A 140,222-nucleotide genomic window follows, 5' to 3' on the forward strand; every position below is an offset into this window, starting at 1 on the left:
AAGAGGATGATAGACTGAACATAGTTCCGTGTATGGAGGATGAGCCCATATGCTACAATGAATCCTTGGACCCTAAGGGTCCATTATGTTTCTTCTACGCAACTGTTTTCAAAAAAGTTCTTTTGCACCTTCCCTTAACCATTTTTTAAAAAGAGTTGTTGATCAAGCTAAATGTGGCTCTTGCCCAGCTACACCCAAATAGCTGGACATTGATTTGTGCCTTCTTCATTCTCTGTTTCCAGCTTGGCATTTCGTCGACTGTGAAAGTTTTTCTTTACTTTTTTTAGGCAAAGCGCTTGGGCTGCCAATTGTGGGTGTCTCTCAATGGTGTATCTGGAAGAGCTTTGCTCACCCTCTTCCAGACTTCATATAAAAACTTTAAAGGTAAATTTCTAAAAATCTGATGTAACAAAAGGAATCTGACCCTTCTGGACGGGTTCCCTTTATATTGGACTAAAGAGCCAAGATTCCAAGGTGCTTGGTGCCTGGAAGACCTGCCCCTCTCAAATCAGGAGGTTTGCAAGTTTCTGTCGAGCTTGAAGGTTGTCTTTGACACCGCCTTCCTTCTAAGAAAAGAGTTCACTCTTGGTGCTTTAAAGACTTATACTGGTATTCTCCATTCCTACCCTTAGTGAGACAAACCTTTGCTTTTTGTACTAACCATTCACTTGTTTTCTTTGCAGGAAGGATGTTGTCCAAATTCAACAAGAGCTAGAGGAGGTGGCCAAGAGGATGAGGGTTGTTGCCAACATGCTCAAGGATTCCTTAACGCAAAAGCTTAAAATTGTTGCCACCACCACCCAACTGACGACAAGGAAACCACCTCAGAGCTGGTCTTTACAAGAAAGAGGAAGGTAATCGTTGCCCTTACCGAGCACTCTCATTTGGATGGGCGTTCTCCCTCTCACAATGTTGCTCCCTCTGAAGGGCAAACTATGCCCCAAGATATGATGGTTGTCCAAGAGGGCAAAATAGAGAGCTTTAAAAGAAGAAATCTATGACGCTCCCACATTCCTTGAGGAAGTCCTGCTATCTGCCGAAGAGAAGGAAAGGCTTATGACGCACAACGAAAACCACTTAGTTCGTGAAGCCATAAGAAAATTCGACCAAGCCCTTGCCACAAGTTGCTTGGGTGCTGCCAAAATAAAAGAGAGGAAAGTAACAGAGGACTTGAAAGCCCAGAAGATCTCTGAGGTCCGCAAAGAGATGGAACTCTTGCAAAATCAGCTTCAACAAGAAGTTGGGTGACACTTGGCCAAGAATAATCAACAATCTAAATATATCCACTCTCTGACTAGTAGAGATTTATATTTGCCATCCAAGCACCACAATCTATGTATGCAATAAATTTAAATATAATTTAAAACAAAACAAAAAAATCTACTAAAAACAACTTCTAATAAAAACAAATGTTGTTCTTTCCATCGATATCACTAATGTAAGTTTTGATATAAGAAAATACTAACATATTTTTTTAAGATTTTAGAGAAAAGTTTGAAAAACTTTTCAACTTAAATAATAAAATATTTATATTTAGTATCAATTAAATTAATTCTACTTCTATGTTAAATGATTCCTTACATAATAAAAACCATATATACTTTAAGACATGTAATGGAATATGAAAATAAAAGTTTGTAATCTTTAAAAGAATTTTTTATTTTATTTTAATATTTTTAGTCCTGTATTTTTTGTATTTTTAGTCTCATAAAATTTATTTTGTTATTTCAATACTATATTCTAGTATTTTGTTTTTTATACATAAAATTAAACATGTTTAAATAATAGTTGTTTAAAAAATCGATATTAAATATTATTTACAAAGGCAAAAAATTATAAGTAACTTTCCCTATTTTCAATATTTTTATTAAATATAAATAATCTTTTATTATATGCGTAAAAAAGAACTAATACTTTTATTATATTAAATTAATGTTAAAATTATAATAATTTTAATATTAAAAAACATGTATGGCTACAAAAATAATTAAAAAGTATTATTACACTATTAATGTATATGAATGTGTGGAGAGAATATTTGTATTATCTTTTATTATTTTTCATATATTTTAAATTATGCATGATTTTGAAATATTAGAACTTTGTGTGACAGCTACCAAACCCGAACATTAGATTCACATTTCTTACAACAAACAAGATGTGCATTTAAAATAATAAATTAATGCTTTAAAGTCAATGGTTTAGCTGGTCAAAGTACGGAATAATCTGTTTTTAAAAAAATATTCTCTCCCATTACTCCTTCCCTCACTATTTTTTATACGTCTTTTAAATTTATTTTATAGAAATTAAAAAATAGAATAATTTTTTTAGTCTAATAAAATAATTATACATGTTATTATTATTTCCATTTATTTCTCATCTAATATAATAAATATGTGTATAGATTATTTAAAAATTATTACAAGGATTAAAATATGATAGAAAAAAATTATAAATACATTATTAAAATTATAAAAATAAAGAAACAATATCATTTCCTTTCATAATTGTGACAAAATAGAAAAAACGAGAGTGTAATATTTCACGATTTAATTACATTTGGATTGTAAAAAAATTCAAAAGAAAGGCATAAGAAGTAATAAAATAAAATAATTTAGTGAACTAATTATATATCAATTTAGAAATTATTTATTAATAATAGAATTTAATTTAGATATTAATAAATATTTTAGTATCTAAAATTGTATTTAATTTAGTCAATACAATGACTAATAATTTTTTGTCTCTAAAATTAATTTTTATTTAATGTTTTTCTTGTGGTGAATGTCCAAATAGATAATTATTAATTTTTAATATGTATTTAAATAATAAAGTATAAAATAATCTTTTTAAGTATTAGGTTTCATCAAATACAAGTGTCTAGTTTAGATTGACAGTCACAAGTTGTGATGAGAATCAAATAAAGGAGGCTTTTATTAATGGAGGAAGAGGACATCCACCCTCACATTTGAAGTTCTTCCTTCTAGTCTTCTCAAAATTAAAAGAAGAAATAAAATAAAGATGAGGCCCAAGCCCAAAGCCCAAGCCCAAGCCCAAGAAGGCCAAAGCCCAAAGAGCCCAAGTCCATCCCATGAGGGGCAAGGCCAAGCTTTGAAATACTCTTGTATAGTTTTAGGAGGTTTGGTTATTAAATAAAGGTGTGTGAAAATGTAAAATAAAGTCACATTGTCCATGTGACTTAGGAGAGTGGTGTAGGTGTAGTTTTTGGGAGGTGTCATAGTAGAAAAAGGTCACACCTCCCATGTGACTTGTTTTTGGTGGGAATTTCAAATGAGTTTATTTGAAATTTCCCACCTATTTTTCAGCACCTTAGGCTATAAATAGAGGTGCTTCCTTTGTAAAATTGAGATTTGAATTTTATCTAAAGAAACTATACTCAAAATTGGAGTGAGCATTTGGAGAGCTTTGAGCTTCTTCTCTAGTCTTATCTTGAAGGACCATGGTTTCCTCAAGTGGCGGCTTCCACACTCATCTAGGAGCATCCATTCTTCTAGTGGCGTGATCATCCAACCTATCTTCCATCTTCATGAGCATTCTCTTCTCCTTCCTTTCTTCTTCTTCAATTTGTTCTTATTGCCTTGAGTTTTGAGTTGTTTTTGTTTCGGTTCCTTTAATTTTCCAGCACCTATTTTCTGTTTAGTTTTTAAATTCTGTTCGGTTCTTTTGTTTTGAAGTTCAATTCTGTTCGGTTTGTTCTTTTCCTTCTCCTTTGTTGATTCAATTTGACAATATTTGGTTCATCCAAATGAGTTTGGGATTTGGTACTTGTTTTGGTGAGTTCTTGATCTTAGAACTATGATCCAACTTCTAAGAAAGTGCCTCTACATTTTCCAGCTCAAGGTGATTCCTCAAAGTGTCAAGAATCTTGTTCTATGTGGCTATTGGAATCACATCAAGTTGTGTAGTTAAATAGATATAAATGTTATTTGTTGTGTGTTTAAGAGGTGGTTTGTTTGATAGATGCACAAACATCTTGTTGTCTTTGCTTCTTTTGATAAGTGAAGTCTATATGAGACAATAAGAACACAACATTAAGCTAACATTATACAATTTAAAATATTTTTTATCCTTTTGATTCAAAAAAATTTCAAAAGGACACTCCTCATGTTGATCAATAGCTTAAAAGAGTGAACATATCTTGTATCTGTCTTAGAACATAACTTTGTTTTTTAGTTAAAAACCCTTGTGATCTTTTGATCATACATATGTAGTCAAACATGTTTTATCCAGGAGTGGTTGTATTTTAAACAATATTTGATTTTTAATCAAGAATAGTTGCGTTTCAAAAAATATTTGATGATCTAGTTTGGAGTGATTGTGTTCTAAATAATGTGAGGTTTTTAGTCAGAAGTAACTACGTTACATATAATACTTGAATTTTTAATCATGAGTGTCTATGTTTCTAAACAATACTCAAGTTATTTTAACCATGAGTGGTTGAGGTCCAAACAATACTCGTTGGTATCTTCACAATATTAGTATGTTTAGTGAAATTCAATCAAAGTTGATTAAGAACTAAACATATTTTGAATTTTACCGACAAATCAGTGTACAAACATAATATAAATTTTCTCTCTCCAATATTTCTATGTTTCATGTTATTTAAGTGTATTCAATAACAAGAGATTTATGAAAAAGTCTATTAAAAAGTATTTTTTGGATAGTGCGATCAAGTTGAAGTTGTTTAATGACTTTTTATTAGACACATAATTTGATGTGAGTTGATTTTAGGATTGCACATTTTCGAGGTTGCACTTTTGTTTATGATTTTTGGATTAACAAATATGGTGATAAGCTCAAAGAAGATTGTCACTGAAAACGAACTTAACCAAATGGTTAAGTAAGTGTGAAGGTTCTCTTTTAGAGAGCAAAAGAGAAAGCACAATTATAGAGTGAAGATGATGATGTTTGTGGAATGGAACAAAGCAAAAAGGAAACAATGGATAAGCATTATGACCGAATAGTAAAAGAAGAAAACAATAGCACAAATGAAAAGGAATTATGGAAAGCGTAATAGAAGAAAGCAAAAGAGAAAGATGATAGAAAGCTTATGGAGTCGAAGATGGATCACGTCACTTAGAAGGATGGGAGCTTTCAAAATGAGTGGTGAACAGTCGTCACTTAAAGTATGCTCTTATAAGATAAGACCTAAGAACTTTAGGAGAACAAATCTCACTAAACACTCAAGCAGAGTTTCTTTTATATATTCAAATTCAAGGTGAAAATACAAGAGGTAAGGCACCCTATTTATAGGAGAAAGTGCCTTGGAGGACAAGAGAGAGGGAGAGGGGCATTAGTGTGCGACCCAAGCTAGGTCTTTCCTTTTAGAATCTAGGGTAAAATGTGACTATAAGGGGCAATCCAAATTCTTTTTAGAAGCTAGGGAAAGTTAAGTTTGACTCAAGTCCAATTTATGCTAAGTACACCCTAATCTATTGAAATTAAAAACAAAGAAATTAGTTGGTACTTAGCTCAAAACTACTGACTATGGACTGATCCTGATCTAGCCATGCGTCCATTGTCATATTTCTGGTCATCCTTCTGGAAGGTTGGACTAACTTAGTGGTGACTCTATCTTTCAGGGTTCTATCACAATTCTTATCGAATTTGCTTTAGAATGTCTTTGTCTTGCTTCAACTTCATTTCACTATATCTATAAAATAGAAATTTTCAAAAATTTCAAATAATTATTAAAATATAATTCAACTATTCATTTTTGTATTTTTTTTATCTAATTTTACAATTTAAAATTATTAAAGCTAATAAAAATTGATAAGATCTGAATAAAGAAAAATAAAAATAAAATAATTTCTTTAATATTTTTACTATCGATTGATTTTAGTTTCATGTTTTTCTAAATAATTTTCCACCGTAATTTAAATTATAGTAGTCTTTTATTCCTTCACCTACTCTCGCTTTTATTTAGTTGTCATAACTCAATTATAACAAAACATACTAATTTATTTTTTTAATAGAAAATGTTTATATACATTTGGGATAAATTTATGTATTTTTTTCATAAAATAAAATGTACATGTTTAATAAAAGGTAGTTTTGCGATTTTTTACAAAGGTGTAATTATTTGTAAAATTTATGTAGATGTCATATTTTAAAAAAAGTATAAAAATAGACAAATCTTATTTTGTAAATTTAAATAAAAAGTGATGTTTACAAACACAATTTTAAGGTTATATATATATATATTAATAAAGTTGTATTTTATAGGTCATATTTTTCTAAAATGGTGTTAAGAAACATTATTTACAATGATTCATTTACGAAAGTATTAATAATATATAAAGTTCAGTTCTTGGTGTGTTTTTTCTTATAATAGTTTTAAATGTAAGGTTATTGGGATCATATTTTTATTATTATTTAGTTATAAATAATAAATAAGTAACAAGGTCTATGACTAGATAATGATAAACAGACAGATAAATTGATTCCATTAGCATATGTCACTTTCGTGATCAAAGGAAGAACTATATAATTAAAATTAGAATGACATACATGAAAGAATACAAGTTGACATGATTTTAAAAATAAAAAACATTCAAAAATAATAATAAAATGTGTTTTTTATTTTTGTACTATATATTAATATTACATGTGAGTGGATGTAAAATTGTTGACGTGTCGGTGATTTCCAAATTCCTTTAAACTTCATTTCTAGAACACTGATGTTTTGTGGTTGGGTACTTGCGAAAGTACTTGATTTATGGACTTTTACTTTTATGGACTTTTACTTTTATGGACTGACTATCAGTTACTAACTAGCGATTCCTTAATATCAGGGATGTCAGCTGAGTTAATCAGTTATTCCTGTATATTTTGATATATTTGTTGACTCGTTCAATATTAATTATAACTTACTTATTTATTACCTTCTTTAAATAGGACGATCGATTATAGGAATCGAGATTGGTCCATCCAGTACTGGTACAATCTTAGAGGAAAAAAATTAACACTTTAAAACACTACTCCAATAAAAAAAAACATAAAAATTAAGATAATTTTAAAATCATATTTCCAAGAACTAACTTCTTTATTTTAAATTTTTACAACTCTATTTATTTACTTCCATAATTTTCTCAAAACTTACCTATTTACTAAAAATCCACAAATAATTGTATGATTAGTTGATTCTAATGTAATTATATATTTTTGTAACACTAGTTATTTTTTAATTATGAAAATAGATTTAAATTAATGAAAATTGATTAATTATTCAAGACTTTTTGTTTACGTGGAAAGGAAAAACAATTTGGAATTGAAGTATGAGTAAGGTGTCTTATGATCTTATCATGTTATGAATCTTTCATTATTATACAACTGTCAAACGAATATTCACGAACAGATCTGAATCAGAAAAAAAATATTAAACATATCAATTATCATGTTCATCCTAATTCTCAGTATAATATAATATATTAATTTTACTGACGCCAAATTAATGTCGGTCAGATCCCATATGATTAATATTAATTATACAATTAACTACTAATTGTTTATCAAAATATTAGTAAATAATTTAAATATTATTATTATTATAAGAAATTGTTGATTTATTGTATATGAAAAGGAATTGGATAAAACATTATTTCTCTTATTACTATAATAGTAGATTTTAATTAATTTACAATATATAATTGAGAATATTTAACTAACTATTGAATAGTATAATTCTCAATAAATTAAGAATTGCACTATCATTAAACATATTGAATATGAATCTAATAGAGACTACTTAATAACATGTATTCTTAATATAAGCAAGGTTGGATGCAAAGATGTTATAATTTAATTTTCAAACTGGGAGAAAAGCCCTCACATTAGACATTGGATCTCAAAAAATTAATCCTGTAAATATAAATCAATAATTACATTAATCTAAATATTAAAAAAACTAAAATGGTATCACTAACCTATGTTTAAGAGAAAAATAATAACATCATTTAAAAATAAATAACATTAAAAATTTAAATTTAAAAACTTCATTACAAAGAAAATTATTAAATAAAAAGTATTTTTAAAGATTAAAAAATAATTCATTATTATATTGATTAAATCAAAAATATATTTTTTAAAATATTAATAAAATAATTTTTAAATTAGTTTTAAAATTAGTATTTAATAATTATTTTTATATATAAATAGTGTAATTTTATTTATTATTTTTTGAAATGACAAAAGTTATTTCATAATTAAACAAGTAATATATGTAGAGTACACTTTCAAGTATGATTTTAGTTTAATATAAAGATTGAAACAGTAAATGAGAAATTGTACAATTATGAAATAATTTTCTTTTTGTCTATTAAATAAATATAAAATTAAATTAAATTAAATTATTTTAAATAAAACTAAAATGAAGACACATGTTCAATAATGCAACCCTGTTATTTGGGTCAAGTATTCAATGCTACTGACCTGTCTTTGAAATTTGGAATATAGTTTTGTAAACATTTATCTGTACCTTCATAAACCTCATCCTTCCCACAACAACACACTGAATAATTCTGAATAATTGTACTATGACGTTGCTATAACCCCACATTCTAGAAATGACACTAAACATGATCATGAGATGACAACACCTCAAAAATTATTTTTTAAGAAACAAAATACCAAAACTGACTTTAAGCTTCCTCGTACAGACATGTCTTTTGAGTTGTGCAGAGAGAAAACCAATTTCATTCTTCTAGTTTTAACACAAATAATTCTATAACTAATTTGTGTTTCTTTCCAACTATCTATAATGGAGAGAGTGAAAGAAAAGTACTTTTATGTTTATTTCAATGATTTTGAAGATGAATGGGTGGATGGCGTGAGAGTTAGATTTATTTTTTATTTTTCACATAAATAAAAACTAATTACATGTACAATTATTATATTTTTCATGTCTTTTATTACCATATATAATATATAAAATTAAATATTACATAAATTTTTATTTAATAACTTTAAAAATATTTAATTATACTATTAATAACTACATATATAATAAAAAATTATAAAATAAAATTATAGTATTAACAAAAACATATATAATTATATAAAATAATAAATATATATAATTATTATTATTTTCATAAATTTTAATATATTTAATAAATTTATTTCAAATTAACAAAACAATATTTCTATTATATTTCTTAATTTTTCATTAAAAAATAAAAGTAATTATAGATATTATATATTATAAAAATTTAATTAACTCAAATATAAAAAAAATCATAATTCATTATTTAAATATTTTTTAATAACAAGGATAAATTTTTAAACTTACATTTTACATCTTTAAAATAATTTCTAAAATACCTCTCAACTATCATATCACTCACAACACAAGTCTCAATAAACATCATCACAAATTTACTCTATCTTTCCCTCAATTCAAACAAAGTCACATTTTCTGATAGATCCTGTTTAATCCTCACAAATTCACTCATTTCCTTTCCTGCAAATCTTCCTCACAAATTTACTCTATTTTCTTTCAATTCAAACAAAGACACATTTTCTGATACATCTTGTCTAATCCTTACAAATTCACTCATTTTCTTTCTCGCAAATCTCCTCCTCAATCCAAACACAACTAATTCTTCTGGAGAGATATGAATACCAACATGATAATACGTGATAAATTTTACAGATATTTTAATTTACTTGTGACTAATTAAAATTATAAGTAATATATTAATTAATAGATATCAGTATTAAGAAAACACAGACATTGTGACTTTTATTTATATACATATTTATTATATATTATTAAAAAATAAATTATAAAATAATATTTAATTTTATAAAAGTATTTTATAAAATAAGGTTTAGTCCATTCATATATTATATTATGAATTTTTTTATTTTTAATGTAAAAACTCTATGTTTTAATAAATTATAATTTGTTGTATTGACTGATAAGTCATTATCAGAATCTTTCTTAAATAAAAACAATTTATACTCTAATCCTCAAATTCCAAAACAGTAATTTATTCTTGTTTCTAATTACTAACTCCAACTTTACTCTGTTGATCCACCGTTTACGTCAAACACGGATGATAAGTTCTGAAGATAGAGAGAAAAGAGAAAAAAGTGAGTAGAAAGTTTATACTATGATTATGATTGATGTAATAAAAAATAAAATAATATATATATAAATATTTTAAAAAATAATTTATATGTAAATATTTTTTAAAATATAAATTAGAGTTAAACAATATTATCAAATAAGAAGTAATATTTTAAATAAGCAATTTATGAAAAAAAATTATTTTGAAAAATATTAAAAAATTATTTTTATTTAATTTTTTATTTAAATATTTTTATTTTAGTTATTTATTTATTATAATCTAAAAACATATATATATATATATATATATATATATTAGTAGAATATTAAAATTAATTATTTTTTTAATTTTTAACTTTTTTATATTATAAAACATATATTTGTAAAAGAATAATTTATTTTATTTAATATTTTAATTAACAATTTTATTTTATTAATACTTACATTAAATATGAAAAAAAATCAATTATATGTTTAGTTCTTTACAAATCTAGTTTTTTAATAGCGGAATTTTTTTAATCTAAATATTAATTTGTTTTTTTGCGTTTTGTATCTTTTTTATATTTATTTTCGTATTAGTATCTCATTTTTTGTTCTCTTGTTGTGTGCGAATAGTTATTCTTTATAAACAAACACAACGAATTAAAATTGCTACTTCTTTGAATCAAATAAACTGAAATTTGTGGATGTCGCGATGCCGTATCTAAAATTACATGTGTTGTTTGCTAAATTTTCCGAAGCAATCACATTACGTGTATAACTTTTCCAAGATTATATAAGGTTACACGTCTCACCCTGCTTTATATTAAATAAATAAATATAGTTTTTTTAATACAAGTTATTGTTATTGTCTGCTGTTAATGGATGAGTGATTTTCATTTTTATAATCACTTAAATTTAGCAAGCATTTGTTTTTGTCAAATTTTATTTATACTACAATAAAATATTAAATTAGTTTTTAAATGTTAGTGTGTTAGTTCGAGACATTGTTAAAGTTGGTTTAATCGACTCTCTATTTTTAAAAAAAATTAAAAAGTATAAAAAATATTTATACTGTTTGTGTTGACTTTCGATTGATACTTAAACATCTATTTTATTGAAGCGTTAAATTTAGAATTTTCTCCCAAAATAACATTATTCTCCATAAAAAAAAAATCACTAGAAAATGAAGAAAGAAGTAAAAACGGTGTTAGAAATAAATAAATAAATAATTTATTTATTTATTTTAAAATTTCACTTTTTAATAACATTATTCATTTTATATAATTAAACTATATACTTATTAACAAAAAGTTATGACTTATATAATAAATTATGTATATATTTTTTTATACAGAAATTCAACACTTATAATTCTCATGATTTTCCGTGTTATTTTAATAAATATGTGTTTCGCTTTTTTTTCTTTTTTTTTCATTTTTATGGTTTCATTGTTGAAAACAAGCTAACTTGGTAAGTTATATTATATTTCTCTTATAATATAACAATTTTAAGATCGTGGACATATTTAATTAACACACGGTTCTTGCTTGCGGCGGGTATAACTTATATAATAATTATGCATACGGAATGACAGAAATATAATAATATTTTTTATAAAGCATCAATGATTGTGCGAACATTGTCAAAGTTAATGCTGGGCTGTCCCGGTCAGATTCACAGTGAGAACATGTATTATGCACTTATATAGTGTGATAGGCACTTCAGACTATCATTAATGGTACCTAATGTTACGATAAATCAATTTGAGAAGGTTATATATATTATTTCAATAAATTCAATATTATCGTATTGTAAAAATAAAATATTTTAAATATATTTTTCTCTACTAATTCATCAACATATATTTTAAAGATTAAATTATTATAAAATTTAAGTTTTAAAATAGAAATATATATATATATATATATATATGATTTTCGTGTATAAAGTTTATTTATGGTTCTTGAATTAATATGGTGGTCGGTGGTAGTATGCTTATTTTGTAACATAAACTGGAAAGGTTGAAAATTGAGCTTCCAAGTTAGAATAAAAATTATTTTGATAATTTTCAAAATAAATTGTTTTTTAAGTAGGTCTCCTTTCTTGCTATTCAACAAAGTTTAGATATTGGTAGTTCGTTTGTTTTTTATGCGCTTATTTGTTAAGAAAATTTGTTAAGGAGAAGTTTGATTATGCTCTTCACTGTCAATACTTGTTTTGGAAAATGGAGGTCAAGATGCTCTCATTTAAAGATGGGGATCGAAACACTTTTTTTTTATTCGGCTGTGGTTAAAAGACGTAATAATTCTAGTGGTATTCATAGATTACATAGTGATAATGGTGTTATTGAGAATTTCAAACTCATTGAAGATCATATTTTGAATTTTTTATAAAAATCTTTATGTTGAGTCTAATTCTAATGATCAGACTGTCGGTAGTATGACAGAGTTTATTGCTACTTATATCTCTGAAATGGTTTTATATAAGGAGAATATTATGTTGATTTAATATCCAGATTCTTGTCTTGATAAGCTTACTAACTCAGGATTTATTTATACATAATAATTTCATTGGTACGATAGACTTTTATCTAAACTTTTATTAGAGTTCTTTATGAATAAGTATAAACTATATATGTATCGATTTTGTTAATATATAAATTGTCTAGTCCCCCATACATTTTTTTAATAATATTTTTTTTTTATGTGATGACAGATGATTGTTGTTATTTGAAGTGTCAGTATCTTAATGATACCTAACATGATAGATTTTATATATAAAAAAGAGAATTTACTTAATTATTTTTTGTTTAACTTTGCTTTTAATCGCTTATGTTTTGTTTACAAAATTGGAAGTTGAAATATTTAAGACCCGGTCACGTTTTCAACAAAAAAGAAAGTTAACTCAGATTTGAATTGTAGCAGCATCCAACGCATACGTGTTGGATTGGATTTATTTTCTTTTAAAAAAATATTAATTCAAAATTATTTAATACTGTGTTTACTTGCATAAAACAAAATTAATATAAAATACTTTAATATAGTGTATGTAATCGTGAATAATTTTTTTTCGTATTTTCCATTTTATTAGAATTTAATTTGACTAAAAAAACCAAGTTAATATCTAGTTACAAATTACAATTCAATAGTTGAATTTTAATAAAAAAACCAAAGTTATAGATGAGGCAGAATATTACAACCTTTATTTGAACTAGTTAAGCACATTTGCTTTTAGAATATTATTTCCTTTTCAACAATAAAAAACAAATGAGTTCAAATACGGCTTTTGTTAACGAAATGCTCAAAAGAAGAAGATGGTGTAAGGTTTTTTTTTATTATTATTTAGATATACTAATTATTTGTTGACTCTTATAATGTTGGTATTGAAAACATGAGTGAAAACTGCATCTGTGCCATGTAAGAACACCTCGTGAAGGAAAGAGAAAAAGAAGTATATATAATTTTTTCTTATATATTTAAAAATTTGCAGGTGTTGTTGTATTTGAAAATTCTTTTGTGAATATAATCGAATATTCCTCACATTCGAATTCGAAGTATTGAGGGAGGAATCTTAATTTTCTCTCTGTTAGATCAAAGACAAAAAAATTAAAATATTCTGTTTTAGAGTTATTTGTTAATATTTTTTCTTAATGCAAACATTCAATCTGGCCGAGAATAAGGCTAAAAGCAAAGTTGACCAATCTTCATTCCTTCACGTGACTGTGTTTTTTAATCGAATAAAACGCGTTGGCTTGTAGATTAGATCCATCTATATATAACGTGAATTATATTGTTTTACTGGGCATATGATTTAACCTAAAAAACTTCAGATTTTAAGTCATAATTATAATAAAACTAACATTTATATACTATCATTACATAATTAAATTATTTATTTACTATTTTAAATATTAAATATGTTGAAAAACATTTGATTCGGCCACTTAGTAAGGGAATTCAAAAGTTTGTACAATTTTTTTAAATCCAAATCTTATTTAAAATTTAAAATTTTTACAATGAATTACAATATTATTATTACAATTTTTAACTTATTAACTGTTATTTTTTTTTTTTTGTTTCGTGTACTATACTGTAATTTATCATTCGTGTATGTGTTATGAGTTATTCATTCCATGCATTACGTGAGTTATATTAAGTTCTACAAATTATTTGCCTTGATTACATGAAAAAAATGAAAGTAATAATTTGATTTAAACAATATTTAAACTAACATTTGCAGTCAATACTTTCAATTCATTTTATTTTATCCTTTAAATCATCCAAATTATTGTTTATTATAGTAGAAATATAGACGCATGATGCTTGTATATCCGTATTTTTTATTTTATTCTTCTGTTCAATTTTTACGATAATAGAAATTTAACATATATAAATAATTTTAGATGAGTTGAAATTGAAAATAAAAATATAGCATGTAAAAGAAAAATGAATTGATTAATAACCTCTTTTTTCTTCTCCTCTAGTTTAAGTCTCTCTTCTTCTTCAAACTTTTTATCTTCTTCCATTGGTGGTTTTGGGATCAGAGAGTGTGATGATGTTCACGTAAGATTAGGATTCACTTAACGGTAGATACAAAAGAATTGGCTTTACCAAAAAAATAGAGTTGTTTGAAATGGAGTAGAAAAAGTGATTGAAAATTAAGGTTATTTGGTTTGATATGTGAGATTTGGTGTGAAGCCAAATGAGGATGAGGGTATGCTCCCTCTTTTTTTTTATTGTTGCCTTAAAATAAGGAATTAAGAAAAAAGTGAGAAGTTAGTTTGTATATAAATCTATCCCTTAACAATAATTTAAAAAATTAAAAAATATTTTTATTTTCAAGTAATTCATATGAAATGATAAAATACTTCATTGTATTAATAAAATGAGATATATTAAATAAGGATAAAATCGGAAAAAAAATTGTATACATCAAAAAACGATTATAATGAGGAAACTTCTTTATATATAAATATATATAAGTATAGATAAACTTAAAATATTATGAAAAAAACAATTTGCTTAGAACGTTATGAGAGTGATGACCCATGCCTACACAGGTGTCCAGTCATAATTTGACTTGACAGACAACTTGTTTTTGTAAGATTCAATTTATTTATGATGAATAATAAATTATTTAAAATTATTTCAAAAGAAATAAAATTTAAAAGAAAATAAAAACAAAGATAATCTTCATTGGTAGTAAACTACACACAATAATAATGTACTACATAGTGTCGAGAGCTATGAAGCTCGGACACTCTTCTTAAATCGCGTGTCCATGTCAGACACATGTATCAGACATCGATACTTGTAGGATATGTATTGGTGAAGTGTCAAATTCAAAAAATATTTATTGGATTTCTAATATTTCTATCACAGGCTTAACACAATTTAAAAAAAAATACATTAATTTTCTAAAAACTCAAATTTAGTATATATTTTTTTATTGTCAAATTATATAATTCATAATTATATAATATATAGATCTGTGTTCATGTGTCTTACATTTTAAAAATTATACGTATCTTTGTGTTCCTGTCCGTATCGTATTAGTGTTCATGTTGTGCTACATAGGTCGAGAGACCCTAGTAATATTGAGAATGTCTCTAACAAAATGATTGGATAACTATTACAAGTGAATATATACTTTGGTAGTTCATGGACAAATTACTTAAGTATCACATTAGCAAACAAATCGTATTTCATGTCAAATTAATACTGAGATTAATCACAAAATTTGAACTAATCTGATCGTCGAACGTAAAAGTCTAATATATTTTTAGTAGCATTTATTCTTCCATCCATGATACTGAATACTTGATACAAATAAATTTTTGCAGATATATTTTTTCTTTAAACCCAGTCTGAAAACCAAGATCCTTAGACACTAACACCAAAATATATTTGTGGCACGTACACATTCACAAAACATACAAAAACAAATAAAAAAATGGACACAACAACATAAATTTTACATCATATATTTGTCATATGTGTCTATAACTACTCTTGGTGAACATGTGAGAAATAATTGAAGTAATCTATTATTGTAGATTTGAAAATCACAATAAAATTAGAATTGAAGTAATCTATCATTGATGATAGTAATAACGATTGTCCTCTCCATCCAAGAAATAAGAGGAGAAAACAATTTATTTTGATGATAAGATTTTTCAGTTTTGGGTACGTCAAATTAAGTACTCTAGTCAGTGTCATTTATTCCAAAAATGAATACCCCAAACTTGTTGATACTATACTCACCAATAATAATTATCATATATTTCTATTTCCTTTTATTGGGGTATAATAAACATCTTCTTTCTTAAATATTTTGGTCTCTATTAATTACTTTATTAATGTTTAATTAAATATAATTATTACCAAATAAAAATGTATTATTAATGTAAAATTTACTACACTGCCTATCAATCAACAATTTAAAACAACGAAAAAAAATATTATTTTATTATATTTTTTAGTCATCTTACCTTATTCATGGGTTTTTCATGGTGGTCGAATAATAAATCTTACACGTGGTGAATTTCTTTTCTGTTAAATATACTGTTCATGCAAAATTTTAAAAATGTAAAATAGTGAGTTTCAATTATTTTTGGATCTTCATAAATTGAAGCTGGGGTAGCATGGCATAGAATATGAAATGCTAGAAAAAGAGAGAGAGAGAGAGAGAGAGAGAGAAAGAGAGAGAGAGACACTCGGCGCATACTTCGCTGCTGACAAATCCACTCACTGCAAGAGAATTGCTGTGATCGATCCTTCATTCGTTTTTTTTTTTCACGCAATTTTTTTTCTTTCTATCCTCTTTTTTTTCATGATATTTTGGATCACGCAAAAGTGAAAGTTCTTCGGAGGTTGCTCATTCGTTTTCTCAGGAACAAAAATTACAAAACCGGCGTTCCCCAAAATTGCGTTCCTATAGAATAGCTTTAGCCGATTAGCCAAATTTCAACACCTCTTCTCTTGTTTTTCCGATCGAGTCTTTCTTCCGGTCAAACAGAGACTCTATTGATTGAAGAACAAATTCAATCACCGGAAGGTTTAATTTCCATCAAGGAAAGAAGCATTATGGGATCCACATGGATTGTGTTGTTCTGTTTTGCGTGGATTTTTGCGATGGCTTCTGCAGAAAGAAGCATTATGAAAATGGAGGGGGCATCGTTTAATGTTACCGAAAATCATGCAGAGAATTTTCTCATGAGAGCTGTTAATTTCTTGTGGCAATCTCAGGAGTCAGGGTATCGACACGTGTGGCCGGTAAGTATTTCTTGTTGAATTCTCCGTTTCGTATTTCATGAAGGCAAAGACAACGGGAATTGATTTTGTTTTATTTTGGATGGGGAAAGAGATAACTTCATTTGACCTCTGTAATCTGTTTACTTTGTCATTTTGTTAATTCACGTCTTTTGCGATTGCATCACATAAAGTTATCCTCAAGATTCTATATTATTTTAATAACTTAACATTCATATGACCAATCATATTTGAAATCAGTTATTGAAAAAATGGTTGTAAAGATAATTAGTTTTTATGCAGTAAAGCTATGGAGCAGAAAAGAAAATTTCGAAGTTAATTTAAAAATAACATGATTGAGATAAAAAATTTTGAAAAAAAAACCATAAATTAGAAATACGTAAATACAACAAAGCTTATATTAAAAAGGCTTTTAACAAATGTTCTGAAACACTTTTTTCAATAGTTGCTTCTCAGCAAAATGTCTGAAATTAATTTTTAAGTTATTCCAAGTACGACTTATGTAAGAGTAAGAATTTTTTGTGATGAACTAGTAATTTCATCATTTATCTGTTTTTTTCTTAAATAATTTTTAAACTGTTGAAACATTTATCATTTTCGTTACTATTTAACATGATTTCTCATATGTTAGTATTATTTAACTGGTTTTTGTTTTTTACTTTAATTATGAACAGTCTAAGAAAGAAATAATATTTTCATGATAAAATATGTGGTTTATTTGAGAAAAATTAAAAATCTAAATGAAAGCAAAGATAGAAGGCAATTTTTTCTTAGTTAAAGAAAAACAAATTGTAGCTGTGTTTACTTTTGTTCTTATTTTTCCCCTCTCGTGTAAAGGGCATGGAAAAGTTGGTGATTAAGGAATTGTTTGGTTTCTACTGGTGCTAGTTTTGAATGTTGTCTGTTGTGACTGTTAGAAATGATGGCATACCAAGGAAAGGGCAAACTTATGGTGCATCTTATTTTTGCAGGATTTGAAATTTGGATGGGAAATTGTTGTTGGTACTTTTGTTGGGTTTTGTGGTGCGGCTTTTGGAAGTGTAGGTGGTGTAGGTGGTGGTGGCATATTCGTCCCTATGCTCAGCCTAATCGTTGGATTTGATCCCAAATCAGCCACAGCTATTTCTAAATGTAAGATTATACACAAACCTGCTTTAAACTTGATTATGTGTTCTTTAGTTTTTTAGTTTTACGGTTTACTGAACATAAACTATTTGATTACACTCTTATACTTTTTATAAATAAATATTGTGTCTTTTAATCATACTTTTTATTTTTAACTATTCAAAGTCAGCTCTTAAGAACTCTAAAATCATAAAAGAACTAGCATAATATCCTCCAGCAGATATAATCCTACTATTGGTAGATGAATATAAAATATAAGAAAGAAAAAATATTGAAGTAAAGAAAACATTTACTTATGTCTTTTTCCCCCAAAATATCATCATATTTATCTTTGGTTTCTAAAAAATATTTGTTAATATTTTGGTTATTGTATTTTTTTATCAGTTATATGTGAAAACCAACGTTGATATTTCTATCCAACTTATATATTATAAAATATATGGATTTTCAATCATTATTTTAATTTAATTTCTGCGATATTTTTTCATATAATATAATACATAATTCCCTTTTTTTAATATTTTCAAACAGGCTAATTTAAAATAAATAAAATGTTATAGAGACTAAAGAAAAATAAATATTTTACAAAAACTAAAATAAAATACAAGAATTGAAACTAAACAGCGGAAATTTTTACAAAGATAAAAAAAAATCAAATAATACTGTTTTAGGGCTTAAATAAATTAAGACTATATTTCAAGGATTGAAGTTACATTTAATATTATAGAAAAAATGAAAATTTTAATTTTTTTAACTTTGAAAATCAATGATTTTTTCTCTTTTATTTCCCATTCTTCTTCGGCAAAGCAAAAAGGTTGTCTGATTAATCGTATCATTCTCTATTTTCTTTAGTTTATATTCAAACGCACTATATATGAAAGAGAAATAAAAAAACCTGCAACTTTCAAGAGTCCCACAACCTTTAGTCATGAGGCGTGTAATGTTTGTAACAGGTATGATCATGGGCGCAGCTGTCTCAACTGTTTACTACAACCTTAAGCTGAGGCATCCTACGTTGAATATGCCAATCATCGACTATGATTTGGCACTTCTCATTCAACCAATGCTCATGCTAGGCATCAGCATTGGAGTGGCCTTCAATGTTGTATTTCCTGATTGGATAGTGACAATATTGCTTATTGTTCTCTTCTTAGGTAACAATCATTGTAACTGCGATTTTACTTTGGCACTCATTTTTGTTACTCTAAATGATTTCATTGTCTTGCAGGCACCTCAACAAAAGCATTCCTTAAGGGGGTTGAAACCTGGAAAAAGGAAACCATAATGAAAAAGGTCTTGTTTAGCTTCATTTATATTTTCAGTGCATCTTTTAATGAAATTTTGCCATAACAACACAAGAGATCCTACTTGAATTAGATATAAGGTTTATCACACTGAAAACAAATCATACTTTATAATCTAGTTTGGTAAGGAAGAATGAAGTTTAAACTCATTTTCTTACATGGTATAATAATGTATTTTAAGGAGGTTTATTACGTTGATTATATTTATATATAAACGAGAAAAACTTGAAAGATAGAAATCAATAATTTAACGAGGAGACAGTAATGTTACTAACTTGGAGGAGTCTTTTAATACTGGCCATATAATTAACAAGAAGAAAGTACTGTTTTGGTATTTAAGCTGGAATTGATGGCTAACTGTCTGAAATTTTGTATCAATTTAGGAGGCTGCTAGGCGACAAGATTCAAACGGTGAGTTCAGAGACTATTCATTAACATACCCCTAATTATATTAAAGTTTACCGTAACAATTTATTTCTTATATCAGAGTACATGCAACTTTCATTTTCGTGTAGGTTCTGGGGCTGAAGTGGAATACAAGCCTATTCCAGGTGGACCAAATGGCGTCACTGTAAAGGACAGCAAGGAACATGAGGTCACTATTCTCTGCTCTAGTGGGTTCTTATGAACGGCAAGGTTTTCATTTTATACCTAATAATGTGGATTCTGCAGGTGACTATTATTGAAAATGTATACTGGAAGGAGTTTGGACTTCTTGTGTTTGTTTGGGTTGCATTCCTCGCACTACAGATTGTCAAGGTTGCTATTTCATATCTACTACCACAGAATAATTCATACTTTTACACCCTGCAACTTTTCTAACTCGAGACCAATATAATGTGCTATTGACAGGAAACCTATACGACTACTTGTTCAACATTGTATTGGGTACTGAACTTGTTACAGGTAATTCTGTTCAGGTGTTTCCTCCACAGCATTACTCTTATACAAGTCTGTTAAAAAAATGGTTCCAAATGTCTGTTACAATATCTTGAAACCTTTTAAAGCATGGCTTTTCCATGTTATGCAGGTTCCTGTCTCGGTTGGGGTAACTGCATATGAGGCAGCTGCCTTGTTCAGTGGACGCAGAGTAATAGCTTCCACGGGAGAAGAAGGGAAAGATTTCACCGTTCTCCAGCTAACTATCTATTGTGTCTTTGGCATACTAGCTGGCGTAGTTGGTGGCATGTTGGGACTAGGAGGAGGATTCGTTATGGGTCCACTTTTTCTGGAGCTGGGCGTCCCACCTCAGGTTAGTTTCAAAATAAACTTGGTATGTTTTGTTAGGCCTTGTTGGCGGTGGTAAAGTAAATTTAGATGGAACAATGTTTGTATGAGTAGGTGAGTATTGGAGATACTAAATATTAAAGCATTTCATTTCATAGTATATTAGGTAAGTAAAGCATTTCATGAAATATGTTTGTATGAGTAGGTGAGTATTGGAGATACTAAATATTAAAGCATTTCATTTCATAGTATAGTAGGTAAGTAAAGCATTTCATGAAATTTGATAGTATAATATATAACTGAATGAAAATCTTATTAGTTTCATAATTTTGGTTTTATAATTTTGAGTTAACTTTACCGTCTACTTCTTCTTAACAGTTCTTAGTTCTTAATAGTTAGAGATCTAAATTTAGAACATCTATATGCAAATATCACATAACATTTAATTGAACCCTTTATGATCCTTGGTGAGTGTAGAGTTGAGTTCTGTTACTGAAAGGATTCAACATCTTGTGTGCAGGTGTCAAGTGCCACAGCCACATTTGCCATGACCTTTTCCTCATCTATGTCAGTCATAGAATACTACTTGTTGAAACGTTTTCCAGTTCCTTACGGTTAGTGCCCGAGTGAAAAATGGCATGGGAAAGTGATATGATGCAATTACTCAATTAATTACACTATGGCCTCTGGTTAACCTGTGTTTTGTTAAATGTTGCACAGCTGTGTACTTCACCCTTGTGGCTGTTATTGCTGCCTTCGTTGGACAGCACATTGTGAGAAAACTGATAATCGTATTGGGGAGAGCATCTCTTATTATCTTTATTCTAGCCTCTACGATATTTGCCAGTGCAGTCTCATTAGGTTAGCATCGCATGCAATTCTCTTGGATTTTGTCAAAACTTACTCTGATATGATATGCATGTGCTTATGAATTTTCAAATGTTTTTGGCTCGAATGTTAGGTGGAGTTGGCATTGTAAATATGGTACACAAGATACAAAATCATGAGTACATGGGATTTGATAATCTCTGCAAGTATGGATCATAGCACATTTTGGAATGTTATTGTGTCGTATTTGCATTATTGGTGAGACCAAATCTCAGCTTCAACTATTGCTCATGTGTCATTTAGGTTGGTTGTTGTGAAATAGTGATGGATTGGGGGATTCCGAATATTCATTTTGTTGATTTAGATTTTTTTTAATGATAACTATTATTTAATTAGAATCCACGTGGATCCTTATAAAAAAAACTACTTCACGTCAAACGAGTTCACTAATAAAGAATATAATATAATATTAATGAAAAATATAGAAATGCGGTAAATGATCAAATGTTGAAATCTAAAAAAAATCATTTACATCTTAAACATAAAATAATCAATATTTCTATTTTACATAAAAATTATTAAATATTAAAATACTAAAAAATAGAAACTATTTTAATTCACTAATAAAATTTTATAATAATAATTAATATTTAAAAATATTATCGATTTGAAAGCTATTCCATTATTCTGTCAATCGGTTTCAACTCATAAATTAATTTGATTAACATACTTTCACGTAGGGTTGATAATGTGGGTTGGTCTGCCCAGTAAAATACAGGTTGGATTAGCTGCACAAGGATAAGAGGTAATATGTGGGTCTGCGGGCAAACCGGCATAAGAATTTATTTTTTTTTCAAAATGACTGCAAATCTTACTTTACAAATTAATATTGTAAGGTTGAGTTAGACTTGATGTTCATTTTTTCAAATAACATCAAAGTCATTATGAGCTTATTCTAATAAAAGTTGTTGGACTTATCCAATCACTCCATATCATACTCCTATCAAATCATTTATAAATATTTAGTCATACACAAGAGATAGAACTAAGTCATCAAGGTGTAATAAAGGAAAATTCATTTCATCTCAAAATAAAATCCTTCGATGTCTTAATTCATAATTTTCTTTTATGTCAAGTTTCTTATAAACTAAGTAAAATAATGTATAAGGGAAAGTTAAAGTTGAAAACATTTGTGAATTTAGGAATATAGTATATTGAGGAATTCGCATATTAGTTTTTTTTTTAATTTAAGTAGATTCTATTAAACTGTTTTATTAAACTGTTTGAATACGATGTATTTTACTCCACTTAATAATAAAATGAAACGTGGCATTCTTATCATCTTAACTATGTCCTAAATTCTTAATAGTAAGCTATAACGATGATTTTATTGAAAATATTGGACATGATTAAGTAAAAGATAAAAAAAAAAGTACAAATGTAATTATGATTTCCTTCTTAAACTTTTAAATGAGTTATGTGATGACTTTGTAATTAAAAATAGTTTTAGTAAGTAGATTGTGGGTTGGGTGAATTTTGACCAATTTAAAGTTTGTTTTAACTTATTTTTTTAATATTAAATTTGTGAATTGGCAACCGTGAAAATGGATTTTCGAAGTAATTTTTTTATGTATTTTTAGATGAGAATTGATAAATTTAGATGATAAATAAGATATTCACATGAAAGTAAAATATATTTATTGGATCTTATCCTTGTATAATTAAATGTCAACAAAATAAATTTAAAATAGTTATACAATTCAGTTGTTGGTATTGAACTTTATATATTTTATTAAATTAGGAGAAATAACATTCTTTGGATAATTTATATTTTTTTGTTAAATTTGTTATTAACCACTCAACTAGAAAGTGTGGACAAAAGATTAATTGAATCAAACAGTTCATTGCATCAAATTAGAAAGTGTGGACAAAGGATCTAATTCAATCAAATTGTTCATGATATGATATATTAAAAATTCATTTATAAATTTATTTTTTATTTTAATTTATATTTTTTAATTTTTTAAATTAAATTTCTCTTTTATTTATACAGATTTTAAAAATTAAAAAATCCAAATTTTAAATACGTGCACTACCAGAACCAGAGATCTCTTATCCACACGTTCGTCTCTTGCGTCACGTGATTCTATTCTCAAACTCCACTATTCTATTTTCTAAGTTTAAACTTTACTAAATTCTCACCTTTTTTTTTTCAAAAAAAAAAAACTTATTATCTACTGGTGCACAACATTTACTGCTTAATTTAATTTAATATTTATTTCATCATTTTAAATTTAATATTTCAACGTATCAATATTGCCGTATGATAATTTATTTTCTTTTTTATTTTTAAATATTTTTTTATATTATACTTTTTTTATTTTAAATTTATTATTCTTATTGTTTATTTTATCACTTTTAGCATAATATAATTCAAGATATTTTAACTATTACACAAATTAATACCGTAAAAATAAATTATTCATTTAAGTTAATATTCTTTATACTTCAATTTATTTAATTTTTTATCTAAATATCTAAAGATATAAAAAAAGAAAATTGATAGTATAAGACGCTGTATTTATAATGTTTCCTTAATATTTATATAATATTTTTTTATATATATTATTATGTTAAATTTTTAAAAATATGGATTTTAATTTAAAATTTAATTCATTTTTATTAAAACAAATATTTTAATTTTAATTTATAAAAACTAAAATATTTTTGTAAAAAAATATAAATTTTGTATTTAAATGAAATATGAACCTAAGAATAACAATATATAGCTTCGCCTTAACTTCTTGTCCTAACAATTATGTATTACTTAACTGTAACATCTAATTTTTTATCCATATATATTAAAATAAAAGTAAAACAAACATTATCTATTTAATATATATATATATATATATAACTATCTCATAATTGTATTTAAAAAAAAATATCCCTCTTAGAGATTTAATATATACACACAGGTTACAAAACAAAGCATTAAAAATAAATCTATCTCATCTTCCATCTGATTGCTGAGAAACTCTATTATCTATTACATGAAATATAATATGTTGCCGTGTAATTACACGATCATCACAAATTAAAGAAAACAACCATAAAACAAAGAAAATGGTAAGTTAGCTAATTTTAAAACTTTTAATATAAATATAACTTGAAATATCAACCTAAAGCCATCAATTATCATTCAATTTTACAAACCCTCAGGTGTCTAATAAATTCATAAATCATTTTTCACATGTCAGACTTCTATTGACTCACAATACATAGACACTTGACTCTACTTCCGGAAGACTTGTGTATTGAAATTAGCATCCAAAGACCTGTACTTGTCATACTAGTCACTGTGAATCCACACAATCATGCGCATAATCAATCTCAATATCTCATCATCTCATATGACAGGGTAAATCCATTTGATCTGCTCTGATAAGTTCTTTCAAACTTCAGACTCAACCAAATGAACCTCTTTCGACTCTCACCAACTGAATAAACTTCATTTATGTGATTCCATTATATCAGTAGACACTCACAAATCAATACACCCTAATAATAATCTCAACACGGTATTTCCTTTCCTGAAAATACTATGTCGTGATCACACTTTCACATCATTTCATACATCATTTAACACATCAATGCACTGTTAAGTCACATCATATTTTTAAACTTTCTAAACAATCCCAATATATCTCATTTAAGTAATTCAAAAATAGTTCAACTCATTTATATTATCATTCAAACACTTTCAATTTTCAATCACAAACACTTTCAACAAATTAATCACCTTAAAATCAATATAAAAGATTCAAAATCAATCATTTCGGTCAATATATTATTTTACTTTTCAAAAGAGACAATTCTGCAAATAAAAATTGGAATTGGTGACCACGTCACCCCACATCCAAATCTTCTAACCTAGGGTTCTATTTTAAAAATAAAACTAGTTTCCCTTACCTGGACTTTGAGTAGATTCTCACTAAGAGCTCCAACTCACCAAAAGCTTAAGGATAACCTAACATGCACTACAAAGTCCTGATCACAAATCTAACTATATCACCAGGACCCTGATCTAACAAAGACTAATTCTAAAGATAAAAACCTCACATGCAAACTTAAACTAAAAGGCAACCCTAACCAGATCAAAGCTAACTCAAAGGAAAATGAGTTAAGAATGAATTTACTCTATCTGGGATTTTGATCGGACAATCTCGTAGAGTTCACATTTAAGAGTCCAATCGTCAAACTAATAAGTGAGGAGACCAAAATCTTAGAGAGAAGGGAGAGGAAAGGAAAAAAAAACTTATAGAGAGATAGTGGTTCTTTTAAAATGAGATGTGAATAACTAAATTTCTATTTATATAGTTTTTTTTTTCTTTTAATTATAAAATATTCAGGTGCCATTTTAATTGTATCATATCTACTCTAAAATTATTTGTCTCGGTTTTTACATCCTTCAATTATTTATTAATTATTCTGAGTGAGAACGCATCCACCTGCACCATGTGGTTTTTTTGTAAACTTGTTTTTTTTTTTAAATTACTTGTTTACAAATTAATTTCAAATATTGTATAATTGTATTAAATATGCTTCATAATAATTGACATGGTTATTCGTAATTCACGAGATAAATTCTATAATTATGTAAGAGATCATCATTCTAATAGATAATAAGACCTGACTTTAATATAACATGAATATTAAATTAGGAAATGTTCAAAAAATGAGATACTTAAACTTTATATTCACATTTTAGTGATTATCTAATTAGGTAAACAAATATATAAGTTTTAAAAAAAATCAATGAATATTTATCTACAGCATAATTAAGGAATAAATTACAAAGAATGAAATTACAAGGATTTATCATGATTTTATGTAGCTTAGCTGGAATCAAAATTGATGTCCATGAAGTTAACTTTTTCAAATCAAAACATTTTTAAATATCAATTAGCCTTTTTAAAACATTAATAAACAACCATCAATACTAAAGTCAACTATATTGATTAAATCATTACGAGCTTAACTAATTTTAAATTAAAAATGTGTAATTTTTGTGATTTTAAGTTGAAGTTCTGCACTCTCTTTTTTCAGACAAGATAAGCACAAGAAGCTTAATTAAAAGTTAAAGAAAAAATTACCCAAATAAATTCATTAAACTCAGTTAATTATTTATATACTAAAATATCAAATTAAATTGTTATAGTTACTAATTTATATTTTTCTTGTTAAATTGAAATTAAACTACAAAATTAATATTTCAATAAATGTATAATTTTTCTTCCCAAAACATTGATGAAAAAAAAAAACAATAAGTAAGTATGACTAAGAAGATAAAAAACAGTTGCTTTAAACTAAATTCTTATTAAGTTGGAATAAGGAACATTTTTTTAGCACTCTATTTCTTCTAACTCAAATTAAATACGAAATCACTTAAACAATGTATAATCACAAATTTTTTTATGAACAAAATTACACATAATAAATTAATATAAACATTAAAGTATTATCAGGGAAGGAAACATACCATAAATAAAAATGTGTTACAATTTTTCTCATAGTGTATTGTACTTGTTAATACATTAACTAGTATTTTATTTTTGTCAAGTACATAAAATAAATATATTCTGAATTTACAAATTACATTTTATATTTATGGTAAAGAATTTATAGGGTGATGCAATGGTATTTTTAATTATTATAATTTTAAAAAATAAATCACAGCTAAATTTAAAAATATATTAATTCCTTTTTAAAATTATGATGAGATTGTGTATTAGTAAATTTGTTGAGAGTCTATCTTTTGTCCCTATATATTGTGTGTTCTGTTATTTGTGTGAAATTTGTTACCACAGTTGAAGTTTATTAGAACCTGGAAATTCCGACGCAGATATCGTATTTTGTTACACCCACCACAACACAAAGGCGCGTTTGGGTGTAGTAAAAGAAGAAAGGTTCGGTGTTTATGATTCACGCAGAGATTCCTAGAGCGACGCAATTCCCCAATTTTGATTTGTTTTGAGGAAAAGAACACGTCCCATCCAGAACCCTAACCTAACCGCATACCCTTTCTTCTATCTACGTCTGCGTCCAAACAACGCCACAAGCATACACGCGATGGTGTTCTACTTCAAAGCGCGTCCTGAATCCGGCGATTACACTATCTTCATGGGCCTCGACAAGTTCGAGAACGAGGAGCTTATCAAATACGGTTTTCCCGAAGATATCTGGTAACCCCAATGTTCATTCTTATCTTCTCTCTCTCTCTCTCTTTTTCAATTTTTCAATTTCCTTTTCGTTTCATCAAATTCTCTGCATCCGGTAGAAATTGGAAACTTGGCCTTTCTCTTGAACGTGTTTTTGATTTGATTGTAGTGGTGTCGTTTGTGTAGCAGAGGTTTCTGTGCTGTTTCGCTTCGATGTTTTGCATCACTTGTTGAAAGTGAACGATTGTTGATTTGGTGGTTTGTTTAGAATTGTGATTCAACCAATTCTGTTGTTATGAAAACACTGTATTTATTTTGTCCGGTGGACGAATTTGGGTTGTTTTCGTGTACCCTTTTTGGGATATGTTGTTGCTTGTTGGCTATTTGTTCTTTGATGTTTCTGGAAGATAGTAGTTTCTTTACATTTTTTCTTAAATTTGTTTCCTTGAATGGCGATTACTTTCTTTTTTGTTTTGATTTAATGCTTGCTTAGATAGGTCTGTTGTTTTTCTTTTCCTTCACTGAGGTTCTTTAATGCTAAAATCTGTTTATTGTAGGTTCCATGTTGATAAAATGTCTTCAGCCCATGTCTATGTCAGGCTGCACAGAGGCCAGACTATTGATGGCATGAGTGAAGGTTTACTGGAAGACTGTGCTCAGCTTGTTAAAGCAAATTCAATTCAGGGTAAAAGCCTGACAGTTTAGTCCTCTGGTTTATTAGTTTAATTGATTAGCTGCCAATTTTATTTGTTATTGCAAAAGCTTTTAAATAGCATGGTACTTTATCCTTATTAAGGTTTCATTAGTTGTGGTATTGTTTGGATTAATTTTTCCTTAAGCACTTATATTATAGGAGAAGAAAATAAGGTAAAATGAATTAAGTCTCTCCTATAAGTTAAACTCAGCTTATGCATTTAACTTTTATAGAAACTCACGCATTTCATTTCTTCAGAACCTAAGGTGCATCACTTGATTTTAGTTTATAGGAGAAGTTCGATTTAGTCTACCTTTTTTTTTTCTGCTCCTATAAGTGTTTACAGAGAGATTTATCAAAACAGGGTTTATGTTTACAAATGGAACTCGGTAAGGCTAATTCTCTTACTATTTCAATAAACATATGTGCAGTTATTATTTCACTTTCATATGTATCTTTCCACTTACTAGTACGTGTGCATAGTGCTTATCATTTTCTTTATTCATGACAGGGAATAAAGTGAACAATATTGATGTTGTTTACACTCCATGGTCTAATTTAAAGAAAACAGCTTCAATGGATGTTGGTCAAGTTGGTTTTCACAATTCAAAAATGGTGAATGCTTTTTACAGTTGAATCCTTTTCAAATTCTTTCCTCGCTTTTTAGTTCTTTTTCTTTTTTCTTTTTTCTTTTTCTTTTTTCACAGTGGGTGGTTGGGTAGCTGAATGGTTGAGCTTCCATTTTAAGAGAGTATCATTTTCTGGTCTTCATGCATTTTAGGTTCGAACAGTGAGAGTTGAGAAGAGGATAAATGAGATTGTTAACAGGCTAAACAAGACAAAAGTGGAAAGGAAACCTGATTTGAAAGGTACTTAATAAGTTTGCTTCATTTCCTTTTAGTAATATTTTCTGTTGAACATTGAAGTTTGAATAGTTAAAAATGCTATTTTTTTGCTGGAGAAGGAGGCAAATGGTGCACACCTTTATTTTTTATAGGTTATCTTAGCTATAGGCATTTACCCATTATGGTGTCTCATGTGTAATATTTTTACAAATCTGATTTGGTATATGGATGTGTACGTGTGCTTCAGCTGAGCGAGAAGCAGTTAATGCAGCTGAAAGAGCCGAGAGAAAACAACAATTGAGAGAAAAGGTGAGTATTGTTCTTTTTCTTTTCTTATGTTAAGCCATGCACAACCAAATCATCGCTATTACTAACCTCAGATTTAAGCATAGTAGATTATATTGATAGACTTGGACTTAAAAGTATACTTTAATTTGGATGGATTGTCAGTGAGAAAATGTTGTACACTTTCATCCAATCTCATCATTTAATTAGTTTAACTTCTCATGTAGTTCCTAACTTATTTAAGTTCATCTGGTAATTTGTTATCATACCAGTGGATGTAATTGAAATCTTTTTATACTGTTGGAGCATCAAAATTATGTTCAACCACCATGTTGCTTACCATTCTGATTCATAGTTTTTTAAATTATCATTTTTGTTTGGCCACGTGCACTAATTGAGTTCGGCGTCACTTTCTAGCTTTCTTCCCTTAGGGTTTTGTCTGTGAACTTTGTTAAGAACTAGAGGATCCTGCCCATTGTTTCTGGAAAGTCTAACTCTGGCAAAAAATGTATGATGAAAAGAAAAAAAATAAAAATTGAGCTGTAGCATATGTGAAGTTAATTACTATGCTTTAAAATATAAGTTGTCTTGGTGTCTTCTTGCTTGTTTATGGTTCAATCTGTCTAATACAGTATGAAAACATTTTATTGAATATATTTTTTCATTTACCCACATGTTTTTCCATTCAGAAACGCCGTGAGGAATTGGAAAGACTTGACAAGGAGAGACAAGCAGAGCTTAGGAGCTACAAGGGTTTGATGGTTGCAGAAAATATGACATCAAACAAACATGTTGCATCTGGAAGCAAATCATTGCAGGAACTGGAGGAGGATTTCATGTAATCATTTGATTATTTGGTTTTAGACAGATGAGTGGTGATCAACTTGCTACCTGGCAGATCTATATATTCTGGAATTTGAAGCTGCATTATGTTATCTTCTTTGAGGAAACAAAGTAATGTGTTTACCCAACTGTAATCAGATAGAGAAGAGAGAGGGGGGGAGGGAATGATTGGAGTATGTTCTTGGTAAAGGCAATTTATACCTTACCTTATCTATAACCTTGCTTGAGACAATGGTTTTTATATTATTGTTCTCACAGTCCAGTCAAAAACTGAAATTTGTCTTGCTATATTTAGTGGCAGTTTACGCTTGTCTGATTTAGAATTCAATTTCCCCTTTTTAATTGAGTTTCCCCGTTTGTGAAATTGTTGCAAAATTATCTCTAGTTATGGTAGTGACAGAGAAGCTTATCGTTGTTGATATTAAAACTGATAGAACCCCAATCTAGCTTGAGACCATACCCAGTAAGGTTTGTTTATAAGCGTACTAGCACTGTAATATCTGCCACTGGTATATGAATGTTTGTATGTTACCCATGAAATCTTGTAACAGAACGATGATATTTTGTTCGTCTGCACATTCGTTTCTAAGTTGAAAAGTCAAACATGATTATGAGGTAATAATACTCAACTATAGCAATATTGTAGCCGTAGTTAAACTTTCATACGATAAGGGTTATATGAAAAGATAGGATAAGTTATTTGCATATTATTTTAATTTGTTATTTGGTGAGATATCGTGATATGATATTTATACTAACAATATTAAGATATGTCACAACTTTATTCATATGTAAAAACATGACTAAGATAATGTAAAAATATTTTCAAAACTCACTGTTTTTTTTTACTCACTTGAATTTAAAATTTCTTTGCATACCAATGTGTGTTTACATTTTTGTTATATTAAAATATATAATTTTATTTTTTTAAATAATTAACTGGAAAAATATATAATTTTTACATATACAATTTTGTAAATTAGTTAAAATAAAATGTGGTTGTTATCTTTAAAAGAGAATTTATCTAATTATATTAAAATAAAAAAATTATTTAATTATTTATTTTATTAAATAAATTATGTTATATTTACTATGGGAAGCACAGTGAGTGTCGTGCCTATGTGTTACAATTTTTTAAATATTTTTGATATATATTACACTATAAATTTATAATAATTTTTTGAAGTATATGATAAATTTATAAATATTATAATTTATAAGTACATATGTTCTAAAGGATAAAATATTAATTTTCAATGTTATGAATTTGTAACAATAAATTCGAAGACTAAAAATGAAAGACTAAATTGATATTGAGGAATGTGTTTAGTTTAATATATAAAAAGTAATTTATTTTTTTAAATAAAAGTTTTCATGTTAAGCATCACTATGCCACTTAAGATCCCTCAAGTCACAACAATCATTTACCATCATATGAAAAAAGTATTATTAAACAAAATAAAAAAAGAAAGAAAATACAAAAATACGGGGACTAGACCAAAACTCATATGTTATAAAAAACGATACATAGGTAGACTATACCTATTCATAAAGAATTCTAAGAATAGACAAGGTGGAAGCCTATTATACCAAAGAAAATAAATTAGCCAACTTATTAGCAAGACACGCATTTCCTACACGAAAAATATGAGTAACCGTAAACCTAATTTTCCCACAGTAATTAAGACAAACATTCCATCGATTACGAAGCATCCAAATTTGTCCTAGCTGTAAACGCATCACAATCCAAAGCAAAATCACATTCCAGCTAGACATTAGTAAGCCTCATCTTTTGAGCTTCTTCCATAGCATGTATAACCCCATAAAACTCAGCAACCAGAGCAGTCTGAACTTCAAGAAACGCAGAAAAAGCTCCAATAAATTCCCCCATACTCCCACGAAAAATACCTCCGCAAGTAGCAAAACCAGGATATCCCCTAACAGTCCATCAGTGTTAATTTTAACCCAGCCTGGTGAAGGAAACTCCCATCTAACAGGAAGAGGACGTAGAACTTTACCAGTACGAGTGTTAATACCAAAAGACTTGAGCACATTAAAATCGAACATATCATTATTCATTGAAGCTTTAAACGAATTACCCACTAGACAAGTTAAGTCTTTAATAACCAAAATAGCCCTAGAAGCCTCAATCTTATCCTGAAAACGAGCATAATTCCTCATATGCCATATCATCCTAATAGAAAAAATTATCACAACTAGCTTAATTAATTTAACCAACGGTCTACCATCACTCTTAATAAAAGAAAGAAGATCATCATCCTTATTAGAGAAATAATAAGTAGGAAAAATGTGTTGAACTCAACTCCAAATACACAAAGCATTAGCACATTCAAAAAATAAATGTTGAATAGATTCTTCGTGCTTTTCACAAAGTGTACACATAGAACAAATATGCAAACCTTTATTTTGAATATGCTGATCTCTAGGAAGCCGTCCATGAAAAACTTTCCAAAGGACAAGAGTTTTGGAAGGCGGAATATATGAAGACCAAATAAATTTATCCCAACCACAGGAAACCCCCCCTGGATCCAAGAAAAAGTCCTAGCTAATTTAAGAGTGAGACGAAAAAAAGTAATTTATTATTAGTGAATATATTTATATTTATTAAATTATAAGAATAAATTAAACAAATTTATACTATTTAGGTAGAAAATATAATTTATCTATGGAGAAGCCTTCTTAATTCCGTCATTCATTTTTTAGTTTAAAATAATTGTATAAAAATAAATTAATATAATGTATTTATGACACAGTAATAATATATAATATAATAAAAAATTTAAATAAATTATAAAAATATAGTAAAAAATGATTATTATGGTTAATATAAATAGATATGAAATTGTCATTATTGTCAATATAAGTTTATATGAAATTGTCTCTGTATCATGACAAAAAAAAACAATAAATTAAGATAAATATATTATTATATGTGAATTGAAATAATTTAGTGCGTATTAGGATTTTAACAACAGAAAAACGATAGATATGTTTTTTTTTTTTAATTTTATATTAAAAAATTATGTTTTCTAATTTTTATTTTCAAATTCAAATTTTAAAATTTAAAGAATACAATAAGCTATGTTAATATGATCTTCTGCTCTATAAAAAAATATATTAGTAAATGTACAAATCTTTCAATTCGACAAAGTACATTAATATAATTGTTTGGTTAATATTATATTTAAGATATATAAATCAAATCAGAAGAACACTAATACAAAATTCATTTATATTTCATGATAATTATTCAATGTTTTTCTTAATGATTTGAGTCTAATTAGACTTATAAATAAGTGATGATTCTTTCAATAAGAGGACACACAAAACTCTACTCTATTCTATACTCTTACTCTTAGCTCTCTGTTAAGAATTTTTCATCATCTTTGTGCTCTTACTGACTTAAGCATCAGAAAGTCTTGTGGATCTCCCTCTCTCATCGAAAACCAACTAAAAGCTCATTCTCTGAAGAACACGCACTCCTCGCGGAGTTGCACTCCCCGAGTTCATTTCTGCTAGGAACATTTGGCGCCCACTGTGGGACCCTGACAAAACTTTTCCCAAGAGCACCGTAATAACTAGACACACCCTATCAACATGAGTTCTCCACATAGTAACACAAACCAACAACTCGAGGCTCTTCTCCGAAAGAGCAAGAAGAACATGCATATAACAATGAAGGAAGCCCTGGGTCAGATGCATGACAAAATGGAAAGAAGAATTTGTTGAAGACCTTCTTGAGCATCATAAGAGGTTTGTTTTCTGATAATTAGTTTAACATTTCTTCTCTTTAAAAATGAAAAAAAAAAATATCTACTACAATAAAAATCAATAGGTGATAATTTCCCACTACAGAATGTCTGTGTGATTTACTCAACAATTAAGATTATGTTTCTAATGTAATTTTAGAAGTTATCAAAGACTATTATTGAGGAATGGAGACCCATATTGGATGCTCTTGACATGGATGCTAGCAATGAGAATTCCTTGGAAACTCATGCATTTTTACAACTAATAGTAAATTTTGGTATTGCATCTCGTTTTAATGAGGAGGAGTTATCCAGGCTAATTCCAATGGTATCTCCACGTCAACAAGTGTTGATTTGTGTTGTACCTTGGGTATGTACATGTTTGAGTTGTTTACAAATTAAAATAGTTATGTTCTAGATATTACTTGAAGATTGTGACTTTAACAACTGTTTTTTCTTTTTATTCTCACTATTATAGTATTTTGAAAAAAAAAACTTTTATAAATCTTGGTTCCTCCCTAAACCATCATATATGTGAGGTTGGAATGAAATAATAATTGGTGAGGATGATAGCCCTAGATGTGAAAAATCAGGGTGGAGAATCATTGAACTGAGCTATAACTAGAAACACACACTCCAACCTGTCCAACTGTTTTAGTATTGTAAGCCAAATTTATGTGTCTTTTAAGTTTTCTCACAAAAAATTCAACTACCTTTCGAATTTTCAGAACAGAAACACCAGATGTGTTTATTTTAAAATGAGAACACCAAAATTATAGATTCAACAAAATAGATGATAAAAGTTATATATTTAAAAATATGATGTTAATTTTTATATATATTTTAATTTTTACATTATCAATTAATTACAATTTTATCTCAAATAACTTTAAAAAAAACTTAAATATGATTACAATATTAAATACATAATAGAGGATAAAAGTTATAATTTTAAAATATTAGATACATAATAAAAATAAAATATTAGATACATAATAATAAAATACAAATATACATTAAAAATAAAAAATACAAATAATGGGACTGCGAAATTACCTGTGTTCCTACCAGTACTAGTACTAATTAAAGAGAGTTACCAAAATAGTGTTATATAATGGTACAGATTACTATTCACATTTTTAAGTGAATTTTAAATTTAAATTTTATGTATTTATATGTTTTGGTTTTATTTATTTATTAATATTCTTCATATATTATATTATTATATTAACAGTTAAAATAATAATATTTTATTAAGACTGGCTTGATCTTGGTAAAATCTTGGAACTCATGTTTTGTTCGTTCAGGTAGTAGTTATTTCGTTATTCAACTTAGAAATTTATTTTTATCTTATTTTATTGCATTCCCTCTTATATTCAATATAAGTATTAAATAAGTCCTAAAAAGTCGTTGTTTGATGATAAAATATGATGAGATTAGTCAATTTATTTATTTAATAAAACTTAAATAAGAATTGAAAACGTAACAGCATGCATCAGGTTAGAAGTGATTATGTAACCAACTATATCTGGCTGTTGAAGAATATCACACGCGTCTAAAATTGGAAATCTCAACCCTTCATTCCATCAAAACAACCCTCTATATAATAGTTGGTATGTTTTCCCTAATTTCAATTCAATTTCATCACCCCTGTCAATTCAATTCTTCTTTCTCTCCTCCTCTCCAACCTATCACGTATCAAGAATTCATGGTTTTCACATGGATAGGATTCCGATCTACTCGCCAATCGTCCTTTTCCTACGAAATGGTGCGATTACTTTTCGGTTCGACTTTTTTCTTGCTTACGTTCTTTCACTCTTACGTGTCCGTGTTTTATTGTTTTTCCAGGATTTGAAGCGCGGTGTCACCGATCTACCGTTCAGAGGTATGATGATCGTGTTCTTGTTGATTGTCTCATGAAGTCTTGGTGAATATAGCGCGGATCGAGAGAACAAGATTAGGCCGGTGCAGTGGTTCATTCTTGTCGTTCCACTGTGGAGTTCTTGGCATTCGGATTTAAAGAATGATATGAGGGTTTTTGAGGGAAAATCTTCGGTGTAAATGGTAGAATGAGTATTTGGGGTTGAAGTGGTTGTGGAGAACTTGGTCAACCGACCTTTGCCATGGCAGGTGCGCTTGCATGGCAGGTCAAAAAAATGAATAAAAAAAAGATTATTTGTGGGTTTTGAGGGAGATCGTACGGGAATTCCCGGGTTCTCCCTCCGGTGTGGTGGCGTGTTTGATGTGTTCCTTTTCCTTCCTCTGCCCTTTCTTTTATATCTTTCTTTTCCTCGCTCACACTCCTTGCCACGGATACACCACCACTGGACTCGCTTCGCCATTCTTCTAACGAGGTATCTTATAATCTATCGGTCTAATTTTTCATGCCTTTCTTTTTTCGCAACATAGTCAATATACAAATAACAACGAAAAAATAATACAATTGCAAACATTGATTAATTGAATCAAGGAATTCGTATATGAGAAATGAATCACATGTAGTTTATCTTTCCATATGGTGAATTAGTAATTGAAGTGATTATGTAAATGCGTAACAGCAACATTGATCCTTTGGTCGACTTCTATAATAACTTTAGTCAAGAGATATTTTCCTCTGTAAACTTATTCTTCTTCATCTTTAAATTTTGCAACGCTATTACTACGAGTATCATTTTCGGTTGTGTTTCACCGTATCATGTATTGTAGTGATCTTCCTCATCTTGATTGCAAGGTTTCAGGTCCACAAAATCCTTAATTCAAGGAAACGTACTTAATCATCAAGGTTTCAGGTCTACAAAAGGCTTAATTCAAGGAAACGTTTCAAATATATGTACTTAATCATCGAGGTTGCAGATCTTCAAAAGGTTAAATTCAAGGAAACGTTTCAAATATATGTATTTAATCATAAATATTTGGAGGTAGCATCCTCAAATTTTGTTTATTAAAGTGCCAATATGTATGTCCGTAAAACAAAATCTTTTATGATGAGAATTGGATATTGTGTGATCCAACAATAGATTGAAAGATTTTGGTCATTAATGAATGATCTTTTACAAAAGAGACATTGCTAATAGTAAAAGAACTTGTTATCATTTGTATAAATTGTAAACCAAAGTGTGAATGATGATGGTAATGACATGAGTTTGAAATATGAAATAGATAATCGATATAATAAGATAATCGATTAAATTGCGTCTGACATAATCAATTATGTTATATAATTGATTAAATTGCACATGAACCCAATCCAAATAATATAGATCTCATACATTGTACTTAATTAGGTAGAAATCATCCATAATGACTTTTTTCATAAAGTTGAATGATACTATCCGAACAAAAAATCTAAATTACAAAATCCAATCTATAATTATTCAAATCCATATTAGTTTTAGTTCATCTCAAATCCAAATTCATATTTTTGGATTTTAAATCCAATTCATTTAATTGGATATGGATTAGATATAAATTGGATACATTTCTGGATTATCCAAATTGAATTTTGGTTGGATTTTGACTTGGCCCGATCTAGGTTGAGCCAATACAATTCGGGCCCAGGTTGAGCAAAGTCGACTCAAGTCCACGTCTGAGTTGAGTCGTCTAGGCCTAAGTCGAAATGAGTCGGTATGGGCCAAAGTCGAGCCAAGTCATTTCGGGCCAAAGTCGAGCCGATTCAACCCTGGGCCAAGTCGAGCTAAGTGGTCGATATTGAGTTGATTCGAGTCGGCCGAGGCTGATATGGAGCCGACTTGGCCCATGCCAATGTCTAGTCGAGTTGGTCCAGGCCCATGACAACCTGAGTCTTTCGGGCCCGATATTGAGTCTAGCAAGCTCGGGTCGATATCCAGATGATCGGGCCAGGTCTGATGTTGAGTTGATTGGGCCCAGGTTGATGTCGAGACGAGCGGGCACCGGTCGATGTCGAGACGAGCGGGCACCGGCCGATGTCGAGACGAGCGGGCACCGGCCGATGTCGAGACGAGCGGGCACCGGCCGATGTCGAGACGAGCGGGCACCGGCCGATGTCGAGAAGAGCGTGCCCGGGTCGATGTCGAGAAGAGCGTGCCCGGGTCGATGTCAAGCCGAACGGGCCCGGGCCGATGTCGAGCTTAGCAGGTCTGGACCGATGGAGAGTCGTTCGGGCTCGGGCCGATGTCGAGTCGAACGAACCCGAATTGATGTCGTTTCGTGTGGGCTCGGGTTGATGATGAGTCAATGTCTAGTCGTTTGGGTCTGGGCTTATGTAGAGTCGTCCGGGCCCGATCCGATGTCGAATCAATCGGGCCTAGGCCAATTTTGAGTTGTTTGGCTCGGGCCGATGTCGAGTCGATCGGGTTCGGTTTAATGTCGAGAGAGCCCAGGCCGATGTTAAGTCGTTCGGGCCAGGGCTGATGTCGAGTTCTCCGGGCCAGGGCTGATCGAGTTGTTTGCCTCGGGCCGTTGTTGAGTCGAGCGGGCTCGAGTCGTTGTCGAGCTGATCGGGCTTGGGCCAATGTCAATTCGTTCAGGCCCATTTTGATGTTAAGTCGTTCGGGTCCGAACGACTCCACATTGGACCGAAGTAGAGTCGTCTGGGCTCGGAGCGATGTCGAGTTTTTCAGGGCCCAGATTGATGTTGAGTCGTCCGGGCCCGAATCGATGTCGATTCGTCTGGGCCCAGGCTGATGTCGAGACGTCCATGCCCGATCCGTTGTCGAATCGACCGGGCCTGAACCGATGTTGAGTCGTTTGGCTTGAGCCGATGTCGAGTCGAGCAAGCTCGGGTTGATGTCGAGTGGGCCCGAGCCTATGTCAAGCTGAGCGGGCCCTGGCCTATGTCGAGCTGAGCGGGCTCGGTCCTATGTCCAATCGTTTGGGCCTGGCTGATATCGAGTCGTCCGGGCTGATCGAGTTGTTTGCCTCGGGTTGATATCGAGCTGAGCGGGCATGGGTTGATGTCGTGCCGAGCAGGCCCGGACCGATGTCGTGCCGAGCAGGCCCGGACCGATGTTGAGTCGTTCGGGCTCGGACCGATGTCGATTTGTTTGGGCCCAGATCGATGTCGAGTCGTTAGGGTCCGGAACGATGTTGAGTCGAGTTTGTCCATGTCCAAGTTGAGTCGACTTAGATCAGTTCAAGGCAAGTTAGTCTGTGTCCAATTTGATCTAGTTAAAATGGATATGGATTTTTAATCCCAATCCATTTATTTGGATTTGGATTTAGATTGGATTTTTATCCATGACCAGCCCTAATACTTAGCAAGTTGTGTTCAACACATATGTTGAACCAAGTGGTGTTCAAGCTTTGAAGAATCCAAACCCTTTGAAGGATGTTGAAGCCTTGGCTGTGCTTGGTGTTGTTGTGCTGGTTTAGTATAGTTCTGAGGTAGTTTGAGTATTGTAATCCACCCCTTGATCGAATCTAAAGCATAAGCATCTCAATCTTTGTGAAAGTAAAATGTTTTCAAACTAAGTTAAAACAATCGATTGTTTTGTCGAAACAACCGATTGTTTATACTTAGATGTTTTGAAAAAAAGATTGAAAACTGTTTTTAAAATGGTTGAACTGTTAAGAACCAAAACAACCGATTGATTCGAAGAAACAACCGATTGTTTGTTTTGGGACCATAACAGAAAAACTGTTTTATCTTTGACTGAGCTTTAAATGATTTAACTGATTACGCTCCAGTCATTAAATGCTTTGACCAATCATTTAATGTAATTAAAGAGTTTGTTAAGATTTGATAACAAACTACATCTTTGAATAAATTAAGAAAAACAGATTTGAGAATCAATCTTTGACAAGTTTTTGCTAAGAGTTTTTGAGTCTTTCAAAGAGCTGAGATTGCTAAAAGTTTGTGATTGATCAAAGTTTGTGGAATAGAATTCTGCTTGTATTGATTTCAAAATTATCTTCTGTAACAAGTGTAATTCTTGTACTCTGTGAAACAAGTTTCGTTTCTGTGTTTGCTGAGATTGGTTGTGTGTTCTTGAGGGGATCAAGATCAACAATCTTGGTGTTGGTGTGTTGGCCAAGAAGAGTGTGTGTCTTGAGGTGTTCAAGGTCATTCTCTTAGTTGTTGTGTAAGTGATCAAGTTGTGATTGCTTAGTGGTTTTCCTCAGAGTTTCTGAGAATACTGGATGTAGCTCTGGATTTGGAGTGAACCAGTATAAACATCTGTGTGCAATCTCTCTATCCTTAACTCTTTAAATTCAATTTTGTTTGTTGTTTGCTGGTATAAACAACCGATTGTTTTTCTGGTTCTGCTGTTTTGTTTGCTGTTTTTGGTAAACTGAATTTCTTATCAATTGTTTCCTGAGATAAATTCATTCTTTTTTTAAAAGTTTACGAAAATCCTCTTTAAACAATTCACTCCTCCTATAGTTTAAAGCCATCCATTCTAACAACATAGGTCTTCACCAGCTGCATAGCAGATTAAAAAGAAATCTTTGGTAACTAGTTTATATTGGGTTATTTAGGATTAACATTTTTTTTTGGTTTTATTTGAGAATCCAAACATACTTCCCATTAGGAATCCATATGATTTGATTTCTTATATAGCATGTGTTTTATTAGGACCCTTTTTCAAACTATAGAAACAAGTGGCGAATGGTAATGTAGATAATATTCTTAAATTGAAGAAATTTTTAAAAGTTTCTTTTGTTTCTTTTATTGTGTAATACCAAGTGTGAAATTTGCTAGAGTTTTTATAAGATACTCAAATTTTTTCAAATACTTATGGCAATCCTCACCTTTCTAGAGAAATTGATTTACAATTACATAGAGTTTTTATAAATTATTTTTAAGGCATCAATATTAGTTTTCAAATTATCATTTTTCTTTTAAGTTAATATATTCTTAAGTTATATATTATGTCGAGTCTATTGTTTAAATTGTCATTCATCATCAAATGAAGATGATTTTTTCATTCTCCCTTTAGCTACTTGAAGAGATGTAAATTTCCATGTAGTATAGGATCTTCTTTTCTTATGATATTTTTTTGTTTTCTCATTTTTCTCAAACTTTTGTTTCATAGCTAACAAAGGAGAACCATGTGTAATGTGATCATCCTTACCACAATCATAACATATGTATGTTTATCTTTAATCCTGCATCTTGTAAATTTTCCTTGGCATCAAAAATTTGTTCTTATACTTAAAAAATATTGAGAACTTCTTCAATAAATTCTGATTTTCACTTATTAAATTGCTTGTTTCTTTCTTTTCTATGCTTTTCTCAATTTTTCTTATGTTAGCTTTGAGAACTATGTTATTCTTTTTTTGTCTTTCTTCTTCCTTTAATCTCCCTAGTTCTATTTCATGCTTTCTTGATTTTCAAACAATGTGGTCATGTTCATCATACTCATATCTCTTTATTAAAAAATAAAAATAACTTTCGATGTATGCTTTTTAGAGTCTTGGATATTGTTGAGTTCTTCTTTGTCAAAAGTCTTTCTAAGAGTAAGAAATTGATATATAAGTGAACCTTTTCTAAATATAATAAATGTTCTATTATAGTGGTATCCTAAACATCTCATACACATACAAGAGTATTCTTACTTGCTTTCTCAACTTCTTTAGTCACTTCATGAGTGACTAGTAACACATAACATATTTATTTAGTTGAAGAACATACTAACTCTATAGATTAAAAATAATTTATCCTAATTTTTCAAAAAGTTTTCTCTTGTTATACTTGTAGATGCATCTCAACAAATGTTTGTGAATAACTAATCATTTTGGATCAAAATTGAGTAACTTTCAATAATCTACTTTGTATACCAATTGTAAAACAAAGAATGACTAAAAATACAATCAAAAGGGAGTGATTTGGTTTAAAAAATTACCTTTAAATATGTTAAGAAAAGATGATAAGAGAAATTAAGTCATTCGTCAATAACCACGGAGAACAAAAAAAGAATTCAAGATAATGAAAGAAAAAGGAAACATAGACACAAATTTTATACTAGTTCAATTTTTCTCGAATCTACATCCAATTAATCCAAACAAATTGAGTTGGAGTTTTTCACTAAAAACTTGCTTTATGCAATTAAAACAAGAAAACTAAAAACACTTCATGAAGCATTCTTTAGAAAGTTTTACACCAAGTAAAAAGATCACTCAATTATCTATAAAACACCAAATGTGGGTGCAAAACTTATAAATCCGATTAAAAGGGAAACAAATATTTGTGATACGATTACATATAATAATATAACATGATCGACCTTTATTATTAACATTGAAATATTTTAGAACAAAATGTTTGATCCAATTATTTTTATGAATTAATGGATTATTCTTTTATGTTCCGCAAGTATTTTGTGGTTTGAACTTTGGTATAGCTATGCTGTCTGTAGAAACAATGTGATATAAATTATGTGGTTTCTCTTTAAAGGTATGTAAGCTCAAAATGGTAGAGCGCTCAAAGCATGTTTCATTAACCTTATTTACAAAAATTGTGAATGCTAATTTAATTTCAAAATTAAGTAGATTACCTCGGTCTTATAAAAGTTTATTTGCTGGTGGTTTGACCCACTCGGATCTGTACCTGAAATGTTTGTTGTGGATGCTTTTTGAACAAGGTTTTTAAATAACAATATGGTATATTTTTTATACTCATTTTTTAAAAGTATTTTCAAGTAGTTATTTTTAAGAATATGTTTTATTTTGAGACACCATATATATCCACATTTTTTTCATTTTTTTTACTATTATATATTATTATATGTATATTTTATTTATTTAAATGAAATATAGATTTATGTGTATTTGCATGTATGAGAGACAGAACATGAGATACGGAAAGAGCTTTAAAGTCAAGAGATTTGAGAAAGAAGAGAGATAAAGTAAGAAAAACATGAAGAGGATAAAATGGTGATAAAATTCAAATTGAAAAGCAGCAAACATCCATGAAAATTGAATAAATAAAGATATATTTCAAAAAATTAAATTAAAAAAAAACTACCCTACATTCAAAACTTCTTCTAATAACTATTTTAATATATTTAAAAAAAAATAAGAAATGACGCAATATTTATAATACAATAATAAAATTAAATAAATATTGATATAAGAATAATGAGATTCTCTTTGTATTTTTTTTACAAATGTCGTTATCATTTTATTCTTTAGATTCTGTAATTATTTTTAAAATTTAATTAACTATACACAATGAAATCAATAAAAACAGTTTATTTTTGCAAAAAAATTTTATAAAAATATCTTACCCTTAATAAAAACAATTATACTACTTTTTTAGTGTTAATAAAAAAAATATTGCTAACTTCACTTAAAAAATACACTTACATATGTTGAAAATATAAAAATTATAATAAAAAAAAGCTATTCTTTGACTTGAAAGAAATATCCACAAATATTAAAGTTAATAGTTGAAGACCCAGTCTAATAGAAAATATACAAAAAAAAGGAGAAGAGATAAATTTGAGAAATAAAATATGATGACAAAATTTTATATTCTTTTTTTTAATAAAAAATTTAAAATAATCTAATATTAAGGCAATCTAATTATTTTTATAAGATTATGAAATTTTTCTTTTTTTTCAAAAATTTATTATGAAAACAATATATTTTATTATTAAAAAAATCAAATAAAAAGGAAACAAAAGGAGACGCTAATGGTTTGATGATTTTTTTAAAAAGATTTGGTGTAGTTTTTTTATATATATTATAAAAAATATTATAAAAATAAACAGATTTTTTAAAAATTATTGAGATAAATAAGTTGCGCATACTTGTGACAAAGAAGTAATGTGGCTTTAGTATTAAAATAAAATCGTAACGTTTTTACACAACTTTAATTAATATTAATTAATATTTTTTACATAAAGTTATGCCATACTTTTGATCTCAATTGAAATAGTAACGCAACTTGACGGGGAAGATAATAGTATCAACTCTCTAAATAAGTTTTTAAGAATGATTTCTATAATAACTTAAAAAAAAATAAAAAAAGACTTCCAATTAATATTTCGTTTTATTTTCATCTACAACCACACATAAAAGATTCCCACACATTTCATTTCCAATTTTATTATTTATAACATTAAAATATAATAAATATAAAAAGAATCTTACAATTTTACCCTTTAAATAATATTTTTAATTCAAATAATTCATCCAAATAAAAAAACAGCATACACAATAAAAAAAAAATGTTTCCACTAGTAACTCAGAAAGTGGTTATTTAGAAGTACAAAAACCGCATCATAACTGAAGCCCAAAGTTGAGGTACTTAGCAGTTATCAACAAAACCCTAAACCCTCTCTTCCACTCCGACTCAACACTCATCCATGGCAACGCAATCGTTAGACGAGGAAACAACTAAGAAAGTGATACGACAAGTACGAGTCATATTCAATCTTGTTTTGTGTTTCAGCATTAATTTTGCTACTATCACTGATCATTGAATTTTTGGTTACTTTTTTTTTTTTCCATCAGGTGGAGTTTTATTTCAGCGATAGCAACCTTCTCACCGATGGTTTTATGAGGAAGAGTATCACTGAAAGCGAAGATGGTTGTATCCTTTTTCTTCATTTTCGTAGTAACCGTTTTTTTTTTTTTTTTGTGTAACTGTCTTCGTCAATAGCCTTGACTGTGACCGAACAGTGATTAGTTTGGCTCTGATTTGCTCTTTTAATCGGATGCGTAAGCACCTTACTTTGGGTGAGGTGAAGCCCGATGGAGTGCCCGAAGATACCGTGAAAGCTGTTGCGCAAACTTTGAGAAATTCTGCTTCACTCAAGGTCTCTGAAGATGGTTAGTTTCTTTTCCCTCGTTTTTTGTAGGTTTGATTACTTTAGGTGTTCATTAACATCTGCAAAATGTTCCTACGTTGGATGAAGGATGATCAGTTATATCTTTTTTTTTTCGTTTTTTTTTTATTTGTATGTTTTAGGGAAAAGGGTTGGCAGAACAACTAAACTTCCGAATCCAGAAGAGGTTGCGCAGGCGGAGATAAGAACACTTGCTGTGTCACCATTTGAATATGATCTGAAGCTTGAAGATGTGGAGAAATTCTTTGGTCAATATGCTAAGGTAATAGTAACTCCAGGGACTCTGGGGCCAGTGTCATGATTGACATGCAAACATTTAGTTGAAATGGACCATGTATATTTTATCATCTTGGGTTGTCAATGTGTGGCGAGTCAACTGGAGTCAAATATGCATTAGAGATGTTTCTTAATTCTCTTGAAGGGGAATTGAGATCATAGCCCAAATGCTTGTCATAAGACATTATTCTCCATTTAGAGATGAACGGTGCATTGTGTTTGTCTGTTTAATGTTGAGTGTTAAGATTTATGTGTTACTTTTAACGAGTAGAGAAGCTCTGTTGCTTAGCTGGAAGTATTTTAAGTACGAAGTTCTTTGTATGATCCCCTTTTGATAGAGTATGTGTATATTTTGTGGTTTCAGGTTAATAGTGTGCGGCTTCCCCATCATGTTGGAGACAAAAAATTCTTCTGTGGCACTGCCCTTGTTGAATTCTCATCAGATGAAGAAGTAGAAAAAGTTTTGAAAGAAAAATTGGTGTATGCTGGGGCTGAGTTAGAATTAAAACTCAAGTAAGCGCCTTCGAATACCTTTACCTGAGATTAATTAATTTCTAAAACAGTGAACAGATGTTTCTTTAGTTGCACATTGTCCTGTCCTCATTTTATCAATAACTCAAATTCACTGCATTGTTTCTTGTAACTTATGCTCGTATTACTGAATTTGAGAATTTTGGTATTTAATGTATGGATATATCTAATGTTTATATTTACTCATTCAGGAAGGACTTTGATGCAGAGAGGGAAAAAGAATTAGAAGATTTTAAAAAATCTCGTCCACCTTTGGGTTCAAATCACCAGAATAACTCAAATGAAGAAGAAGAAAGGTAAAAGCTGTCTATTTTTTTATCACCCTAAAGGAAAGTATACACACAAACTGACAGTTTTTATTCATTTTCATAACAGCTACCCTAGAGGCTTAATTATTGCCTTCAAGCTAAAGAGTACCTCAGATGAAGTTCCTTCAGACCAAAGCGTTGCTGATCAACATAATAGTGCTGTCCCCAAAACAGGTGAAGAGCCTGAAATTGCTGCTGGAGAAAATGACCGAAAGGTAGATGAAGAAAACAATGAGACAAAAGAAGCAATGGAAACTGGAGGTCAAGACAACAATGAGATGAAAGAAGCTAAGGAAACTGGAAGTCAAGACAACAATGAGATGAAAGAAGCAAAGGAAACTGAAAGCGAAGAAAAGAATGAAACAAAAGAAACAAATGAAACGGAAGGTGGAGAAAAGAAGCGACAGGCTGGTGACAAATTTTCTGCCGCTGCTTACAAGGATAACATGGATGTCGTCTCACGTGAGGATTTAAGGAGTGTCTTCGAAAAATTTGGAACAGTGAAGGTACTAGTGTTTCCCCCTTCATCTAATAGAGTATTTTGCCTTGTTTGTTTTAGATTTCGCAGCTGTCTGTTAATAACACATCACCCACTCCCACTGGAGTTTGTCTTCCTGTTTCTGGAAGGATACTTTTCCTTTTTTCTAGTTTTATTTGCTCAACCTGATGTGAGACTAGAGTCCTTTTACTGAAAAATTGGCTATAAACAAGCTTTCTGTATTGATGAAATATGCTTGTTCTCCTGTTTAGTACATCGATTTCAAGATTGGAGAAGTGTCAGGATATATCCGATTTGAAGAAACGGAAGCCGCTCAGAAAGCTCGTGCTGCTGCAGTTATTTCAGAAAAAGGCGGTTTGGCTGTAAAGAATTTCATTGCTATTTTAGATCCAGTGACTGGTTAGTTAGTTCTGCTTTCGTTTTCTTTCTTTATTAAAACAGTCATCTAATTTTTGTTTGGATTTCGTTTGCGGGCTTAAAATGTTATTTCTCATAATTAATCCAAAAGTTGGTGCGATTAGTACCAACGTGTTGGCTAAGCTGAGAGCCTTTTTTGTTTTTTTTAATGATATCAGGTGAGGCCGAAAGAGAATACTGGAGCCAGCTTCGTGGGAATCAAGGCAAGCACCGAGAATTTAAGAACAAGCAGGGAAGGTACGTAGCTGGAATCAACGATGCTCTGAATTTTAATTTACCGTTCTTCTTTTCCCTTTATTCTGTTGGTTGTTCTTAAAAGGTAGAACAAAAATTAATGAATTCTCTTTGCAGGGGGGGATGGCATGGTAGAGGGAGCAAAAATGCACGCTCTAGAGATAATAGTTCTAGAGTTGGTCGCCCAAATAAGGCTCAGAAAATTGGTGCTGCATAATTTCGATATCAACCAGCAAGGTTCCGAACCAGTTTACTGCTTATTGAATTCTCCGCTAATATATTAAGTTTTGTTTTTATGGTTCTTCATTGTAACATGGTACATTATCATTACTTGCCATATTTCTTTATAATTTATCATATGCCTTATATATTTTTTTTTCCTTTCTGAGGTTCATATTTTACATAATGACGTAGAATAGAATAATGTGTGGTAAGATGATAGGGTAAAACGTTGGTAATTTTTTTAGTAAATAAATAAATTGCTTCTCACACTTGCGTTGTTTAAGTCCGGTTAATATGGCGAAACTTATGAAGTTCTTGGCGGTAGGGGGATTCTTTTAAAATTTTCTAAATACACCTTGGAGGAATGTTTAGTAGGAGAATTCTTATAAAAAATATAAAATTTGGAAGGACTAATTTCAAACTATTTTATATTTGAAAAGTAAAAGTGTATTTACTCTAAATTAATTGGAAACAAAAATGTAATATCTCTTTATAACTCTTGAATTTTATATTTCATTTTTTAATATAACGGTTATATGCAAAGGTTAAATTAGGTTATATTAGATTATAAGTGTTTGGTATAATTATGCGTAAAATAATATACTAGTTTAACTTGATAAAGTTGGACATATTTATACAATGTTTTTAACCGTTTTAATTTTATTGATATAATTATTTTTTGAAACGATTTACAATTATAATTTTTAATTAATTTTAAACTCTTATAATATTTCATTTATATGACATTTTTACCTCTAAATATTAACTTTTTTAGTATTGTACATTTATTATTAAAACTATACTATATCATATCATATTTTCAATCAAAATTAAACTAAAATAAAATAGCACACTTTTTATGTGGATATTACATTTTTTATTATATTAATTGAAGTAACAATTGAAATATCTTAAAGCACAATCATTAAATCAAATTATATGGTGTATTTGAAAAGATTATTGATCACTTTATTTGAAAATTTGCTGGTATAACGAGGGAAAACGCGACAATAACATGTGTCATATTTGATACTTCCCAGGCTGCAGTCTGATGGACGAATAACACAGTGTTGATTATTATTTGCATTAACTTTTTTTTTTGAATAAGGTGAAAAAATTGAAGGAGTGAAATAAAAACGATGAGAAGAGAAATAACGAAGAAACACATTAACAATATTGTCCTTCTTTGAGGAGTTGTTGATTTTTTTTAATAGTTTTTAATATTATAAATGAATACGGCAAACAAATGTAATTTATGTGGGTTGATTACGTTAAACAGGCACACTTAAAAAGAATTGACAATTATGGTCATGCATGTATTGTTTTTAAAATATTTTTTAGGTTAAATAAGTTTACTAATCCATGTAATTTCTATTATTTAGATTATATTTTTGTAATTTAATGTATAATATTCAAAATATAAAAAAGTTTAATCGTTACTAAAAGATTAATTGCTCCTTTAAATCAGTAAAAATAATTGAATTAGTTATTTTAATATTTTTCCGCACCAATATAGAATTAATCCATCTTAATTATATTTGGGTCTATTTTAATTAAGTATTATATATTATCAAACAAAAAAAAAAACGCCTGAGAGAATAAAAATAATAAGAAATAAAACTAGTGAATAAAATTTACAAGCCAAACATCTTCATAGTGAAAAAAAAATGTGAATAAAATTACTAACACAAACAAGTTTTTTCTACGGTCATTACTTCCTGATAATTTTATAATGGTGTGTTTAATTAGGGATGTGTTTAATTAGGGAGGGTATATATAAAGATTTAATGTAAGGATTTAAGTGAGTGAATTTGGAGTTATTTGATAGGGAGGAGAAAAAAAATGAGGTTGTTTGAAGTAAGGTATCTATAGTGAATTTGTGAAAGTTTGTTAGTAATATGAAGATTATGAAAGAATTTCAATATTTTTTGAAAGATTTAAAATATAAATTTACAAATTTATTCTTGTTTTTAAAAACAATGCATAATCAATTAAAAACTTAAAAACACGAAATTTATGAATTTTTAAAAATTACATAATTGATTATGAAGTTAAAAACAAGGGGTTAATAATTGATTATGGATGGTTTGAAAAATAGTGCATAATCAATTATGAAGTTACAGACAAAAAGTTAATAATCGATTATGGATGATTATGTATGAAAAATTAAGGAAAATTGTATAATTTTTAAGTTGTAAAATGTAATCTCCCCTAAATCTTCATTTGGAATGCATTAGTATCTTCCTACGAAGTTCACCAGTTCATAAATTATCCAATACTAACATAAATGGACCACAATCTTCCATCAACAAATGGATTCACATTGTGTTTCAAATACAAATATATTAATATGGTATAAAAATAATTTTAAGACATCTAAAATAAGAAAAAGAGAGATATGGGTTTTTCCAATTTAAGAAATAGTGTGTAGTGGTCATAAATAATTGCTATGTAATGAATTCTTTTAAATTAATCCAAGCTATTAGGTTTTTTTTGTCATCATATAGAAGGGATTTTTAATATTAAAGAAAGATCAAGCGAATTCAATAACATAATAGAAAATGAAAATTTAAATATAATATTTTTCTCAAAAGTATTATAAAAAGCATTGTATATTTTTATTTGATAATAGTTAATTTAAGTGAAACTTGTTGGAGATGTCCATTTAATTAAAATTACTACTTTTAAATATTAATTATTATTTCACTTAATAAATATATAAAAAATAACGTCAGACAATGTGTTAAAGTATTTCACATCTTGAATTTTTTTCATTACTACTTTAATACTTATGTTAAAATTTAAATTTGATCCTACTATCTATATTAGTTTGAAGCAAGTGTTAAATGTAGGAGTAAAAGTGAATTAAATGTATGAATTCTTTCGACTAATACATGACTAGTGCCTTAAGTACATTGACTTTGATGAAAGGTGAGTTTGACTAACTATTAAAACGCTTTGATTTTTTTTATGGTTATTAAATGTAAAAAATTAAATATTAAAGTAATAACACTAATTGCTATCTTTATGGGGAAATAAAAACAGGACCGTTTTAAATAAATAATATTAAAATAATAAGTGGCAGTGGAAATTGGAAGAGAAAAAAGAAAATTGATTCGTTTTTTTATTTTTTTTTAAAATGTGTGCCGCTATGGAAACCTTTATCCGAGGTGTCAAGATCTGTGCCGCCCATATTCGAAAGATGATCGAGATTTAAGCATAGGGTTTGAAAATGAAGAGTCCGCCCCTTTATGTTTGAATAGAGAGAAGGACCGTTTAACTCTCCCTTTCTCTTTTCCTTCTTCCATTCTTCAATTTTGGTGGTTGCGTGCATTTGCAGATCTTACTTCGCTTTCACTCGCGCTTGGATCTGCAAATGCGCTTCGTTTCGATCACTTCCTCCGTTTTCTCTCCTTCTTGCATTCTGAACCTCGTCGCGGTGAGTGAAACCTTCAACGGTCACATTCCATTTCGTTCGCGTGTTCCATTTCCCAACTTCGAATCGTGTTTTCTGTACTTCGATCTTGTTCGGAAATGAATTTCAGGGTTTCTTTTGGTGTATGAGGTTTTTAATTACTTTAATTTGAATTGTTCTGAGTGTGCTTGTTTTAATTTTGAAATCCTATGCATGATTTTGGAAGCGTGGATTAGTCTTTTTCTTTTTCCACTGTGATTTTGGAAGCGTGGATTAGTCTTCTTCCACTGCGATGTTGTACTGAATTATGTAACTGAGCCATCGATGGTGAGGTGGATGTTGACTTGAATGATGCAAGTGGTTAGGCTTCAGAATTTGTGATATATTGTGGTTTTATTACGATTTGAATATTCTTTTTGGTTGGGGAAAAAGGCTCTGACCTTGAAATGTTTTTTCAATTCAAACTTTTACCGAGGAGTTTTAGATTTTTTTTTTTAATTTTTAGATTTTGAAAAACTTTAATTTGAATTTGAATTGCTCTGTTTGTTTTATTTAATTACGAGTCAATAGTCTTCATCGACTGTTCTTTAGTACTATGTAATTGAGCGGTCGATAAGGTAGAGGTTGAGGCGTGTGATCCAAGCGGTGTGATATACAGTGTTGTTTTTTTTTGAAAATTTGAATATTGTTCCGTTAAATTGTTCAGTTTTTTTCAAGATTTGAATATTGTTCAGTTAAATTGGTCAGTTTTTTGAAGATTTGAATATTGTTCCGTTAAAATGTTTGGTTTAGAGTTTTTATTTTTATTTTTCGTTTTCGCTTTTAACATCTCCTGCCTGTTTCTTTTGCAGAAGTGTGTTCATGTGATTTCTTAATTGAGGGAGAGACTATAATGATTTGGAGAAGCAATTGCAGAGAGAATTGCAGTCCAGTGGGAATTGGGGTAAGCTATTTTAGTTATCTGCCAACAAACTATGGAAGGTGAGAGGACAATCCCTGCTGTAGATGGGGTGACAGATGGCGTTCAGAAAATTAGAGCTCTGCACGGGTAATTCTCAAAATCATCTTTATTTCATTATATTTTTAGCATAATGGGAGCATTTGTTCTTTTCATCTAAGACAGGCCCTTAGCATTAGCTTGATAGATGAATGTTATTAATGTCGTGTTTAGCCAGTTACACTCTAGCTAGCTGCAAGGCATTTCTTGTCAATGTTTAGCACCTTATGTTTAGGCCTCGAACACTTGCTTGATTTTTTGAATTATTTATCAACAGGGCCGAGGATTGGTATCTTTAGTTTCCTAATTTTTGTATGCCCAATGTTATTCTTGCTGTGTGTCCTATCCTTTCTCTTGAACAAATAATGTTCACTTATAAGAGACAAAAAAGAGACCATTATAGGTAGCCGTAGGAAGTTGTTTCCATGAAGAGATGAAGTGACTGTTCTCTCACAATAAAATACATTTGTAGGAGGACTACTGGCCCTACCAGGCGCTCTACAAAAGGACAATGGACACCTGAAGAGGTGAGTTTCTTAAACACTTGAGACATAATTCTTTTGGAATTTCGGTAATGTTTAGTTTGCGACCCAATTTCTTTTACTCAACTTAACTTTTTATTGTCCGGTAATGTTTTATTTGCACTATTAAACCATGTAACTGGTGAAGTGAAGCATGTTAATGGCACTCAAATAAAATTTTCATGTAAAATTTGTTTACTTACGATCATAGTTATTTTTCATAATTTTATTCACAGAAAAAACTGTAATTTCTAAGGTGTGAAGTTTGATTGATAATAATGTCCTGTATTACATCATTAGGAGATATTCATGTGTTTCGTTTTTATAGGACGAAATTTTGCGGAAGGCTGTCCAGCGTTTTAAAGGAAAGAATTGGAAAAAAATAGGTACTATTTTTGAACCAGATCCTCTTATATAGTGCACACTTCCAATTCTGAATAAGTTACATGCATAACGGGGAAGATATAAATGGGGGAGGAGGAATACGTTTTGTGAGGGATCTGCCCCCTCCAATAGTTTTGTACTTAATTTTTTTCGTACATATTGTGAGGTATATTTTTGTCGTACATAATTTTTTTTCATAATCTTTAAGTCTAGTCTTAATATATGCAACTTAAGTATATGCAATATTTTGTCGTGACTAGTTCTGATTGCCAAATTTATTTGCAGCGGAGTGTTTCAAGGATAGAACTGATGTACAATGCTTGCATAGGTGGCAGAAAGTCTTAAATCCTGAACTTGTCAAAGGTCCATGGTCTAAGGAGGTAATCTCTACTTTCCTTCCTATTGCCCGAGTTGGTTTTATCTTTACATGCTGGTATTAATTCTGAGTTCATATTAGATTGTATCAATTTTCTGTTTATATAAGTCTAATCTGAAGTTGCCTATCGATACTGGATGCAAACAGGAGGATGAAATAATTATTGATTTGGTGAATCGATATGGGCCCAAGAAGTGGTCTACTATTGCACAGAAGTTACCTGGACGTATTGGTAAGCAATGTCGAGAAAGGTATGGCTATTGGATTTCTATTGTTTTGAGGATACAATAATAAAATGACCTGATGATGTGTTCATGTTATATTATAAATACTGGTGTTACTTATTTATATTATTGGTTTTTCTGGTATTACAGTCAAGATGATGAAAAGTACACTTAAGTCATGTGATAATATGTGTTAGATAGTTATTCCGGATAAATCAGTAAAATTTATGAAATATTTAATAAAAAATTGATAGAGTACTACATTGCAATATCTTATCTTATTAGTATAATTGAATTAAGGAACCAAAGTTGCACAATTACCTAAAAGATTTAAACAAGTATTGTAAAATATTTTTATTCAAACCATCTTTCTTCATCCTTGTTGCTTTGTGTATACTTTATATCGGAGAATTTCAAGGGATGTAGTTAATTTTCATTTATTTAATTTGTATAATGTACAGGTGGCATAATCATCTTAATCCTACTATAAATAAGGAAGCATGGACGCAGGAAGAGGAGTTGGCTCTCATACGTGCGCATCAGATTTACGGGAACAAATGGGCAGAATTAGCGAAGATATTGCCTGGAAGGTGAATACATACCGAGTTTTACCTTTTTTCTGAAAGAGGATACGATTTGGGGATGGGGTTGTGTGTTGCTGTTTTTTTTTCCGACAAAATGGGCCTTATATTAGAACTTTCGTTATTGGGCTTTTAAAATAAAGTTATAGTTGAACAAGTAGATGAGAAAAATAAGTCACATTTTCAGCAGAATAATAATTATGGAAAAGAAAAGAGATGTGTTATCCATGTTTCGAGTATTTATAAGGCATACGTTTAGCTGCCTTCACTTCATTTTGGAGTTGCGGTATCGTATTTAAGTTCTGGGACTGATTTCGTTGGGCTTCTTCTCACCAGAACGTTCCTGGTTTTCCATGTGCAGTTGAACTTCATTTTTCTCCTGTTTAAATAAGCTTTAAATATTTGTAATGTGCTTTGTGGAAACAGGACAGACAATGCTATAAAAAACCATTGGAATAGTTCCGTAAAAAAGAAATTGGATTCTTACTTGGCATCAGGCTTGCTTACTCAGTTACAAAATGTACCACTTGCTGGAAATCCGAATCAACCTATTGCTTCAGTCTCTTCGAGGTTGCAGCAGAGTGGAGAAGATAACGGTCCTAGGGGGACTGAAGGAGATGAAGTTTCACAGTGTAGCCAGGAGTCAGCTAATGCTGGTTACTTTTCATCAGCCAGAGAAATGAACAGTGTTGCTTTACTAACTGGAGAGGAATACAGGCCAAATGAAGAGCCTAGTCAAGCATCCTGTTCAGAGCCATATTACGTGTCTCTGGATGAAGTAACTGCATCCCTTCCAGACATTTCTGGCCAAGAGATTTGCACTTCTCAATTCGTTGAACAGAAATATTCACACAACCGTGGAAATTCCAATAACGGGGAAGGACAACTTGATTTAATTGACTTGACCAATATTTCCTCACTGGAGTTTGGGCAGGAATCATCACAGTTGCAAAATGATTGCATGATGAATGTTCCATTTCAGACTTCGGTGGGGTTAGGTGTCACAACAACCATGCGACCTACATCTATGGACTCTGTTAAACCCGAACACGTGTTGATGTCTGACGATGAATGTTGCAGAATCCTATTTTCAGAAGCAATAAGCGATGAATGTTTTTCTTCTGAAGATTATAATAAAGGTGTGAATATGGTTGACTTATTAGGAGGTCCCTCATTTCTTTGTCCGTCATCACTACCATTTGTCCCCTCAGTTGTTTCTTCTACTGGAGATAGGTTGATGTATACGGCAGAGAGCAATCGGTTGGTTGAGTCTGAGGGTCAGCAGTTTGTCTCCAGAACGCAGGATAACACAATTTATGCCAGTGACTTGTCCAGAACACCTTGTACCCATAGGATAGACAACACTGAAATGCATGAGCCTTCAGATGTTGTCAAAGATGATTCAAAATTGGTCCCTGTAAATAATTTTGGCTGTGGATCAGATGCAAAGTCAACTTCATATCCAACGGACGAAAATTCAAATATGCATACAGAACAGAACACAGGTGCTCTATGTTATGAACCTCCCCGCTTCCCAAGCTTGGACATTCCTTTCTTAAGCTGTGATCTTGTACAATCTGGGGGCGATATGCAACAAGAATTCAGTCCCCTTGGTATTCGCCAATTTATGATGTCTTCTATGAACTGTCTAACTCCTTTTAGATTATGGGACTCACCTTCTCGGGATGATAGCCCAGATGCTTTGTTAAAAAGTGCAGCTAAAACCTTCAAAGGTACACCATCTATATTAAAGAAACGAAACCGAGATCTCTTATCTCCACTATCGGAGAAAAGAATTGACAAGAAACTTGAGATTGAAATGACATCAACCTTGATAAAAAACTTTTCCCGATTGGATGTCATGTTTGATGACAATGAGACACTGGGAGCAGATTTGCTTCCTCCGTCTTCAATGCCAAAAAAGGACTCTGGTACCTCTGTTGAAGATGATAAAGAGAATTGTGGACAAGCCGTTAGAGTGGAACGACTAGAGGAAAAAAGTAAGCATGCTATTTTGGACGACAAAAATTCTGAAAAAGATTCAGGTGATGGTAATTCTCAGGACAAAATTAAGCAACCTATTGCTGTTGATTCTGCGATCGAGAATGATGTTAGTGCTGCTGTTGAGATTGTAAGTATTATTCTGTTGTAATAAGCTGTTATCCAAAATTTGCAAAAAGCTTATGCCATTATTTTTTTCGTCAGGTGCAACAACCGTCTGGAGTTTTGGTTGAACATGATATGAATGACCTACTAATGTATTCACCAGATCAAGTAAACTTGAAATCAGAAAGAGTTCCCAGTTTAAGTGCTAGAACTATAAAAAATCCGTGCTCAAAGATTAATTCACCATCTGTTTGGTTAAAGGAGCATGAAAGACTTTCAGTTGCCGTTACTTGTATACATTCTGTCAGTACATCAGGCCCAGGGGAGAATTCGGGTGATCACACTGGAAACGATGGTGGTCTTGAAACATGTAGCATGTAATTTTCTTCAAACTAGTTATATCATTATTTTTTGTATTACTGCCAACTGTCAATTTGCAGTGTGTCTGTCTGACTGACTTCTTTGATTTCAGATTTGGTGGAACACCGTTTAGGAAAAGCATTGAATCGCCTTCAGCATGGAAATCTCCTTGGTTCATCAACACTTTTTTGTCCAGTCCCAGGATTGATACTGAAATTACAATTGAGGTACTGCTACTTCTGTTGGATATTAGTTTTCTTGAAGTAGATTTTTATTTCACCACAATAACAACAACGAGCATTTTAATAGGATTTTGGGTATTTTATGAGCCCTGGTGACAGAAGCTACGATGCAATCGGGTTGATGAAACAGATCAATGAACAAACTGCTGCTCAGTATGCCAGTGCTCATGCGATCTTAGGAAATGAAACTCCTAAGGCTTTACCTAGAGGTAAGTCCAGAAACGATGGGGATGAAGACCGGGATGATATCGATCCTAATAATCAGCATGGGGACCATTCTCAGTCGGCTTCAAGTGCCTTGGTAAAGTTTAATTTATTCCTATCATATCCCATAAGACAACACTTTATTTTTATTTTTTTAAAGCTGAAACATATTTTGATCTATATTTTCGCCATCTGGCAAGAGAACCATACACAACATATATTTAGAATATGGATCTCCTAATAAACGGAAACACTTAGGAAATTTATTATGAAGCATGCGTTTCTCCTGGGCCGTTTTGACGAAATTGTATCGAAGATGATTTAATTAAAGCTACTTTTTCAGTCGCAAAAGTGACAAAATGTTCGCTGTTAATTTTATTTTTCACACTTCAATTTTTAATGAACCATGAGCTTACAAAGAAGATTTGAGCCATTGGAGATATCTTTCTTGTGCAAGAAATCCAGGTCCCTCGTTTGGTCAATTTATGGCTTAAGAGGAATTTATTTGTTTGCAGGTGGAACGACGTGTGCTTGACTTTAGCGAATGTGGAACTCCGGTCAAAGGTGACAGCAGCAAATCCTCAGCTATGAGCTTCTCAAGCCCAACTTCGTATTTGTTGAAGGGCTGTAGATAAGTTGATCGTAAACTCAAATGCCAAAGCCTCTTGTTGTTGTATCATCCTCAAGTATAATTTATATATAGTTTACTATTTTTGAAATATTAATTTTTTTTTATATATGACAAGACTTGAATATTTGTAATTGTAAGAAAAAAAATTCTGTTTCAGTTTGTGACGGTTCATGATTCTTAGTTTGTCACATCTATAGTGTAGGCAAATACACATTGATGGATTTAGTCTACTGCAGAAATAGCTACAAGTTTGTCACATTTCATAACATTCTTCTTAGTTTTATACTCTTCTTAGTTCATAACACCAAATTTCCTCTGCATCCTACAATTACAAACAGCTATGGAGGGGAAGGAGAAGGAAAGTTCAACTTGTTGCTTAAAAAAAACTTCAGTTTGTCACATCTATAGTGTAGGCAAATACACATTGATGGATTTAGTCTACTGCAAAAATAGCTACAAGTTTGTCACATTTCATAACATTCTTAGTTTTATACTCTTTTTAGTTTTATACACTTCTTAGTTCATAACACCAAATTTCCTCTGCATCCTACATTATAAACAACTATGGAGGGGAAGGAGAAGGAAAGTTCAACTTGTTGCTTAAAAAAAACAAGTGCAAGATTTAGCAATCCGGAACTCAATCTTAAGAGTGTGTATGGTTTGTGTGAAATATATATTGTGTGTGACATGAAAAATGCTTTCGATGTCACTATATAAATTAGTGGACTATTGATTTACTATCTTTAGTATTCAAAAAGTCAACGATCCAAAGGATTTGAACAGTAGTCATAGCAAGTGCACATTACTATACTTAGTGCTAAAGTAAGGAGTAATGCCACCTATTTTTACGCTAAAGACATAAGAAATTCCCAAGTAATCGCTTTACTACGAAACAAGGTATTTTGATATGACAACACTATGTAAATGTAAATTGAAGAATAATAAATTAATTAATCAATTAGATTGTAAGGTAGGAAAAAATCCAAATTACAAAATTCAATTCATAATTATTAAATCTATATTAGTTTTAATCCATTTAAATGAATTTATCTCAAATTCTAAATTCATATTTTTGAATTTTAAATAATTTTGAATTATTCAAATTGCATTTTGGATTGGATTTTGAATTGACTTAATCCAGGTTGAGCCAAGACAATTCAGGCATAGGTTGAGCAAAGTCGGCTCAAGTCCACGTCGAGCTGAGTCGTCCGGGCCCAAGTCGAATCAAGTCGATATGGGCAAAAGTCGAGCCAAGTCATTTTGGGTCAAAGTCGAGCCGAATCAACCTTGGCCAAGTCGAACTGAGTGGGCGATATTGAGTCGACCCGAGTCAAGGTCGATATCGAGTCGAGTGGGCCCATGCCAATGTCTATTCGAGTCGATCCAGGCCCATGTCGAGCTGAGTCTTTCGGGTCCGATATTGAATCGAGCACGCCCGTGCCAATATCCAGACAAGGCTGATGTCGAGCCGAGCAGGTCCGAGTCGATGTCGAGCCGAGCCCGGGCCAATGTTGAGCTGAGCGGGCCTGGGCCAATGTCGAGCGTTCTAGGCACAAGCCGATGTCGAGCTGTGCGATCCCAGTCTGATGTCGAGCTGAGTGGGCCCGTGCCGATGTTGAGTCGAGCGGGCCTGGGCTGATGTTAAGCTGAGTAGGCTCAGGCCGATGTGGATTTGTCCGAGCCCGGGTTGATGCCGAGTCGTTCGGGCCTGGACCAATGTTGAGCGGAGCACGCCCGGGCCGATGTCGACTTGAGCGAGCCCAGGACGATATCGAGCCAAGCGAGCCTGGCCAATGTGGAGTCGTCCGGGGCAGGCTAATGTGGAGTCATCTGGGGCGGGCCGATGTCGAGTCGTTTGGGCCTGGGCCGATGTCGAGTCGTTTGGACCCGGGCCGATGTCGAGTCGTCCGAACCCAGGCCGATCGAGTCATCCGGGCTCGGACCGATGTCGAGCCGTCCGAACCCGGCCGATGTCAAGCCGAGTTAGTCCATGTCCAGGTTGAGTCGACTTAGGCCCAATTCGAACCAAGTTAGTCTGTGTCCATATCAAAATAAATTTAATGTAATTGATAAAGTAGATGTAATCTAATTAACAAAGTGAATTTAATCTAGATTTATTCCACTTTAATTGGATTTTAAAAAAATCAAATAAATTTGACTTAGTTAAAATGGATATGGATTTTAAATTCAATCCATTTATTTTTATTTGGATCTAGATTGGATTTTGAAAAATCAAATCCCTAAGATTTTAGGTTCTGTAGTATTGACCGTAAAAAATAGATGTTATTGATTTTATATGATATTGAGGTACATACAAAAGTGCCTTGAGAATCCAAAATGAGTTTTTAATGAGATGCTGATTTATCAATGTTGGTTTCTTAATTAAAACCCAATTATTATAAATTCTTGTAAAAGAATAAACTTTCCGCTTGACAATCCAACTTATCCTTCTCCAGTGATAAATAAATAAAAGTAATAGCTTATTACGAGCACATCTATGGACATGACCAAAGAAATTGTTTATAAAACTAGCTGTACAGGAGAGGAAAGTTTCAAAATTCTAGTCTTAGGTCATAAAAATACCATGTACATAATTAACTGGAGAAATAAAAGACATTAAATTATTACCTAATATATAAGAATTTTCCTTTCACATATAAAATAAAAACATTATCCAAATAAATATCTACTTATCAACTTTTAAGTCATTCTTAATAGTTATAATTATAAATATTTCCTCATTTCTAACAAAACCTCAAATGATAGAACTACCAGTTTCAACTACTCTTCCAATTAATTCTTCTACTTGTCCGTGGCTCTCTAAACTACCAGTTTTCCACAATAAATATCAATTAAAATTCATTCCTAATCCTATGACATATTTACTCATATGTAACATTCTCGTATTTATTATTATTTTCACTAATCAAAACTTAGTTCCATACGCTAGCATCTCAAATGCATAAATATTGCCTTTGTTAAGTCTCAGTCTCAAATGAAAGATGGTTTCATAGTTCATGTTGACAATTATCAAAGAAAAAGATGGAAGTCTTCCTGTAGGGACTAGGGAACAAGTTGAAAACTGCAATCAGCACCATGTTTTAGACACCTCCGGTTACAGCCGCATGGATCGCATCTGCCAGAAGTGGGACTGTTTTGGAACTTAGACCGGCCATACTAATCCTCCTACAAAATAATCAGTATAGGTTAAGTCATACGGAATTCCGCCATAAAAGCATATAATGTGGATGCAAGAAAGAAAGTCATTCACATCGAAAAGTATTTAATCTTGCAACAAATCTTCGAATGTTTTGCTATCGTAGCAAATGAATAGAGTGAGCCAAAAGTTTAGGAAACAATACAACTGATTATCTATGGTACTAGAGTTTCTTGCATTACAAGAATTGCGGAATTTAAAAACTGTACTCGATGATGAAAAATAAATTCTGGATAAGCATACGACTGTACTAAAAATACCACGGACATGATATACAACAAAGACAAAGAAACATAGATGCACGACTTGATCTGAAAAAAGTGATCGGAATAATATTAGTTAGAATACTTAGGATATGTTTGGTCCAATTTTCTCTTCTTTTTTTTTTACTAACAAGTTATTTTGAAGTTAAAATTCAAAACTTAAGTTTTAAAAGTAAAGTAGAAGTTGTCCGACAATTTTCATTTTTTATAATAATTTAAAAGAGATGACTCTGCCAGATATAATAGTCTATAGACACATCCTAGCTACTGTGAGGCAAAGCATTCAGATGCAGGTATACAGCAAGTAGAAAATAGTCTTTTTACTTTTAGTTGTGTAGTTATTCGTGTATAACATTTTTTCCCCTTCTTTATCTTATCTTTTTGTCGAAAAGGGTCTCAAAATGCAACCCCCAACATGGGGGCATATTCAACTCCGTGTCTAGTTTACACCAAAAAAAAAATACAGGGGTGTGCTTCCAAATTTACAATTGATTGGAGCATAAAACACAGGAAAGAGTATGCATATCATATTCATTTGAACTCATTCAATAGAGTCATATCATAAATAGTATCTTACCCATCAGATGTCATGTATATATGGTACTCATTAGTCATGAAGGAAACTTGTTTGGAATTCAATCCTGTGAAAGTAAACATGCCAATTTGTTTGATAATGTGACTCCAATCACCAGGTGTTCCTGCCCAGTTAAAGGATAAATAAGTATAACTTCAACATATGTTTCACAGATCCAGAAACTTATACAGTAAGAGTAGGGGAAGAGAATAGAGAATGAGCAAATAAGGAATAGATTCTTGTATACTTGAGCAACAAAAACTATAGATCAATCAAAAAGACAAAACTAAAGGAATTGTAAAAGGACTCAGTAGAGGCTGACCTCGGGAATGTAAAGCGTAAAAAGTGACCCACGTCCATTCCAAAAGACAAAAATTAAAGGAATTGTAGAAGGAACTCTGTATACGCTTACCTCTGGAACGTAAAGCATCAAAAAGTTGTTGACGCATACTGATAATTCGGTCAGCCATTCCTTTCAACTCGATAGTCCACTCATTGAACAAATCACTGCAAGAGAATCAAAAATCAGTGGGAACTTTTAACACAGGAAAAAATTACCTAGCAAAAGAATGTGCACTAGGATCTCCTCCTTGGCATTATTAAATATATAGACACAACCAAAATATGTAATGGCACCATCACAATCAGTAACATCATATTCTCAAACAAAGACAATGTTCCCTAGAATCCTCCTTGTAAAAACATATACTAGAAGAATGACCTACGTAAATATCAAAGTGGTTACACAACCAAAAATTCATTACCATTTGACTGTTCCATTTCAAGACTATCATTCGATTGATGGCAAAAAATGCAGGATAAGAATAAGATAGTCAACAATAAATCTTTTTTTGCTGAGTTCCTCTTATGAAAGAAGAAGAATCTTGGGTCATTACCTGTCCTTGAGAATGGCCGCCACAATGGATGCACCGTGAATGGGAGGACTCGAGTACATGGGCCTAATCACAAGTTTCAGCTGGCTCTCTACCCTGCTTGCAACATCAGCTGACTTGCAGACCTAGATGAGTTTTTATTATTTAGAAATAGGGCAACTTATCGAAAAACTAGAAGCTGCTAGTCAACAAAGAAAAATAAAAGTATAACTATAAATTAAAATATCTGAACTAAGGTTATACAAAGATTCACATAGTAAACAAGAAACAAATAAGATTCAAGAAGACAAAAAGCATTCACTTGTCATTACTGACAAAAATGTCATTGTCTCCATTTAATGCTTTGAAGTTCTTACAATGCTTAAGGCTCCAACACGTTCTCCATAAAGACCCAGATTCTTTGCATAACTTTGTGCTACCAGCAATTCACCCCCATCAGCAACAAACAAACGAACAGGTTGGGCATCTGCATCTAGACTGCCGCTAGCAAAACCCTTTTTAAAAAAAAATGATAGTTTAAAAATATTTCTTGATCAACATAGTAAATATAAATATTCCTGTGCATGCATGATCCATCAATGACATTGTCAAGAAAATGGAAGGCAAGCACTAAGAGTTTTATTTTTTTTCAACCCATGCCAAACATCAGGATCCCATGTGATTTCTACTGGACAAATTTGAAATTTTATTATAAACGCAAAATTCTAAATGTAAGAAGCGAGAAGCAAGACATTAGTTGCACGCTAAAGAGGCTTGCCTGATAAGCGCTGTCAAAGAAAGGTAACAAAGCCTTTGATCTTATTAGCTGCCTAATCTGCTCCCATTGCTCAAGGGTTGGATCAACACCAGTGGGGTTATGTGCGCATGCATGTAGCAAAACAATAGATCCAGATGGAGCAGAACCAAGATCTTCTAGAAGTCCTATATAAGGACCCGAGGGTAAAATAATATTAAATAAACTTGATGAATATGAAATTGATCATGACATAATAAGTAATAAACACTTCAAAGCTTGATACAGTAATTTCCAACCTTCAAAGTCAAGCCCTAGTGTTGCTGGAGCATAGTAGCGATATGTTTGAACAGATAACCCTGCCAAGTTGAAAACCTTGGGGTGATTGCCCCAGGTTGGTGTTGGCAAGTATATAGTTCGCTGAACAGACAAGTGCAGTAAAAAAAATGTTAAAGTGACATTAAATAAACATCAGTTAAAAAGGAGGAGAGAATATCAAGAACAAAGCACTGTACCTGGTGATAGTGTTTAGCCAAAAATTCACCCCCAACTCTTAATGAACCAGTTCCAGATAAGCATTGAACAGTGGTAACCCTGTTCTCTTGAATAGCAGGGCTATAACAAAAAAAGTGAGCATAAACAATTAGGTACTGATCAGGAAAAATCTTTACAAAAAGGAAATCACTGATTTTTTTTTTTCTGTTATTAACCTCTCAGCCCCAAAAATAAGCTTAGCACTCAATTTATTAAAATCAGCAAGCCCAACAATTGGAATATATTCCTTGTTGCGTGACCTGAAAATAATGCCGAACAGAACATTATAAAAAGTTCCACATAATATCACCGGAAACAAGAAGAAAGAAATTATAGTCAGGAACTAACAAGTCATTTATGAGCTGCTGTTCAACCTTCCTCACTACATTCAAAACAAGAGGTTTTCCTTCCTGGAACAATTTACAGTATTAGCAAAACTCACAAACTTTCCAGTAGCCAAATTATATGCACAACGACTATATAATTCTATTTACGAATTAACGTAATCTAGTTTATCTCATTCTAAATAATTTAAAACCAGTAAGAAACAAATACAAGTGTAACAAATATCACTCTCACCTCAGTTCGGTAAGCACCAACGCCCAAGTTGAGCTTAACTGGACTTGGATCTTTGTTATACGCAACAGTCACCTACTTTCAAACACACAAACAGAGTAAACAAAATTAACCAACTAATAACAAAACTAGAAAAAAAATTGTCCGATTAGACGCGTCGGTATCAAAATCACGTGAACTATTTTCAAAGGCAACGCAACACGGCATCGGTGTAAAGTGCCGTGCGACCTCGAAACTCACACGTAATCAAACACAATTCCAGAGCTCAAGATCAAGAAACGAAATGATAAATTTCCGCAATAATCTAAACCTAGATTCATTAAATAAAAACAATCTCGAATAAATCATTCAAATGATGCTGTTGTACACATGTCAAGAGCGCGATCTCACGAATTAGAAGAACGAAACGAAGTAAAAAACGCGATCTCATCTAATACGTTATATGATCATAATTGCGATGAATTTGAATAAATAGCGATGCGAGAAGAAAAGATTACCCCGAGGATAGGATCTTCAGGCGCACGAACGAGATGGTTGAAGACGGAATCAGAAGCAGCGGTTGGCGAAGCGGAGATGTTATCGTTAGAAGCCATTGGTTCAAGAACGGGAATGAAGTGTCTGGCGAGAGTGTTGAGTCTGCGATCGCAGGGCGAGGAATAAGAATCAGAGAGAGAGTTAGTTTTGAGAATAACCGGTGGGCGCATGCTGAATGTATTAACTATTTTCTTGGGTGGTTTTGTTGGTCTCTTCAATAAAGTGCGTGCGTGCGCGTAATGTATAAAAGAAAAGTATTCCCTCCACGAATTACAAAGTTGGAAATTGAAGTTATTTCATTTCATTGACATTTTTTCTCTCACCATTGTAGGCTTGAAGAATGAATCGGTTTTGTCTATGCTATTACTATTATGTAGTGGATGACCATGAAAGGGTGGGTCACTATCGCTTTCTACTCTTCAATTTTCTCGATGCAATAAAAGCGTGAAATTACATACCACCTTCTAATATAAGCATAATTATAAAGTAATTATTGAAAATAACAGGAATAAATTGTTTAATAAGATTTTTTGTACATTCGTCATTATAACTAGAAAGAATGACAGGTCGGCGACACTTCATTAGACTTACACTCACGATCACGACCAATTTTTTTTATTTAGCTTATTTTTTAGACATAAAGGTGGTGATATCTTAACACCACAAAATGTAGAAAATATTCTCTTTACAAATCAATAAAATAATATTTTAATTATATTTAATTTATTTTTAATTTTAAATATTATAATGTGATTATCAATGTAATTATTTACTGTGTGCGGTGTAAAAAATTCCTTTTCTAGACATAAATTTAGTAGGATCATGATTTAGTTAATACTTAGACGTACATTCATTTAGATCTTATTTCCTATACCAATTTCGTATAGATAATTAAAAATATTAAACAAAATAAGATAGAATTAATTTAAAGAAAAAAACAAAAAATTATATATAATATAATAAAAATAAAATAAAACATACATATTTAAATAACAAAAAAATTCTGTAATAAAAATATATTTTATTTATAAAATGTTAAAATCTTAAAAATAAAAACAATTTCTTTTTGTAATTTAAAATAAAAATCTTTATTTTAAGTGATAACCAATGTTCTGGAATTTATTCAAATCAAATAATTTTGACCATTCCATATATAGTATACTAGTGGTCTATAACTGGTATGCAACTTGAGTTGTTTGTGCCACATCTTTTTGTATTTAAAGAGATTCAACATTAATTAGAGAACATTCCCTCAAGTATTGTTTTTATAAGATAATCTTTCAAAAATCGCGTCAAATCTTTCGAAGATCTCGTCAACCGTTTCAGGAGGTCACATCTCAAGAACCTTCAAGATCAATTTTATGAGGATCGATGGTACCGATTATAGTCTTAATGGTACCTCCTCGATCGTATATTGACCCATGATGAGATTGGGCCTTGTATCATTCGATCATGGAATTTGGGACTAGGATGGTACACAACCCCCCAACCTTAAGTTGAATTGAGCGAAAAGGCTAAATGACCTTTTGGAAAATTCTTAAACCCAAAAATTCGAATGTTTCTTTAATCATTACATAGTGAGTCACACTTCACTACATTTTTCACGTGACTTGTTATTACTAGTTTGTTTTTTAAGATATTACAACTTTTGGATGGTTTTGGCATTTGATTTGTTTTAAACAAAATATGGGGAAAAAAAACACCTCCCTTTCCTATTTCCACAACTTCCAAAAGTTCAAACGTTTTGTGTCCTTTGCCTTCTTTAGGTAAGCCCTAAACCCTAAATCCTAAGAGATGCCCTAATGGGCATCTCTTATTTCTTTCTGGTATTGTTTCATTTGCTTAGTTGAGCCATTGATAGTTCATCATTTTGGGCTTTCTACATTCCTTGCTTCCTGAATTTAACATTTGCATTATAAATAGTCTTTGTAAGGATCGAGAAAATTACTCTTAAAGTAGAAGTGATACAATTAAAATGACACTTGAATACTTTTTTATTAAAATGAAAAGAGTATATAAATAGAAAATTCATTTATTCATGTCTCATTTTAAAAGAACCACCATCTGTCTAGAAATTTCCTTTTTCCTTTCATTTCCTTTCTCTCTAAGATTTTGACCTCCTCGCTCATCAATTTGACAATCAAAATCCGCTATTAGACTCCTGACAGCAAAGACTACAAGATTGTCGATTAGAATATTTCATAGAGTAAGTTCATTTTTGCTTTTCTCTTTGAGTCAAATTTTGAACTTGTTAAATTTGTCTTAATCTAGGTTTTTCATATGACTCTTTTAGCTTCATGATTAGTTTCTATTAGATCAGAGTATAATGCTATAGTTAGATTTTTTTATCAGAACTTTGTGGTTAGATTAGTTAAACTACCCTTGAGCTTTTGATAGGTTTGAAGCTCTTAGTGAGCATTTGCTCAAACTCAGGTAAGTGAAGCTAGTTTTAAATTTCAAATAGAATTATAGGCTAAAAGATCTGGATGACGTAGTCACAAGTCTCAATTTTTTGTTGCAAGATTTCTTGTTTTTGAGTAGATTGGAGTTTGATTGAAATTGAAATGTGAAATTGTAGATATGGTAAATGTTGTAGAATGTATATGAATTTGGAATTGAATGAGTCAATGAATGTATTTAAATGATTTGTTGAATCAATTCAAATGTAATGTTTAATGAGAATTGGTTGTTTGATTTTAGATTGACATAATAGTTCAATGACTCAATAAGAGTGTTTGAATAATTTTGAGCAAGAACTATCAATGTAATGTATAAATTTATAAAATTATGAATTGAACAAGTATAACAATGTAACGGGTATAACAAGGTAAAATAAGTTTATGCAGATTTTTCTGCACATCTCACTCAAGCGAGATAGTTCTCGCTCAAACGAGAATAGAATTAAAAATGAGGTGCTTTCATAATTTTTTTTGTACATATTTAATATACAGTTTTACTCTTTTTCTAATAATTGTTCTCGTTTAAAATATACACTATTAGATAAAGGTATATTAAATTTCGTAATTATTTTCTTTTACATATTTAATGTACAATTTTACTCATTCTAATAATAAATTGGTAAGTGTTCTTTCTTCTATTATGCAACAAAAATGTGGAATCTAATGCAGGTAATATAGGTAAGCATAATTTGCTTATAAATAGATACTAACTCGATGAAGAAAAAAATTACCAAAAAAAAAAAAATGGTTGTGAATATATTACACAAAATACTAAAGATCAGAACAAAAATAAATAAAAGGAACATTTAAAAAATAATTACAATGCAATGAAAACAGATTGAAACAGTGCATTACAAAACAAATAGGAACTGTATAAAAAAGACATAATTTACCTAGATTTTAATCGAAGGTATCTTCACTCAATGTTTAAATTTGGTTGAAATATTATGCTCTATCTTAAATAGTTTAACATACTACACCCAACCCACACGCGATCAATGTATGACTTATTATCATCATACTGGTTATACTACGCTACGTCATTGTGCTTCTGTTGCTAGCATCCTTCGATGAACGGCCTTTTACGTATCCAATATAAATGAGAAAAGATTACCGTTTGTTCTGAAACGCATCTCCTTTCTGGTATAGCTATAAACCTCGAGAACAAAGATTTGCAAAAGATTTCAGATTGAGAATATAACAAAGGTTTATGATTTTCTCGTCGGTCATATTTCGCTGCTCCAAGTATTTCATAATCTATACAGTATAATTCATAGCTGGGGGCGGAAAAATTGAACAGTAATCATGAATTAAACCGAGTAACAAACCTGACGAACTATTAACTTTTTTAAGCCCTCCTTTGAAACAATAAATGGTTAAGTTACTTGGTTAAATAAAATAAAGTTGATAGAAAATTTTAGAATTGCATGTAGAAAGCTAACTACACCCTCCGCCGCAAAACAACACAGACTCCTCAAGGAAAACCTCGACAAATAAAGGCAGCAACTCAATCCAGCTTTATACCGTCCATCTCATTGATCACCCCTTCAAGCTGCAAATAAAACAGAACAAATTGGTCATGTTAATATATAAGAGGGAAGTGTAGCAAACAGGAAAATTTTGAACCACAATGCGATGTAAACATACCTTCACAATCTGACGCAAAAAGTAATCACCATAACGTTTAGCAGGCTTAGACTCCACAACATGAATTGTGTCCTGCAGCAAATTGAAAAGATTGTCAACATTAGCAGCACGATTTAAGATAGAAACTGGCGAACTGGACAGTGTTAAATTACAAAAGCCTAATTTTGCTTGACACGGAAAATCATATGAATTCCTGTCCAACGTTTTTAGCATAGGCACAAAGTAAGGGGAGTCAGTTCACCACTGTAGTCCCTGTACACTAGTATTATTCTTAATATGAAGTAAACCGTAAGATTCAAACAAACAATAAGGATAAGATCTATCAGATTAAAACACAATTAAAATACAAAGGATAAAAGCTATCGGATTCAAACCAACAAAAAGACCATGAATGGTGTATCAGTACCACTGAATCCGTAATGCATAGGGTGGTCAAAGCTCAGACTTGATCCTTAATTTAACAAAGACTTTGAGATCAAGTAAACAATATTATTTAAAAAAAAAAAAAAGTTCCACGGAAAATCGCAAGAAACAGTATGGCCAAGAAAATCTAATAGCATTTCCAAACAGCGTTTGAAATAAGAATAACTTCAGTGAGAAAAGGATCATTCTAGAGAAAATTGGGAACAAGCTTACATCATCAATATAAAAATCTACATCTGCATTTGATGTAATTTTCCCATCACTATCAACAGCATGTGTCTTGTGCTTGTATGTCATCAAGATAGTCCTGCCACACATTAAAATAGAAATACACGAATAAGCTTACGCACCAAGCATACATATATACATACATATCTATATATATTATAAACAAAAAAAATCTTGATATTCAAGGGGGGATGCTAGAATCAGTTTTTGTATAAACCTTAAGGTAGGTTCGTCCACTTCCATGTAACTAGCTAGTTTGGCAAGGGAGATTGTTGAATACACTTTCAAGAAGGTCCGGACACCTGATAACAACTGTTGCTGTTTAGCTTCATACAGGAACAGTTTTAATTGAAGCCTATAGGCATCCTGATTATAATTTACTAGAGGCTCCTCAAAACTAGGAGCTGAAGGGGTGATGAACTTAGGGCATGCATATGAGAAGAGCTCATCATAGATAGCAAATGCCTCATCATCATATCGCTGCATTCTAGCCATCTTTTCACCATACTTCTCCCGTAACTGAGAGTTCACAGTTTCATCAACAAGCCTGCTTTGGGGGCAGAGTGAAAGGCAAATTGCCAGCAAAGCATACATTTGTTCATTTTTCTTCAGTATCTGCTCATACTGGGATGATTTCTGGTGATACTGTTTTGTCTTGAAGATGTACAAGAGAATTTTATTAAATTCTCGAATTGCTTCCACATATCTGTAAAAAAGCTATCAGTTAGGTCATGTCACATAAAATAAATAAGGAACAATGATAACATGAAACACAATTTTGTGGGATAGAATTCTTCAACAGACACATGAAACCTTCAAACAGTTCTTTTAAAATCAATCTATTATAGGTGAACAACATGTATTACTTTTCACTTGTGACAAACTTCATCAAAATAAATTATGGGGGATGCATTGGATTATTATTTAGTAGTCTGGAAGAGTATTTTCCCAATTTTAATAAAGTTTCAGATTCTCAATTGTAAGTCAGAAACTACAAACCAATATAAAAGACAAACTCCAAATCCCACACGCTGTAAGATCTTGATTCAATGATTCACATTGGGTTCGGAAAGCGATCATATACATTTTGATATGAACAAAAAAACAATCTACTTCCATTAAGTGGTGTAGTAAGGGAAAGTTTTAACTTAATCAATTGATCAACAAACAATTAGAAAATTTAAAAAAAAACACTAATAATTCAAAATAACAGAGAGATTAATGAAGTCCAACACCAACACTACTAATCTACAATAGCAAAAGAAGGCCATTCAAACAATAGGCAATGCATACAGGGCAAAGGCGCCTCAAATGAACAAATGGAATAGAATCTTTAGATGGCAAAGTCTATTCACTGTCTTTCACAATCAAAGACCAGAGACATTCACTGTCCTTGAAAACTCAAGCAGCATTGGTGAAGCACCAAAACAAATCTATTCAAGAATATTGTCAAGCTATCAGTTCAAGCACTCCATGTGGTTACAGAACATAGTGATATCAATAGTCACAAAATAAAAGAATTACCTGCGGAGCATGAGATTGGCAAAACCATAGTGATAAATGGTGGTGATGTGACTCCCAATAACACTGGTATAAACCCCTTGCTGACTGATATCAATCGGAAGCAAGCACTTGATCCCGGTATGATAATCCCCGAGCAAGCAATGAACCCTAAGCAACCCCACCATACTAAAATACCCTAAAACCTTCAACACATTACTACCCCCATTGTAATCATACCCATCCGTGGCCGTAAACTGCTCGAGCCCCTCCTTCTCCTGGTCCAGAATCTGAATAATGGTACTCTTCTCCACCAGCGCCTGAAGGAAATTCAAAACCCCATACACATTCCAGGCCTGGTCGAACTGGCGCAAGAGCGCGATCTCCTGTTCAGTCTTGTTCTTCATCTTGGCGCGGTACTGACAGAAGCTCTGGAACTGGTAGACGAACTCGTCGACCATGTCCCAGAGCCACTGGTTGGGGAGCTGCATATTGACGACGCCGTGGAGGACGACCTGGAAGAGGCTGCAGTAGTTGTCCCAGGAGTCGATGCGCTGACGGAGCGTGGGCGTGAGGCGCGCGTAGAGGTGTCGGAACCACATCTCGCGGTAGAGGAGGCAAAACACGTGGTCGTTATCGACGTAGTGGGCCACGGCGTCGACGGAGGGCCACGGTGTGTCCTTGAAGAGCCGCTCCGAGAGGGTCTGGAACGAACTCTCGTACATCTGGTGAATCTCGTACACATTCTTCTCGCGGATGTGACGGTACAGGTGAACCACGAAAGATTTCACAGAGTCTGGGACAAAGTTCGGGTCGTACCCCAACTCCTGAGTTTGTTGCCGCTCTTCGAAGTCCTGGTTCGCCATGCTTGTAACAGGGTTTGTGAGGAGATACAGGCACCGAAACCGAACTAGATTAGGGTTTGCGCACTCACTCGCACACTGAAAGGGGAAGCTGAATATGTTAAAACACTTTTTCTACCAAAAAAATAATAATAGTTTTAAAAATGTACAAGTTTTTCAGCATATATCAACTTTATTCAGGCCCGCCAAAAGGTAATGGGCTTATCTTAATTCAACAGGCAATTGCTTCCTGCACCCGATCAATTGTGACTGGCACCCGACACACTTTTAAAAATCCTAAAATGCCCTTGTCTTCTTCATTTATGGATAAAAATATCCGGAATTGCTCATTGCTTACGGATAAAAATATCCGGAACTGATCGTTGCTTACGGATAAAAATATCCGGAAGCCACAGTTGTGTTTACGGATAAAAATATCCGGAAGCCAGCCACAGTTGTGCCTACGGATAAAAATATCCGGACCCAACTATATTCCGGATAAAAATATCCATAAGTCAAAACAAACTTACGGATAAAAATATCCGGACCCCAAACTCCCTTACGGATAAAAATATCCGGACCCCAAACTCCCTTACGGATAAAAATATCCGCACCTCTCAAAAGTCACTTGCGGATAAAAATATCCGCAACTCTCACTCACTTATGGATAAAAATATTCGGAAGCATGACGTACCTTCGAATCTGGTGCTCTGCCTGCGATAATGGAGGTCACGGTGGGTGCAGAAGAATGGAGAAGAACGTCGCTCACGGTGGTTGGACAACAAGCTTGCTCACGGTGGCTTACGGTGGCTCGGTGGCTGCGGCAGGCACAATGGAATGGAAGAAGAGAAGAATAGGGTTGGTGCAGGTGATTGGGTGCATATCAATCACAATTATAGTTTTCAGAATTTCATTAAGGGTATATTCGTCTTTTACTATTAAGTGATTGGGTGCCAGTTAGAATGTGTTGGGTGCAGGGAGAATGTGCCAATTCAACAATACCCACCACCCATGACACTTTTAAGTTGGATCACAAAAATTAAAGCAAAGTATAAATTATATACATATATATGAATTTTTTTCAGGTAATAAAGAGAATTAATAAAAAAAATATCTTAATTCTTATATTCATATGAGAAATAAGGTTAGGAATATTAAGAGTGAAAATATCATATTATGCAACAATTCATAATATTACTAGATTTTTCTAACATCAATATAACAACCATTTATATATATACTTCTTGGTTATGGTTTATTACATGTCATGATCATTGAAAAAATGCACACACGAAAATTGTTGTCCGCATTGTAGTATGTGTATCATTTCTCAACGGTAAAAAATATTCTTTTATTTAAAAAGATTTTGATAATATATTATGGTATAGGTTTGATTGTCTTAAATTTGATCTCAACAATATTTTTAATAGATTATTGATCAACTTATTAAAGTAAGATATATATATTAAAAATATTTGTGGTTATGGTATTTGAATTTATTTTTAATTATAGAAATTGATTGAATGTAATTGCACGAAATTGTAAAACAGTTGGACTGAAACATTCATCTTGATTTACTTCAATAATATATATATAATAAAATTACAATTAGTGAAAGTTATAAAATAGGAATATTAACAACTTTATAAACTCACCATTAATGTAATACAAACAGTAAATAATTTAAAGGTAATAAAATCTGAATTAATAATCAACATTTAAGACTAATAAAATATGAATTAATAACCAACATTAATAATGTTTTGATCAAGAAAGATAGTGATCCCCTAACTTAACACTTAGTGTTACTTTTTTTTATGTTGTTCATTTTAATCCAATATTTGCTCATTTGTCATTTCTAATTATGATTTGTATAATGTATTGTTTTTAGCCTCTACTCATTATACGACCCTGAAAAGATTAGACTTGAATCATAACACAACTCAACCCCCAAGTCTAAATGAAAACTTGTTTTAACTAGATTGACATTCTGTTTATCGTTACAAATATAAATCATGATATTAAAAAAATTACATTAAATAGATTAATTAGTAATGCATAAAGATCAATGAAAAGAGGATCTTATATAAATCATAATGAAAAAAGATAAATGAACAAATATTATATTAAAAGGAACAATTGACAAAAGAAAAAATACAAATTGATTGCTCTAGCTTAGGATCTTCATATTTATTGGCTAAAACTTTGATGTTCATCATGGGGTAGGTAAATCAATCATGCATCATTCTTAAAAAGGGTGGATGATAAGAAGGACGATGGGAGGAGAAAAGGAAGAGGCGATATCCCAAATCTTACAATAAATTATGGTAAAATAATGGAAGAGATGTGCAAGCAAGATGTAAAAAAGGTTGAGGAATCACAAATACCTAAGTCAAGGGTTTTAGGGGGAGAACGATGGAGATTACTTCATATTTTTCTTTCAACATTTTTCCACATTTTATTAATTGATAATAAGAGATTTTATTGTGTATAACAAAATAGTTTGACATTATGCATTACAAATACCTTTACTATTTTAAACAAAATTTATAAATTTTATGATTTTTTGACAAACAGATTTAGGTTCAAGGACATGTGGAGATACAGACAATCTTTGGGAAAGAAGATTTTGCTAAGACACTTGAATCATGTTTATACTCTATCTTAATCACTTAAAGTCCTCGCGCTTAATAAGAATTGTCGTCAAGTTTATGCCCTTGGTATATGAGTCATAAAGAAAGGGGCGTGGTAATTTGTAGGTAACAATGTTTTATATACAAATTTTCTCTATTACCCACAAAACTCGATGGATCATAAAGAAAGGGACGACACCAGGTCTCTTTAACCTCTAAGCTCAAAGTTAGGGAACTATGTAATGTCTCGACCCAAACTCGATTTTTCTAGACTTGATTTGTGACGTTCTTGGTAGGTTGGAAGCCAAGCGCATTTTTTTTTTTTAATCAGCAAATAATTAAGTAAATTAAAGGGGATATTTCAGGGGTATCCCAACAGGTTGGTAGCCAAGCTATACAAGTGCATTGTCAATTTACCTATTCTTTTAGCATTTGGGTTCAAAGACCTAAACCGAAGGATTGTATAGTGTCATGGTCTATCCTCGATGACAACCTTATATTCGACCTCAGTAATATTCTTGATTGGTCGTTGGTTAACCCATAAAGGTAAGATAAAATAGTTAAATCTATTTATGGGTTAACCCAATAACTTAAATTACGATTCCACACTTCTTTGCTAGAACTTAAATTATATGATATTAGTTGTTATATGATGTCAAATTTCCTTAATTGATTAAATCAAATAAAATCCCACAATTTCTTTTATTTATATTTATTGTTTGTTACTTTAATTTTAAAATTGTAATTGTTAAATAAATTTATTCTTAGTTATCAATATAAAAAAAATCATAACTGTAAATATAAAGACAGATAGTTAAAGTTTTAAATATTTTGTTTCTATACGTTTTCAATTAACTTATAGATACTAAAATGAATATAAGAAATGCTGATATATCACTATGTTCTCTTATTTTAAAATTTGTTTAACTTTCATGAGAAGTCCGCCTGCATTTAGTTAACAGCTGCGCACGCTAGTCCGAATAGTAGCAGGGAAAGTTATCTTGAATCTGAAAAGAAAATGAAACTAAAATGAAAGGGGCTCAAAAGATTCAAATTGTGAAATTCAAATTATAATTATTTAAATTTATATTATTTTTAATTAAGAATAGATAAAAATTTAAATTGTTAAATTCAATTTATAATTATCCATATCAATATTACTTTTAGTTTATTTAAATGAATTTATCTTAAATTTTAATTCTAAATTCATTTAATTGGATATGATTGGTATAGATTCAATACATATTTAGATTATCTAAATTAAATTTTGGATTAGATTTTGACGAGTCGAGTTGGTCCAGGTCCAAGTCGAGTTGGTCTAGACCAAAGTCGACCAAGTCAGTTCAGACAAAAGTCAAATCGAGTCAACCTAGACCAAAGTCAACCTGAGTGGGCCATAGCTTGGACAAGGTCAAGTAAGCATTGGGTCCATGTTGAGCCAAGTCGATTTTGGCCCTTGTCAAGCCGAGTCGGCCCAGGTCGATGTTGATTTGAGTTGGTCTAGCCCATGTCGGGACGAGTCAACCCAAGCTCATGTTGATGCGAGTCGACCTGTGTCCATGTCGATTTGAGTCGACCTAGGCTTTTGTTGATACGAGTCGACCCGGACCGATGTCGAGCAGAGTCTGCCCGAACCAATGTGGATTTGAGTCAACCTGAAACAATGTCTATCCTAGTCAGCCTGAGACCATGTGAATCAGAGTCAACCTGGGCCGATGTTGAGTTGAGTCGGCCCAAGCAGTTATCGGATGAGTTGGCTCGGGCAGATGTCAAGCCGAGTCGATCCGGGAATATGTCGAGCGAGCCAATGTTGAGCCAATGTCAAGCCAAATCGGTATGCGTCCATGTCGAGCCGAGTCGATCTAGGCTGATGTCGAGGCGAGTCGGCCCGGGAGGTTAATGTTGAGCCAAGTTTGCCCGAGCCGAGTAAGTCCGCGTCCATGTCGAGCCTAGTCGGCCTGGACCTATATCGAGCTAAGTCATTTCAGGCCCATGTCGAGACTAGTCAAACCGGCCCAAGTAGAGCAGAGACATCTAGTGCGCATGTCGAGCCGGGTCAACCCAGACCCATGTCGGGTTGAGTCGACTTGGAACGATGTGGAGTTGAGTCATCCCGAGGCGATGTCCAGCAAAGTCAACATGGGCCAATGTTGAGCCGAGTCGTTCCGAGACTAGTTGAACCGGGTCCAAGTCGAGCAGAGTCAGCCCAGACCTGTGTCGAGCCGAGTCCGTTCGGGTCTAAGTCAAGTCAAGTCGTCCCATGACAATGTCGATCCGAGTCGGCCCGGAACGATGTTGATTAAAGTCAACTCGTGTCAATGTCGAGCCAAATCACTACGAGCCGATGTCGAGCCGAGTTAACCTAGGTCGATGTCGAGTTGGCCCAGGACAATGTCGAGTCAAGTCAACCCGGGACGATGTCGAGTCGAGTAGGCCCGAGACAATGTCGAGCCTATTCGGCTGAGGACTATATTGACCCGATGTCGAGTCAAGTCGGTTGAGGACGATATCGAGCCAATGTCAAGCCGAGTCGACTCGGGCCCTTGTCGAGCCGAGTTGGTCTAAGCCCAAGTCAAGTTGAGTCACTTCAGCCAAAAGTCGAGTTAAGTATGTCCGGACCCAAGTAAGCCAAGTTAGCCTAGGCAAAAGTCGAACCGAGTCAACCGTGCCCAAGTCAACCTGAGTGGGCTAGAGCCCAAGTTGAGTAGGCACCCGAACATGGTCGAGTTAGCACCGGGCCCATGTTGAGCCAAGTCAACTAAGGCCTTTGTTAAGCCGAGTCGACCCAGGCCGATGTCAAGTCGAGTCTGTCCGACCCAAGACGAGACGAGTCGGCCTAGGCTCAATCCGAGTCGACTAACTTCCATGTCGAGTCGAATAGACTCGGGCCCATGTCGATCTGAGCTGACCCAAGTCCATATCGATCCTAGTCGACTCGGACCCATGTTGAGCAAAGTCGACTCTGACCAATGTCGATTCGTGTCAGCCCGGGACCATGTCAATACGATTCAACCCACGCCACCTGAGTTGATCTGGTAATGTCGAGCCGAGTCGAAGTGGTCCAATGTTGAGCCAAGTCGGAACGGTCCCATGTATATCTTAGTTGAACCGAACCGATGTCGAGTTAAGTCATCTCGGTCGATGTCGAGTTGAGTCGGCCCAGTCGATGTCGAGTCGAGTCGAGTCAGCCCGGGTTGATGTCAAGCCAATGTTGCACCAAGCCGGTCCAAGTCGATGTCGAGCCGAGTGAGCTAGAGAGGTTGACCAACCAAGTCGGCCCAGGCCCATGCCGTCGGACCGGGTCAAAGTAGAGTCGAGTCATTCCGTGCCCATCTCGAGCTGAGTCGACCCGGACCCATGTCGATATGTCGGTTGGGATGATGTCGAGTTGAGTTGTCCCGAGGTGATGTCAAGCCAAGTCATCCTGGGACAATGCCGAGCCGAGTCTTCCGGGTCCATATTGAGACGAGTTAGCCCAGGCCGGTGTCGAGCCTAGTCAGCCCAAGATCATGTCAATCCAAGTCGGCCTGAGACCATGTCGATCTGAGTCAATTCGTGTCGATGTCGAGCAAAGTCGTTCCAAGTCGATGTCGATCTAGGCCGATGTTGAGCCGAGTAGGCTCGTGCCGATGTCGAGACGAGTTGACCGTGCTCAATATTGAGTTGATGTCAAGTCAAGTCGGTTGAGTACAATATCAAGTTGATGCCGAGCCGAGTCGGCCGGGGACGATGTCGAGCCGAGTCAACTCGAGCCCATGTCGAGTTGAGTCAGCCGAGGCTGATGTCGAGTTTATCTGGCCCGGGCCCATGTCAGGCTAAGTCGCCCCGAGCCAAGGTTAAGTGGGCACGACCCATGTAGAGCCAACTCGACCCAAACCCAAATTGAGTCAAGTCGACTAGTTTCAATGTCAAGCTGAGTGGGTCAAAGTCCATGTTGAGCCGAGTGGGTCTGGACCCATGTTAAGTTGAGTCAGCCAAAGCCCAGATTGAAATGGATTTAATCTAATTGACAAAGTGGATTTAATTTAGATATAATATATTTTAAATAAATTTGAATAAATCCAAAGAATATTGATCTAGTTAAAATAGATATCGATTTTAAATCCAATTCATTTTATTGGATCTAGATTGGATTTTGAAAAAGTCCAATCCATGGCCACCTTTACTTTTAATCCATTTAAATGGATTTATCACAAATCCAATCCATTTAATGGGATATGGATTTGATATAGATTGGATATATTTTTGAATTATCCAAAATAGATTTTTAATTGGATTTGAGTTGGCTCGGGCATAAGTTGAGCTAAGTTGATCCATACCAAGGTCCAACCGAGTTGACCCGGGCCTAGATCCAGTCGAATCATTATGACCAAGGTCAAGTCAAGATGACACCGAACCAAGTCCAGCCGAGTCAACCCGGGCTCAAGTCAAGTTGAGTCAACTCAGCCTAGATTGAGCCCAAGTCGAGCTGAGTCGAGTCAGACCAGGATCAGGTCGAGCTGAGTCGAGTCAGACCAGGATCAGGTCGAGCTGAGTCGACCCGACCCCATGTCAAGTCAAGTCGACCCGACCCCATGTCAAGTCAAGTCGACCCGGGCCCATGTCAAGCTAGGCTTGTGTTAAGCTGAGTTAACCCAGGTCGCCCGAGCCCACGTCGAGTCGAGTCAGCCCATATCAACCTAAGTCCATCCAGGCCCGTGTTAAGCCGAGTTGACCCAGGTCCAGGTCGAGTTGAGTCAGCCTGGGCCCACATCGAGTTGAGTTGGCCCATCGAGCCCATGTTGAGTTGAGTCGACCTTAGCCTATGTTAAGCTGAGTCCACCCGGGTCCATATTGAGTTGAGTCCACCTGGATCCGAGTCGACTTAGGCCCAAGTCGAGTCAAGTTAATCCAGACACATGTCAAGTCGAGTCGGCCCATATCGAGTTGAGTCAACCCGAGCCCATGTCGGGTTGAGTCAACTCAGGCCCATGTCTAACCGAGTCGGACCGGGCTCATGTCATGTTGAATCGGCTCAGACCCATGTGGAGTTGAGTCGTTGTCGGTCCAGGTCAAGTTCAGTCAACTCGAGCCCATGTTGGGTCGAGTGGACCCAGGCCCATGTCGAGTTGAGTTGGTCTTGTATTAGGTCGAGTTGATTCAACCAAGCCCATGTGAAGTCAAGTCGACCAGGGCTCAGGTCGAGTCAAATCGGCCTAGGCCCATATCAAGTTGAGTCGTCTCGACCTATGTCGAGCTAAGCCGACCTGATAATAGGTCGAGTTTAGTTGGCCTGAGTCCAGGTCGGTGAGAGTCGACCCGGGTTCAGGTCTAGCCGAGTCGGCTCAGGTCCAGGTCTAGCCGGTCTGGGGCCAAGTCGAGTCGACTTAGATTCAAGTCGAGCCATGTTAGCCCGTGTCCAGAAATGAATTTAATCTAATTGACAAAGTGCATTTAATCTAAGATTTAATTCACTTTAAATGGATTTGAAAATAAAAATAAATTTGATCTAGTTAAAATGAATATGAAATTTAGATCCAATCCATTGGATTTAAATTACATTTTGAAAAATTCAATTTAAATTGAAAAATTCAATTCTAAACCCTAAACCCTAAACCCTAAACCCTAAACCCTAAACCCTAAACCCTAAACCCTAAACCCTAAACCCTAAACCCTAAACCCTAAACCCTAAACCCTAAACCCTAAACCCTAAACCCTAAACCCTAAACCCTAAACCCTAAACCCTAAACCCTAAACCCTAAACCCTAAACCCTAAACCCTAAACCCTAAACCCTAAACCCTAAACCCTAAACCCTAAACCCTAAACCCTAAACCCTAAACCCTAAACCCTAAACCCTAAACCCTAAACCCTAAACCCTAAACCCTAAACCCTAAACCCTAAACCACTCCTATTCCTACTAAAAATGTATTTAATTCTTTCACTATAAAGTATGCTGGAATTCACACCACGTCTAAATTTTAGATTAAATAAAAAGGAGAAAGTTGAATAAGATATAATTTATCTTATCGTCTCGGCGGTTTCTAGCAGGTAATTGAAGTGCTGGTAGTTAGGTAAGTAACCCTTCATGGTGAGAAGAAGATTATTAGGAATGCGAGAAGTTGAACATACCTTATAGTTTATGATTACTGCGTGGATGTTATGGAGATCACATAACTAGTAAGTTTTCAACTATTCACGTAGCAAGATTGGTTCTTAGTTAACCAGATCAGGTCATGCATCATTCCATCACCCACCTCCTTCGCGGTATAGTCTTGTTAGTAGCTTGGACGTCTCCGTTTTGAGGTTTAATCCGTGATGATTTTAGGCGGTGGATAGCAGGGTCACATCTTGCTGATCCTCAACTAACCTGCAAGTATAACTGTTCAAAAATATTCATCATTAGCAGCTAGGATAGAAAAAGAGATATCAGAAAATGATGTGATTCTGACTACGGTTTGAGCATTAATCTTCTCAACCCAGAACCTCACCGTTGGCATCTTCTAGTTGTACTAATCTCCAAAATTCTTTTTTTCCTCAACTCCAAAGGGGAAGTTTCCGTATCCTGTATCTTTCAGGAAAGAGTGGCCACAAATTCTCCCCTTCTTACAAGTTATAACTCAAAGAATGTACAAAACAACTGCATATCCAACTGCTGACGAACTTGACTCGGACCACTTATATTAAGAGTTAACTTTTTTTTCCTTAGATGAAAAATGTGTTAATTCATTTTATGTGACAAATGTATTATATAGTAATGAAAGTTATAAAAATAAAGTCTCTAAGCCGAATACATTTAAATGTTCATGCTTCGGGTTGGTTTTACACAGATTTCATTCTTGCAAAGCAATTTCATTTGAGACTAAAATTACACAAACAAAATTGCAATCAAACAAAAAAGCAGGCCTCGATAGAGAAGATCAGGGAGCTGCTTAGTAAACATTTTGTAGTCCACCAAAGGAAAGGCAAAGCTTCTGGTCATTCCCAATTTAGTAATTATTCACAGACTAAACTACAGATGGACCAGACGAAATCGTAGTTCAAAGTTGAACATCAAATCCACACTCCTTTAATCAACATTTGTTTGTCATATGATACATGTAAACATTTTTTGTCCAAAACTGATTTCCACACCATACAGCATTCTTTAAGGCATGAAGGCTGGAAAAGATGATATGAAGGTCTACCCTGAATTTATCGAGTTCAGACTCTTTGCCAGTCTGAGTTAGTACGTATTGAACGAGGTGCCTCGTCATAGCTGTCAGCTTCGTCTTCTTCATCAGAAGAAAGAAGGGATGGACCCATCCATGCTTTAAACCCTTCATTGACACGCCTTTCCACCTCTGGGGTAACTTCCAGGGGATTCATTTCCAGCCCTAGACTTCGACCACTAAAATTTCCCTCATCAAGAATTGTGACAGCCTTTCTCCTCAAGAAGAAGGCAGTGCCCCCATATAGTACAACCAGTCCCCAAGATGCAATTTCGTAGCACCAAAATAGAGGTTTAGAACAGTTGCTCACCATTGTCAAGAGGCTTGAACCAAGAAACAAGGCAAGAAGACCAAAGATGATTGCAAATATAAGGTTTAAGATGGATAGACATCGTACTCCACCTGTAGGTTATCCAAAGAAAACAAAAAACTAAGTCAATTTTGGGCTGGTAAAATGCTCGAGTATAAGATCCACCAAAATTTGAGAGCGGCACAGAGGAAAAGACCATTGATATAGAAGAAATCATACCTCTTCTTGAAGCACAAAAGTTATTTTCAACCACCTTCAAGCATCCATGCCTAGTTGGAGCAGAATATGCAACAGCCATGCCTGCAAAACAATTGTCATAATTAAAAACAAGGCATAACACAAAAAATATATTCTCCGTAATTATGGCACTAAGCTTTCAGAACTAATAACACAAGTCATTTTAACCCAAAAACAGAAATTTATGCGAAACAAAATAATGCAACCAAGAACGATCAACTGGGTATTTATCCAACCTTGTTTGGACACCCCTTCAGTTTGAACTATGTCTGATTTTGGTCCTCCTAATTTCGTTGGAGCCAATTAAATCTCTCTATTTGTGAATTTTCAACTAGGTCCCCAAACTATTTTTAATTAGGTCCTCGATCATGTAAATGTTTTCAATTGAATTCTTAGGGTTTCTAAAACCAGCACAAATTGTTATTTTGTGGAGGATTTATCCGGCCAAAAAATAACCACTGACCTACTTTTAGACTAGGGACCCAATTAAAAAATAGTTTAGAGGTCTGTCTGAAATTTGCAATTGTAGCTTAGGACCTACTGAATAATTTACCCTTTTTAAAAGTAAGCAAATTTGTTTCCCAGTCAACTTCTTTTATAACCTGAAGCCCTCAAATGCTCCTTTTCTACTCAAAATCTTAATAAAATGAATTGGACAAATTGTCTTTTGCTCAAAGTCACCAACCAAAACATCAGATTTACCAAAAAAACTCAAAACTATACCTCTTCAACCCCTAATCTATTATCTTTCAAGATCCTTCAAATTTTATCAAATTAGTACTAAATTTTTAAAAGTACTTCATATATCCCTAATCCCTTATCTAAAATATTTGGACAAAATAAGACCTAGTTTGTCAGATAAATGTGCAATTAAGCCTAAATATAATACCACAATCAAAGAATAGATGAATTATAATAAAGATGCTGTGCAATGCAATACCTATATAAGTTCAACATTGTGAATTCCGAAAGAAAGGCAGAAGGGATCATAAGTTCTGCAAAAACTTATGCTATAGAAATGAAATATATTTCAAAACATAGTTATCTCTGACTGACATCCACATCATTTAGCAAATCTGTGAAAAGAGTCCCCATGGTGAGATCTGTAGCATTATCTAAAATTTCAGTGAAATGGTTGGGAGTTGAACTGAAAATAAATTGATGTGCAACAACTGGATTCCCAAATTTGTAAAGCTTTCTTATGTTTATAACAGAAAGCATCGACTTACATGAATCAAACTGTAAAATTGTGTTGTGGATCCAAGATTTTAGAATGTAGAATTACTCTAACAAAATGCCAGAAGAAATTTGAATCAAACTGTAAAATTGTATTGTGGATAGATTTTAGAATGTAAAATTACTCTAACAAAATGCCAGAAGAAATTTGAAAACAAGTGATCCACTTCTCCAGTACTCCCTCTAGAATGCCGACATACCTTCCAATTATCAAAGACAATAGTACAATGGTCCATTGATCATATCAAACGTACTGAAAATGACCAATGTGCTACATCAATGCCCATAGATACTCCTCAAACTAGTGAGCATAAACCAGACAAGTTAATGCTAACATCAACATAATTTGCCTTCTATATCACAATAGAGAGAACAATCCAACAGCACTGAAGTATTTACGTCTCAATTCAACAGGCACCGACACCCATGTGAGCTAAGACCTCTGTTTCTCTATCTCTTAATCTTTTATTAACACTCTAAGAATTTGTGTTTAAAACTTAACTCAATTCCATAAAATCAGTTTGCTCAGTAAGGTTTGCTTAATCTTTATAAACTGTATTTAAGTTATCTCTAATAATCAAGGTTGAAATTAAAGCAAACCCTAAAGAGGCTGCACAGTGCAGGGGTTAAAGTGACTGCTATCAATATTATTTTCCAACTGACACGAACCATCTTGATTCCATTTCTTATGATTTTAGTTCAATTTAAAGGTTATTTCCTTCTAACCATGAGATGATATAAGAAGTTTATTTTCTGATCAACCCCCCAGAGATTTCACGTTTGACGGCAATCGTGAATTACACTTCCCGCATAAAAGGCAAAATCTACAGTTGAACTCTTCCCACAGCGCTTCTCTAAAAAAGATTTCCAGCGGTCCATTCTTGAAACCCTTAAACGCCAAAAATATTCTCTCAATCATTATATTATAGCCTTAAATGTTTTTAATATCAAACTTAGAATCATATAAGACACCTTCATCTATTTAATGAAACAAAACACATCAATAATAATCTTCAAAATTTGTGCATCTATCTCTTGACAAGTTGACAACAATCAGATACAAAACCCTAACGCAACATAGAAATCCAATTTCTTACCGGCAACGAGATACACAGCCGAGAGCGCGAAAACGATCATCGAAGGAATGAACACAACCATCCAGTAATAATCAGCAATCTCCTGGTCTGTGAGATAGAAAGCACCGGGAAACCGATCCGAATCGGAATCACCTTTCATCCCTATCTGTATAGACTGAAGCCTTCGATCGACGCATAACGCTCTCCTCCCATCGCTACTCGGAAACACGATTTTCATACTGATAACCGTGGACACGAATATCGCAAGCCCGATGGTAATCACTGAAATCACAGTCACGGGCCTCTGAAGCTTGCCCCATGCTTTCTCTTCTTCCCTGAGGCTCTCGTACTCACGCTTCGGCATGAACGCCTGGCGAAGTGCGTCGCCGATGATCGCCATTGACGGAAGTAGGAAAAATCAGAATGACATGGATATGCAGAATCTAGGGTTTGGAGTGTGTTCCGCTATCGAGTTTTCGAAACCCTAACACGCTGCTCCGATTACTCCACCGATTATGCTTTAGTAAAGAATCACAGAAATGGGATTTGGAAGATGGTAAAGAAAAACTGAGAGTGGTGACAGTGATAGAAACTTGAAGTAACTGCGAGCTTATGTTTGGAAACGTGAATTAACAGATTGGAAGTTGAAACTAAACGTGAAGGAGATGATAAAGATTATTCGATTTCGGTGCTCTTGGAAATTCTTAATTTCTTGAAATACTTTGTTCACTTTTTTAGGTGACGATGGCGAAATTGCTTTCAGAATTCGCTGCGCTGAAGGCAAGGCTAAACTTTTTTTTTTTTTTTTAAATCATTATTTTTTGTTTTGTTTTATACTTTATTACATAATTTAATTTCTAGGTTTTTTATTTTCCACTTCTCAATTTATATTTTTGTACTGATGAGTCATGGGTAAACCAAGTCAGCATGATTAATCCATAATTAAGAGTTGTTTAGCACAATCATTATCACAAACCAACCTCTTAATCCGGCCACCAATAAAGGTTCATTAAGATAATATAAATAGCACAGATTCCAAGAATCAAGTACGTCATTATTTACATTACTCTGACAATCGAGTACCGACATTCTGACTGACTTGATCGTCAAAGTGTCTTCTCCTAACCTATGCTTCCAGACGACCAAGAGGAGAAAGCTAAACGTGGAAGTGATCGACCAAGTGGAGGAACAAGACACGCCCTTTATCATCTTATTACACTATAATCTTGTCCTGATTATTAGTTTTAATTTATAATAAATATTATAAAAAATATATAACAACTTTGATTAATCAGTAATATAATTTTTTACATTTACAAATATTAAACTCTTCGGTTATAAAATAGTAACTTGTAATTAGTTGAATACTTATTATAAGTGTGATTATCAAGATAACTTGTGTCTGATTATACTTAAACCTTGTAGTTAATCCAAATTGAGGAGTTTAATTATATTGTTAATGCGTTTGAGTATATCTGATAGTTACCTTTTAAACATATAGTTAAGAGTACCGATATTTTGACACCTCTGTTGAGGTTGCTCCAAATTACATCCGGCTAACATGACACTTTTAATATTAAAGAAAGAGTGTGTGGGTCCAGTTGCTGAGTTGAAAAAAAAAAAACAAAATAAACCCCATTTGGAAGGTGCGTTCGAGAAAAGAGTTTATGAAAGGGAGAAGGAGTGAGTTCGAAAAAGGGTTTTTGAAAGGGAGAGGGAGTGCGTTCGAAAAAAAGGATTTGTTCTTCCATTGAGTTGTGCGTTTGAAAGATAGTGTTGTGGATTGCGAAGGGACTTTGTTGCCTTTGCTCTTCATTGCGAAAAAACAGGTTCGAATTTGCGTTTTCGATTGCTAGGGTTTTTGATTGGTGGGGTTTTGGATTGGGCGTGACGGATAGGGTTTTTGATTGGCCGGTAAACAAACGTGGCGATTATTGAAGGGAGACAGAAGCTTTAAAGACGAGCGTTGCCGTTAGGTATGTATTTTGGTTTGGTTTAGGGTTTGCCTAATTTTGGTTTGGTTGATTTCCGTTATCAAACGATCATTTTGTAATCTTTTCAAAAATGAATGAATGGATGAGTGGATATGCTTATTTGCTATTAATATAAGGTTTTGTTTACAGGTATTCACTTTACTGATAGAAGCAAAGTGTAAAAAAAAATCAAAATGGTTTATGTGGAAAATTCTGAATCATCAAAATTGTTGTTGTACTTCTTCACTATTTTCACGTTTGGAACTTCTTGTTTTGTTTAATTAGTACGAATTAAATTGTAGGTGTCAAGTACGGGGTCTGTTGGCTTTCTTTCACTGTTGAACTCAGTCCAAACTAATTTACCAATATCTCAAGAATCAAATGCATCAAAGTTGTTTATGTTTGTGACCTTAAACTCAACAAATGTTCTATAGATATCAATTTGTTCATATAAGTTAAATTCATTCTTTGGTTGCAGGTTGTAATGAAGGAACCACAAAACTTTTTGCACACAAGGAAGTGTTTTATATGACATAGAAGAGAACCTTTATCATTTTTGGTGCATCACAACTCCTCACTATTTGAACATCGTACATGGGATACATTCCTATATGTATTGATAATATTTGTTGTATTGCAAGTTTAAGTTACAATCAATTTCATGTCTTCTTTGTTTGAATAGATGGTTATATAAAAACCATTCTTGCACCACTTGGTTGTACCTTGGGTATTGAACAAAATGATAACCATGATGTCTTCAAAATACAATCATTTTAAATTTGTTGCATTGAATTTCGTTGAATTGAATGACAATTAGGTTGGTCATAAAATTATTGTAATACCCTCCCCTGCATGTATGCAGTTGCAGTGAGAAAAAGCAACATGAAAGCCATAACCATGCAGAAAGTTATTCACGGGTCCCCACTTATTAACACATGGGTCCCCACTTACAGTATTAGGATTTCTATGACCACCACATCATGGTAAAACCCACCCAATTAACATTCATACACTGCAACTATGTGTCACTTACACACAACATTCACTTCCATTTACAGGAATCCAAAAAAATATTTGAAAACAATGACCATGCACAAAGTTGTTCTTGGGTCCCCACTTCCAGTATAAGGGTTTCTATGACCACCACATCATGGTAAAACCCACCCAATTAACATTAATACAGTCCAACTATGTGTCACTTACACACAACATTCACTTCCATTTACAGGAATCCAAAAAATATTTGAAAACAATGACCATGCAGAAAGTTGTTCTTGGGTCCCCACTTATTAACACATGGGTCTCCACTTATAGTATAAGGGTTTCTATGACCACCACATCATGGTAAAACCCACCCAATTAACATTCATACACTGCAACTATGTCTCACTTACACACAACATTCACTTCCATTTACAAGAATCCAAAAAAATATTTGAAAACAATGACCATGCAGAAAGTTGTTCTTGGGTCCCCACTTATTAACACATGGGTCCCCACTTACAGTATAAGGGTTCCAATGACCACCACATCATGCTAAAACCCACCCAATTAACATTCATACCATCCAACTATGTCTAAACTACACACAACAATCACTTCTAGTTCTTCGAATCCAAAAACAAAATTTAAGACAATGACCATGCAGAAAGTAATTCATGGGTCCCCACTTATTAACACATGGGTCCCCACTTACAGTATAAGGGTTTCTATGACCACCACATCACGGTAAAACCCACCCAATTAACATTCATACACTGCAACTATGTCTCAATTACACACAACATTCACTTCCATTTACAAGAATCCAAAAAAATATTTGAAAACAATGACCAAACAGAAAGTAATTCATGGGTCCCCACTTATTAACACATGAGTCCCCACTTACAGTATAAGGGTTTCTATGACCACCACATCACGGTAAAACCCACTCAATTAACATTCATACACTGCAACTATGTCTCAATTACACACAACATTCACTTCCATTTACAGGAATCCAAAAAAATATTTGAAAACAATGACCATGCAGAAAGTTGTTATTGGGTCCCCACTTATTAACACATGGGTCCCCACTTACAGTATAAGGGTTCCAATGACCACCACATCACGGTAAAATCCACCCAATTAACATTCATACACTGCAACTATGTCTCACTTACACACAACATTCACTTCCATTTACAGGAATCCAAAAAAATATTTGAAAACAATGACCATGCACAAAGTTATTCTTGGGTCCCAACTTTTTAACACAAAGGTCCCTCTTACACTATAAGGGTTCCAATTAATTTATTAACAAAGACCTTCACATTCATGTGCTCCAATGACAACTTTCTGCCAAAATATGATATAAAAAAATTCTTAAACTAAATAACTTAAATGAAATTGAGAATGCTTCCATTTATGAAATAAAAGTATCTACATTGTTCACATCAACTCATAATAACTAACACTTTTTTTGTTACAATTGAAAGTGTACAATTACATTCAAAATAAGTCCAATAAAAATCAAGGGCGATCTACTTCCAAATCTGTCAATACGGCTTTTCGTTGACCGTTAGACTCATGCAGCACCCACGAAAATAGCATCTCTTGACGAAAGCGTAAGAGCTCCTTCTAAATAATATATCATGGAATCAGTTTGCAATCACCAAACTATAAATAAAATGTGTTAAGTAATCAAAATAACTCTTACCGTGGTGTAATTGGGAAAGGTGTTCCCTTCCAAGTGTTGTGAACCATACCACAACTCCATATATTTCACAACTAAAATACCACAGTCATAACTGCATACAACCAAAATAAATTTAACCCTAAAGAAGAATTCAAAATATTAACTCCAAACCAAATTAAAGAAAATATCAAATCAAAATAAATATGAATATTACTGTCAATACTAACCTATTCGGTTGTAGGGGAACATTTTCTTTTACCAATGAAATTTGAGCACCACTCTTTCCAGAAAATTCATCAAGAATTTCAAAAAGGTGTTGTAGATGATCAACCTACAACATGCAATTTAACAACAATGATAAAGAAATCCAAACCAAATATGATAAACAATGACCACCACATCATGTTAAAACCCACCAAATTAACATTCATACCATCCAACTATGTCTAAACTACACACAACAATCACTTCCAATTCTTCGAATCCAAAAACAAAATTTAAAACAATGACCAAGCAGAAAGTAATTCATGGGTCCCCACTTATTAACACATAGGTCCCCACTTACACTATAAGGGTTCCAATGACCAACACATCATGTTAAAACCCACCCAATTAACATTCATACCATCCAACTATGTCTAAACTACACACAACAATCACTTCCAGTTCTTCGAATCCAAAAACAAAATTTAAGCCAATGACCACCACATCATGCTAAAACCCACCTAATTAACATTCATACCATCCAACTATGTCTAAACTACACACAACAATCACTTCCAGTTCTTCGAATCAAAAAACAAAATTTAAGACAATGACCATGTAGAAAGTAATTCATGGGTCCCCACTTATTAACACAAGGGTCCCCACTTACACTATAAGGGTTCCAATGACCACCACATCATGCTAAAACCCACCCAATTAACATTCATACCATCCAACTATGTCTAAACTACACACAACAATCACTTCCAGTTCTTGGAATCCAAAAACAAAATTTAAGACAATGACCAAGCAGAAAGTAATTCATGGGTCCCCACTTATTAACACATGGGTCCCCACTTACACTATAAGGGTTCCAATGACCACCACATCATGTTAAAACCCACTCAATTAACATTCATACCATCCAACTATGTCTAAACTACACACAACAATCACTTCCAGTTCTTCGAATCCAAAAACAAAATTTAAGACAATGACCATGCAGAAAGTAATGCATGGATCCCCACTTATTAACACATGGGTCCCCACTTACACTATAAGGGTTCCAATGACCACCACATCATGCTAAAACCCACCCAATTAACATTCATACTATCCAACTATGTTTAAACTACACAAAACAATCAGTTTCATTTCCAGGAATCCAAAAACAAAATTTAAGACAATGACCGTGGAGAAAGTAATTAATGGTTTTCCACTTATTAGCACATGGGTCCCCACTTACACTATAAGGGTTCCATTGACCACCACATCATGCTAAAACCCACCCAATTAACATTCATACCATCCAACTATGTCTAAACTACACACAAAGATCAGTTTCAGTTCCAGGAATCCAAAAACAAATTTTAAGACAATGACCATGCAGAAAGTAATGCATGGGTCCCCACTTATTAACACATGGGTCCCCACTTACACTATAAGAGTTCCAATGACCACCACATCATGCTAAAACCCACCCAATTAACATTCATACTATCCAACTATGTCTAAACTACACAAAACAATCAGTTCCATTTCCAGGAATCCAAAAACAAAATTTAAGACAATGACCATGCATAAAGTAATTAATGGGTTTCCATTTATTAACACATGGGTCCCCACTTACACTATAAGGGTTCCATTGACCACCACATCATGCTAAAACCCATCCAATTAACATTCATACCATCCAACTATGTTTAAACTACACACAACATTCAGTTCCATTTCCAGGAATACAAAAAATTAATTGAAGACAATGAACATGCAGAAACTTACTCATGGGTTCCCACTTATTAACACATGGGTCCCCACTTACAGTACAAGGCTTCCAATAACCACCACATCATGTTAAAACCCACCCAATTAGCATTAATATAGTCCAATTATGTGTCACTTACACACAACATTCAGTTCCACTTACAGGAATGCGAAAACAAAATTGAAGACAATGAACATGCAGAAAATTACTCATGGGTCTTCACTTATTAACACATGGGTCCCCACTTACACTATAAGGGTTCCAATGACCACCACATCATGCTAAAATCCAGCCAATTAACATTTATACCATCCAACTTTGTCTCAACTACACACAATATTCAGTTCTAGTTCTAGGAATAAAAAAAAATAATTGAAGCCGATGAGCAAGCACAAAGTTACTCATGGGTCCCCACTAATTAACACATGGGTCCCCACTTTCACTACCAGGGTTCCAATGAACACCACATCATGCTATATCAGTATATCAATTTCGAACGTCAGCCAACGAAATAGAACATCGATCCAAAATCCTTCATAGTCACACACCCTATACAGATTCAGTTCTCATTATTACCTATCATCTTGTCTATGAAAAAAAAGAAGAAATTACATACACATTGAATTTTTAACTTTAAATTTTTGGATAAACAGATGATGCTTTTTTAAGAGGTTCTTGTTATGCATGCACAATCTCAAATACATCCACTATAGCAGTCAAATTTGGTCAATCACTACACCAAAATAAACACACTTACCTTCTCCTCCTTCCTCGTAGCGTTTCGCAAACCACCTTCTCCTCCTTCCTCGCAGCGTTTCGCACACCACCGTCAGTTCGCACTACTCCGCCGTCACCGTCAGTTCGCACCTTTGCCCTCTCCGCCGTCACTGAAGTCACCGTTCGTCTATCTCTACACGTTCCTATGCTTGCGGGAAATTTGAATTTCAAACCCTAATACACTCTTCCCCCTTTTCAGATCACATGCCACGTTGCTTTTACCAAAAATACCAAAAGTGCCTATGCCACATCATCCATTCCTCCACGTCACACAGGTGTAAATTGGAGCAAACGGTTTGGAGGTGTCAAATAATCATTTTCCTATAGTTAGAGGTATTGAAAAGACGGAATTAAAATAATATATTATCTTGATTTTCTTGAAATTTTGATTAAAATAACATATTTGAATTATTTATTCTTTTAATAGTATATTAATATCGAATATTTATTCAAATATCATATTATGTTAAATAAATACCTAAATAACACGATCTGTTATAATAATTTTGAATTCGGTTTTATTATAAATTTAATTTATTTCTAAAATATTCTAGAACACATTTTTTTTATTTCTTGGTAAATCCAAAATTAATGAAATATATTCTAGAAAATATGTTTTGAAAATATTTTGAAAAGGGCAATTCAGAAGTCATTTTCTTAAAAGGGGTAAAATAGTCTTATCTGAAAATGATGGGTTGTAGGAAGAAATTTGTTAGGGTGCAGGAAGAAACAGCCTTTTCTTAAAAAGTATAATTAACTTGTGGATATTAGCAATACAGTTGGGCTAGCGAGAATGGGCTCAGGCTTTTCACTAAAAACATTGTCTGTAAATTAAAAAAGAAAGTGACAACTAGTAAAAGTATCGAGCCGAATGAATGGGTCCTTTTTTTTTAGAACAAAAGGCTTGTTGTAGGAATAATAAAAAGTAAAAGGTCCTAGAAACAACATATAGGCTTCTTCCTGCATCTACACACCTTCTTATGCCACTCCCATAAGTTTTTTGTATTCCAAAAATACTATTTTTTTAATATTTCGGATTACATAATCTGAAAGTCTTTTTCTAGATCCAGAATTAGTTTCTAGATCATGTAATCTGGAAACCTTTTGTGATTAGTTTCCAGATTACATAATCCAAAAGTCTATTCTATACATAAGATTAACTTCCGAATTATGTGATCCAGAAGTCCTTTTTTCAGATGTGTGATTAGTTTTTGGATTACATAATCCTGGAAGTATTTTCTAAATATGAGATTGATTTTTGGATTATGTAATCTGTAATATATTCAGATTATATAATCTATAGGCTTATTTCAAATTCAAAAAAGAGTTTTGGATTTTATAAATCTAAAGAGTACTTTTGGATCCAAAAACATCTTTTAGATTATGTATGGGGGTGGCACAAAAAAGAATAAAACGGTATTTTCACATTTAGTATGGGGGTGGCGCAAGAAGGTATGGAGGTGTAGGAAGAAAGAGTCCAACATATACAGTACAGAAAGAGCTTGGATGTTTCTTACTACATCCCAACAAATTTCTGGCTGCACCCATCATTTTCGCTAAAACCTGTTTTACCCTTTTTAAAAATAATTTTTTTATCATTCTTTCCAGAATGTTTCCATAACATGCTTTTTTAACACATTTTATATGTATCATTCCATAAATAAAAAAATTATTCTGAAAAGGATATTTTAGAATTGACCTTTTTCTCTTCCAAATTTTTTATTCCAAAAACATGTGTTACTTAAAAAAAACTCCTTATTCTAGAAAAGACGGTTTCTTCCTACACCTCCGTATCTTCTTTTGTCACCTTCTACACAACACAAAAATACATTTTTATCATTTTCGTGTCATCCCATAGAGTAGTTTCTGGATTATGTAATCCGAAAACTCATTTGAAACAAGACTTCCGGATTACATAATCCAGAAGCTAAATAAGAAAGTAATCATACATCTGAAAAAAGGTTTCTAGATTATGTAATTCGGAAACTAATTACAAATTTGAAAAATGACTTTAGGATTATGTAATCCAAAATATTATAGAGGGACATTTTTGAAAAATTGAAAATTTATGGAGTTGAGAGAATAAGGTACGGAGGTGCAGGAAGAAACAATGTTCAGAAAATAGTTTGAATACTTCGAAAAATATAAGGGTCCAAGAGAAAAGATTTAGGAATGTATTAGAAAACACCCAAAGAGTTTTTTCCTACTTTTTTTCATACTGTATGCCATCATAAGCTACAAGACAAAAGTAAAGAAAAAAACACTTCTATAGTTTGCATGAGAGGCAGGTAGTTATTCATCCAAATGTAGTGATGATGCAGTCGTAAGACTACATTTTTTATACTCTTTTTTTCCTCAAATAATACTATTCTCGATAAGTTTCATTTAATATTATATAATAATTTGCTTAGTTACTAAAATGTCACATATTTTTTTTTTTGAATTATCGTTGTTCCAATATTTCAATTAAAAAAACAAATATTTAAAAACATTTTACATTAATTATCTTTTTATATTATTTAATTATTTTATTGTATTTTATAATAATAATACTAATTATTATTACTTATTTATAGACTTGTGTTTGATTTTATTGAAAACATAGTGTTAATAATAATTTATTGATTTACTAAAAGGTTAAATTTTATCGGTCTCTTGAGATTCACTCCCGCAATAGAATTCAAATATATTATAGAATTATGATAGTATATTTTTCTTAATAAATAAATGTTTTGTTCGAATTGTTTCAAACACCAAATCAACAGTAGTCTTTATTATAATTATTATTATTCATAAACTAATAACTTTTTTTCCACAAATTTACTATAAATATCTTAATACAAACAATTTTTTTTTTCTTACATCATTCTAAATCCACTTGTTCAATAAATTTCGTCAAACATTTTGAATGAATTTAGTAAAACATATTTAAGAAGGGAATTGCAGTTTTGTTAAAGAATAAAATATAAAAATATTCTTAAAAATTGAAATGAGGACGTCCTTTTCTTTCCTGACAGTCTCATAGTGATATGATTTGCCCGCATATACTTTATATTATTACTATACTTTCTCCCCTTTTATTTTGATTTTTTTCAAAAATAAAAAAATACAATACTTTTTATTTTAATGAAATAATTTTGAAATTTATATTTTATTTTTGTTTATCTTCTTTTTATTTAACATAGTAAAAATATATTGTAAATTATTAAAAATTAAAAAAGATAATGGAAAAAATAATTAATATAATTTTGAGCTTTACAAATGATAAATAAATAAATAAAACTGTAATTTATAGAAGCTCCGAAGATTCTTCATTATTATATAAAACAACGTAAATTTATATAAAATAAATACAATTCATCTAATACAAAGGTTTCTTATGCCAGGAGAGAATATACCCTTGGCTATTGTGAATGGTTATTCTCTTAGCCGGTTTGCTTTGGAAAATGTGATCTTATTTGTTTTCTTCTAAAAAATTTATAGTTTGTTCTCTTCTTATTTTTAATTAATCATGAAAGTTGCCCTAATAATACAAGTTACTGAGATTTTAATTCTATTGATTTCAGCTCCAGTTTCTTCAAGGTAACTAACATGCATAACTTTTTTTAGTATATATATAGTAATAATGTTTTATGTGTACTGCTACGACAGAAAGAAAGGTATAATGTTTAGTCAAAAAATATATATATAAAACTGTTAGAAATAATATATCTTATTGTAACAAAATCCATTTTAATAAGGCACAAATTAGTAGGTGTGTTTAAAATAATATTGGATGTAGAAAGAAAGCTTAAATAGGTCATAAGTTCAATAAAAAGATATTATAAATATGACATCAATCTAAGAGGTAAGTAGAGTGAATTTTATCTAATGATGATATAAACTATTTCTGAGTTTGAATCGGAGCGTCTTGCAGGTACACACACCCATATGTGAGAAAAGACCGAGAGGAGAAGCCGAGAGATGCACTTGACTCAGCCCAACTTAATAAATTCAACCTGAAAAACCCATTCCGATAGTCCAAATTTGAAGAGTCCAATTAGAGAAGTTAATAGATAGTTTCTGGCCATGACTTAACCTTTTATTAAATATGTATAGGAGAATTTTTTGAGGCAAAGTTGGAATGAAAGTTTGAATATGATGAGTGTGTAATTTGTCGATTTGGAACAAAGAATATCAAGTCTATGAACATGAAAGCTTTAATCGGAAGCGCATAACATCAATAACATTAAAGAATGTTAATTCTAGAAAATAAAAGGTTACATATGTTTTGCATTTCAGCTGATTGGACATTGACCATGTAAGAGATATGAATTAGTAATTTAAAGCATGAATATATTATTATGAGCTGTGATGAAGACTTGTTTGATAAGCACAAGACCTAATACCGGTAATATCAAGATATGAATGAGATATATTCATATTATTTATGAAGGAGTTGTTTGTAATAAAATAATAATGGAAACTGAATATATTAAAGGATTAATTTTATTTAATTTAAAAAATTAGGTGAGACTTTATATAGGCTTTAGAAAAAAAAGTAACAGCTATTGTTAAGGTAATAACTATTAAAATATAATAATTTAGTAATTAAAGATGAATATGTAATTTACTAATTGAAAATAAAAATTAATATGATTAATTGTCTATTTTACTAATTTGACCTTGTATTAATCCCCAAAAATAGGAGAATGAATATTAATTATTTCCATTCTGAAAAAAATTATCCAAATGGTATAAAAGTTTTTGTATAAATGTCAGTCAATGATTGTGCTCAAGAGACAAGTAGGAGATGATTAGTTCTTTATTGAGTTTTTCTCGAAAGATGTGACAATTTAACTCAATATGTTTGGTGTACTCATGAAATTTGAGATTATGAAAAATATGTATTATGGGATGATTGTCACAAAAGAGTGACACATGTGATGACTCACAAATTGTAGATCTTGGAGCAAGTGTTCGATACTCAACTTCACATGAGAATTTTGATGTAGTAGTTTGTTTCTTGGATCACCATGAGATTAGAGAGGATCCAATGTATAAACAATACCAATATTTGATTTCCTAGAGTCAAGATAATCAGCCCAATCAAAGTCAGTGTATGCGGTGATTTTGCGAAAATTTGATGATGGGTACCAGGTGAGTCTTTGATAAATCATAGGACTCAATGAATAAGTGCTAAATGACGATTTGTAGGAATAGATAAGAAATGGATAAGCTTATTCATCGTAAAAGCTATATTTGGTCATGTAGTTGTAAGACAAAAGAGTCTTCCTATCAGTCTTCTGTATAAGTTGATATTAAGGAGTGGTTCACCAATAGTAGCTCCTAGTTTTATTGAGCTATCCATACATGTGTTTATATTTTACAACAGAGTAGACTAGAGTCATATAAGAGTTCCAATACTTATTTATATTTGCTAACTGTCATGCCTTTAGATGACTGTGAAATTTCTAAACCAGGAAAGAATTTGACTTTACCAAGATCCTTAATACGAAATTATGTATGAAGAAAATGATTGACTTTATTGATTTTGGAGAGGTCACTGTCTGCTAATAACACCTCATCAACATATATAAGGAGAGTTGTGAAAGAGGTCCCAGTTTTCTTGGTATACAATGTATGATCTGCTTCACTTTGAGAATTACAAAGATCTTGCAAAATACGTGAGATAGTATTGAACCAATGTCGACTTGCTTATTGCAACCCATAAAGATATTTCTTCAATAAACATACTTAATTAGATTTGGAATGCGATAAACTTTACAGTAAGATCATATATATATATATATATTTATTCTTTCAAATTGACATGTAAAATAAAATTATCTACATCCAGTTGATGTAAAAACAAATTTATGGATGGTGTTAAAGCCCAGACATCTCTTAGACTTGTTATCTTTGCTATAGAAGAAAAGGTATTTATGAAGTCAATACCTTCTATTTGATTATAACCCTTCACAATCAACCTTGCTTTGTAGCGCTCTATTAGTTCCACCCTATTTGTGCTTGATTTTGTAGATCCACTTGCAACTAATGAGGTTCTTTTCAAGTTGTTCATCAACTAGGATCTATGTATTGTTTTTCACCAGTGCCTCTAAGTTTTTTTATTCATGGTTGTCCTTTAACATTCATGTTTGATGACCTTGAAATATCTAGTGGGTCCATGAACTATGGTGATATTCATGATAAAAGACCTATAGGAATGTGTTAAACAATCATAAGATAACATTTGAGAGAAAGGATGAAGATTACCTTTGCTAAAATGTGACTTGGTACAAATAATCTTGCAAATAAGAATGAGACCTTCTATCTCTTTTAGGTGGACATTGTGGTACTTGTATGAGACTGTGTTGTGTTGCTATTGCGGTTGATAGTTGGTTGTTGGGGAGAGAATTTTGTGGCTCTAACTCAATGTGTGGGTGAATGTCGTCAAAAGAATTTAGAGGGAGAAATGTTGGTAAAAAAAATATGAGATTTGGAGGGAGTGTTGGGAGATGGTTGTAGCTAATATGGAAAAGTCTTCTCATGGAAGATGACATTTTGAAAAACTGATAGTTCTTTAGTTTTGAGATCAAAGAAAACATAGCCCTTTGTGGCAATTTTATACCGTAGAAAAATACATTTTTGTGACTTCGGGATCAAACTTAGTTTTTTGACTCATAAGTGTGGATGATAAACAAAGTGAACCAAATACCTTTAAGTGAGTTATGTTTGGTGAACAATTATGTAAGAGTTAATAAGGACACTTGTTGTCTAAAACTGGTGTTGAGATTTTATTGATAAGATAAACAAAGTGTGTTCAAATTTGTTTGGGAAGGTTAATTTGAAATAACAAGGTTCTAGCAATATTAAGAATATGTTGGTGTTTTCTCTTTAGGTAGGAGTTTCTTGTTTGGTGAATTATTACTTTTATAGCGTAAAATCGATCAAGTTTGAATTCTATACCATTATCTGTTCTAATGATTTTAACTGTGGTATATATGAAACTGTTTTTCTACTAAAGCACAAAATGCTTAAATTAAAGGTCAAACTTCTGTCTTATTATTTAGTAAGTAAATCCAAGTATGTCTAGAGTAATGGTCAACTACATTAAGAAAATAAGAATGACCATGTAAGGATAGTACAAAAATTGAATCCCAAATATAAGCATGAATAACTCATATACTACATTAATAAAGGAAGAACTCAAGTACAAACTCAAATTTCTTTGTTTTGCAATATGACAAATATCACTAACATGATCTCTATTACAATTATCGAAAGGAAATAATGCACTAATTATTGGACCTGATGGATGGCATAGCCTATAATGCCATAACTTTTGTAAGTTAGAAGGAAGACTACAAGAAAGATTTTCAAAGAAGATGTTAGAAGCAGAATTGGAATGCGTGGGGTGACTAATTGTTGACGGAGAAGACTCAATTGTTGGTGTGAGAATGTAGATGCCTCTTCCCGCCTTAGCTTGCCAATCATCTTGCAAGCATTGGAATCCTGTATCAAACAAATGTCACCAAGAAATATCAATTTATAATGAAGGATTTGAGTCAATTTCGTAACTAATACTAGGTTAAACTTGAAAATTGGCCAAAATAAATCATTAGTTAAAATAAAATTGGGTGAGAAAGGAACTGTACCAAAAACAAATGTTACAACTAAGCTTCCACTGTATATGATAAAAGAATTGATAGAATTGCATGTGATATGTGGCACCAATGTCCAAGATCCATTGAGAGATAAGCACATTACCCTCACTTGTTGAATTGGCACAAGTATTCACATTAGTAGAGTCGAACTATTCTTGTTATGGCCATAAGGTCAACAAATTCTGATATTGATTTGCTATAAAACCAAACCACACACTTCCTTGGATGTCATGTTATGATGAATTCTCTATGCAACTGGTTTCATTCTCTTTAGTTAAAACTATATTCATAGATCTTGGAGGAGTGTTCTTGGAATTTTTGAACTTGAAACCAGTAGGGAAACCATGTTTCCTATAGTAAACATCAACTATGTGACCCAATTTTCCATACCATGAAGACTTCTTAGAGGAGCATTTATTGTTCTAATCACTACCAATACTGTGACTTCTCTTGGAGTTTGAAGCATCAATATTAGTTGCAACCAGAACCTTCAGTACAAAAACACTCTCAGTGAAAAATTGTTCTTCTTGTTGAGCGATTAAGGTGAACACATGATTCACATTGGGGAGAATATCTAATAACATAAGTTGTAATCTAACCCTTGAATATTGACCGTTTAGCCCTCAAAGAATCCAACCACCCGATTTTGATTTCATTTTCTTCAATCTTCACCGCACTGACATTTGGGGTTGCTCGTACAAACATTGTGAGGATTCAAAACATCTACTTTGTCCCATAGAGATTTTAGAGAAGTGTAAATTTTTGAGATAAAATTGTCACCTTGCCTTTGACTAAAGATTTCATCTTGAATTTATGAGAGTTCAGTGTGAGAAAACATCTCATGAAGTTCTTTCCATATGTCTGAAGCCTTCTCATGCTAGAGAATGGATCGTGTAATCTTCATGCTCATTGATTTTATAAGGCAACTGAGAACCAACATGTTCCTCCATTCCTATAAAGGAAAAATCACATGGTTATTTGGTGGCTATGCAATTGTGCCATATACAAACCCTAATTTGTTATTCATTAGCAATCTCATCTTCATTGCACCAACTATTATAGTTCCCGTTGGTGAGTGGTGGTGAGACAAAAACGGTAGAGGAGATTTCATTCAGATGGATGTATAGAGAATATGATACATTTTATGCCTCTTGTAGAGTAAAAGGATATGGAGCTTCATCGGTCAGTGATATACGTAATAAAGTTCTCTCTCTAAAAGAATTCTAATACCATTACAAAATAATAATTGAAACTTAAAAATATGAAACGATCAATCTTATACATTATAGAAAAAAATGGTATATATATATATATATATATATATATATATAACTTTAGAAAAAAGAGAGTAACACACCCAACTATTATTAAACCTTTATCAAGGTAATAAATAATAAAGCAGAATAATTTAGTAAACCTTTATCAAGGTAATAAATAATAAAGCAAAGTAATTTAGTAGCCAAAGATAAATAAATGACTAATTAAAAAGATGTGACTAATTTGACTATTTTACTACATCATCTCTATAAGCATGCTAAGAAATAAAATTCATAACATAGGAATATAAATATTGTATTTAAATACATTTATCACCTCATAAAATTCTATTTATTTCAGTATAGAATTAATTATTGTCAGAATTTTGAGATAACTCTGGCTAACAAATATTATTTGAAACACATTTTTTATTTTGAATATGAGTTGTTTTCCTGACACATTTTCTAGTGCATATATTTTTTTTATAGACTCACCCGTCTCTTTTTATATGTGATAGTAAAATAGTATATAGTTGTATTCATACAGCTTCAATCAACTGTTTTTAATATCTGCAACATACTAGTTTATTAGGTGAGGACATTCTTTATTCCACAGCACAAATGTTGAAGTGTTGTGTGTGGTGTGAAACTCTTAGATCCAATATAAATTTTGTAAAACAAGAACATTGATTATTATATTTATGAGAGAAGTAGAAATGTAATGTAACAAATATTGTTTGTGACTTATATAGAATCGATCACCTAAGTATTGTACTTGAATTTTGATTCCAACCATTGGCTATAGAACAGTAAACACGAAAGAGAAAATGAGAAAAAAATTAAAATATTTCTTTCTCTAAAAAATATAATAATATTTAAAAAGAATATTTGAATATCTGATTAATATATTTTTTAATAATTATTCTTTAAAATAAAATTTTAATGTTTGAATATTTGAAAAAAATATCTATTTTTCATTATAGAAAGAAATATGAGAAAAAAATAATAATTCACATAAATAAGTATGAATATAAATGAAAAAAAAACACTTGTTCATAGGAGAAAAAAAATAAAAAAAATAAAATAAAATAAGTTTCTTATATATCATTTAAAATTAACTTATCTGTTGAAGTTAATCTCATTTAATTCATTAAAACTTTAACTTTAGATTAAGGGTACGCCTTTTTAGTTTACAGGAGGAATTTAATTTATTTAACCTTTTGATTATAGTTATTTGAGATTCTTAGACAAACATATTGAATTATTACTACAAGCCATTGCAACAGAGACGTAGCATAAAATTTATGAAAAATCACTAGCAACATATAAAAATGTAATCTATTAAATTAAATTGTATTTTGTTTTGAGTAAATATTAAAAATATTTATATTATTTTGTTAATGCATATGTATGGAAAATGTTCCACTATTAATCATGATCAAAGAATATAATTCTGATGGATTGAAATGCATGAATTATTATAAACTCCTTTATATAAGTTGAATTGGTATTAATAAAAAAATAATCATATAAAATACGAGTACGAAGGTCTGAACAAATTTAGGAGAAAAAATAAAAAAAATTGTTATATATGTATATAAAAAATAGTTATTTCATATAAGAACACTGAAATTAAAAGAAAAGTGTTATGTATTGAGATTAATGAAACTTTTTGTACAGAAAAGTTAATATCGAGAAAAAGAAAGATTTGATTGATATTTTATAATTTTTGTTAATTAATTATAATTATAAAATATGATTATCTTTAGATTGAATCTCTCTCTTTTTCACGGTTGTGCGAAATCAACGTCCGCATTTATATTCAAACTTCATTGACTAGATAAATGCAAATCCTGTTTAAGAAGTGTATCCGCAGGTGTGGCATAGCGAAGCACGCCTTCACACTGCCACGTGGACTCTTATAATTGGTATGTGGTTTTCCCACTTCCAATTCTACCCCTACTTTACCTCAACGGAATTATTCATTCAGCGACGTAGTAGCAAAACTTTGTTATCCTTGTTGGAGACCGAGGGAGAGCGAGGCCGTTACTTATATCTCCATGTGATCTCTGGGATCGCTCTCTCATCACACCTGAAAAGTATTGATCCTCTCGTGGTGGCCGGCGAGAAGCGATGGTGAATCCTTTGGTTGAACGTGCCACAAGCAGCATGCTCGTGGGCCCTGATTGGGCCTTGAACATGGAGATCTGTGATATACTCAATCGCGATCCTGGGTATGTATACCTTCGGAGATTTTCGTTTTTTCTTCATTTTCTACATTATTGAGAATGCGCGCTTTTTTTTTTTTGCGCGCTTTTGTTCTTCATCTTTCTCTTTTTTTGGTTTTGATCGAGTAGTTCTATTTTGTTTCTGCTGTTTTATGCGAGATTATCTTAACAAAAATGCGTCTGTCAGCTAGATTTATAGTTTTGTTTTTTGGTATGAATGAATTCTGACCTGGTAGATAAGTTGTGAAATTGAATTACGAATTAGTGGTTGATGGATGAAGAGTAGCCGTTGGCTGGCGTTTCCTTTCTTATTCCTTCTATCATATGTTTCATTTCATCTGCTTTTATCATTTATTAAACTACAATGATGGTTGTGATTTCAACTTTGTATTGTTTGTTTGATTGGCTGTAACAGCAATCTAACAGAAGAATTTGAAATAGGAAATTTCAAATTCGAGCCGAGGTTGGACTTGAGTTTTCACTTTGTTGATTGAGGAGGATTGAGTACCGTTTATTCATTGATCAATTAGGGACAGGAATAGAAGATAACTATTATGGGTTCTGCGTGCATGATCCACTTGTTCGGCTGATGCTGTGTAATGTCTAATTTGCTTCTGGTTGCTATAAGTTGCCAGTTCCTTTGTATGGGACGTTTTAAGCCTTCTAGGAGTTAATACTTTTGTGTTTGTGCCCATTAGGTTAGGTTTCGTATTTTGGAATTATATCTGAATAATCCTGTTTCCGAGTTGATTGTGAGTTGCTTTTGTCTTTTTCCTAATGGGAAAAAGGGTTGGCAGATCTCATTTTATTCGTTGTTTATGTTTCTATGTATTTCGAGTTTACACAGTTTGGAAATGGAATTTCCTTTTTTAAATGGATGTTGGTCTGGAACGGGGTATATTATATATCAATTTTGCTCTTGATGACGAGTAGCTTTAAGGGTGTTGGACACGGCACAGCACAGAGAAGCTGGATGATACCTGCAAAGACTGTAACGTTAGTTAAAGAGTGATGTTAGTTAAAGAGTGATTTTGGAAGAGTAACAATATATATGGAATCTTAGATTTTATTACTAAAGGTGGTAGGTTTTGGATGCATAATAGTTACGAAATCCAGTAGGTTGGTGGTGATAGACAACCCTATTTTGGCAGTAAAGGCGGGGGCCCATATGATGTTTCTTGTTGTCCTGGCTAAGATCAATGTCAGGTGCCACCTAGAGGTTCTTATATGACAAGGCATGACTTATGTGGCATAAAAAAGTTATATGGGCCTTATTGAATGAGAAGTATAAATGCGACCTGTACCTTCCCTTGTACCATGTGCTGGAATAGAATGAATTCTCTAGACAATCAGTGATGCGATGTTTACTTGGGCCAACTGGTGGTCGGGCTTCCAGGTTCCTTCTGTCTTAACTGTGGGGTCGCATCCGACTGTGGGGCAAATATGCACTGGGCCCATTGATGCTTACCTGGGATGAGCTGGAACAGATATAAATGTTTAACTGCAATTTTGTGTTTAAAATTTTAATCTTGCTTCTCCGTTTGTGCTTCGAGAGTTTGCTAACTCAGTTTGGTTATATGATTTATCAGGCAAGGAAAGAATGTTGTTAAAGGTATAAAGAAGCGGCTTGGAAGTAAAGTTCCTAGAGTTCAAATTGCTGCACTGACTGTAAGCTCATGTATTTTATACATTATTCAAGCTGTTTTAGGATCAATGTTTCTTTTATTTATTCATTTTTTTTAGATTACTACAGTCGAAATCCAAAATTTAAATTCTAAATGAATCTTTATTGTTACAGAAAAACCACTTTAAAAATTTAATTCTAGATATTCTTTCTATTTATATATTGTTATTATTTATTTAATAATTTGAATTAGATTCTAACAAACCCTAAATATACATGTGAAACTAAACATATAAAATAAAATATTTGATGTTCCATCTTTTATATAAAGTGTATAGATATTGTTCATATAGGTAACAAGAACATACATAAAGTATAGATACACATTCATACATAAAGAGATACAATACATAGATATAGAGAATTAGTGTTTCTCTCTAATCGTCCGAAATAGACATTTCTTAAAACAAGAATAAGCTAAGAGCCTATAGTAAAAACCTTGTCGGATTATAGATAAAGGAATAATAGATGTCATTAAGGACTGAAAGAATTAGGATGAGAATAAAAGAAGGTATAGAGAGATTTGGGAAAGAACAAGAAGTTTATTGAAATAAAGAGATAGAACTTCAAGAGTTCCCCAGGGCTAACACTCCAAACAGAGGAATAGGCTTTCTCCCAAATACAATCAAAGAATCCAAAACTGACTCTTACAAACAACTCAAGCACTTGACTACTAATTAACTGACGTAAATATTTTTTTCTTCTAACATAAACCTGCCACGTCTTAGGAATCTTAGCCACATCTAAGGCTTGTTCTTCTTCTATGGGTCTAACAACACCACCCCTTGAAGATGAAGCCTTGTATTCAAGACAGCAAGTGAGAAACTTGTTAATGAGCACAAATTCATCTTCCCAAGTGGCCATAGTAACAGCAGAAAGACCTTTCCAGTGGATCAAATACTGTTTGACTGTTTTCTCCTTTGCAGTAACCACACGAGTAGAGAAAACATGGGCTGGTGCGGCCTCAATGTCCAAATCAGCAGGCAACTCCATGGAGAACTAGTATTGACCAAAAGCATGTTTCAATCGAGAAACATGGAAAGTCGGATGGATTTTTGAAGAGGGAGGCAAACAAAGAGTATAAGCAACAGTGCCAACACGAGCTACAATCTTATATGGCCCAAAAAAACGAGGAGCAAGCTTTTGAGGAATCCAGGAAGCAACTGAATGTTGTTTATGAGGTTGTAAATGAAGGAAAACCCAATCACCCATCTGAAACTCCCTTACGTGTCTGTGCTTATTAGTAAAACACTTAATGTTCTTTGAGCACGAAGCAAATGATGCCTAAGTTGCTGTAGGGCCGCATCATGATCCTTAAAATCACGAACCACTCATTCCATACGATTTTACCCCTCTTTCGATAAATAGGAGGACTCCAACAGTAAAGAGCCTTAGACGAAGTAGTACCCAAAGACACATGGTGAGGTGTTATACTATAGTTATGCCTAAGGAAACCAAAGAGATCAATTATGAGGATGATCCATTGCAAAATACCTCTATTGTTTGACACAACGATTTACTACCTTAGTTTGACCATACGATTGAGTGTATTAAGCCTACTAAGTCGGAGCATCGTCCCTTGCATAGAAAATAGCTCTTGCTAGAAATGATTGGCAAAGATGGGATCACGATTACTTAATATGGAAGAAGATATCCCATTGAGACACACAATCTCCCTAGCAAAAACCTTCGTGAGGCAATCAGCTACTACTAATAGAGCATCAAATACTTTTTAATTCCCATTTTATCATTATTTAAAGTATATTATCCTTAAGAAGCTGATAATCAGGTTCAAAGTTGCGAAGATAAAATACTCATTTTATAATCTAAAAGCTTTGTTCCATCGAATACACTCCAATATTAGTGGGCAGAAAATTGAGGTTAAGCAATGAAATGAAATGAATCATCATCTTCTCTGAATTAGTTTCGCGTAACAGTCAACAGTGTGATGTATGAAATTGAATGTTCCATAAGGCAGTTGCTGTTATTTGTTCAGATTGTCTGTATATTTGAGTTCCTTTCCCTCTCAGAATACCTTAGAGCTGTATAAATTAGGTTTGCTTAGATAAGGAGGATTCTGTATAGTCTGCTTATAATGAAAATACCTATATCATCTTTAATATTGGAAAAACTCATTTGTTTATCCATTTGACTGCTATATTTTAGCTGTTGGAGACAATCATTAAGAATTGTGGAGACATTATCCACATGCATGTTGCCGAGAGAGATGTTCTTCATGAGATGGTTAAAATAGCGAAGAAGAAGGTATTGATATTTCTTAGATGTTTCCAAAGCCTTCCTATTTTATACCTGACTTAATCATGAAAAGCATGTTTATCACATTTATTATGAAAACTGTAGATCGATTATCATGTCCGAGAGAAGATATTGGTTCTTATAGATACTTGGCAAGAGGCTTTTGGAGGGCCAAGAGCAAGATATCCACAGTATTATGCAGCATACCAGGAGCTTTTGGTATGTTTATCAAGTTATTTTTGCATTGAAAATTCTTACAAAATATTTCAACTCCACTTACGATTATAAACAGGAGGAGGACATACAGTTCTTAAAGGAGGCCTTTTCCACTTTTCTTTTGGACATAATTCTCATTATCTGACTTATATGGGTTTTTATTTTGAGTATTGATGGTTACAGTCAGAACATTTTCATAAATCCTTTTAAGTTTAATTTTTGTTTATCTATTCCTTTTGTTCTATAAAGGATTTGTTTGTTTCAGCGTGCTGGGGCAGTATTCCCTCAGAGGTCTGAGCGATCTGCACCTGTATTCACACCGCTACAAACACAACCATTGTCATCATACCCTCAAAATATACGTGATACTGCTGCTCGACAAGACACAGCTGAGTCCTCTGCAGATTCTGAGTTTCCAGCCCTAAGGTGCATTTCTATCACTTTTCTTGTCATCATGTATGTGGAAGTTAACTTAATTGTTGATAACTTCATATTGCTGGACACTCATTTTTGGGCTTTGAGGGAATGTATTATGTAGTTCAGTATCATTACTATATCTATTACGAGTTTATATTTTTCTTTGTAGCTCAGCTGTCACATTTTGAAGCCATAGACTATTCCTTTTGGAGTGGTGATACTTTGACACCACTAAAAGACAAAAAACATTCAGTTGACAACTCAAAATAACAATTTTTAATATTATATATATATATTTATTTTTAATTTAAAATTTTAATATTTATTATTAAAGTTAGTTGTTAAGTGGGTGTATTTGTTTTAGGATTGTCAAAGTATTCATTCTGTTTTAACGAATTGTGGGAGCCGGGGGGCAACTAAAAGAAAATAAGCAAGAATTTTCTTAAAAAGGAATCAATTTTTAATAATTGGCTGTTCATTTTTATCCTTATATTTTTTCTTTATTATTTTCTAGATGAAGTATCAAAGTTATAGGTAATTCAATTTTCTAGCTTTGTACTATAGTATACAAAAAAAGGCTAGTCTATATATAGACTTGATACAAAAAATACAAATAGATATACAAGATGTAATTCCTATTTTTTAGGAGTGGAGATAATATTCCTTTTTATGCGATGTAATATACCTATAATTAATTACTTACCCAAATCCTAATCGAATAAGGAAATTTATCATAAAGTAGAAAGTAAATATAAATTCTTAATCATCATCTATGATACACTAAACAGATAAAAGATAAAGATTTTATCGGATAAATTTCTCAAATTTTCTATTAATATAAAAGATACAGAAAATAATTTGATTTTAGCATTTTATATGGTATACTAAATTCTCTTTAACCAGTGTGCTTGGGCACTTATTAGCATACCCTATTCTTTATTATTGCGTGAATTTCATGTGAATCTCACTAATCAGAAATTAGGGAGGGCCTGGAATTTGTCATGGGACACACTATCCAATAATAGATTGTGTATTGTCATCATTTCTTTAATTATTTTGATGATGACAAAATTATGCTACATGGTACAGACTGCCGTCAATAATGAAGCCTTGATTTGTTTTCATTGGACTTTCTATTGCCAGTTTGTCAGAAATTCAGAATGCTCGTGGTATTATGGATGTTCTTGCAGAAATGCTCAATGCATTGGACCCTGGTAACAAAGAAGTAAGTTTTTCAATCCAAACTTTCAAATTTTGATGTAATTGAGTAAAGAATATTTTTGAAGCTTAAGGCCTTTACCATGTTGAATGGCATTGCATGATCTATGCAGTCGACCTCACCTAGAGGGACGTTGTCGTTGTTGTAAGGCTTTTATCAACAACAACACTAGTGATTCTATTGAATGTGACATTTCTTGTCTTCTATTTTCAGGGTCTTCAGCAGGAAGTTATTGTTGATTTAGTGGAGCAATGTCGAACATACAAGCAGAGAGTGGTACACCTTGTTAATTCAACTTCGTAAGGCCTCATAACTTTTTCAAAATATTACAATGTAATTGTTGTCATATTATATATTTTTTACATGTTAACTCTATTCTTAGTTAGTTTTCTTTACCTCTAAAGGAAAAAACCATTAATAATGGTTCGCTTTTATCTACTTTTACAGGGACGAGTCATTGCTATGCCAAGGCCTATCTCTGAATGATGATCTTCAGCGTGTCCTGGCCAAGCATGAATCCATTGCTTCGGAAATTTCTTCGGGAACTCCTTCTCAAAATCATACTGAGAATCTGAAGCCTGCACCTACTGGAGATTTTGATGGTCCTTTGGTTGATTTTGGAGATACCAGTAAACAAACGGATGGAAGGTCTTCCAGTGTTTATTGTTGCTCTTCACTATTGCTCTGCATTCATTAACATATGATTCTATCATTCTTACCTAATGAGAATAAAAGAATTTTTTTATACCCTATTGGAATCCGTAATTTATTTCCATTTGTTATTTGTTTTTACCCAGTAAGTTTTATAATTCAAAATAAAATTCAAACTCTATGTGCCAAGGATTACTGGAATTTGTGTGTATTTTTGTCGGTGGAATGAGGTCTTTGCTGTTAGGTTAGGAATGAAATTGAAGATGATTTTTTGCAGCTTAAGGCTTTGGGACTTTTTGTGCTACTATTTTATTTTTGATACTATAGTTTTTGTCATTCTTCATATTTGATCCTGCTAGCTGGGAGTGTTATCTGCCATCCATTGTTAGAAGTCTCCAACTTTGTGTTTTGCTTCATATATTCGTAATTGTTGTTGAATCTCATTTTTGTTGAACTAGGTAATAACTTAATAAGCCTAGATTTGGGTGCAGACTTGCAATGTTATTGCTTCATGTATAAACGTTCAGAAATAGATTGGTGTATGAAACTATATTCCAAGTTGACTTAATCTGTCTGGCGCCTTCTGGTTCTATGGCTTTTCATTTTAATATAATTTTGCAGGTCGTCTGCTATTGCTGAAACTGGGTCTCAACCATTGAACCAATTACTGCTTCCTGCGCCCCCAACATCCAGTGAATCAGCTCCCCCTGCAAAGGTTGATCCTAAAGTGGACCTGCTCAGTGGTGACGACTATAACTCACCAAAAGCAGAGACTTCACTTGCTCTCGTTCCCTTAGGCGAACAGCAGCCAGCCAGCCCTATGTCTCAACAGAATGCCCTTGTTCTTTATGATATGTTTTCTAATGGAAGTAATTCACCTATTTCTGTTAATACCCAGCCAATTAATGTTGCCGGCCAAACTAGTCCATTTTCTCCTCAATTTCAACAGCAGCAGACTTTCATATCTCAAGGGCTGTTTTACCCCAATGGAGGTGTGCCAAATGTGGGGTCACCTCGATATGAACAATCACCTTATATGCAGAGCACAGGTCCTTCTTGGAATGGCCAGTTTGCGCAGCAGCTACAGCCTCCTTCACCAGTTTACGGTGAACTTAATGCTTCTTTATTTTAATTCCTGTTTGGCTCAAATCCTTTCACAAATGCATTCTCTTCATTTTAGCAGTTGCTGTGATTAGTTTTTATTTCTGACCCTATTGCTGCTTTAAAGTTGGTTGATGGCAAATTCATAGCTCTTCAATATTTTCTTTCCCAATTGGATTGGCTTGCTGTATTTTGCTGGGTTGGTGATTGATTGGATTGGGGAGAATGTCAATGTATACGATTTGTGCTTCTCATATTTGAGATATTTTGCATCATTTAATCTTTTTCTGGTTTACAGGTACTACTACAAGTGGTGGATCATTTCCGCCACCTCCCTGGGAAGCTCAGCCCACAGACAATGATAGTCCAGTAGTAGGCAGTCAATACCCACAACCATTGCAAGTCACTCAAGTGGTTATGACGCATATACAAAGTGGTGCACATCCTCAGGGACCGCAAGCAGCGGGGCATGACCAGGCTGTTGGAATGTATATGCAGCCAAATGCTAGCCATATCTCAACAATCAACAACAATGTTCAAAGTAATCAATCAGGCTTGTATCCGCAGCATATTCAGGGTGTTGCCAGTCCCTATACGGGTATGGCTTCACATCCAATGCATTCCATGTATCCTCAACAGATGTATGGCAACCAATTCGTAGGATATGGCTATGGTCAGCAACCAGCGGTTCAATATGTTGAGCAGCAAATGTATGGTTTATCAGTGAGAGATGATGGTGCTCTGAGAAATTCTTACCAGGTTTCTTCTGCTTCCTATGTGCCATCTGGGAAGCCTTCCAAACCAGAGGATAATTTATTTGGGGACCTTGTTAACTTGGCAAAAGTGAAACCAAAACCTACAGCTGACAAAACTGGTAGCTTGTAAAACTGTAGTCGGGTTTGCATTTTTCACTTGTTTGCTAAATCTTTTCCTCTTTTTTCTTAATTTTTTCATTTTCTTTTACATAAATATAATAATATATGTACATTATCTATTTTTTTTTGTCCCATAATGTTGATTCTGGCAATTGGCTATAGATTATGTACATTTTTTTTCTAGAGAAAAATACTGGACTAAAAGATCTAGTTCTAGTTGCATTAATCAAATTCACATGCTCAATTAATTTAAACTAGATTACATTTCTACACTTCAATTGTCATTGATTTAACAAGTAATAGAACTAATAGGAGATTAGTATTTACTATCCTAATTGATGTTACAGTCTCATATTAATCTGACAAAGGATCCATTTGGACTACCAACAAGATAGTAAATATAAAAAACTAAAAGGTTATAGAGAAAAAAATACAATGAAGTATAAGGCAAGGCAATTATGTATATATAATATACAAAAATCCTAAAAAATATCTTTATTTAAAATATTCAGGAAGTGTAAATTTTTTAACACCTCCCAAAACTAATTTTTGAAAGCTTACAATTGCTGAGTAAATGAAATGAAGAAAAACAAAGTATTTTTATGTGTGAAAATAAATAAGAGAATAGATAAGGTGCATTACTGACAAGTCTTTCTTTTTGTTACAAGAGATAAGAAAAGGAAAAAAAGGGTTTAGGGAAAAGTTTCCTCATGGCATCCATTTGCAGAGATAATATTAAAGAATGCTGGCGGTTGAAGAAGAACCTCCATCTCAGATGAGGAGTTAGCTCTCATCTTAACTCTCATAATCCAAAAAAGTATGAAAAGTTAATGGAACTTTAAATCATAGTTAAGTTCAAAAACTAAAACATCTTAATTAATATTTAATACCATTTAAATGTTATTTAATTGATAGTTACATATAACATCTTTATTTTTGGAGTCATACATTGTGGTTAAGAGTTGAATCTTATTACGTTTTTCTTAAGACTTAAATCTTATTATATTTTTTTATTGGAATATGCTAACACTATAAAAAATTTAAGATTTTTATAAAAGTAGAAATTTATTTCTCTCTTACATATTTCTATCAATAATCAAATAAACAATTAAAGAGAGTGTGCCGTTAATAAATTTGTACATTAAAACAGAAGTTATAAAAAATATTAAAAATTATGTAACACAATTAAACCATACAAATTAAAGTAAGATATCCTAGAAAGATAATTTGAAACCCTCTATTCAATTTCAATTAATGTTGATTTTATCTAAAAGTTAAGTTTTGTCATTTCCATAATATAAAATTAAAAAAAACTGAAATTAAATAATATATATATATAATGTTTAAAAAATTAATTAAAAATTATTATTAAATTGAAATGCATCGTTCAGTCATAAATTGTTTCTCTCAAATGTTGTAATATGCTAGAGGACAATTTTTTATTCCTTTGTTTATTTTTTCCTTAATTTTTTAATATAATTTTTTATATAATTTTTCATTTTGAATAAATACTTACTTGATGATATTTTAGTAAAATAATAATAAAAAAACATACAATATTCGTACTTGTCTGTTGAAAGTGATTTGTAATAAACTTTCACTGAAAATATTTGTTTAAACAAATTAGATTTCTCAAACTATAGGAGAGAATAGAGAAAGATAGGTACTTTAGATATTATTATTCAATTTATATTTAGATTTGTTTCTTAATAATATATAATATTTACAATAAAACTCAAATTAGTAAAATAGAATTTTAAATTGATTGGAGAAAACTATATATAGTATTTATGAAACTTTACAAAAATATTAATCAATAGTTAAATTATATTATATTTCTGTAAGTAAAAAAAAAATTACGTTTTTAGTTCTTATATTCGAAGGTGATGATAAGACTCTGACCGTAGTTAAAAAAAAACTAGTTGCATATTTTTAAAAAAATCTATTTTATTTTTTAAATTACATAATAAATTGAATATTGATCTAAATATAAAAAAAACAATTAAATATAAAAAAATTAATTGTTAGAGACAGAGCAATTTACTCTTTAAAAAGTGAAAAATCAATTTTAATATTACAACTTACTTACATAATAATCTCTGATTTATTTATTAAATCAATTATTTAAACTATATTATAATTATAAAATAGTCATAAAAACCTCACATGTTTATCTACTAAATTGGTCATCTGAATTTTTTTGTGTTGACGGAAAGAAACTTGGGTGCCAGCTGTGTTACAGACTACCGTCTTCTTGGTGGGGTCCATTATTTTAGGGTTTGCTCATTGCAGATTTCTATTTTGCTTTTTCATTCATTTCCGATCTATAAATCACCCAACGCGATTCATCAATTTTTTCTATTTTTTATTTTTTCGCGAAATCGAGAGACTCGCGAGACGCGGTACAATACTCTGATCCATGAATCTTGTTTAAGCTCTCTCAATTTTGTTCACACACGCATATTCAAATATATCAATCTCTTAACCCTGTAGCTAAATTGTGTTCCAGGTTGCGCAATTCAGCATGCAGGTTCGTTCTCCTCTCTAGGTTTTTAGTTTTTTGTTTTCTGGTTAGAGTTTGCAATGGATGCAATTGTTGCGAGTAAATTTATCGGTGTGATTAGGTGTTTTGAATTCACTTTGCTAGGCGGTGGCTTGTTTGTACCTGGTTTTGGTTTTCATGTCATCGCTTGCATTGGTATTAAGGTTGATTCTTCAATAATAAGATGTTTAAGTTTTTGACTTTGTCCCAAGTGCAGGCATCAAAGGCAAGGCTGTTCAAGGAGTACCATGAGGTGCAGCGAGAAAAGACTGTTGATCCTGATATTCAACTAGTCTGTGATGAATCTAACATTTTTAAATGGACGGCTTTTATCAAGGTATGCTGAGTAGTAACCAGGACTTTGTTGATTACGACCTGTTTGTGATGATTCTTACATTTCCTTGGTTTGTCTTGCGTACAATTAGGGTCCCTCTGAGACTCCTTACGAGGGGGGTGTGTTCCAGCTTGCTTTTTCTGTTCCGGAGCAGTATCCTTTACAGCCTCCTCAAGTCCGGTTTTTGACAAAAATATTTCATCCAAATGTTCACTTTAAGGTAGGATGGATCTGTCGGTACATCTGTTGTTCTTGTACTGGGACATTTGCACTAATAAAATAGCGACTATGATTTCTGAGGAGAATTGCATTATCCTAATTTTTTCACAATTTTCACTGATGAATGATTTCTGAATTTGGTAAGTGATGCATCGACTAAAAATTATTGATGGATTAGTTCGGTGAACGGAGTTTGAATTGCATTCAAAATTGTAAATTCTAATTCCTATTCTGATTGGTTTCAAGTTATAATTCCAATGTTTGGATTGTGTAAGGAATTAGAGAATAGAATTATAATTCAATGTTTAATTTCAATTCCATTTTTAGTCATATTTTTAATTAGGGGTAGTTATTGGTAAGAGTATGACGGTGGAGGTCAAGAGGGTAGCAGTAACTATAGGAGTGGTGGTAGTGGTAATAGCTTTTGATGTGACAACAGTGGTTATCAGTGATGTTAGGAGTGGCAGTAGTTATCAATGGGGATGTGGGATGGTGGTGGTCACAATGACTATGACAATGTTGACAACCAGAGGTGGTGGGGGTGACAGTAGAAATTATTGACGGTAGTGGTAATGCCAATGACAACAGCAATGATTGAGAGGTGGCACCATGGCAGCAATTGGTGGGAGTGGGGTGGGTGGCAGTGGCAGCGATTGGTGGTAGGGGTGGTGATGTGATGACATTGATGGGTGGTAGCTGGAGCAACATATACAGCGGGAACAGCTGAATAGTGAGACTTGATTTAGGAATTGTAATTTAGAAGGTAGAGGTTAGAAGCAGAGAAATGTTTGCTTTAATTATATTAGAATTCCATGGAATTGGGCTTTAGAATTGTGGTTCTAATTCTAGATGAACTTCCAAATGTCATAATTCCAAATCCAAGCTCCAATTCCATTTCACACTTTAGTGCTCTTATATGATGTTTATTAATGACAAGTGTTTGTGCTTGGTCTCAGATGGTTTTAGTTACGTTATCAATGATGGAAAGACCAATAATGCTAACCTTCTGTGGGAAGCTGATAAGTTAAAGAAACTTAATGCATACTAGAATTAACCCATTTCAGTTTCACAACTAATTGGTAAATTAAAACCTTTGATTTCATTTTAACTTCCTTGTCTATTATTTTTTCTTTTTCTTCTGTTCTTTATAAGGTAGTGGATACATTTTTTTCTATTGGATTTGATATTCTTACATTTCTTCATGACAATTGGTTAAACCTCTAGTAATTTTCCAGACTGGGGAGATTTGTCTAGATATCTTGAAAAATGCTTGGAGCCCAGCTTGGACACTTCAATCTGTCTGTAGGGCTATAATTGCTTTGATGGCCCATCCCGAACCTGACAGCCCACTGAATTGTGATTCAGGTTTATAAACTCTCTCCACTTTATATTGTTTTCTCATTTGTCTCTTGTGTCGATTCAAAAGAAAGTTTTTTCTCCTACTTCTTTTGCAAATGACTAGAAAAAACTGCAAAACTTGAATTCATTTGATACTCTGTTGTAGTGTACTTGATCATGGGGCCAATTTGAAATTGGATTTGAGGATTGAAAAAATGCGTAAGCACTTTTTATACATTCAATTGTGCGCTTTAGAGAATGGATGGGAAGTTGGTGCACCAAAATCTGATGTTTCATTTGTTGTCTTTAATTGCATGTGATGTATGAATTTACATGTATATTTCTATACTTTTGTTGTTGATTAAAAACTATCTACAATAGCAATTTGGTATTTGTTGGGAATTCAAGGATTTATTGTTATTGATGACAAAATAAAGAACTTCAAATCCTTAAGCTGTCAGTCAGCTCAGTCCAAAACTACGTCTTCATTCCTTTTTTTGTAATTGCAAGGGTGAGGATGAAAATCTTGTAATGGTGTTGACCAGGATGAAAAGAGATATTTTTTTCTGCCACTTATTTTATTTGTTGTTACAGGCAATCTTCTGCGTTCAGGCGATGTTAGAGGCTACCAATCCATGGCAAGAATGTACACAAGACTTGCAGCAATGCCAAAGAAAGGCTGAATGATTATTGATAACTTGTTTCCCGTGTTTGTCTAGGTACAATTTAGCAGTAGATACAGCAGTTCTTTGGTGTAATATTGATTTGTTTGAAATGTATACATTTTAAGACATGATATTGATTGTGTTGATGATGTGTTAAAGAGTAGTAGTGACTTGTACAGAGTGTATCCGTGACTTCGCATATCTGGATTCATGCCGAAATTGAGCTCAAATATATTCCAATAATACCCTTAATTGCTTCAATTTTATGAAGCCTCATATTTTTACTTGCTTTCCATAGTTTGATTGCCAACTTTTATAACCTGCGCAATTGCAATAATTTGAGTCCTAAGCATCTTAAAAGCGCTGATTACGCTGAATTAGCGGAATTACGTCTAATTAGTATGTTGATTTTGTGATTTTTTTTCCAAAGCAACAGAGTAGATGTATTTAGAATAACTAACAATATTTATTTAATTGCATAGTTTTATATGATCATTTATGATTTTATTTTTCTAGTATCATGATTATAGGCTTTTATAGTCATATAAAGAGAGGAGGAAACAACTTTGTTTGTTGAACATATGAATAGGAAATGGAAAAAGGACGATTAAGATAAAATAATTTCATATTAAAATTAAGAAATCTATTTTAAAATTTTAAATTAAAAGCTTAATTGATTTAAATATCGTCACAAAAATATAATATTCAAAAGTTCAAATATGTTTTTATTTCTGAAAAATATTAATTTTATCTACTTTTATTTTCTACAAAAATAATATTTTTTAATACATCACATTTTTAATCATTATTTTTAACTATAACGAGTTTAACGTTAAAATAAAAAAAATTAACTAATATAATTAAGATAACAAGTAATACTATAAATGAAGATAGTTCACTACAAAATAATTTTGACTATTTTAATTACTATTTTATACATTTAGTATTAAATTTAATAATATAAATTAAAAAATAACAAAAGAAATCAAAGATTTAAAAGAAATAAGATCTGCTACACTAAACTAAAATAGGTCAATATTATAAGAATTGATAACATTTTTTAAGATGGTTATTTCATAAATTTTAAATTGTATAAGAATAGACAAAAAATAATAATGGTTATTTTTTATATTACATATAATTTTACTTTATTATTTCTAAAAATTAATATATTTTATCATTTTTATCTTTAGATATAAAACCTTTCTTCCTTATACATAAAAAAACCATTTTATAACGATTTAATATTTTGATATGAAAATTAAGATATAAAAATAAGTAATAAGCTATTGACTGTAAACGTAAAACTAATATATACAATTACCTTATTTGTATTAAATAAAAAATTAATTAATTAAATTAAGTCTCTAAAAAAATATAATTATCCTAGTTTAAATATTTTTACCGTACTTGTATTAATTAGTGTATTCCACTTTCAGTTTTAAATAGTGATAGTACTTAAAAAAATGACAGTTAGAACAAATTTATAATCAACAGAGCTAATCTTACAAAATTGATTGAAACCATAATGATTCTGATTCATCTAATTTATCCTGAATCACAAGGAGAGATAGATTTTCCTAACAAAATCAATTTCTCGTACGAAGAAGGATTGAACATGGGTGCAACATTTTATAGCCATTAGCATCATTGTCTTGAACTAAAGAAAAAGCATTCTGGTTTATTGATTTAATGACAGATACAATCAGAAAAAGACAATGGGATGAGGCAATGAGTTGGCAGAGGAAGTTTATTTATAATTTATGAACAGCTGAGGGCATTGGCTAAGGCTTTAAAAACTTATCAAACCAATCAGCTGATTCCTTCACTTGAAATCTTGTTAATTGGTTTCCAACTCCAGGTTCTACAATAACCTGCATGTAAAAGCTACCAATCATAAACTTGGACAAAAACAAGAAGCCAATTAGTAACAGGATTAAAACATTTCTCTTTCTTTCCCTCCAAAACATATTTCCATACACCCCCACTGAGTTCTCACATCTACTGAGTTGCTGATAAAAAAAATTCCACATTCTTAAGTTAACCCTTAAGGTATCAGAACCAAGGCTCTTTCTTCTTATACTTCTACAAATTTCTTAACCCTTTTTTTTCATTTTAGAATATAAGCTTTCCAAAATATATTTTTTATATTTTGAAAAGCAGAATAGATCATATAAGAAACTTTGTGGTTGGCATGAAGTGAGTGCCTATAATTTATTTAAACAAGGTGTATTAGGAATATGATGCCTTTATTGGATTACCCAAGATTATCTGATCTTTTGTAAATTTAAGTTGGAACTAAATCTTTATTTGTATTTTTATTATGAGAGATTTTATTTATTTATTTATAAAACTGTGTTTTTTAAATCAGAAAATTGCTGGATACAACCAATTGTGAACCCATTCTTAATAAACCGATGATGACTCTCTACACCCCATATCAATTTAGATATGTACCCAACACATTGACATGAAATGTTTGTTTTGTCTTTAATGAATTAAAATTTTTGCCTTCTTGATATTCATATCCGTAAGTTAAATTGCAAAATTCTGAATGTACAACTTCTGAACTAATATGTCATTTTTGGATTTCACTATTCGGAAGTTTATCTAGACAACATAAATGATCTTTCGGGTGTCAAGATCCGTAAACAAATATAAATGAGTTATGAATCTCAATCATCAGCACCATTTACAGCACGTCATTCCAGATATGAAAATTCAGAACTCATAATTCACTTCCGAATATGACCATCCAGAAGTTTAAATGAAATACAAAAATAACCTTCTAGATTTCAAAATCTGAAATGTATGAAAATCACTTCGAGATTTTTGCATGCGTAAAAAAATGAAATAAAAATAATGTTGGGTTTTAAATTTTAAGTTAGTTGCATGTCATAAATTATATGATACAGAAAGAAATTGTCTAAACTGATAAGGGAAGAGACAATGTATAATTTCCTTACCGAGGTGACCAAGAAAGACGAGATCATACCTTAAAATGATCTAAACACTGAAACGCTTCGTATGCCTCGGTAGCCTTTTTCCTTGGAACTTCCAAGCTTGCAATGGGACAACAAGGATCTTCCGCACCTAGAGTTCCCAAAGCCCAAGCAAATGCTTCAATTACTTTTAGTTTATAAATTTTCACAAAATCTAAATGAACCAAATAATTAAATTGACTAAATAATAGGTCTAAGGTGTTATTTACTCATACATACATATATATATATATATGTATGTATAATGATAAATGCCTTACCATTAATAATAAGCAATGGGCGTGGTGCTATAGCTGGAATTGTTTTGGGTGAATCAAAATGGTAAAGTAAACCCGGAGCAATTCGGTTCATTGCCTGATCAGAAATGAAAAATTATGTGATTAGTATATATTACAATGAAATCATTAAATTAGTCACTATAAACTAAATCATATACTATATCATACAGACTTAAAAAAATAATAATTAATTTTTATTAATAAATATTTTAATTAACTATAAAAAATTTGAACAATCAACTTTTAGTTTAAACGGATGGTTAAATTTTTTAAAATAATATTTAATTTAGTTATATAATAATTAATTATTTTTTATTTTTAAAATGATTTTTTATTTAATAATTTTATAGTAGTGATAACAATACAAATAATGCAATACAAGAAAATTACTAAAAATTACTAAATAAAAATTAATTTTAGAGAAAAAAATAATTAGTTGTTATAATGACTAAATTAAATACTATTTTAGAAACTAAAAAAATTATTGGTTTCTAAATTAGTTTTTATTATTGATAAATAATTTCTAAATTGGTATATAATCAACAACCAAAGTTTTTGCTACAAAATTTAAAATCTAAATAATTGGTAGTTAAAATCATGATAGCTAATTGGATACCAATTTAAAAATTATTTATCAAATTAGAAACTAATGTAAAAATCAATAATTTTTTTTAGTCTCTAAAATAATCTTTAATTTAATAATTTTTAAAATTAATTTCTATTTAATAATTTTCTTTATACCTAAATCACATCTTAAAGCAATAATGAAAGCATAAAACAATTGATTTGGATACAGAATCGGAATTGACCTTCTCCACTACTTCTTTGTTAATAACATCTTTACCCAAATTGTGACGAGCCACTGCATCCAAGAACCAGGACATTAGGGGATGTAAATACCAAAGTACCTTCGAAATATATGTTCAGTGTTTACCTTGCTTGAATAAATGATTACCCCCTATTATAATTTCCCTTATAGGTCTTACTCAAACACTGTTCTCACTTCAACAAGTAATTTTATTCCGTAATCAATGACCTTAAGAATCTATTAGATGTTCCATATGAAATCATACAACACGTGCTCCATATATAAACTGATAGGTACAACATTATGGGAGTTACATGAATAGTAATTTCAATATTATATTAATCCAAAATGAAATACTGGAAGCACTAACTAAATCAAAGATAAGAAAACATGTAAAACATGAAAGAATTTTCAAAAACTCATTTGACATTTCTCTTACTAACAAACTATTTAAGCAACAAGATCATCTAGATGCTTATAGTTTATCGTGTATAGACGTTATTGTTTGTAGATGCTATCATTTATAGATACCTATTACACCCATTGTTTATAGATTATTTCTGTCTGATTGACTTGTCTTTGTTTTTGTTTTTTATTGTCGTTGATTTTTTTCTTTCATTTTGTTTTCTATATATACCCATTTATTCTTTTTGGGAGGATAGATTGTAATAATGAGTTGTCTTCTTTCCTATTTCTTCTTTTCCTTTGCACTTTTTGCTTTGTTTTTATTTTTTTTATCATGTTTAATATAAACTCTATTCTTCAAATCACTTTGCAATCCAATCAAAATTTTAAGATGATATTAGAGTTATTTTGCGAGTCTCTATTTTTCTTCTCTTTGCTTTATGCTTCTATTTTTTTTTTCTTTTTAATTTTTTTTCATAATTGGATTTTTTTTTAAATATTTCTATTCATAGTTATCTTTACCTTCATCCTAACGAGAATCCTGTCATTACTCTAGTCTCTTAAGTGCTTTGTTGAGTGTGAAGCCACGACCAATTGGGTTGGGCTGACTAGACACCTTGTTTTAGTGATTGAGCTTAATTATTGTGTCCCCTCAATAATCTCTATTTAAGAGATCTTTGTGGTTGTAATAAAATTGTAACAAACAGGATGAAAGCCTAATTAGTTGCCCATGGACGTAGGTTGCAGATTGACGATCGAACCACGTTAAATCTGTGTTGTTTATTTTCTGCAGTGCAGTTGATTCATGATTGTGTGTGTTGTTTCCACGTGCGTTTTTTCCATCATGCTTGACCCCACAAATTATAATTCTTTGAACGGTTTTATGATCACCACCTTGAATGCTAAAAATAAATTCGGATTCATTGATGGGATTGCGAAAGAACCCAACAAGACAAATTCTTCTTATCATTTTTGGAAGTGCTACAATAATATGGTGATCTCTTTGATCGTTTACTTAATTTCTGACTCAATTCGTCAAAGCGTCTTATGGATGGATAAAGTTGAGGAAATCTGTAATGATATGAAATCCAGATACTTTCAAGGAAATTTATCGAGAATTTTTTATCTTCAAATGGAAGCCTCTTCATACTAAACTTCGTGTTATTTGGGATGAATTGGACAACTTCAAACCTGATATGGTATGCGTATGTGTTACAAGACGCACTTGTGATGTTCTGACAATAATAAGTCAAAGAAAATATGAAGACCATCCTATGCTTTTTTTGAGAGGTTTAAACAATTAGTAGAGTAATATTAAGTCATATGTCCTACTCATGGACCCTATTCCTCCCGTCACAAAGATTTTCTCTTATATGTCCCAAAAAGAAAGACAAATTTAAGGAAATAACTTCATTATTGGATTGAAACTGAGGTGCAATGCGACTATTGGCTATACTCATTCTTGTACTCATTGTGAGAAGAATAGGCATGCCGAAACATGCTATCGTAAACATGATTTCCATCTAAATCATGACAACAAGAATTACAAGAAAATGTGTATTCACTGTGGAAAAACTTGGTCATACTATTGGCATCTATTATAGAAAACATGGATTCCCACCCAACTACAAGTTTAATAATGGTAAAAAATGATGTTGTCAATAGTATAAAGGTAAAGCATGAAAACAAGGGCGACATTGGTCATTCGTCTACTCCTGGGAATCAAGATTTTTTCCTCTCACAAGAGTAGTATCAACCAATGTTGTAAAACTCGATAATCATAAGAGGATCAGAAAGAACATAAAAACGTAACTCGAGGATCATAACTCAAGTTGTAAGAGTTACTTGTATATGAAAACCAGGTAACAAGGAGCATAGTACACAAAAGAAAATAAACAGATAAGAACAAAGAGGAACAACAATATTGAGAGTGAGCAGTGACAAACGAAAATGATTGCAAACACAAGCAGTGGTGAACGCAAGTGGTTGCAAACACGAGCGACGATGGTCGCAAGTGATTTGGAATGTGAGTGGTGGTGAGAGCGACGACAATAAGAGCGAGTGATGGCAAGCACATCGGTGGAAAGTGCGAGCGGTGGTGATGCAAACCAAGCCCACAAGAAGATGATCAAGGATGTTCAAATACACAAAGAAAAGTCATCTCAAAGAAGAGACCTCACTAGAGGGAGAATTGGACAAGGACCAGAGCACCTAAAGTTCTTTCTGCTAGTCTTTTTAATGATTAGAAAATGTTGTAAATAAGTTGGGCTCACATGAGGGGTCCAAATAGTAGAATAAGCAAGAGTATGTTTATATAGCATAATTAGGAGGCGAAGACATAAGAATGAGCCTATAAGAAGTCCATTAGGGTATAAAGGAAACCTAACTTCTAGAATGTGTAGGATGGCGCGGTTTTGACCAAAGTCCAACCCTAAAACCGCTCCACTTCTCCCTTTCCCATTCTACCATCTTTTATTCTTTTCCAAGGCTCCTAAATCTATAAATAGGAGGCTTCCCCCTTTGTAAAAACAAGTTGAATGAATAGAGAAAGTTACTTTGCACATTTTACGTGAGGATGATTAGTGAGGTTTGACCTCTTAGTCTTAGTCTTATCTTGTGAGTGTTGTGAGCTCTCAAATGACAACATCTTTCACTTATCTTGGATTCAATTCACCATCCAAGTGGCGTGCACCATTCACAATTCCACCTCTTATAAGTTTCCTTATCTTTCCTCTTTTCCTTCCATTATCATTCCATGTTATTCATAAACATGTTCTTATTTGGCTTCTTTTTAATTCCATTCAGTCATTTCATTGTTCTTGTATTCCTTGTTTAAATTTCGCACCATTTTGTCATCATTCTCACCATATAATTGTTTTTCTCTTTGCCTTGTGGAAATGAACCTTCACATCTACTTAACCACTTGGTTAAGTTAATGTCCAATGAGAATTTTCCTTAGGCTATCACCTATAATTGTCTTAAAAATCCAATTCTAAGTAAAGTGCCACCATACAAATGAAAAATCTTAAAATCAACTCACATCAGGTGGCAAGCAAGGCGAGTAGGAGGATAAAGATATTTCAATGATCCTCTGATTCACCAAGCAACACGCCTACTCATTCCAATTCGTGCAAGTCACGATACCCCATCTGAATCACCCCTCCTTCTCCAAACTCGTTGAATCGTATGAGTTTGTGAGTACACTCACAATTTAAACAACATTGGTATCGAGCCTTGATGTCATTAATTCCCAAAATTGCTTTTAATAACTCCACTAGCGCATATCAAGTTAATCAAATTCTTTTGTCTCATGTTTGACACAAACTCTTAATCTAAAAGGTAATAATGTAAACACTGGTATGAACTTTTTAAATCTACAAAATTTAAGTTCTTGGATTATTGACTCTAGAGCTACTAATCAAGTCTCATATTTTATCTCCAATTTCTTTTCATAAAAAAAAAATTAAACTCATTAAAGTCAATCTTTCTAATACAGAAAAAATTTCTACTACTCATATTGGTATAAGAAAGTTTAACGATGATTTCTTTTTTTTGAAAATGTGCCTTTTATACCTTCATTTACTTACAATTTTTTTTTTCTAAATTGACTAACACTTTATGATCTTGTTTTCTTTGTTGATTCTTGTATTATTCCAAAAAAAAAAAAGAGGAAAGATTGATTTGGTTAATTTGCGTTGCTCTATATGTTTTCAATACTTATGTTGTTTAAACTTGTTCTATCAATACATCTAATGTTGAATTAAACAATGATGATATAAGCATTATTTTTTGAAATGCTAGGTTAGGATACTTATCTGATGATCGTTTACCTGAAACCATTTGTATATTCATTTTGATAAGAATCAACCTTGTAATGCTTATCACTTAGCTAAAAAGAACACTTACCTCTTTAAATGAGTAATTCTCATAATGTATTCCTTTTGTTTTTTTTTAATATCAATATTTGAAGACTTAATGACAATATTTTTCTTCATGACCACAGGTATTTTCTTACTATTATGGATGATTGTACTCGCTTCACTTGGATTGATCTTATGAAAAATAAAACTGAAAACAGATATTTACTCATGAATTTCATCATATATGTTTATTTAATAAATATCATTCCTACCCATTATTTAAATAATAATTCTCCCAAGGAAATTCTTTATGGTAAATCTTGTAACCTTAACAATCTTCGTGTTTTTTTTTTGTCTTTCTTATATAAGCACTCTTGTTATTTATAGGAAGAAATTGGATAGTCGTGATCTAGGTATTTCCCTAAAGTTTGAAGCTAACAAAAAAATATATTTTATTTATAATCTTAAAACTAATAACTTTGATATTTCTTGCAATGTCATTTTTTTTATAAAAATCAGTTTTCAAAAACTAAATTTTTTGACAATGAACACATGTTTCAACCTTACTTGCTTGCCAACTTTTAATTTTTTTGATAATTTTGTTGTTTAAGATAATACTAACTCTCTTGTTCTTAGAAGAACTATAGGACTAGACAATTGCCTACATATATAAAAAAAACTATCATATTGCCTTTGTTGATTCTAACACTGGAGCTAGGTATCATATTGCAAATTATGTCTCTTATGTCGGATTGTCTTCATCTCTTAAAAGAATAATCATGAGTATTAATGTGAATCTTGAACAACACTGAATTAAAGTTATGTACAATGAAATACAAGATTTAGACACTAACCAAACATGGATGATAATTGACCTTCCTCCCAACAAAATTGTTATTGGTTCTAAATGGATTTATAAGGTAAAATATAATTATGATGGTTCTATTGACACGTATAGGGTCATACTTATTGAAAAAGGCTACACTTAATTAGAAGGTCTTGATTATACTATTTTTTCCTCTGTAGCGAAATTAATTATTTTACGCTTATTGCTTTCCTTTGTTGTTATCCATAATTGGAATTTGAAACAACTAGATGATAATAACATTTTTCTCCATGGATATTTTCATGAAGAAATATACATGTTACTTCCTCCCGGAACTAGGTTTGTCTTCTTCATAAATCCCTTTATGGCCTTAAAATATCCAACAGATAATGGTATGCAAAACTTTCTAGATTTCTTACTTCCATAAATTATAAAGAGTCGTATGCATATGATTCTCTTTTTCTTAAGTTTAAAGGTTCTACCATAACTACCATTCTCATTTATGTAGATGACATCATCGTGGTTGGAAACAATATTGATGAAATATCCAACATCACTTCTCAATTTGATGAAGCTTGTTAAAAATTGGAAGATCTCACAAATTTCCTTGGTCTTGAAGTTACCAAAAAGCAACAAATGAATACATTTCTTTCAATGAAAATATAATCTCTACCTTCTTGCTTCTAATGACATGTTTGCTTCAACTCTCATCTCAACACCTATGAATTATTCTACTAAAGTTTCTCATGACGAAAGTGAACATTTACCTCATCTGATAGTCTATAGACATCTCATTTATTTTACTAATACGCGCCCTGATGTCATATATGTCATCCATAATCTCATCCAATATTTTAGTACTCCCACCATTAATCATCATCATGTAGCTCAACATATCATTTTTTACTTGAAGCTTACGTCTGAAAAAGGAATCTTCTTTGACAAACATAGTGATGAGAATCAAATAAAGAAGGCTTTTATTAATGGAGGAAGAGGACATCCACCCTCACATTTGAAGTTCTTCCTTCTAGTCTTCTCAAAATTAAAAGAAGACATAAAATAAAGATGAGGCCCAAACCCAAAGCCCAAGCCCAAGCCCAAGAAGACCAAAGCCCAAAGAGCCCAAGTCCATCCCATGAGGGGCAAGGCCAAGCTTTGAAATACTCTTGTATAGTTTTAGGAGGTGTGGTTATTAAATAAAGGAGTGTGAAAATGTAAAATAAAGTCACATTACCCATGTGACTTAGGAGAGTGGTGTAGGTGTAGTTTTTGGGAGGTGTCATAGTAGAAAAAGGTCACACCTCCCATGTGACTTGTTTTTGGTGGGAATTTCAAATGAGTTTATTTGAAATTTCAAACATAGCAACATATCATTTTTTACTTGAAGCTTACGTCTGAAAAAGGAATCTTCTTTGACAAACATAGCAACACCTATTTAAAGGCTTTTAGCGACTTCAACTGGGCTTCTTGTCCCGATATTTTTCGATCTATCACTGTAACCTTGGAAATTATTCCATCGTGTGGCGCTTCAAGAAGCAAATTGTTGTTTTCAAGAGTTCTGCTAAAGTTGAATACACAACTTTGGCTTCCACCACTTGTGAGATATAATGGCTTACCTATCTTCTAGATGACTTTCGCATCATTGTACTAAACCTTCTACTATATACTACAACAATCAATTTGTAATCCAAATTACTTCCAATCAAGTCTTCCATGAACATACTGAATATATTAATATTGGCTGCCACGTTGTTTGTGAAAAACTAAAGTTGGGTTGATAAAACTTCTCCTTATTGCCTCCAATCTTCAACAACCTAACATCCTCACCAAAGCTTTACCTCCCTCACAATTCACTAACCTTTGTTTCAAGTTGGGCATGCTTAATATACATTCATAAGGGAACACTCAAAAAGATGATATTAGTAACAAATCGTCTAACGAAGATCGTCTATAGACGATTACAATTTATAGACGCCTCTTGCGCCTCTTATATCCATCGTCTATAGACAACTTATTTTTTATTGACTTGTGTTTTTTTTTCTTTTGTCAATTTTTGTTCTTTTGTTTTGTTTTCATGTATATATATGCCCATTTACTCCCTCTAGAAATGTAGAATGTTATATATGAGTTTTCTTCTTTCCCCGATTTTCTTTTCCTCTACATTTTTACTTTTTTTCTTATTTTCCAATCATGTTTAAGATAACTTTGTTCCTCAAATCAGTTTGCAATCCATTTAGATTTTTTAAAAACTTAACATACCTTCAAACAAAAACTTCATAGCATGATTTTCTTCATTCCATTTATTGTTGTCTACAACCCATCGAAATACCTGCAATATATATCACACAAGTTTGAGTAGTTGTTTCAAAAACATATTTCACCAAACAAAAGCTTCATTCAATCATTTAGTATCACCTGGACACCAATAATAGGAACAACCACAGCGTAGCGAGTATCATAAAATGCACCAAGCCATGCATACATTCCTGGATGAAAGAATTATACAAGTGATGAGCATATCGTCTAACATATTCCTTTCAACATCTTTTAACCAACCTCCAAGTGATATTCCTGTGATTCCTATTCTAGAAGGGTCTATATCCTCTCTTTTTGTTAGATAATCTGCTAATACCTTCAAATCCCAAACCTGTCAGAACATGGAATAATATGAAAAAATCATAAGAAGTGTCACAATCACACTTGAAACAAACCATTTGTAGCATAAAGTGCATTGTAAATGCAAGTCCCACTTTATTTTTATTAAAACAAATTAAAGACTTTAGAACTAGGTTGTTTATATCTAAAGATTTAAAGACATATTTTCGAAGTCCCACTTGTATATTTTGATCAAATTCCACTTGTAAATAAACCTACTAGAATATGGAATAACACACCGTTATTTCTGAACCGAATAAATCATAAGCTTATATTGCTACAACCACACTTGACACAAAATGTTTGGAGGATAAAGTGTGCTGGTAAATGCAACTTCACTTCAGTTTTTATGAAAAAAAGAGAAAAATAAGCACTTTATAACTAGGTTAACTATATCTAAATATTTACACTACCTAAATATTGTTCACAAAGAAAAAAAGGAGAGTAAGTCAATTGTTTGTATTTACTAATTTGTGAAGAAATGGAGGAAACACTACAAGAAAATCATGAAATAGAAACCAATGTTTAGAGACCAAAATAATTAGTTGCGATAGTAACTAAATTAGAGACCATTTTAGAAACTAAAAATAAAATTGGTTTATAAATTAGTTTCTATTATTGTTAAATAGTTTCTAAATTGGTATCTAATTAGCAAACAGGGTTTTAACTACCAATTATTTAGTTTCTAAATTTGGTAGCAAAAACATTGGTTGCTAATTAGATACCAATTTAGAAACTATTTAACAATATAATAGAAACTAATTTAGAAACCATTTTTTGTTTAATTTCTAAAATGGTCTCTAATTTAGTTACTATTGCAACTAATTATTTTTGTATCTAAAAATTGGTTTCTATTTCATGATTTTCTTGTAGTGAAAGGACTTGCAGAAAAATGAGTACTGGGGTTCCTAGTGTAACACCCCATAATTTACATATAACTATTACAATAAAAGTTCTACCAGTTTCTATACAAACTTGGAGTTTTTCAAAAACATTCCTAATACATGATTAGGATTTATAGAAATACAAATATTTACATATCCACAGCTCAAAATAAGACTTTGAAACCTCTAAGGCTCTCCTGCACCTATATGGTCATCTGCTCGTGTACATAGTACAGTCATCGCAGTTCAAACACAACAAGAAAAGCAAGGGTAAGCTAGTGAAAATAGAATTTTATAATATACACAAATAAATCAAAAGAGAAAACCAAATTACATGATCAATTTATCAAATTATTCAATTTTCTTCAAATCTCAACAATAAACAATCACATAGATCTCACATGGATCTACACATCCAGAATATTCAACAAACAACGTCTTCCGGAAGACCAGTATTAAGTAAGTCCTACCAGAGACTAACACCTAATTCAAAGATTACCAGCGAATCCAACAGAAAGGATCAGGGTAAGTTCAATACAACCCAAGCCGTGCATCTCATATGTCACGATGTGCATGAACTCCCCCATAAGCTTCTCACCACCTGATATCTTAGTCTATGTGACTTAGATCATCAATGAAACTCGGAGATCTCTGTTACCACATAGGCATTAATACTTAATACACAACAAACATCAGTCCATACATTATCCCAAATGTATGAATTCAATTCCATACCATTTCGTCATACAATATCATTCAAAAAGTGATCCACAATATTCAAAAGCATTACAAAAAAAAAAGCAACACTTAAAATATTAAACCATCAAAATATAATATTTTTACAAATTTAAATAATATATAAACAAAAAACCCAATATATAAACACACAACATCCCTGCAAGAAAAATTGAATATTGCGACCACGTCCCTTCTGCATTCAGATCTTCTATCCTAGGGTGCTATTAAAAATTAAATTTAGCTTCCCTTACCTCAATTGCTTGCTTTCCAAGCAACTTTTAGAATTTTATTCCCCACAGTCTGGATAAACTTCAAGATTTACAGGCCTAATGCAAATTATCCAAACAGAACAAAAATTCAGTATATAATAGAATAAGTTGAGAGGATTAAACTTCTCAACTAATCCCACCAAGATTGATGACTAAATCCTAAGGAAAAACAGAGAACAAAGGATATTTAGAGTAAAAATGAACTTACTCTGTTTGAAAATCTGATCGGGTAGAAATGTTCCTTAACTTGCCAGCTACAACGTGGTCCGATCAGATTCTAAAATAGATGAAGATTGGGAGAGCAAATTAAGAGAGAGGGAGAGAAGAGAATATGGAGAGAGAGAGAGAAATGGAGATAAGGAAGAAAGAAACTGTGCATGGGGGGGGGGGGTCTCTGTGTTTTTTTTTTACGCTGTTACATTATCTCCAACTATAAAAATTTTCGTCCTCGAAAATGAACTTACCAATAAAGAGACTAGGGTATGATGCTCGTATCTCCTCTTCAATTTCCCAAGTGGAGTCTCCAGAGATGAGATCCCACAATACTTTCACCATGGGAATACTCCTTCCACAAAGTTGTTTCACTTGTGAATCTAAAATTCTGATTGGCTTCACTTCAAACGACAAATTTCCTTTCACCTGGATAGAATCAAACTCTAGAATGTGACTAGGATCAGGTATGTACTTTCTTAGCTGGGATACATGGAAAATATTGTGAATGTTAGCTAAAGGAGGAGGCAAAGCAACTTCATAAGCCACATGGCCTATTCTCCTGAGAATTTGATAAGGTCCTATGAACTTAGTATTCAATTTTTTGGATTTCAGTGCTCTTCCTACACCAGTGAACGATGTAACTATCAAAAAGACATGCTCACCCGTAGAGAATTCTAAAGGTCTTCTTCTTTGATCTGCATACGACTTTTGCCTGCTGAGAGATGTTTTCATTCTTTCCTGAATCATTTTTACTTTCTCATTGGTTTGTTGTATTAATTCTGGTCCAATTAACACACTCTCACCATCCTGAAACCAACACAGAGGTGTCCTGCACTTTCTTCCGTACAATGCCTCGAAAGGAGCCATTCCTATGCTAGCTTGGTAACTGTTATTGCAAGTGAACTCTACCAATGGTAGAATTTCATCCCAACTTCCCAAATGATCTAACACACAAGTCATAAGCAAACCCTCTAAGGACTGGATAGTTCTCTCTGATTGTCCATCAGTTTGAGGATGATATGCTGAACTAAGTCTAAGTTTAGTCCCCAAAGCTTCTTGAAGTGTTTGCCAGAATCTGGAGGTGAATCTGGGATCCCTATCTAAAATATGCTGGAGGGTACACCATGCAATCTGACTATTTCATCTATGTAAATCTGGGCCAATTTCTGCATAGAGATTCTCAAGTCTATAGGTAGGAAGTGTGCCGTCTTTGTCAACCTGTCCACTATGACCCAAACAGAGTCATGCTTCCTCAAAGTACGTGGTAAGTGGGTAACAAAATCCATTGAGATACTATCCCACTTCCACACTGGAATGTCTAACTGAGTTAACATGCCTCCAAGTCGTTGATGTTCAATCTTTGATTTTTGACAAGTCAAGCAAGCAGCTACAAACTTAGCTACATCATTCTTCATGCCATGCCACCAATAAGACTTCTTGAGATCTTGATACATCTTAGTCATTCCTGGATGTAAACTGAATTTGCTTTTATGACCTTCAGATAACACTGTTTGCTTTAGTTCATTATCCTCTAGTATGCATATTCTATTTTTGAATCTCAAAATACTATCCACTCTTAAATAGAAGTCTTTAGCTTTGTCAGTATTTAATAAGCCCATGAAGTTCTTCAATTTTGAATCTTCCAACTGCTTCTCCTTCACCTTCTCCAGAAATTCATTAGTTATAACAAGTGTATTACACTAATGCAATTTGAAGACATGGAAACCTCCAAATTCATACTCCTGAAATCTTCAATCAATGCTAGCTCTCTAATCATAAGCGACGACATTTGTATCTTTTTACGACTCAACGCATCTGCAACAACATTTGCCTTCCCAGGATGATATATTAGCTTGAAATCATAGTCTTTTAAAAATTCAATCCATCTCCTCTGTCTCATATTTAACTCCTTCTGATCAAACAAATACTTCAAGCTTTTATGATCACTGAACACATTAAAACTAACTCCGTAAAGAAAATGTCTACATATTTTTAAAGCAAATACAACTGCTGCCAATTCTAGATCATGAGTTGGATAATTTCTTTCATGCACCTTTAACTGACGAGAAGCGTAGGCAACAACTTTCTTATTCTGCATCAGAACACAACCCAATCCTTGATAGGAAGCATCACAAAAAACTTCAAAAGACTGATTGGTATCAGGGATTGTTAATACAGGAGCATTAGTCAACCTTCTTTTCAACTTTTCAAAGCTTCTCTCACATTGTTCAGTCCATGCAAAAGGATGATCTTTTCTAGTCCATTGGGTCAAAGGAGACACTATTTTAGAAAAGCCTTCTATAAATCTCCTGTAATATTCTGCTAACCCGACAAAGCTTCTAATTTATGTAACTGTTTTAGGACGTTCCCACTGAAGTACAACCTCCAGAAGGATCTATTGATATTCTCTGTGTAGAGATGACATGTCCTAAAAATTGTATTTCTGACATCCAGAAGTCACATTTTGAAAGTTTAGCATATAACTGTTTTTCTCTCAAAATGTTTAGGACATTTCTAAGATGTTCTGCATGTTCTTCCCTTGTACGAGAATAGATCAAGATGTCATCTATGAACACTACAACAAACTTATCAAGAAAAGGTCTGAATATCCGATTCATATAATCCATGAAAATAGCTGGAGCATTAGTCACACCAAATGGCATGACCAAAAATTCATAGTGACCATACCTTGATCTAAAAGCAGTCTTCTGAACATCTTCCGCTTTCACTGAAATTTGGTGATAACCTGAGCGCAGATCTATTTTAGAAAAGACAACTGCCCCATGCAACTGATCCATCAGATCATCAATTCTAGGAAGATGATATTTATTCTTTATTGTTACCTTGTTTAATTGTCTATAATCTATGCATAGACGTGACGAACCATCCTTCTTCTTCACTAATAGCACTGGAGCTCCCCATGGAGAAACACTAGGTCGAATGAATTGCTTCTCCAATAAGTCTTCTAGTTGTTTCTTCAATTCAGCTAACTCTATTGGTGCCATTCGGTATGGAGAAATTGACACTGGGCCTGCTCTAGGAATCAAGTCTATTGCAAACTCTATGTCTCTTTTAGGTGGAGGTCCAGGAATCTCATCAGGAAATAAATCCATAAACTCCTGAACTACAAATATATCTTTTTGTACTTTATCAGTAACTATAGAACAAGCCAAGAGCATAAAACATTCTACACCTTCTTGTATCTCTCTCTCAAACTGATGAGTTGAGATAACCTGCATTCCTTCTAATTTAGGGAAAATTAACTTCTTCCGAGCACAATCAATAAGGATATGATTAGCAGACAACCAATCCATTCCCAATATAACCTCCAAATCTTTTAGAGGTATACAAACCATGTTGATCTTGTATCTCTGCCCATCTATAATTACAGGACACTCAACACACATGGAAGAAGTTACTGTAATACCTTATGTGGGTGTAGATACCACCAACTCAAATTCTAACTCTCGGACTGACAACTTAAGCTTCTTAGCACAATCAAAAGATATAAAAGAATGGGTTGCCCCAGAATCAAACAATACAGATAACTGTGTTCCAAGGATAGAACAAATACCTCTAACAAGGCTATCAGACTATGAAGCTTCAACTCCACTAATGGCAAAAACTCTTCCAACATCTCTGGGTTTTTTATTACTATTTTGTTGTACTTGTTGCACTCTGCCAGAATTTGGAGCTCCCAATTGGACACGACAATCTTTTTTTGCATGACCATACTTGTGACATCTATCACATGTCACATTTGACACTGAATGAGGGCAAAATCTAACAACATGTGGCCCACCGCATCTAAAACATCTGAAACTAGGTGGTGATTGAGAACTGGATCTTCCACTGCTATAAGATTGATGTCTGAAATAAGATTTCTTTCTATCTTCATATTTAGGCATGCTTTTAGAAGGTCCTCCCACTTGAGGCTTAGCAAGTCTGCTACTAATTTTCAAACTCTCCACTACTTTTGCTTTCTCCACTAGAGCAGGGAAATCTCTAATGGACATAGGAATCACCACTTCTTTAAGTTCTTGCTTCAATCCAAACACAAATTTTCTACATCTCCAAGCCTCAGTCGTGGTCTGGGTGTAGAATCTAGCTAGGTGTTTGAACCTAATAGCATATTCAGTGACTGAAAGATTTCCTTGTTCCAGCTGCATGAATTCAATTTCTTTTGCATACCTAACACTATCAGGAAATACTCCTCCAGGAATCTTACTTTGAAGTTCTCCCAAGTGACATCTTCTCCTTTGTCTTCCATCATTTGCTTCATGTCTATCCACCAAAATTCAGCTTCTTCAATAAGCATATAGATGGCATAAGATAACTTTCTCTCTTCAGGGCATTGAGTAGCTTCAAATATTCTTTCTATGTCTCTCACCCACTCGTCCGCTCCATCTGGATTTACCCTGCCATTAAATCTGGGTGGATTATGTCTCAAAAAATCCTCCAGACTAAAGGTATGGTTAGGAGAATAGGCCTTGTGGCTTATGAAATTGCTTTGCCTCCTCCTTTAGCTAACATTCACAATATTTTCCATGTATCCCAGCTAAGAAAGTACGTACCTGATCCCAGTCACATTCTAGAGTCTGATTCTATCCAGGTGAAATCAGGTGTCCCAAAGTGGGTTGAGAACAACTGTGTTAGGTTCCTTCACCAGGATGTGTCATGGCAGGAATTTCAAGAAGAATTGTTCTCGAGAGGTCTTTCTGGTATTAAAGGTAATTATATGGGAGATGATTGTGTGCTCCTTACTCCTAAAAATGAAGAAGGACCTAAGAAAATGGTGGACGAAAATAGGGGCGTTTTGGAAAATCTATTCAAAGAGATTGTTGAATGGTCTGACGAGATCATTCCTCGACACAAATAGGTATGGTTTAGATGTTGGGGGCTACCTCTTTCTCTTTGGAATAAAGACACGTTCAGGAATGTAGTTGCAACACAAGCTACAAAGGTCATATTTGTAGACGAAGCGACTTTGTCTTTGGAAAACACAAAATTCGCAAGATTTAAAGCAAGGGTATCAATAACATGCGACACAAACTTCTAGAAAATGATTAAAATTAATGGTACTCTATATTCAGTGGTAGTGAGGGAGGAGCTTGCGGGGTTTCATGCTCGTGCGAAGGTAGAAGATTCAACCACTCTTCAGATAGTGTAACCTCGATGGATTCGTTCATTGAGGATAACCATTGCGATATTTCAAGGAAAATTATGAAGAATAGGGTCAAAACACAGATCTTATTTGAAGGATAGCCAAGCGGATTATGATTCAGGACCAAAAGACGAGGCAAAACACAATGGAGGCTCGATGCCAGAAAGCTTGGATAGATTGGGGAATGCCATTAGATCTTTACAAATTTTATTTTTTTAACATTAATGAATCTAGCACGAATAGGGAAATGGCATAGAATATTGGAAAAGTGAGCAATGATGTAATAAAAAACCTAAATGACTTTTCGGTGGGCTCAGTGTGCGCCATGGACAAGGAGGTGTCACAAGCAATTTACAGGCTCAATAAGGATGGTTGCGTTTCAGTTTCAAGCAAAATGGGCCAAGCAGACTTAAGGAGCCTAAAGGGTGCTCAGTCCAGCAAGCAAACAATTCTCATCAGAGTTAATTCGCAGAATCAAAACCTATTTTTTACTTTGCTAGTCTTGATGAAGGAGGGAGGACCAAACAATGTGTCGACGGAGGAGATGACCATGACAAAATTAATTTTAGAAGCAATGGAAATGCCCACGGAGAGGAAGGCCAAACGAAAGCGCTCATAAGGAGAAGGCTTTTTAAGTCACTGGTTTTGGGAAACACGCTTGGGCGCAATGTGGGTCACAGTGGTGGAAGGAAGCTTCTGCAGGGGAGAGTCTAGCATCTCAGTGCCTTTGGAGAGGGACTCACACTATCATAGAATGGTGAAAGTTAATCTGAACGATAACATTTCTGATTCTAATATTTTAAATTGCAATAGATTATTTTGGAGTAGACAAGATCTCTCTTCTCTGTTGCAAATTTTGGAATTAGGCAAAGAATTGGGGGTTACATTTGATGGAGAGCAGGGTGTAATTGTAGAGGGAATGAAGAGGATGGAGGCAAGGGACCGCAAGATTAGGAATGTTAAAGGTGATCTATGTTAGTTGGAACTTTGAATATACGTGGGTTGGGGGGGAGTTGGAAAATGGAGATACATTAAGAGCTAGATTATGAAGGAAGCGTTCGAGGTAATGTGCCTACAAGAGACTAAGACTGCATCCATATCATAGGCAATGTGTTTCTCATTATGGGATAGTAACGATATTGGTTGGATTCATAAGGAAGCTCAAAATGGTGGAGGAGACATGCTAACCATGTGGAACAAAACATGATTCAAGTATGAAGGACATGTTGTTGGAGAAGGATTTATAATGGTAACAGGTCAACAATTGAAGACTGGTGCAAAGGTAACTATTATAAATGTATATTCCTCGTGTATATGGGAAGAGAAAAAATAGTTGTGGATTAATTTGTCAACTTCAAGGCAAGCACAAATGAGTTGCAGTTGGTATGTAATTGGGGACTTTAACGTTGTGGGAGCCTTAAATGAGAAGAAATATATTAATTCTTATGGAAGGCACAAAAGAGAGATTGATGGTTTTAATGAGTTTATTGAACATAATATGTTTTTGGAGATAACATGTGTTGGAATTAAGTTCACATAGTTTAGATCGAATGGGAAGGCGATGAGTAGATTGGACAGAGTTTTAGTGTCACGGGAATGGTTGAATTTATGGTCAACATGCAAACGATACGTCCAAACAAGGCAAGTTTTGGATCATTGTGCTATCATTGTTAAGTCTACGTCTGTAGATTGGGGACCAAGGGCATTCAGAACCTTAGATACTAGGTTCGTGGATTTGGTAAAATCTAAGTGGAATTCTTATTCTCCGGGTGGGGAAGGAATGGTCAAGTGCAAAGAAAATTTAAAATGATAAAACATGATTTGAAGATCTGGAATGCACATGTCTTTGGGAACATATACACAACAAAGAGAGATATTATTGCATAGATTGGAGTGCTAGATCTTGTAGATGAAGCTAACGACTTAGGTGAGGAGGACAAAGGGAACATAATCCAATTCGTAACCGACCTCAAGGATATCAACTGCAAAATTGAATCTTTATTGAGGCAAAAGGCAAGGATTAATTGGATCAAGTTGGGAGATTCTAACACAAAATTCTATCATTCGTCCATTACACGGAGGAGAATATTGAACCAAATCAAAGGTGTGGAAGTGGACGGTGTGTGGAAAGAGGATACTGAAGTGGTGAGAACATTTGCTAGAAGTCTGTTTGAAAAACGCTTTTCAAAGCTTGCTCACTTCAAGGTTAGGCTAGGGAATGTGGACTTTCAAGCACTTATGGAGGAGGAAAATGCTAGGGTAACTGCAAGGATATCAAAGGAAGAGATTAGGGAGGCAGTGTGGCAATGTGAAGGATTAAAAAGCCCTAACCGAGATGGTTTCAATTTTAATTTCATTAAAGGAAACTAGGAAACCATTAATGAGGGCATCCAACAAGCGATTCAAAGCTTTGAGGATACAGGAAACATCCCAAAAGGTTGTAATTGCTCGTTTATAGTGCTTGTACCCAAGATAAAGGACCCCACGTATCTGGAGGAGTATGAACTGGCTTATCTTAAAAGTCGATTATGAAAAGGCATATGACTCAGTAATATGGGAATTCTTGTATTACATGTTAAGTAGGCAGTGATTCTGTGAGAAATGGATAAGTTGGATCAGAAGATGCTTAGAATCCTCATCCGTTTCAGTTTTGATCAATGGATGTCCAACCCGGGAGTTCATACCAACAAGGGGGCTTAGATAAGGCGACCCAATAACTTCATTTTTGTTCTTGGTTGTGGTGGAAGGTTTAGCAGAATTAGTGAGAAGTGCATTTAAGCAAAACAAGTTGAAAGGGGTGAAAGTTGGAGAAGGCCAGGTAGAGGTCTCTATGTTACAATTCACAAATGACACTTTAGTTGTTTGCCAAGCTACAAGTCAAAATGTTATGACGATAAAAACAATTCTAAGATGCTTTGAACTAGCAGTTGGGTTAAGAGTAATTTTTCATAAGACAAGGATTGAAGCAATTTGTGTGTAGAGACCACAGTTCCATGTATTTGCTAATATGCTTAGTTGTGCACTAATGTCGATTTTGTTTAAGTACCTAGGACTGAAAGTAGGGGGTAAGCCGAGAAGAAGGGAGTTCTGGAAGGAGGTTGTTGACAAAGTGAGAAAGAGATTATCAATCTAGAGAGGAAAGAAATTGACCTTTGTCGAAAGAGTCTGCATGATTAAATCAATTTTCACTGCAATTTCTTTGTTTTACTTATTTGTAATTAGGGCCCTGGTAGCAATATGCAAAGACATCATGGGTTTGCAAAGGCGAATTCTGTGGGGGTGGGGGGGTGTTGATAAGAAAATTTCTTAGATAAAATGGGAAACAATTTGCAAACCAAAGATAGAAGGGGGTTTGAGTATAAAGGATGTGGAAACTGAAAGTTGACTTTACAGGTACATGGAGAGAGGTGGTATTGTCTAAATATGTAATAGGTGCCTGAAGAAGAACTTCTAATCACATCAAGACACAATCATGGTGGTGGCGTGATCTGTGTAATGTCTGTGAAGAAGGTAAATTGGAAAGTTAGTTTAATAACCAGTTATCGTGGAAGGTTGGGGTCGGGAACGATATCGTCTTTTAGGAAGATACGTGGTTAAACACTTTACCTCTAAATTTTGTTTTCCCAAGGTTGTATCTAATCTTAGAGGATAAAGGGAAAAGAATCCAACAAGTAGGATTGTGGAATGTATCAAGATGGGAATGGAACTTGAGTTGGAGAATGATGACATTTGAATAGGAAAGAGAACAACTCACACAGTTGGTAACAGATTTGAATAGAGTCAGAATTAACCATGACTATTAGGATAAGGTTGTTTGGACAGCTGAAGAAGGTGGATTGTTTTTTGTAAAATCTGCCTACCAAGTTCTGGAGTTGTTTATACCCTCTGAAAGGAGCCAATCAATGGAAATGTTATGGGAAATCAAAGTTGTTCCCAATGCTTTAATGTTGGCTTGGAAGGTCCTAAAAGGGAAGATACCAACACGTGTAAACCTCCAGAGAAGAGGCATTGTCTTACCATCGTCTATGTGTCCCTTATGCAATCAGGAAGAGGAAACGGTTAACCGCCTTTTTGTGGAATGTAAGGTAGCGTATAAGGTGTGTGTAATGGTTTCAAAGTGGGTGGGGGTACAAGTTGTGTATAGTAATGATATGAAGCATCATCTACTACAGTTCACCTTGCC

At 32.5% G+C, this 140,222-nt stretch overlaps 10 protein-coding genes and 1 long non-coding RNA gene across 15 annotated transcripts in view; 7 read left to right on the forward strand and 4 right to left on the reverse strand.

The window, feature by feature from the left end:
• The first annotated feature begins 16,660 nt into the window (after positions 1–16,660).
• On the forward strand, positions 16,661–22,807 carry LOC137820977 (sulfite exporter TauE/SafE family protein 3-like). Of its 2 annotated transcripts, XM_068625341.1 has the most exons (13): positions 16,661–17,349; positions 18,318–18,477; positions 19,425–19,625; positions 19,700–19,764; positions 20,159–20,186; positions 20,291–20,370; positions 20,448–20,534; positions 20,628–20,681; positions 20,806–21,027; positions 21,523–21,616; positions 21,723–21,863; positions 21,964–22,088; positions 22,571–22,807. In XM_068625341.1, the coding sequence occupies exons 1-12, from the start codon at positions 17,161–17,163 to the stop codon at positions 22,047–22,049; spliced, it is 1,407 nt and encodes a 468-aa protein (XP_068481442.1). In that variant the 5' UTR covers positions 16,661–17,160; the 3' UTR covers positions 22,050–22,088; positions 22,571–22,807. The 2 variants fall into 2 exon arrangements, with proteins under 2 accessions (XP_068481442.1, XP_068481441.1); XM_068625340.1 differs by lacking the exon at positions 22,571–22,807 and having other exon boundaries at positions 21,964–22,228.
• A 4,843-nt stretch (positions 22,808–27,650) lies between these two features.
• Positions 27,651–31,082, forward strand: LOC137820720 (uncharacterized). The gene is made up of 6 exons (XM_068624934.1): positions 27,651–28,075; positions 28,609–28,736; positions 29,257–29,360; positions 29,527–29,614; positions 29,838–29,899; positions 30,565–31,082. The coding sequence occupies exons 1-6, from the start codon at positions 27,963–27,965 to the stop codon at positions 30,715–30,717; spliced, it is 648 nt and encodes a 215-aa protein (XP_068481035.1). The 5' UTR covers positions 27,651–27,962; the 3' UTR covers positions 30,718–31,082.
• A 4,959-nt stretch (positions 31,083–36,041) lies between these two features.
• LOC137821688 (uncharacterized) lies at positions 36,042–37,546 on the forward strand. 3 transcript variants are annotated; one of them, XR_011082863.1, is made up of 3 exons: positions 36,042–36,256; positions 36,337–36,842; positions 37,220–37,546. It is a non-coding gene; the product is annotated as an uncharacterized lncRNA (long non-coding RNA). The 3 variants fall into 3 exon arrangements; XR_011082864.1 differs by having other exon boundaries at positions 37,227–37,546; XR_011082862.1 differs by lacking the exon at positions 37,220–37,546 and having other exon boundaries at positions 36,337–37,109.
• A 7,098-nt stretch (positions 37,547–44,644) lies between these two features.
• LOC137820886 (la protein 1-like) lies at positions 44,645–47,909 on the forward strand. Its single transcript, XM_068625193.1, has 10 exons — positions 44,645–44,831; positions 44,929–45,007; positions 45,097–45,246; positions 45,386–45,525; positions 45,904–46,052; positions 46,262–46,366; positions 46,446–46,884; positions 47,129–47,276; positions 47,453–47,531; positions 47,646–47,909. Exons 1-10 carry the CDS (start codon positions 44,781–44,783, stop codon positions 47,743–47,745), a joined length of 1,440 nt encoding a protein of 479 aa, XP_068481294.1. The 5' UTR covers positions 44,645–44,780; the 3' UTR covers positions 47,746–47,909.
• Positions 47,910–50,991: 3,082 nt separating this feature from the next.
• On the forward strand, positions 50,992–57,960 carry LOC137821627 (transcription factor MYB3R-1). Its single transcript, XM_068626308.1, has 12 exons — positions 50,992–51,189; positions 52,017–52,213; positions 52,635–52,689; positions 53,012–53,069; positions 53,353–53,447; positions 53,591–53,694; positions 54,129–54,257; positions 54,675–56,379; positions 56,454–56,731; positions 56,827–56,941; positions 57,024–57,257; positions 57,676–57,960. Exons 2-12 carry the CDS (start codon positions 52,140–52,142, stop codon positions 57,793–57,795), a joined length of 2,967 nt encoding a protein of 988 aa, XP_068482409.1. The 5' UTR covers positions 50,992–51,189; positions 52,017–52,139; the 3' UTR covers positions 57,796–57,960.
• A 2,712-nt stretch (positions 57,961–60,672) lies between these two features.
• Positions 60,673–65,569, reverse strand: LOC137820722 (aspartate aminotransferase 1). Its single transcript, XM_068624936.1, has 12 exons — positions 65,079–65,569; positions 64,585–64,656; positions 64,354–64,415; positions 64,182–64,265; positions 63,987–64,086; positions 63,771–63,891; positions 63,496–63,659; positions 63,095–63,232; positions 62,742–62,863; positions 62,258–62,352; positions 61,849–61,969; positions 60,673–60,977 (listed from the first exon to the last, which is right to left on the reverse strand). The coding sequence occupies exons 1-12, from the start codon at positions 65,283–65,285 to the stop codon at positions 60,893–60,895; spliced, it is 1,371 nt and encodes a 456-aa protein (XP_068481037.1). The 5' UTR covers positions 65,286–65,569; the 3' UTR covers positions 60,673–60,892.
• Positions 65,570–68,763: 3,194 nt separating this feature from the next.
• Positions 68,764–72,382, reverse strand: LOC137820721 (uncharacterized). Its single transcript, XM_068624935.1, has 5 exons — positions 71,397–72,382; positions 70,090–70,578; positions 69,858–69,951; positions 69,222–69,293; positions 68,764–69,126 (listed from the first exon to the last, which is right to left on the reverse strand). The coding sequence occupies exons 1-5, from the start codon at positions 72,236–72,238 to the stop codon at positions 69,082–69,084; spliced, it is 1,542 nt and encodes a 513-aa protein (XP_068481036.1). The 5' UTR covers positions 72,239–72,382; the 3' UTR covers positions 68,764–69,081.
• Positions 72,383–81,766: 9,384 nt separating this feature from the next.
• Positions 81,767–85,686, reverse strand: LOC137820723 (uncharacterized). The gene is made up of 3 exons (XM_068624937.1): positions 84,916–85,686; positions 82,565–82,645; positions 81,767–82,437 (listed from the first exon to the last, which is right to left on the reverse strand). Exons 1-3 carry the CDS (start codon positions 85,292–85,294, stop codon positions 82,028–82,030), a joined length of 870 nt encoding a protein of 289 aa, XP_068481038.1. The 5' UTR covers positions 85,295–85,686; the 3' UTR covers positions 81,767–82,027.
• Positions 85,687–102,987: 17,301 nt separating this feature from the next.
• LOC137821363 (TOM1-like protein 9) lies at positions 102,988–112,000 on the forward strand. The gene is made up of 10 exons (XM_068625919.1): positions 102,988–103,426; positions 105,010–105,088; positions 107,271–107,369; positions 107,466–107,579; positions 107,842–108,002; positions 109,137–109,218; positions 109,426–109,511; positions 109,660–109,860; positions 110,485–110,969; positions 111,263–112,000. The coding sequence occupies exons 1-10, from the start codon at positions 103,326–103,328 to the stop codon at positions 111,847–111,849; spliced, it is 1,995 nt and encodes a 664-aa protein (XP_068482020.1). The 5' UTR covers positions 102,988–103,325; the 3' UTR covers positions 111,850–112,000.
• A 2,027-nt stretch (positions 112,001–114,027) lies between these two features.
• On the forward strand, positions 114,028–117,198 carry LOC137820482 (protein PEROXIN-4). Of its 2 annotated transcripts, none has more exons than XM_068624600.1 (6): positions 114,028–114,241; positions 114,333–114,369; positions 114,599–114,718; positions 114,807–114,935; positions 116,170–116,299; positions 116,867–117,198. In XM_068624600.1, exons 2-6 carry the CDS (start codon positions 114,364–114,366, stop codon positions 116,953–116,955), a joined length of 474 nt encoding a protein of 157 aa, XP_068480701.1. In that variant the 5' UTR covers positions 114,028–114,241; positions 114,333–114,363; the 3' UTR covers positions 116,956–117,198. The 2 variants fall into 2 exon arrangements, with proteins under 2 accessions (XP_068480701.1, XP_068480700.1); XM_068624599.1 differs by having other exon boundaries at positions 114,043–114,241; positions 114,349–114,369.
• Positions 117,199–118,450: 1,252 nt separating this feature from the next.
• LOC137820481 (uncharacterized) overlaps positions 118,451–140,222 on the reverse strand; it is a 26,479-nt gene continuing 4,707 nt past the window's right edge. Inside the window, exons 9-15 of the mRNA XM_068624597.1 lie at positions 128,673–128,763; positions 128,532–128,602; positions 128,376–128,445; positions 121,027–121,079; positions 120,200–120,293; positions 119,933–120,030; positions 118,451–118,811 (exon numbers count right to left, since the gene is read on the reverse strand). Of these exons, the coding sequence (XP_068480698.1) occupies positions 118,722–118,811; positions 119,933–120,030; positions 120,200–120,293; positions 121,027–121,079; positions 128,376–128,445; positions 128,532–128,602; positions 128,673–128,763 (567 nt within the window). The 3' untranslated portion in view covers positions 118,451–118,721. The remainder of the gene's footprint in view (positions 118,812–119,932; positions 120,031–120,199; positions 120,294–121,026; positions 121,080–128,375; positions 128,446–128,531; positions 128,603–128,672; positions 128,764–140,222) is intronic.

This window comes from Phaseolus vulgaris, chromosome 9 (genome assembly GCF_000499845.2).
Source record: "Phaseolus vulgaris cultivar G19833 chromosome 9, P. vulgaris v2.0, whole genome shotgun sequence".
Classification (NCBI taxonomy): Eukaryota; Viridiplantae; Streptophyta; class Magnoliopsida; order Fabales; family Fabaceae; genus Phaseolus; species Phaseolus vulgaris.

What these genes read in the sequence shown, in the direction of transcription:
- LOC137821363 (XM_068625919.1), top strand. Translation starts at nt 103,326, where the DNA reads ATGGTGAATCCTTTGGTTGAACGTGCCACAAGCAGCATGCTCGTGGGC. An exon ending in TTAAAATAGCGAAGAAGAAG is followed by an intron (nt 107,370 to 107,465) that starts GTATTGATATTT and finishes TGAAAACTGTAG; the next exon opens with ATCGATTATCATGTCCGAGA. An exon ending in GCCTCCTTCACCAGTTTACG is followed by an intron (nt 110,970 to 111,262) that starts GTGAACTTAATG and finishes TCTGGTTTACAG; the next exon opens with GTACTACTACAAGTGGTGGA.
- LOC137821627 (XM_068626308.1), top strand. Translation starts at nt 52,140, where the DNA reads ATGGAAGGTGAGAGGACAATCCCTGCTGTAGATGGGGTGACAGATGGC. An exon ending in GGTAAGCAATGTCGAGAAAG is followed by an intron (nt 53,695 to 54,128) that starts GTATGGCTATTG and finishes TATAATGTACAG; the next exon opens with GTGGCATAATCATCTTAATC. An exon ending in TTAGTGCTGCTGTTGAGATT is followed by an intron (nt 56,380 to 56,453) that starts GTAAGTATTATT and finishes TTTTTTCGTCAG; the next exon opens with GTGCAACAACCGTCTGGAGT.
- LOC137820482 (XM_068624600.1), top strand. An exon ending in AATGGACGGCTTTTATCAAG is followed by an intron (nt 114,719 to 114,806) that starts GTATGCTGAGTA and finishes GCGTACAATTAG; the next exon opens with GGTCCCTCTGAGACTCCTTA. An exon ending in CCCACTGAATTGTGATTCAG is followed by an intron (nt 116,300 to 116,866) that starts GTTTATAAACTC and finishes TTGTTGTTACAG; the next exon opens with GCAATCTTCTGCGTTCAGGC.
- LOC137820977 (XM_068625341.1), top strand. Translation starts at nt 17,161, where the DNA reads ATGGGATCCACATGGATTGTGTTGTTCTGTTTTGCGTGGATTTTTGCG. An exon ending in GGTATCGACACGTGTGGCCG is followed by an intron (nt 17,350 to 18,317) that starts GTAAGTATTTCT and finishes TTATTTTTGCAG; the next exon opens with GATTTGAAATTTGGATGGGA. An exon ending in TGCCAGTGCAGTCTCATTAG is followed by an intron (nt 21,864 to 21,963) that starts GTTAGCATCGCA and finishes CTCGAATGTTAG; the next exon opens with GTGGAGTTGGCATTGTAAAT.
- LOC137820721 (XM_068624935.1), bottom strand. Translation starts at nt 72,238, where the DNA reads ATGGCGAACCAGGACTTCGAAGAGCGGCAACAAACTCAGGAGTTGGGG. An exon ending in GCCAATCTCATGCTCCGCAG is followed by an intron (nt 70,579 to 71,396) that starts GTAATTCTTTTA and finishes GCTTTTTTACAG; the next exon opens with ATATGTGGAAGCAATTCGAG. An exon ending in TAGATTTTTATATTGATGAT is followed by an intron (nt 69,294 to 69,857) that starts GTAAGCTTGTTC and finishes AATTTGCTGCAG; the next exon opens with GACACAATTCATGTTGTGGA.
- LOC137820723 (XM_068624937.1), bottom strand. Translation starts at nt 85,294, where the DNA reads ATGGCGATCATCGGCGACGCACTTCGCCAGGCGTTCATGCCGAAGCGT. An exon ending in GGCTGTGTATCTCGTTGCCG is followed by an intron (nt 82,646 to 84,915) that starts GTAAGAAATTGG and finishes ATTGTTTTGCAG; the next exon opens with GCATGGCTGTTGCATATTCT. An exon ending in CTTTTGTGCTTCAAGAAGAG is followed by an intron (nt 82,438 to 82,564) that starts GTATGATTTCTT and finishes GATAACCTACAG; the next exon opens with GTGGAGTACGATGTCTATCC.
- LOC137820720 (XM_068624934.1), top strand. Translation starts at nt 27,963, where the DNA reads ATGGTGTTCTACTTCAAAGCGCGTCCTGAATCCGGCGATTACACTATC. An exon ending in GTTTTCACAATTCAAAAATG is followed by an intron (nt 29,361 to 29,526) that starts GTGAATGCTTTT and finishes CATGCATTTTAG; the next exon opens with GTTCGAACAGTGAGAGTTGA. An exon ending in AAGGAAACCTGATTTGAAAG is followed by an intron (nt 29,615 to 29,837) that starts GTACTTAATAAG and finishes CGTGTGCTTCAG; the next exon opens with CTGAGCGAGAAGCAGTTAAT.
- LOC137820886 (XM_068625193.1), top strand. Translation starts at nt 44,781, where the DNA reads ATGGCAACGCAATCGTTAGACGAGGAAACAACTAAGAAAGTGATACGA. An exon ending in CTAAGAAAGTGATACGACAA is followed by an intron (nt 44,832 to 44,928) that starts GTACGAGTCATA and finishes TTTTTCCATCAG; the next exon opens with GTGGAGTTTTATTTCAGCGA. An exon ending in ACTCAAGGTCTCTGAAGATG is followed by an intron (nt 45,247 to 45,385) that starts GTTAGTTTCTTT and finishes TGTATGTTTTAG; the next exon opens with GGAAAAGGGTTGGCAGAACA.
- LOC137820722 (XM_068624936.1), bottom strand. Translation starts at nt 65,285, where the DNA reads ATGCGCCCACCGGTTATTCTCAAAACTAACTCTCTCTCTGATTCTTAT. An exon ending in TGGCTAAACACTATCACCAG is followed by an intron (nt 63,892 to 63,986) that starts GTACAGTGCTTT and finishes TTGTCTGTTCAG; the next exon opens with CGAACTATATACTTGCCAAC. An exon ending in TCTTTGACAGCGCTTATCAG is followed by an intron (nt 63,233 to 63,495) that starts GCAAGCCTCTTT and finishes TTTTTTAAAAAG; the next exon opens with GGTTTTGCTAGCGGCAGTCT.